General features: G+C 49.6%; 2 protein-coding genes across 3 annotated transcripts; one reads left to right on the top strand and one right to left on the bottom strand.

The window, feature by feature from the left end:
- Nucleotides 1-26,235: 26,235 nt before the first annotated feature.
- Nucleotides 26,236-83,820, top strand: SLC22A3 (solute carrier family 22 member 3; the record flags this gene model as incomplete). 2 transcript variants are annotated; one of them, XM_084228824.1, is made up of 11 exons in its annotated part: nucleotides 26,236-26,661; nucleotides 47,023-47,126; nucleotides 49,299-49,453; nucleotides 50,832-51,000; nucleotides 52,086-52,203; nucleotides 71,052-71,149; nucleotides 71,231-71,445; nucleotides 78,652-78,760; nucleotides 79,515-79,627; nucleotides 82,699-82,798; nucleotides 83,784-83,820. In XM_084228824.1, 11 exons carry the CDS (start codon nucleotides 26,236-26,238, stop codon nucleotides 83,818-83,820), a joined length of 1,644 nt encoding a protein of 547 aa, XP_084084950.1. The 2 variants fall into 2 exon arrangements, with proteins under 2 accessions (XP_084084950.1, XP_084084949.1); XM_084228823.1 differs by having other exon boundaries at nucleotides 83,760-83,820.
- A 2,237-nt stretch (nucleotides 83,821-86,057) lies between these two features.
- Nucleotides 86,058-123,174, bottom strand: PLG (plasminogen; the record flags this gene model as incomplete). Its single annotated transcript, XM_084227878.1, has 19 exons — nucleotides 86,058-86,219; nucleotides 86,815-86,960; nucleotides 93,993-94,099; nucleotides 95,469-95,609; nucleotides 95,810-95,884; nucleotides 97,105-97,225; nucleotides 97,926-98,019; nucleotides 98,836-98,984; nucleotides 100,073-100,251; nucleotides 104,729-104,888; nucleotides 108,622-108,767; nucleotides 109,508-109,670; nucleotides 110,736-110,854; nucleotides 111,777-111,897; nucleotides 112,997-113,136; nucleotides 114,521-114,635; nucleotides 118,655-118,761; nucleotides 119,982-120,117; nucleotides 123,126-123,174. The coding sequence occupies 19 exons, from the start codon at nucleotides 123,172-123,174 to the stop codon at nucleotides 86,058-86,060; spliced, it is 2,430 nt and encodes an 809-aa protein (XP_084084004.1).
- Between the last annotated feature and the right edge of the window lie 19,885 nt (nucleotides 123,175-143,059).

Genomic DNA, 143,059 nt, shown 5'->3' with positions numbered 1-143,059 from the left:
AAATTTAGCAGCTTGTTTCATGGATTATCAGAGACCGGGCCTCCAGGATGCAGGCCAGGGCTGGGCTCCTCACGCGGGCCTGTTAGCCTGATTGCCCCGCAGGCGTGGTCTCACCTGTGCTTGGGTGTAGACGTCAGTATTCCGCGTTGGGAGGGAGGGCAGCGGCCTTGCCTTGCACGCCAGTGAGGGGCTTACTGAGCATGGTGCGTGCTGTGAGCTCACGCCGCTCTGGGCCATGGACCCCCAAGGTTGAGATGGTGCCGCGCGGGCCCGTGAGCCCCCAGCCCTGGCAGGGTGCTGGGAGCAGGTCGATTTCAATAAAGGAGAGAAGCAGTAACTAAAGGGCCAAGCCCCTCACACGAGAAGAGCAGGGAACATGTTCGGCCGTCTCTCCTCCACTGGGAGCTGGGAAGAGTGTGCTCCGCTGGCCACAGGAGCTCCCGAAGGTGGTCTGGGCTGCCAGGTGAGTGGGCCAGGGCAACTGCCACCGCGCTCTTGGGAGCCAGAGTCGCACTGGGCAGGGAGACTGCGCTCTGCTGGGGCCAGGCTCCCGAGCTCCCTCTCCCTCGGGAGAGAGTTGTGGACTCCACCTGGTGGTGCTTGCAGAGTCCTGGCCGACCGCAGGAGCAGGGAGGTGGGTGGCGCAGCCTCTCAGGTACAAACTCCAGGAGGAGGAAGATAGCCAAGGAAGGGCAGGGTGGCTGAGACCCCAGAAGGCTCTGCGGCCTCTTAAGCCAGGGTCCAAAGCTCCAGGAGGTGTGGGCTCTGTTCCCCTGACACCACAGGGCACACACAGGCCGCGACTGGACTGACCCTGCGTTCTGGAGCCTTCCTCAAGGGGCAGGACAACGGCTGCATTCTCAGCCTCTCACAGCGGCCAGACCAGCACCTCATCACCACCTGCTGGGGTGAGTGAGGACGCCAGACTGTAAGGTCAGGACTGGACACAGTGCAGGTTTTCTGATCCCATGCAGACCAGGTAAAGGGGGACTCAGAGTCCTCAGCGGTTTTTTGCAGGTCTTTTATTGGGGTTCACCAGGCATATGGCAGGCTGGGGGGCTGGGAGGCTGGCAGGCCTCCCAGCCCCCAGCAAGTCTTCACTCTATCTGGGCTCGCTGGCGTTTGTTCTGCTGCTTCTCGGCTTCTCTTTCGGCTTCAGCTTCGGCTTCTACTGCTGCTGCTGGCGTCCCCGTGACGCCGCCCTTAAAAAGCACAGTCTTAACTCAGCTGAATCCCATCTACCTATGCCCACACCCTGCTCCAGGTGCCGCCATCAGGCATGCATTCGGGACAAGGATCCATCATCTATCCTGATGGCGGGAGGGCAGAAAAGCCTGACATTTTCTTTACCCTACACAGACCCTCTCCTGTCGCCAAGGCAGAATCCCCCTGGGGTTGGAGGTCTTTGCATTGAAGGGGTTGCTTAATTTGTCATTAAAGTCAGTCTCTAGAGGACATTTTCTTTGGTGAGTATTTTATAGTCTAAACAAATTTGTGCTTTATCGCAAATTGAAATAAGTAAAATGAATTACTTCATTTTAATTACTTCATTTTAATGGTGGTGGACATCATGGCATGTTAAGGAATAAGACGTTTGTGCTGAGAAGTGAGCGCACCCGAGACTCTGTGGTCTGAAGTGAGTGTGAGGCTTGCGCGAAAGAAGCAGTGAGTTTCCCAAGCGACTTCGTGTCTCGGCCCCGTCCATCGTGCAGGCCACTTGTTGCTGCAAAGTGTGTGTGTGTGTGTGTGTGTGTGTCTGTGTCTGTGTGTGTGACTTCAAGATCCCAGTCATGGCTCTGTCCTAGAAATGACTAGTTTAGACAGTTTTGATCAATTCTGGGCAGAGGTGGTTCATCTGCTCTATCTGGAGACCAGTTGCTGAGGTTCCTTTATGTAAGTGGTGTCATCTGCTAGATTCTGAAATTGCCCAGTAGGGCTTAGCTTGGGGTGTGCAAATCAGCACTGGTTCTTCCGGGACCCAGGACAGCAGGTGTGTGGCTCGTGGTACCGGCCCTGGCAGGAAGAGACAGGTGGCTGCGTCCAGTGCCTTCTCTCCTCTGAACCTCCTTTGTGACCTTAAGCCTGTCTCAGACTCCAAGGCTTCCCCGGGTTCAAAATGCCCTGATTTATTAACTGTTTGGATGTAGTTACAGCGTGTTAGGTAGAGAAAGTCACTGCTGAGATAAAAAAGACAAACACAAGGTCCATGTAGCCTGCACCTTCCGATGACAGCGGCTGCCTCTCTCCCCGTTAACGCCCTCGGGCTGTCACCACTTAGAAGGGGGTGGAACGGTCAGGAAAGGGTTTGTGAACTAGCAAGTCTTCCCTTGAATTTAGAGGGGAAAAAAGGGCCCCCAGGAGGGGGTTAGCTTATCTGGTGCCTGGGACGAGCTGTGGCTGGAATGAAGAGGGGGGCTAGGGTTTGGGTGCAAGAGGAAGCCTGAGAGACTAAGGTTGTGGTTAAAAAATGTTTGAATCAAATTTGCTGAAGTCAATGACGTATAGGCCTGTTGGAGACCAGAGCCTCGAACTCAAACGAACAATCTCTGGTCTGTCCGTTCCAGCTGGCTGTGCTTCATGGGTCAGAAAATAAAATTTCAAAGAAAGAGACTCAAAAATAAAAAAAAGAAACTAAAGCTACAGAAACAAATAATCTTGTGACCTCAACTGAAATAAAGAACAGTGACTACATTTTAGAAATCAACTCAGCATTTAGGGATAGAATAAATGTAGCTTTATAAAAACTGAATGACTTTGTTCTCACATCCCTTCCCCAATATGGACACAAATCAGGCAGAGTTACCAGCATGATGATCTAACTCACCTGTTTTACAGACAGAGAAACTGAGACCAGAAAGACAATCACCGCCAACCTCACTCTTCATGGCTCTTCAGTTGACAAATACTGTTAGAAGATCTCTAAAAAGAAAAAAAAGTTCCCACTTTTATTTGCAGGGGTCCAGGGAAGTGGGCATGTGCTAATGTTATAGGCATGGGCCCCAAAGAGTAGGTTCTTTACCATTTAAGGAAATACCTCCCCAGAGAGCACTGGGATGGTTGCAGCAGGCAGGGTTTTGAGCGACTCCTGCAAGAGGGAACGAGTGTTAGGAAGGAAAACCAACCTGGTTCTTCAGAGGGAGTTAGAGGAGCTCATTCAAAGGGAGGTCCACACGCAGGGCAGAGAACAGCATCATGGTTGCTCCAGGCTGGGCTATACCTGGTCACCTTCCCACTGTGCGTGCGAGCTCTTAGCCGCCTTCTTCCAGGAAACTGGGAGATACTCTCTAGGCAGGAACTAATGCTTCCCGTCTGCTGTGGTGCCTCGCGGGCAGCGTGGTGGCCGAATCGCTTGGACAGGGCTCACCAGTCCATGATTGAGTCCACCTGTCCAAATGGAATTTGGGGCACCTCATCCTGCCAACTTGCAATTTCTGGTATGTAGACGGTGCCAGCACAGGAGACCCTGATTTGATTATTTACTATTACCTTTACACCCTGAAGTTTACTGTTACCCTATAACCTTTGCAACTCAAACCTTTAGTGTTAGAATCACAGAACACCGAAAAACGAAGTCTCAGCAAATTTGGGTTTCTTTCCTCCTTGAACATTAGAGCCAGTGAAGGCCTCGGAGACCTGCTCATGATTGCTCCTGACATGCAGAACTGGAAACATTGGCCCTGCAGCCCTGGGCTGACCGCACAGGGTGAGGGGAGCACGAAGGTGCTGAGATGAATAACTGGGGGGCCACACTTAGTAGTAAGTGCAGGAGAGGAGGCATATAGGTTGGAACTTGTCTGTATGAGTATTTGTTGTAGGAGTAGGTTAAATAGGTGATACTTTTAAATTGTTGAAACGGGGGAAATCTAAATATCAATGTGCTAAGCTCACTCTCTAACTGGGATTGCCTGAGGATTAATGTGAGTGGGATTAGGCAGCCTGAACATACTGTGTGTTCCCAGGGAGGGGGAGAAGGAGCAGGAGGCAGCCCCAGCAGGTGCTGGACCATGGGCGGGTCCGACAATACAGCAGGTCTCTTTTGTTTTCACTAGGACAGAAGGCAGGAGGATCCTTTTAGGGTCCCCCACAGACAGGCAATAGTGACTCGCCGTTTGCCTGGCCTCTGCAATAGGAATGTTCTAGAGTAGCAATCATGCCTCGTGCCTGGAAAGTCGCTTCTGCCATACCGAACACCATCACATCTGCCTTCTCATTTCACCCCGTCATGAACCAGTAAAGATGAAAGGGCTGTAGAAGTGACTGAGAACAGAGACTTCTGGGTCTCCATGTCAGGTGTCGGGTGGGAGAGCAGCTAATGCTGGAAGGAAGGAAGCAGAGGGGAAAGGAGGGGCGGGAGGAAGAGCGACATCTGCAGCGATGTCTTGATGGTGCGGAGAGGAAAGAGGCTGAGGGAGAAAGGGACAGACTCAGTGTGACCCACTGGGTGGCTGCATGTGGGGATGAGGAAGGGCTGTGCCCTCCCAGGACCTCCCCCGCCCCCCAGTGTTTTTCAGCTCTTTGCTGATGGGAGCACTTAGTTGAGCTTTACAAGCGAATTAGCTGTTCTTGGGATACTGACTACAAAGGATGTAAGAGTGAAGTGTGTCATGTTCACAGGAAACCTGTTAGAGGACAGCAGGGCGGCTGTGTGACATGATCAGAGCGTTTCCGGTGTGTCCCACCCTATCACACAAGCGCATGGACAGGTCTGCCCAATACCCACTCCTCCAGGGGTGCAGTTTTCTCACTGATGTCACCAGGACCTTGGTGGGCTTCATATTCTTTTCTGTCTCTCTCCTCTGCTCTAAAGTCGATCCCTGCTACCTTCCAGAAGTTTCCCATCTTGCTGATGCCTTTATCTCCCTCTTTGGCCAGCATCATCCCGAGGAGAATGTTGGGAGGTGGGGGACGTGCAGGACGGGAAGGCAGTAGGAGCCTCGGGGTGCACATCACCCCCCCTGAACACACTGCCCTGCTGTTCTCCCCTCCCCCAGTGACCTTGTTGGCACAGAAAAAGCAATTCTGCAGCCAACAGCCAGCGTGGGTGGTCCCCCAGCAATGACTGTTCATCAGTGTTTTTTTGTTGGTTTGGATCCAAAAAATGTGACTCATCATTAACTTATTCTTCATTTGTATTTTAGATACTATCTTTTCAGAAATCATTTCACAGCACAGAAGGTTTTTCTCTAGGACCCAAGATTGGTGAGGAAAGAGAAGGAGGGAGGGAAGAAGAGAAGGCGATGTCTACAGCAAGTGGAGAAAATACTTGTTGACTGTAATTGGGTCAGCCCTGACTATCTGCTGGTGTAAACCAAATGTATTCATTCAGTCACCCTCTTCTGGAGGCTGCTGTGCACAGGGCTCTGGAGGGACTGCAGGAAGCTGGGATTAATGTGGCACAGTCTTCACCCTCACTGAGCCATGAAGCCTTTGGCTGAACAATAACCTGTTTATGAACAGAATGGGAGTCTGTGAGGCCTGGCTGAGCAGCTGCTGAGGAGCCTGAGCTGAGTGGCCATCATGGAGGTTGTTCAGGGTTGAGAGTCGTGGGAGTCCAGCCAGGCAGAGGGGAGACAAATCACCAAACATCCCACTTCTGGTTGTGCACCAGAAAGGCCACGCTTAGGAATCAGGCTGCTATAGTTAGAATAAAGGCTACTCTAAACTCATCCTCACAAGGCTTAAAAACAGCCTCAGAAGAACCAAGCTGACCTGCTAGTGAGTTGGTGGCCTGTTGGCTCGAAACGAGATGCTTTCCAGAGGAAGACATAGAAACCTGGAATCCTGATAGTTCAGCATTTACGGTATCCAGAATGAAACCACAATGGTAGACGTGTGCTAAGCAGGAAAATGTGACTCATATAGAGGTGAAAAGTCAATAGAAAATTACCCTCAAATACTCCAAATATGGTAACTAGAAGGTGACGAAAATGTTTAAAATGTCATTCTAATTATATTCAAGGAATGTTTATAAAAAAAGGACAGAGTTTTTCAGCAGAATAATGGAAACCATTAAAAAAGCCAAGTGGAAATTTGAGGACTAAAAAATGAAACATGCAAAATGGAAAACTAGATAAGCTTAACAGCAAATTATATGTAACAAAATAAATCATCAGTGAATTTTCAGATAGATCAATAAAAATCATCAATTCTAAGAAAGAAAAAGAAACAGATTGGAAAGATATTGATGTGGGATGTGATGAAGCTGTCTCAAAGTACGTAACTGGAATCTTAGAAAGAGAAAAAAAATAAGAAAAATGGGGCCAAATATTATTTGAAAAAGTTATGACTTACACTTTCTTAAATTTTATAGAAAAACTGCATAGATATTGATGACCTCATAGATCCTAATAACTCAGTGAAACTAAATAAGGTAAATACTCCTTGGTAAGTCATAGTCAAGCTGCTGAAAATCATAGATAGAAATTTTGGAAACAAAAACAAAAAGTAAACACCACCATAGGGAAGCAACAATATGAAGAATGATGAGTTCACATCAGAAAAAAAGTGGAGAGAATGAGAATGTAATAGAACAGTATCTTTAAAGTACAGAATTTTGCCAACCCAAAATTCTATACCCAGAAAAAAATCCTCCAAAATTAAAAGGTGAAGGACTTTTCAAATGTCTGAAAATTGAAAGAATCTGTTACTGGCAGAATCACATTATAAGAAATAATAAAAGAAATCCTTCTCCATTCCACAGAATGGAGCCTCTGTGGAAATTTAGATCTACAGGGAAGAAAAAGAATACCAAAAATAGTAAATATATAGGCAAGTATAAAAGATTACATCATTCTTTATTCTTCCAGTTTCTTAAAAGGACAATACTGTGTGACACGGTAGTGGGGGGTTATAAAGTGTATAGAGGTAACATGTGACAATTAGAACTAATGATGGTGATGAACTGAGCTATATTGTTAGAAGGTTCCTCTCTTTTATGGGAAGTGGTACAATATTGACCCTGAGTAATTGTGATGATTTAAGGGTTCATGTTATATTTGCTGAAGGAACAACTCAAAGAATAATGAAAAGAGACTAGTGAAAAGCCAGTGAAGTCACCGATGAACACTGAGTGGTATCTCTGGGATCGCCCTTCAAAGAGGATGAGGCAGAGGGCCTCCCTGCTGGCCACAGGGTTAGTCTTAGGCTATCACCGCAATGGCCTGAGTTCGATCTGGGGCCCGGGAGCTACCTACATGGCACAGCAGACCTCTCCTGCCTCCCTGCTGCTCCCCTCTGCAATGTATTTCAATGGATCTGTCTGTTCTGCTCCCCACTCTGTATCTGGTGAGTCCTCTCACTCCCTTCCCCCATACCTCTGGCCTACACACAAAGGAAAAAGAGCGTGAGCAGAGGTGTGGACACAACACGGGCAGTACAGCTACCTGCATGGCGTGCACATCTCGTTCACCAGGAAGAACCCACAGCGGCCCCCCGAGGCCACGTGACTGGTACCAGGAAACCCCCCCTCCCCCGAGACCACATGATTGGTGCCAGCTGCCTGGGGGCTCAGGCTACTGCAGTGTCGGCCCCGCGGGTCTCTGAGTGATGAGAACACGGTGATAGGAGTGGCGGCTTGACCTAGCAGCCTGGGTTCCCAACCGGTGAGGTTGCCGAAGCTCCAGCTGCTGCAGCACAGAGACCAGCACTGTGTCCTCGCCCTTCTTCCCGAAGCACCTTCATCTGGCAGCAAGGTGACTGTGCAAGCCCTTCCCGGCCATTTAAAGATCGACTCTTACTCCAGACTGGAACACACTCCAGGTACACGTGGTGTGTCAGATCTGCCAGGCGGGATCCCACTGGATTCGGTGTCAGACAAGGGCACTTAGCTCCCCATGTGAAGGCACAAGAGAGGGGTCCCCACTGTGAAGTCTTCTGTGTATGGCAGATGTCACGAACCTGTCAGGGCCCAGAACAGCCTGCTGTGGGCACAGCTGGTGCAGCTCCGAGTGGAGGTTTTGTAGGGCCATGTGCTGTTGTCCAGGAAGCGTAGAGACAGAATTGAATGCTATTTGGCATTAGTCGAGATGATTATATGACTTTTCTCCTTTATTCTTTCAATATGTGAGTTATACGGAGGGATGATTGAATGCTGATCCTGTCTGGTGTTCCTAGGGTAGCTCACCTCCTCACACACCATCCTTCTTACGTGGTACTGATTCGACTTGTTAATATTTTGCTGGGATCTTTGCAAGCAGGAGCATCAATGGAGCCGATGCAAGACACTATTCTTAGAAAGGCCTGTTGCAAGTTTGACCCTTGGCTGGTGTCCAGGTTTCCAGAGTGTTCTAGCCACCTCACTGATAAGAGTGGCTCACGTGCCTGAACTATTGGTGCAATCAATGTGATTTCTGCTGAACACCTTTCCTCCTAGGAGGTGGGATCAGCGCCTACCAGGCAGAGTGTGCCTGTGTGCCCAACCCCATCAGAAGCCCGGGGCACTGCGTCTCCAGCCAGCTGCCCTGTAGACCACATCGCTTGCATGTTGGTATGGCTTGTTGGGAGGGGAGCTCAGCTGTGTGGCCCCTGGAGGGGCTCTTGGAGGCTCCAGCCTGGTCTCCTCCAGGCTCTCCAGCTCGTGCCTTTTCCCTTTGCTGGTCTTGCTTTGAATCCTTTCACTGTGATAGGCTGCAGTTGTGAGACAACTGGGGCCCAGTCCTCCCAGAAAATCACTGAACCTGCGGGTTTTCTGGGGGACCCTGTGGACTCTGCCTCTTACTCGCGAGGGACTTTGCTTTCTTGCAACGTTGCTGTTAGGTTTTGGTGTTGGGTTGTGCTGGCTTCATGAGCCTTGCCAGGAAGGCCTCTGTCCTCTTCCTGGTTCGGGGGAAACCAGTCTTGTTTCTTCCTTAAACTTTTCTGGGAAGAAGCATTTGCTGGAAGTGCTGTTTGGATAGGTTGCGGGTTCCTTAAGTAGGTGTTCATCAGAACGCCTTGAAATTTTAAGTTTCTTTGTAAACTTCACCTTAAAAAAAGAGTAGCAGGAAATACTGAAATCTGAGTAGTAGATTTCCTTTATTCAGTGATATAGGCCAGTGATTCTGAAACTGCCTTCTGCGTACGCTGATTAAATTACTAAATGTGCAGGAGATGATGGAAACCCCATTCGTGCTATTGGGAGAGGGGGTTGAAATGTGGCTGGAGAGGATGGTGTGGGGTTAGAACTGGAGTTGTGAGGACAAGCTCCTGAGTCTGGTGCCCAGAAATTGACGGCTAAATACCACTCTGCACTAAAGGGACTCGAGCGGCTGGGAAAAAGGGCTAATTGGAGGACGAGGGCAGAGCAAGTGCAGATAAGACTGGAATATTTTTTGTGCCAGAAAGTATGGAAGCTGCTGTGTGTGACGGGGCCATGTGGGAAGGAATCAGGGCAGCTTGAAGGGTCTCAGTGGCAGGACCTGGGACAATTTGTGTAGCAAAATGAATAATGCTGGTAATGAATTGGAACCCACTGAGTAAACTAAGATTCCATACTGACACGAATGAATGAATGAATGAATGAATGAAACTGGAAACCCTTTCTTACAGTAGAATACAGCTCATAAATACAGAAGGAATAACAGAGCTGGGGGGTGGGGAATGACTGGTTCCTTAAGTGTGCATTCTAGAACTGGGAAATAATCACTGAATGTAAAGATAACCCCTGATGTAAAGTTTGTTCTAGGCAATATAAACGCATTGTGAGCTTCTTTCCATAAACATTTTTACTGACAAAATTGAAAATGGTAATATGGAGTATAAGATTTTTGTAATACAGATCTGCTCGGGAAAATGCAATTCTTTTTGGAGGAGATAACATTTTGTTTGGCTGGGGTTCAGAATTCCCATCCTTCTACCGTCAAAAGGATCCCAAGTTCCATCTGTTAAAACCATTCTTAGCTTGTGGTCTGCACAAAATAGGGTAGGCTTACAGCATCCAGCTCCAGTCCTTCCAGAGTCCAGTTCCAGTCTTTCCAGAGTCCAGCTCCAGCCCTTCCAGGGTCCAGCTCCAGCCCTTCCAGGATTCAGTTCCGGCCTTTGCACGTATAGTTCTAGGCTGACATTTGCTCAGTGTTTCACCTGCCCACGGCTTCATGAGCTTCTTCTTTCTCCTGATAGTCGCCTTTCAGACCCAGCTAATTTAAGTGGGCTTCTGTTTTGTTTTGGTTTTTTAAAGATTTATTTATTTATTTATACAAGCACTGGGTATAGTCAGAAGCGCGGGAGGGTGAGAGAATTCACCAGAGCCAGAGCGGGGAGCAGAGCAGGCAGAAGGACCAAAGTACATTGCTGAGGGGAGCAGCGGGCGGCCCGAGAGGTCTGCACACCATGTGGGACCCTCGCCGGTGGCTGGGGATTGAACTGGCGCTGCAGAGGCTGCAGGCAGCCTGGCAGCTGGCGCTCAACCGCTGAGCCACCAGGGGAGGCCCAGGGCTTCTGTTTTTATAAACAAAATAATCTATTATTGAGCACCAGTAATAATCTCTGAGTTGGTTTCTATTACTAATCATAATAAAAATCTGAGATCTGTACCCAACAATATTATTATATGTACTTAATTTTACTTGTAACCAAACAACACAATGAACACAAGCCAGCTGCTGTGACTAAGGCAGAGCAGTAGGGCCCATGTCCAGGATTCCAGAGGGCATCAGGCTCAGCGTTGCTAGGTTCCATCGTGTTCTAAGGCATCTCCACCCCTGCCTGTGCACTCAGACACCGACCTAGATGTGGCTGTCAAAGGACTTTGAAGGTACAGGTGAGGTCCGAGTCCTGGGCTTTTAGATGAGCTTATGTTGTATCATGCAGGGGCCACTATAATCACATGTCCTTTAAGAGCAGAGGGGAGCAGGCAGAAGGGAAAGAAGAGGTTGCGAGCAGGTGAAGGAGTCCGTGCAGCATTTCTGGTTCTGACAATGCAGGGACCACAAGCCAAGGAGTGTGGGCAGCCTCCAGGAGCTGGGAGCGCCTCGCTGACAGCCAGCAAAGAACACCTTAGTCCTATAGCCCCCTGAATTTGGCCAACAACCTAAATAGGCCTAGAGGTGGATTCTCCAGACGAGTGTCTGGGCCAACCTTGACCACCCACCTCAGGGATTCCCGAGCAGAGCACCAGGAAGAGCTGCCCTATGCCCAGCTTCTGGCCCACAGACACTGAGGCATAGCAAGTGGGTCTTTAAGTGGCTGTGTGTGGCGTGTGCCTCTCTGCACAGTGGGCAAGAACACGACTCCTCTCTGGGTTATGTCAACACCACCTTGGGGACCTGATTCCATCCCCACGCCTGGGGTCACCCCCTACCATGTGACTTGGGGCTCTTGCTTGTACAGCATAAAAATGAAAAACTATAGGAAAAACCAGCCTCAGCAGCATTCCTGTCTGTCCTGGGCCTCCTCATGGGCACATGACTGCACACACGTGTGAGCCAGTAAGATCACAAGAAGTGATAACGTGACTGTCACATCAGCAGCAGTTGAAGGTCAGGATTGTCCTACTTTTGGTAAATTTTCTACATGGGACAGGAATCTTCAACTATGGGATTCAAAATTAACTCTACTCCTGTTACCAGAACCAGCCGCCTTAGTGGTAGGAGGCGCAGGACAGTGAGGTCCTTTCGACCCTGCTGCCCACCGTAGGCCGGTCCTGGCAGCTGCTCCTCAGAGCTCAGCAACCCGTTTGTGATAGACCCGTCAGGTGCGAGCTGGGAGCTGATGGTGCTAAATGGCCCCATCAGACTTGTGGTGTAAGAGGAGATAAGCCAGGGTTGGAGAGAGCTGAGGAAGCCCCGGGGAAAAGGAGATGATGACCCTGAGCTCTGAAAGAAGAGGATGGTAGCCCCCGAAAGGAAAGGAGCCCACGACCAGGGCCCCTGAAAAAGGAGAGGCGACGCCAGCCCCTGGAGGAAAGAAGACAGTTCCAGCCTCTGAAGAAAGAAGACAAGCAGCATCCAGCACCCCCCTCCGAGGAGGGAAGAGCAGCTGAAGGACTCTCACGGACGGGGCCGCCGTCCTGTCTCTGACATCGCCTGAGAGGAGCCCCCAAGGCCCTGGGCCTGGCGCCTCAAAGAGCTGTTTGTTGTTGGGATAACCTGACAACTCGCACAGGGCTGTTGGCACTGGGTGTCTGCGATGTTCGCACTGGGGGTGTCTGCGGGACCAGGAGTGGCCGTCACTACTGGCCCGCGCTGGCCAGCTCTCCTGGTGACCAGTAGTACCATCGCTGATGGTAGCTGGGTGAACAGCCTCCTCGTGTGGCCACAGTGAGCTCTTTGCTCCCCTGTTTGTAAATATGCCGCAGGGGTGCAGTTCCTGGAGTCTGAGGTCTCTTGCAATTGTGCTCGCGGGTGAGACCCACAGACAGTGACCGTCCTCTCATCGGGGCTGTCCTTCTTAGTCTAGGGCTCTCGGTTTTAGCCTTTTGGCCTTCTGGGGCTTTTTGGTGTCTCTGTTTCAGAGACCCTGTGGCCTCTTTGTGGCCCTCTCCGCCCGTTTCACTCCCACGCAGGCTCCCAACACCACACAACCCACCTTTCTTAGGTCATTTGGGGAAGTACACTCGAGTGAGAAGTGAGGCGTGGGCCCCCGAAGGGGGGGGCTGGGGAACAACTGCTGGTCTCCGCGGGCTGGAAAGGGAGGGCAGGGAGGTCATTTCAAACTTATCTTTTCTTTTTTTTTTAATGGAGAAACAGGCACCCGGGAATTGTTTGGGTATTAGACTTGGGCCCGATGGAAACTGCTCAGAGGCCTGGCCTTCCTCCTGCCCTCTCACTCCTGACACCCCTGCCACCTCCACGCCCGGTAGCCGGTGTCCCAGCAGGCCCCAGATTGCGCTGGTGTTTGGAAGTTTATAGGGCTCTCCTTCTTCAGCTGAGGGGGGATATTTGAGAAAGTGAGTGTGCTCGCGGCTCCACAGGGGGCTGGAAGCGGTGGCCAGCACCAGGGTTGGGGGCTGGTTCTCTGCTAAGTACAGACCAAGAGCCTGGTGAGGAAAGAGGGCAGACCACAAGCTGCAGGGACTCTCTTGAAGGGACCCCGAGACTCTGGGCCCAGACTACGTGGGGCAACTTCCCCCTGCTCCTTCCAGACCCAGGACTGGGGCCACTCACAGCAGATGGTGGGTGAAGAGCCTGTGTGTGGGGACAGCGCCGGCCAGTAGTGATGGTCACTCCTGGTCCCGCAGAGACCCCCAGTGTGAACATCACAGACACGCAGTGCCAACAGCCCTGTGCGAGTTGTCATGTTACCCCAACAACAAACAGCTCTTTGAGGCGCCAGGCCCAGGGCCCTGGGGGCTCCTCTCAGGCGATATCAGAGACAGGACGGCGGCCCCGTCCATGAGAGTCCTTCGGCAGGAGGAATGTGGGGCTGCCCTGGGGGCCGGCACAGAGCCACTTGGCTGGCTGATCTCTGAAGCTGGGGGTGCAGCAGGGGGAGCCTCAACAATAGGGGAGGCAGTGCCCAGGGCCTGAGGAAGCAGGTAAGAGCTTCAAGTTCTCTTTGAACATCTCAGTTGACAGTAGACTTGGGGGGGACACCTGAGGGTCAGCAAGCTTTATGTCACCGCTTAGGGACCACCCACTCCGACCCACTCATCGTCCACACCGCAGGTCTTACCACTTCCGACGGAGGGAGGTCAAAAGGCCAGGTCAGGGGCCAAGAGACACTGTCCAAGGCATTTAAAACAAGAAATGGAGATAATCACTTTAGTTAAATAGTGAAGAACTATAAATAATCCTGCAAACTATTTAGAGGTCGGTGAGGGGACGGTTTGCTTCTGTTTTGCAGGAGGGACTCGGTGGACACTCGATGGTGCTGAACAGGAATCAGCAGCACAGGCTTGTTGTTCCCGCCACAGGGATAACTTCCAGTGGAAGGGAGCGTGAAGACCACCAAAAAGTGGTCGGAAGTGGCCAGCAGGCTCGGGGGGGGACTGTCGCTTTTCCATGTTCTTTTCTGCATCACTTTATTTTTTCATGTGTTATTTAAATATTCAGAAATAAGATAATCCAGCAGTACCACGCACTTGGGAGGCAGAGGTCGGGAGCGAGTGGGGAAGGAGGCGGCGCAGGCTGAAGTGCGTCCCTGGCCTCTCCCCCGCGTCTCGGGTGGCCACCCCGTAAAGGGCCGGGCGTCAGGGCTGCAGTCGCTGGATGGGCTCCCGTGTCACTCAGCCCTCAGTTGCGCTCAGGCCCGAGGGCCCAGGTCTCACGGAGCCAAGGACGTTTGGCAGCGCCAGGCCACCTCTATGCCAAGCCTGGATTCGCCTTGCAAATCTGCGAGACAGGCAGTAACGGGGGAGTTAAGAGATTGACGAAAGTAGCGCTTAAATCATCTGCGAGGCCTTTTCCCCAGGAATAGCTGTGCTGCGAAACGAGCTCCTGAGTCATTCGAGAAGGTGCCACTATCGTAGCATCTGCGGCAAGTGCGGGACACGTTGCCAGATTCGCGGTCTTGCAAAGCACAGAAAACATGGGGTGTCTGACGCTGGGAGGCCTCTCCACTCACGGAGGACAGAGGACAGGATAGAGCAGCCCCTGCCACCAGCTTTCTCTCCTGCCTCCATTTAGCATCCATTTCAGAGGTGGGCCCTGGAAGGGAATTGCCATTCTTTGGGGACTAGAGACCTGTCTCCAGCTGTGTCCCCTCCCCACAGGGACGCTTCTGTCCTGAGTCCTGGGGCCCAGGGCTGTCTGCCATGCAGTGCCGTCGGGGGACAGGACCCCTGTTTTCTCTTCCTGTCCGTGTTGAGTCAAGGCTGCGGGCAGTGGGGATTTGCATCTTGAGGATGAGGCGGCTGCCCTCAGGCGACGTGGGAGCCAGGCCTGTGGGTGACCTGGGCGTCCCGCAGGCTCTGCCCGAGTTCCTCTTGGGAAGATGTCAATTATTTTGCAAAAGCAGAGTCGCGAACTTCTTGTCCCTGTGCCGGTAAAGTCCTGGGACAAATAGAAAGGGACTTAGGGCCTGGGTCTGCGCCCACCTGCGCCGAGGATGGGTCCCCCTCTCTGGTCTGGAGTCCCGTCTTCGGGAAGAGGGGGGTCGGTGCCGACGGTGCACCCGCCGTCCTCGCTGTGGATGGTGCTGGTCTGGGGCCTGGATTCTGACCTTGCTACGTCTGGGTGAGCTGCCGCTCCAGGCTTTCTTCACTTGAAACGGGTGTAACATGTGTGAAGAGCAGGGGGCAGGGGCTGCGGTGTGGGCTGAGGCCGAGAGAGGGCAGAGGGCTCTTGCACTGATAGCGAGCAGCAAAGCCCACGATGCACCCGTGAGGCAAAGAGCCTTCAGGCCGTGAGAACAGACAGCGACGTGCCCCTGAACTTAGGTGACATCAGGCCTAGCAGCTGGCATGAGGGAAGAGTGTGACGATGTCTGCACCTTCCGTTTTCCATTCTACCAAGAGAGGAATGAGCCTAGAAGCAAAAAATTAAATTAAAACCCTGGGGCCTCCCCGGTGGCACAGCAGGGTGAGCGCAGTGCTGTGAAGTTGTCCGCAGCCTCTGCAGTGCGGGTTCGATTTCCGGCTGGCCAGGAGCTACCCACATAGCATGGCAGACCTCTCCTGTCTCCCCGCTGCCCCCCCCCCCAGCAGTGTATTTCATCAGTCTGCATGTTCTGCTCCCTGCTCTGTCTCTGGTGAATCCTCTCACCCTCCCGTGCATCTGGTCTGTACCCCAGCTCTTGTATAAATAAAAATAAATCTTAAAAAAATAAATTAAAACCCTGCTTGGCAAAATAAGGCAGGAGGAAAAAGGAGAGAGCGCCTGGAGAGGACAGCCTGGGGCCGGCTGTCGAGGAGGAGGTGGCGCTCCTGGGTGGGGTCAAAGCGGCCATCCGCTGAGGGGGCCATGCATTTTGAGGCCCGTTGGCTTCTCCGGCATAGTTGCCCCACTCCTGACAACTGCAGTTTGGGGGTGACTGAGTTTGTCCAGGGGGAGTTTGTGAGAAGTCAGTCCCTCCTGCCAAGTGGGGTATCATGGGCCCCTCAGTCTTGGGCCTGGTTCTAAGGACTCAGAGCCAGAGAAGCCGAGAGAGTTGAGGAAGGAGGCGTGAGGACGGGGGAACTGGGCGCAGCTGAGAGTGGGGGGAATTCTAAGGGGTCGTTGATATCAACAGACTCTTTTTTTGTCCACTGCTGTGTTCAGTAACCTAAAGTGCTCCGCTGATGGCCCCCAACAATCCTATGGAATAAAAAAAAGCTGCATTTTAAATTGTTACATGGGTTTATGACACTTAGTGTACCCTAAAGCAGCTCTCACCTCTCCACACATAGAATCCTGTGGATTTACACTGTTCTTCACCCCCATTTTACTACCGAGGGAACAGAGACAGCGAGAGGAAGTGATGGGAGCAAGACAGCAAGGGAGTGACTCAGCCAGGCTTGCCGCTGCGGCAGCAGCTGTGACGCTACGGAGAAGGGGTGCATCGGGCGTGAGGGCGGCGTGAATGTCGGATGTGAGGAGGTGAAAAGCAGTGACAGTTGCACATGGCAGGCAGGAGGAGGGAGGCAGCATAGGTGTGAAGTGGGCTCGGCGTGGGTTTGAGGGGTATCAGTGGAGACTCCTGCCGAACTGGAGGGGGGACTTACCTTGCAAGGGGTTAGATGGTAGGGGGGTGGGTTGCAGAAGACCCCAGGCCAGTGTTAGCAGAGAGGGGAGCTTGGGAAATGGGATTTGGGTGTAGACTGGTGGTTGGTTTTGAACAAGATAGTCCCTCAGCTCACGCCAGTCACGTCATCTGCCCCCTGCTCAGAGGAAGCATGATCCGTTCTAATTCCACAGCGCTCAGAGTTGATGTTCCCACTGCAGCCTCTTCTGGTGCTGACTGGGGCATTTAACCTACAAATAAGATTGAATCTGCGGGACAGAGCAAACCTCGGCCACTGCTGTCTGAGAGATTCTGGGAAAGTTACGAGAAGGACAAGTGAAGAAAACTGTCAGAATGATATTTGGGGTGCATATGAAGACTCCCTCCCTTCCAGAAATGTGAGGACCCTGCAAGGGTCAGGAGTTTGTGTGGCGTGGCTGGGACTGACAGCTGTGGAGGAGAGTCACAGGTACCTGGCGGGGGCTGCATGTGTGCGCCGTCTAGGGGTGCCCAGATGCAGGTGGCCAGGTCCATGTGCTGGGGTTCCTTAGGAGTGTTACAGGGCACACGCACACAACCCTCCAGACCATGTAGGATTGTGTTTTTCAAGCATCGTTGCAGTAGGATGGCTAATTAACCCCGATGACTAAATAGTAAAAGAGACACCTAGATACCTAAATAGTAAAAGAGATACCTAGACACCTGTTTATCTTACTTGATCCCAGGCTTTCATAGAACGGACATGGCTTTGGGGGAATGAGGGATCACTGTCCCAGAGAACTTCCTTCTTTGCGCACCTAAAGAGAAATGCTTATTTCAAAGCAGAAGACATCCATGGAGGTGGCTTCAGTGTCCTCGTTCTCCCTCCTGAATCCAAGGTCACACTCAGGACAGCGCCCACACAGGCAAATCCCATTTGCTCCTGGGGGTGGAGCCCCAAGAGTGACTTGTGAATAGGTTTTCTGGATCCAGGTCATTCCCCCATAGACACATGAGGAGTGGGAGACCTGCACTCGGAGGCCAGTCTCTGGGCCGCTTTTAACCTCAGGGGCTGTGCGGCAGGCAGGGCCTGGGTGTGGCGCAGGGATTGTCGTGACCTTAGAAGGAAGTGCTCCCTGACACACTCACTTTTGCACAAATCTTTCAAGACTTGTAGCAATAGATCATTACTTTTTATTTTGTTGATGACTTTTTATTTTGAATAGTTGAAGACTTACAAGAAATTGCAAAAACAGTACAGTTTCTGCATCTGCCTTATCCTGAGTCCCATTAATTACTTCTTACATGATGACACTATTAATTCAGACAGGGCTCTTGCTCAGACCTGACCAGTTATTTATTCATTTTATTTATTCACTTTTCCTAAACAAATAAAATCTTTGGAATGATGAGATTATTTCATTTTTCCAGTGTTACAAATGTTAACAGTCTTTTACAACAAAGTCTTCCATTTTTGCAGTGAAAAGCTGACACTGGTATTTGGGTGAAGACAAAGTATGTTTTATTATCATCTGTCTTACTTCAATTTTGATATTAAAAAGATAACATTTTAACAATTTCTAGAATACACTGTATATTCTAGAATAATATGTTGCATAAAATAATTGGTGAAATAATGACTCTAAAAACTAGTCTAGGTCAGCGTTTTAGACAAGTGTGTTGTCCCAGTTGTGATAAACAGAATGAAGTTATGTTAGTTGAGTTACTTGATCTCTTTGGTCCTTAACTCATGACAAAGTGAGAAAATAATTTCTAAAATTTTCTTCAGTTAAAAAACCAATGCAATGATGTCACCAGTATTATACAGAGATCATCATAGAAAGATAAGATGGGTTTATTAAAAACAAACAAAACTAAACTAAAAAAACCCAAACAACTAAAGGGAAAAGAAAAAAAAATGTCATATACCCACAAAAGTCAAGGGAAAAGCCGCAAAGCCGACTGAGGGCAGCATCCCCATGGGCCGAGGAGACCCCTGCCTCAGCACCCCAAGGAGGAGTCTGAGGACCGAAGGGGTCCCGGGAGCCAAAATAGGCTGGATCCCCCCACCCCAGGTCACTAACCTGCCTTGCGTGGGAAGACGACGGAGACCTGCAGAGGGTCAGTGGCCCCAGGTGTGGAAGGGGGCTCACACCTGTCGGCGTGAGTCTGCAGCTAGACCGGAGACGCCCAGCACAGGGCAGAGCTGCGACGTTCTCCCTCCATCCCAGGAAGCTTGGAGAACCCAAACAGCAGGCGGAGGAAGGATGAAGGGAAGACTGGGCAGGGTTCCGAGTGGGATGACGTGCACGGAATGGGGCGTCAGCCTGCCTGGGACATGCAGGCAGCGTATGTGGTGGGAGTCTCTGGTTTCTGAGGACGCCTCTCCAGAGGAGCTACGGTGCTGTGAGCTGCTGGCCACCCTGGGCACTCACTGGCGTGTCCAGCCGGGGAGAGGCACCCGTGGGCTGGCTGCAACCTGTCTCTAGGAAAAGCAAGCTTGTCCCACAGGCTCTGCGTCTCACCGGAAATTTGGGGTGAGAATTTAGACTCTGGATTCTGGGAAGAACCCTAGACCTCTCTCCATCTTGTGCTCACATTAGTTTCTTATCTCAATACCTTCTTTTATGGTCTCTTGGCCTTTTCTCTTTGTGTATATAGTGGTGTCTCAAAGATACTGAAGACTGATCATAAAATCAGCTAGGACACAGTTCAATAGAAAGATAGAAACAATTAAAACAGAAATATGTGTCTATTCTCCAACCAGTGGTCATATAACTGCTCATTTAGGTAAAAATTTCCTGGTGGGTGCTCTTGTTCTCTTTCTCCTTTGAGCCACATTTTGAGAAGATTTGGTTTGGATTTTTCAGATAACTTTCAGCTCTCCACATCTTAGACTTTTTAAAACCTCAGAATCGTATATTCCACCTGCACCCTACAAGTGCGTTGGGAGATCTGTGCTAATACAAGTGCATTCACACGTAATACTGTGATTTGTAAATTCTGCCTTTATATTTAAAGGAAAAGAGAACGTGAACACATTGACGTCATCAAGAAACAATACAAGGATCTTAATTTTATTTTACTTTTACAAGGAAGCTTATTTATTGGTTCAACCATAACTAGAAATTACTCCTTGACTCCCCTGGACAGTGGGGAAGTAACATTTTTAAAAAATGCCAACAAAAATGATCTCCAAAGGGAATGAAATCTCCAAACAGAAAGTCTTTAACCCGTGAATCAGCAGAGCACCCCCAGGTGAGCCGGCCCCTACCCATCTTCATCGCCCCTTGAGATTCGAGGGTCTGGGCAGGGACCAGCAGGGAGAGGGGCTCTTGTCTCCTTCAGCCAAGTGGGGTGCATTCCTCCAACAGTTGTCAGAGGAAAACACTCGCTGCAGAATCATTCAGGGCCTCCCCGGTGGCGCAGCGGTTGAGCGCTGGGTTATGAAGCTGCTCGCAGCCTCTGCAGCACCGGTTCGATCCCCGGCTGCTCCCCGGCCACCGGAGGAGGGTCCCGCATGGTGCGCAGACCTCTCCTGCCGCCCGCTGCTCCCCTCAGCAGTGTACTTGGGTCCTTCTGCCTGCTCTGCTCCCCGCTCTGGCTCTGGTGAATTCTCTCACCCTCCCGCGCTTCTGACTGTACCCAGTACTTGTATAAATAAATAAATAAATAAATAATAAATAAATCTAAAAAAAAATTTAAAAAATAGAATAATTTCATTCAGTGCCCCCTATTCATTAAGGGACTTTAGATAAGTTCTTGAGCCTCCTTTGCCTGCCTCAGCTAGATAAGGTGATAAGGCACCACCTGTTGTTGTAGAGATGACTTGAGTTAATAAGACAGATCGTGTGAACAAACAGTAAAACACCGCCTGGAATACAGCAAGTGCTGCAGTATAAACGCTTTGAAAAATAACTAGATGCAGAAAAGAATTTAAAGAGTAGAAGAGCAAAGGAAAAATGCTGAGACCCGCCCTGTACCCCCATGGGTGGCCACGCAGGAACCATCTTCATCCATCTATCTGTGACGAGTGCCCACAGTGTCGCAGCTGCTGCTTCCTGGGTACCACAAGCGTTGTCATGGTGACATAGGCACGTTGTTTTATTGGCAAAGTGGATTGCATGTGTGCACTGTCAGAGCTGGTGTGTGACCTCTTGCTCCCTGTCCCTAATCAGGTCTGGGCAGACATGGGGAGTAACATCTAGGGGCTTCGACAGCAGCCTGACATTGCCCTGAAGCCAAGTGTGTGGTCTGCCGGGCCAGGTGTAGAGGCGGTTCTGCTAGAGGAGTTCACCACGGGGAGGGGGCACATGCTGTGCACCCAGAAAGACTTCAGACTAGCCGATAACTCACGGGACAGACTGGCTAGCAGGCCCTCGTCACAGATGGGAGGGAATGTGGTCACCCGTTTCTCAACCTGGCCGCCTTGGGAGTGCCCCTCCATGTCAATAACCAGGCCAGTGCATTGTAATGTTCAGTGACTATGTCATGCTTCAGTTTTTAAGGCTCACCCATGAGAAGGTGGCACAATTTGAAGGCTCCAACCTTCTGAGATGCCTTCCACCTGCAGATGACAATATGGGGTTGTGTATGGACGTTCTTCCCACCCAAGGGGAACCATTACCAGACTATTGAGGGCTCCTCCTGAAAAGACAGTTTCCTCCATAATGAGATCCATGAACAAAAACCTTGGGTAATAATTCAGGGATTAATAGCACAGTGACCTCATCACCAAAACCTTCACAAATCCCCCTAGGAGTAGATGTTACTGCAGCACACACAAGCTGTTTTCTCTGATTGCCCATTTTTACCAAGAATACACCTTTTCTTTTTTGCTTTACCACCTTGATGACTGGAGGGAAAGTCCCAGCCAGGTGTTTTTGAGATCTGATGTTGAGAGGGTGGAGCTCACCCACGAGCTATGTGACTTGTTCCTGCATGTCAGTTTTGAAGAAGATTCATATCAAGCTAGTGTTGATTCCACATGAGAGTGATTACATGGTTGGCTTTTTGTGTGCTTTACAAACAGCACAAATCTCATGTTGACTATTTTGGTAACTTAATATGTGGTGAATGCATCATAATACCTGGTCTGTTCATTCCTAAATGCAATAAAAGATGCCAACCATAAAATTTTAGATGACTAAATCTGAACAATAGCCTTTCAAAAGGAGTTAAAGTCAGTGTGTTTTGCCAAAATTGCATGTGAACTATTTGGCTGTAATTGTTCCTACTCAACAAACACCCATTGATGCCCAATGTCTGGCTTGGCACCCCAGCAGGGCTGCCTCATAAGGAAATGCCCCATACCTGCATCGTCCAGCCTGGTAGCCACTGGCCACACGTGGCTCCTCAGCTCCAGAAATGCGCCTCGTGAGGACTGGAACCTTTCATTTTCCTTGGCTTCAGTTTGAGTAGCCACATGTGACTAGGGTGGCCACATAGCTCAGTGCGGAGGCAGGACAGATGTCACTATTTCAAGATGGAAAAGGTGATTGTGATTTAGGGTTTCTCTCAAAGTGCCTACCAAGTAGTGGGAGAAATGCAGATGCAATTTTTTTGATGATTGTTTTTTAAATGTTAGTTATTTTAAACTTTTTTTTATTGTGCTAATATTGGTGTATGTCATTGTTTGCATGATACAAGTACAGGATTCCCCTCCACTTCAGGTGTGGTTGCCATAGTTCCCCCTCCACCAAAGTACCCACAGCCCCCCACCATCGCCCCTGTGCTCCCTCCCCTCTGCTCTCATCCCTAAAATCCCCATCTAATTTCCACAGAACTTACTAAAGTAGAAAATTTATATGGAAGGAAAAAAGCCTCCAAATAGCCAAAATAATCCTGAAGAGGAACAAGATGGGACAGAGCAGGTGTGGGGCTTGTCCTATCAGACACTAAGACCCGTTATAGAGCTGTCATAATTAAAATGAGATTCTGGAGAACAGAATGAGGAACCCAGAAGCACATTCATGCAGGACTGTTTTTAGCAGCATATAAAAGGCAGGCGCCATGAAGAAAATGGATACATCTAACTACAGTAGAATTTTAACTTTTTATTGTTACCAACACTCTAAAAATGAAGTTAAAAGGCAAGCTGCAGGCTGAGGTGAGAAGACAGCTGACAAAGCAACAGAACACATAACGGCACGAGTAGCATTCCCAAACGACAACTGGAAGTAACCAGTAAAGAAGGCGGTGTCGGGAGAGGGCATGTCTGCATCTTATACCAGATCTCTGCCTGTGGCCTAATAAGCTCACCATCAGTGCAGGCATGCAAAGTCTCACACGTTGCTGGAGGAATGTAAATCGGAGATTCCCCTGGAAAGCAGTTTGACAGAATCTGGCCAGCGCTTTGTAGGCCAGCTGTCCAGGCACAGGGCCTTACCTTGGATCAGTTCTCGTGCAAGGGTACCTGTACAACAGTGATGCTGCAGGATGATTTGTGATGGTAGATAGTTGACAAAGTGGTCACTGAGTGGATGGACACAGGTAGGGTGGACTGTGTGAGGAAACACTATAGTTAGACTGAATGAACTAGACCAGGTTATCAAGGCTGTGGGTCTCAAAAATACAACCTTGTGTGGAAAAGGGAGTTGACAGAAGCACATGTGTCGTAGGTGCCCTACGACATTCCGAAGCACTTCACTCTGTCTGTATTTTAAAAGGATGAAAACTTGGACAAGCTGAAGTGTAACAACTTTGTGATAATTACATCTGGACAACAGTTGTCCTGTGCCTTTGGAGACCGTACTCTGGCCGCCCACCCCCAGGGCCAAGGTCTTGCACCCACCTGAAGCCGATTCCCCTCTTACCTCCCCACCATCTGGGAGCTGGGACCCCAGGACTCCCTGCTCAGGGATCCTGAACCCTCTTCCCAGGCCCATCTTCCCAAGAATGGACCTGCTGATGCCTTGGGGAGGGAGGACAGCAGACAGCAGCTGGTGTGGCAGGAAGGATACCCGACTGTGTCTGAGTGTTGGCTCTTTATAACCATGTCACTAACAGTGAACATGACATTGGCCTGTTCTGAGGGTGGGTGGTATTTTTATATCTCTTTAGTAATAGCTGACTCCTATAGCATTTATGTTTCAAGTACTTTTTCTAAGTGATTTGCATTAAGGAAGAAGAAGGTCCCTTTCAGACTCAATTTTATGGAAGACACATAACAACTAAAAGGAACAGAAGAGGATTTGAACCCAGTAGGACCGGATCCAAAGTCCAAGATCCCAAGATCCTAGCAACTACTCTATGTCTTATGTCTGCTTGCCCAGTTACAGCACTAAAAATAAAAGTAGTTAAAATAAAAATACCCAGACATGTACAATACTGGGAAAAATGTAGTGAAATTCCAAAAGAAGGTTCTGAGATGTGTTAAGAGCACAAGGTTGAGGTTGCTGGGGTAGGAAGGGCTCAGGAGGCTGCGGAAGCCCCTGAAGGTAGGAGCAGACATTCAACCTGACCTTGCTGGGCCCTGGGCTGGGACCCCGGAGGAAAGCAAAACTCCAGGAAGAGGGAACTTGCTGTGCGCACCGGTAGATTTAGAAAGGCTCTAGCAGGATTTGAGGATTAGCAAGCAGTTCTGTTTGGCTGTCACTTAAGGGTACAGTTGGGTGAGAGACATAGTTTAGGACTTTGGAAGGGAGATGATTTAATGTGGAGGCAGGGCAAGCCACTGCAGGCGGCCCCTCCGAGCTGTTCTGAGGGCTGATCTGAGGGGTGCAGGCTGGACACCGAATAGCATGGCGGGTAAGAAACCCCAGGGGCGCTGTTGGTTCAGCAGAGATGGTAGATGCAGAGAGAGGGGATACCTGTGTGTGTGGGCGAGGGGGGGTGTGTGTGGCAGAAGCATCTGTTTATTCCATGAATCTTTATTATACCTACTATGTGCCACTGTTCTAGAGGGTGGCAACACAGAAGTAACAAAACAGAACCTTCTGCCCTCACAGAACTTGCATTTCAGTGGGGGGAGAAAGATTAAATAAGTAAAGTGCACTGCTGAATAAAGAAACGCAGAGGTGGCTGGCCGCCAGCACGCTGGAGACCAGTGAAGCAGGGAGGTGTGTCTGGTGGGGAGGTGGGGAGGCTGGAAAGCCAGGGGTGCGCAGAGGTAGCGTCTGAGCCAAGACCTGAGAAGTGGGGGGAGCGGAAATGGCATTGAGATGGCCCAGTGGCCATGGCTACGTCCACGGGAGAGCAGGAGGAGGAGCTGGTGGAGAGGACAGACTGCCCTGGAAGCAGAGACACTTAAAAATATGGACTAGACTCCGAGGCATGAGACCTGTGGACACAGAAAGCCCCGCTAACTCGGTGACAGATGCGTCTGAGAGGCTGAAATAACAGGAGAGGACAATAAAACTCACTCGGTGAGCTCTGATGGGATGACTTAGCCTTCGTCCTTAGGGCATCCCTCGGAGACCACGGAGTTACCTCAACAGCCGATGAGAAAACCGCAAGATAGCTAACATGTGCCAAATGCCTACTACGCGTCAGACAAAAAAGAGCACATACTATGTGTCTTTCTGGTACTTTATTCTATCTTAATTCATTCAGTCCCGGCAGGGACTCCAGGGAGCATTAGCCCCATGAGAGGTCAGGGTTGGCCAATGAAGTCGCCCGGGGTCACAAGCTGGGGAGGGGGTGAAGCTGGCTTGGCTGTGGAGAGGTGGGGGGCTAGGCCCTCAGCAGTGTCTGTGGTCAGCCCAGAGGGGCCGGGTGACCTGGGCTGAGGAGCAGCCTGGGGTGAGACAGAGGAGGAGCCCCAGCCGTCTCTGCGGACTTGGGGAGTTTGGATAAAGGCGGCAAACACCACCTTGGTGGCCAAGCCACCACACTCCTTGGGTGGGGATTTCAGGCCCAGGGCAAGCGGGCAAGCTCTGGCTAAGGCGATCCACGTCCAGCCTGCGGTCCCGTCTCACCTTGAAACGTCCAGGACTCTGGACAAGTGGCTTTACCTCTGGTTGCCCTGCTGCCCTTTCGGAAAAAGTTGGACAATCCCTGAAAGGCCGTCCAAATCGAACCCGAAAGTCTCCAGCGCTGCTCGGGTCGAGGGCGAGGCCAAGCCCTGCGGGAGGACCTCGCTGCCTGCCGCGAGCTGCGCCTGGAGAGGCGGCCTGGCGAGGGGTGGCTGGGGCGCAGACGCCGGGGCGCAGACGCCGGGGCCCGGGGTGCGCGCGCGGTTGGCCTTTGCAGGCTGTGCTCGGAGCGCGAAGAGACCAGGTTCGCGGAGCCCTGGGAGGAGCTGGGGGAACCTGAACTGTCCGCTTTTGGAGCCCGACCCGGGGCCAACTGCCGCGCCGGCGGCTGGCGGGGGGCCGAGAGGAGCTGCGCGCCAGGACGCCGAGGCTGCGCCCGTCACTCGCAGTCCGGGCCGGTCCCCGGTGCGCCGTGGCGCGCGGCCAGACCGCGCCGCCGGGCCCACCGGGCGCCCCCCTCGTCCGCGCGGCGGCGGCCCCGGGGAGCGCGGCCCGGGCAGCGGTGGGCGCCCGCGGGCGCGCGGCGGGGGCCGCGGGGCGCCGGGCCGCGGAGGGGCAGGAGGACGGGCGGCCGCTGGCGCGGCGCCCGGGGGTGTGAGGCGGGCGCCGGGGGAGGCGCGGGTAAAGGAGGCGGGCGCGGGCCCGCGGGTCACTCGGAGGCCCGGGCTGCGGGCGGCAGGACGCGCTCGCGGAGCCGGGGGCCGGGCGGCCGGCGCGGGGGCGCACCATGCCCTCCTTCGACGAGGCGCTGCAGCGGGCCGGCGAGTTCGGGCGCTTCCAGCGGCGCGTGTTCCTGCTGCTGTGCCTGACGGGCGTCACCTTCGCCTTCCTCTTCGTCAGCGTGGTCTTCCTGGGCAGCCGGCCCGACCGCTACTGGTGCCGCGGGCCGAGCGCCGCCGCCCTGGCCGAGCGCTGCGGCTGGAGCCCCGACGAGGAGTGGAACCGCACGGCGCCCGCCCGCCGGGGCCCCGCGCCCCGCGGCGACGGCCGCTGCCAGCGCTACCTGCTGGAGGCGGCCAACGCCAGCGCCCCCGCCGCGGGCGCGCTCAGCTGCGCCGACCCGCTCGCCGCCTTCCCCAACCGCTCGGCGCCGCTCGTGCCCTGCCGGGGCGGCTGGCGCTACGCCCAGGCCCAGGCCACCATCGTCAGCGAGGTAAGGGCGCGCGCCCCCCCCCCGCCCCCCGCCCCGGGAGCCGGGGCGCCCCGAGGCGCCGGGCGCGTGGGGACGCGGCACGCCCCAGGCGGCGCTCGGGCGCTCGGGCGCTCGGCGGGGCGGGTCCGGCCGGCCGGGGACTGGACGGCGCTGGGCTCTTCTGGGCGAACCCCGAAAACCCGCCCGGGGAGGCCGGACCTGGGGGCTCGCCTGGGGCCCCCGCCAGGTGCCTGGGAAGCGCCGCCCGGGCAGCGCCGCAGGTTGATCCCGGAGCCAGTGAGTCGCAGAGAGATGCTGGGCTTCGGGAGGGAAGGAAACTTTCCAGAAACCAAGTTCAGGTCCCGCGCACCTTGGCAGGCGCGGAGGCTGCGGAGGGAGGCGCGTCGCGCGCGCGGGGCGCAGGGCTGGGGGCCGAGGGGCGCGCGGGCAGGTCTGGGTTGGCTCCTGGTCTCCGGGGGCCGAAGGGAAGGAGCAAGCGAAGTCTGAAGGCAGCGCAACTTCCTCCAGCTGCCCAGATGATTATCTGAAATGCAAGGGGACAAAGGTCGAGGTTCCCCAAGGGAATGATTTTGGTAAAACTGCTTTGGGGCAAAGAGCGATGTTAGAGAGGAATTGGGAAAGCCGGGGCTTTGAATTAGCGCTTTCTACCCGCCCCCCCCATTATAGGACCCCGCCAGGCAGCTACAGGCCTTACAAGGGGGACTTCCCATGTCAGCAGGTGGCTGCAGGTGGGCGCAGGTGGGCGCCCCCCCCCAACGTTTGGAGGCAGGCGGTGCCTGTGGCTTCAGGTGGCCCCACACCCTGGGGGGCAGTTTGCGTGGTCAGGAGTCCCCAGCGCAGGGACTGCCTTGAGCTGGGTGCCAGGGACGGGCAGTTTCATTCAACGTCACCCTCCACCAAGATCAGTTTAATTTCTAACATTGAGTGCATGTTCTTGGGCAAATTGGATTCTGCCTTTAATTTGTTTATTGTCATAAGCATTTTTCAAGCATCTACTTGAATCACGGGGAGAACACTGGACCCAGAGTCAGTCCGGGGTCTTCTGCCTGGTGCTCTTTGGTCTGCTGACCTCATGCGGGGCTGGGTGTGTAGACAGGTCCGTGTTCTAGAATGCCACCTGTGGCTGTCTCTGTGCCGTGTTCCCTGGAGGTCAAGCACAGAGGCGGCCCAGCCAGGCGGTGGGTGTGTGTTTGGGGACTTTACTTTCTACTTAATCCGTGGGAAACCCTGGTGGCTGCTTTGGAAGCTCTGGCGGTCGTGTTAGGGAGTTCAGGGTTGAAGTGGTCGGAGCGTGTGAATGTAAACCGTTGCGGCCATCCTGGAAAGCATTCTGGATGTAACTTAAAAAACGGAATATGGAAATGCCAAATGAGCCAGCAACCCCACATGAGGGCCGGTACCCAAGAACAAGAACACCAGCTCAAAAAAACCATGTTCGACAAAGTTTATTGCAGCTTTAATTACAATAGCTGGGAAGTGGAGGCCACCTAAGTGTCCACTGCTAGAGGACATGGTTCACATGATGTGGTCTGTCCACACCGTGGAATATATTCAGCCACAGGAAAGACGGAATGTTGCCACTGCAGCAAAATGGAAGGAGTTGGAGGGAATTGTGTGAGTGAATTAAGTCAGACTAACAGAGACAGATATTGGACACTTACATGATTTGGCAAAATATTTATAAAAGCTGGTGGATACTAATAAGCACAGGGAAGCTTTGAGGCTGGGGCGGGGGTGGTGGGGGGAGCCTGCTTGCAGAGTCCTGATTTTTGTACACATTTACACCTCCAAAGAAGAGAAAAGTGAGCCTGGAAAGCAAAATGCACACAGACTTGAGTGGACAATAGCCATGGACATAAAAATCCATAAATTAGGGTCCAGAGACTTTAAAGCTGGGGTTCCAGAGTGCTTATGCCAAGAACTTGGGGTTGTTTTAAGCAGGGCCAGGTGATCTCCTGAAGGTCAGTGGCTCCTGAAAGTGTGGAATTGGAGGGAAAGGTTGGGAGAGCCAGGCCGGTCCTGTCTCCAGTCAGCTGTGTGGCCTGGGTGGATTGCTTGACCTCTCTGGGCTTAGCTTTCGCATCTGTAAAATTAGGGACTAGCTTAAGTTTTTAGTTCTACAAGTACTATGAGTGCTACCACTCTGGTCATTCCCTGTGCTAAGAACAACAATGAAAATCTTCAAGCAAAAGTAAAGTGCTGTGCAAATGCGTTCTGGCAGGTCACAGACAAGGTTTTATTTTGAATTATTTTCTTACATTGTTGCTCATTTGTGTGCAGTAATTGCTTTTTCCCCTCAGGTGTTCTCACTGGCAAGTTTTAAAGAATACTGGGAAGATCCTTTTTTTAATTCCAAATTGTTCGCTTCTTCTGGGTTGTTTGTAATGTTTTGACTCTTTCATTTATTTTTTTTTTGAAGATTTATTTATTTATTTATACAAGCACTGGGTACAGTCAGAAGCGTGGGAGGGTGAGAGAATTCAGCAGAGTCAGAGCAGGGAGCAGAACAGACAGACTGACGAAGTACACTGCTGAGGGGAGCAGTGGGTACAGCAGGAGAGGTCTGTGCGCCATGTGGGACCCTCGCCGGCGGCCGGGGATCAAACCGGCGCTGCAGAAGCTGTGGGCAGCTTCGCAGCCCAGCGCTCAACCACTTCGCCACCAGGGGAGGCCCTGTTTTGACTCTTGAGGAGACCTACCATCTTCTCAGGAGTGCTCACCCGGGAACAGCCCCTCTCCCAGGGGTCTGCACAGACAGCGGTTTGCATCTCTGGCTTTGGTCATGGTCCAGTTGGATTCCTTCCTTCATATTCTCTCCGCGGGAAGAAGGGGACTGTGGTTCTCGCTGGCTCACACTGTGTGCCAGGTGGATTTGAGATTGGAGTCTAACCTGTGAATCGTGGAAAGGCATGGGGGGGGGAGCTAATTTGGTAGAAGGACAGGCCAGAGTCCAGAATGCCCCATGGGACCCTTTGGGTTCGTTCTTGCTCCATGGTGGGGTGGGGGTCTCACACTCCTGGCTTGATGTAAGAGGGCGGTGGGGCAGGAGATGTGGAAGGACCTGCCAGATCCCAGACTTTACCATAGTCATGTTGGGGTCAAACCCCAGGGTCTTAGTTGTAAGCTGCTCCCCTTCCCGCCATGCATTGCAGTCGTCTTGAAACAACCCCAGACAGCACGACAGCGGGTCATGCACGCTGTGGCCCCTGCAGGAGATTTGCAGACCCTTTGTGTTGGTTTCCTCACTCTTGTGGTCCTCTGGCAACTGACTTGTTTCATTCCATGGTGTCAGGAGCTGCGATCAGAGGCCAACAGATGGGGAGGTGGCACCTCCTTTGGTGGTGTTCCCCCTCTCGATGGGAACATGGGAAGGTGTCAGACAGTCCCTCAAACCTCATCCACCTTTTTGACATCTTAGAAAGCGAAACAGCTCCCAGGAGTTAAGTCAGAAACCAGTGCCGAGTGTAGGCAGCTTCCCTCGAGCCCCCGACTTGTTTCTCCTGGGGAGGTGATTTCCACCTACACTTAACTTCCTCAGGGCAGACTCCCAGCACCTGAATCTCCGCCTCATCTGGTGTCAGACTCGGACCACACATAACAGACAATGCTGGCGTTTCTCTGTGAGGGCCGTAAGAGAGTATTGTGCGTGCACCAGCAGTATGGTTTACGTGGACACTGGTGCCCCCAAATGCCCTGCAGTCCTTGGGATGGGAGCACCATCCCTTCACCTCAAGGCAGGAGTCCCAGATTTTATCTGATGAAACGCTGCTATTTATTTACAGAAAGCTCGGGGCTCTCTGGGAATGGGAGCTGGCGGTAATGTCCTCTGGTTGACCGGGTTGGCATGCCCACAGCTGCACCACTCCCTTGGGGTCTCGGCAACCTCAGAGGGGAGCTCTGGGCAAAGGCAAGGGCAGCACTGACCGTGGGTTATGCAACAGTATGGCAGGAATGTCTATACTCCCTGATGCATGGGTTAAAGATTCTTGGTATAAAGCAGAGGAAAGAACATGCATGTCCTTTGGGGTCACAGAGATCTGGACCTCAAACCCTGCTATCCCACATTTCATCTTCCAGGGTGAATCACAGCATCTCCCTGAGTCTCAGTTTCTTCTGCTCTGGACTGGGGGTCACTACACCTGCCTTAGTGACCAGCCTGGCACATGCATACCATGTGCCCATCCTTGTGCCTGGCCATAACTCATACTCAGAGGAACTGGTTTCTAGTCCCATGTAAGGAGTCGTGAAATTGGGGCTGAGGCAGGGGTCAGTGGAGGGCCAAGTCTGACCCTGGAGCTATAGCTTGCTGACTCTGCTCCAGGACAATGAGTCACTAACACATTTTCCTTAAATCTAAAGCAGCATCTCTTGGGGGCTAATTTGCCCTTCCTCTCCTTTTCTTTTTCTTTTTTAAAAAGATTTATTTATTTATGCATACAAGAGCTGGGGTGCAGGCCAGAGGTACAGGGTGTGGGGGTGAGATGATTCACCAGAGACAGAGTGGGGAGCAGAACAGGCAGATCGACTAGAATACACTGCTGAGGGGAGCAGGAGGTGAGACAGGAGAGGTCTGCTGCGCCGTGTGGGTAGCTCCCTGGCCGGAGATCGAACTTGTGCTGCAGAGGCTGTGGACAGCTTCATAGGTTGTGTCCTAACCCCTTGCACCACCAGGGAGGCCCCGCTCCTCTCCTTCTCTCTGGGTCATATAGTGAGGTCATACTTCCCGGGTTTCCTTGCCGTTAGTGAGTCAGTGATGTTGGTGACACTATCAGACCTGGAATAATTTCCCTCCTTGAAATCTGAAATCCCCTCACCTGTCGGGGGGTGGGGGGAGCCCTGGAGCCCGACAAGAAGGTGGAGTCCTTTAGATGGAAGGAGGTCCCTTCCTAAAAGCCGGAAGGGCAGAAACCCCTCACCCCACCTCCTCCCTTCCAACTCACTAGCACTAGAATGTGAAGTTAATAAGAATCAGACTTCCCTGTGTAAAACAGCTGAGCTTTGGGGCTGTTTGTTAGCGCATTCACCATGCGCCTAACCTGACTAATAAAGCATTTTAGTATGTTTCCTGCAGGCCGCAGGCGCCTGCTAAGATGGTAGGAATTTGGTGCCTTTAAAACTGTTCTCCTGTGCCACAGGTGAGGCTCCCAGGACCCAGCCTCCTGGGTCCAGACCCCTGGGTGCCAGGCTCCAGCACCCCCAGCACACATGCCTGCTGGTCCTCCCTGACTCCTACACATGCTGTTTCCTTGTCTGAAAATATCTTTCCTTTTATTTACTAGGCTGCTCCACTTTTTACCTAAATAGGCAACTTTAGTTACCTCCCCCAGAAATACCTTCTGTAGCTCCCTGCTCCATCCCTGGGGACTCCAGTTTCCTTTCTTTTTTTTTTTTTTCTTTTCAAATTTCTTTATTTATGCATACAAGAACTGGGGTACAGCCCAGAGGTGGGGGGGTGAGAGGACCCACCAGAGACAGAGTGGAGAGCAGAACAGGCAGATCCACTGAAATCCACTGCTGAGGGGAGCCACAGGGAGACAGGAGAGGTCTGCTGTGCCTTGTGGGTAGATCCCTGGCTGGGGATCGAACTCGTGCTGCAATGGCTGCAGATAGCTTCATAGTGCTGAGGCTTAACCCCTGCACCACCAGGGAGGCCCAGAGCTGCTTCTTAATGGCATAAACACCAAAGGTTTCAGGCCTCCCCTGGTGGCACAGGCGGTTAAGCGCCGCGCTGTGAAGCTGCCCGCAGCCTCTGCAGTGCAAGTTTGATCCCGACCGGCCAGTGAGGGTCCCATGTGGCGAGCAGACCTCTCCTGCCTCGCCAGCTACTCCCCTCAGCAGTGGATTTCATCAGTCCGCCTGTTCTGTTCCTTGCTCTGTCTCTGGTGGATGCTCTCCTCCTGCACATCTGGCCTGTACCCCAGTTCTTGTATAAATAAATCAATAAATCTTTAAAAAAAAAAAAACACCGAAGGTTTCTGTCTGCCTCCTCTTCACATCCCTGACATTGGACAAATCCTAGGCTGTCCCTGACCCCATCCAAGCTGTGCACCTGGAGCAGGGAGACAGCAGGCCACATCCTTACCTCTGTCTGCATGTAGCTTCTGTTGTCCCCAGACTCCAAAGTGGGGGTTGGGACCTAGAACAAGAAAGGAACAGGACGGGACGGAGCTGCGGCCGGGGCCATTGTTTGTGATGTGCTGCCGTGAGCAGTCCATGGTGCTGGGGAGCTCATCGTGGCTGCCCTGCGCTTTTTGGCTCCTCCATCATCAGCTGAGCCTTGCTCAGGAGCACCTGGGCCTTGGCTCAGTGAGGGGCACATGGGGCTCCTGACTGTCCACAGTTCTGGAGGGCACGGAGCAGGCCCCCCACCCCTGCGGGGGGCAAACACTGCCCACCTTTCAAAATAAAGTGAAACTTTTCCAACATTCTTGCTCCTGCTTTTTCTTCCTTAAACCATAGCCAGGGAAGAGAATACTTCTATTCTGTGAGGAGATGCAACATTCCTTAAGGTTCTTGCATGTAACGGTGGCATCACAAACGAGGTGCACCTGGGGGGTGGGCGGCATGGCTTCAAAGAGCAGCTGTGCTTATTCTTCTCTGCGCTTGTCCTAGAGGACTCTGGGACTGCTGCTTGGGGGACCACAGAGAGAAGGGGTAAGGGAAGTAGTTCGAGGGCCTATAAGTAGGTGAATAAATAAATGAGTAAAGTCCTGCATTGGAACCGCACGCGTAATGCAGTTGCAGCTCAGCGCACCCCTCAGTGTACGATCGAGTGTGCAGTTTAACTATAAACTGAGTTCAGGGAGATGAGTGAGGCCCAGGGATGAGCATGGGGGTGCCTGCTGACTGTTCTCTAAGCACTTAGAGTCTCATCTCTGGTGCCTCGGTGCAGTGGACAGGTGGGGGGGGGGGCGCTGTCCCGGGCTTCCTCATGGGGACTGGGCAGCCACGGGCTGACCGCAAAAGCAGGCAATGTCCCCACTGAGCTTCCACGGTCGTCCCCGGCCGGCTTCCCCCAGTCCCTGTTTGATCACTGGCGCTGCGCTCAGGGTCCTCGGCTCCGTCCAGGCGTGCGGCGGGTCTCGGGATGAAAGTACTGAAAACAGAGTATGGGTATCCGGAAGTCAGGAGGGCGTCTTCCCCGGACACTTGTCTTCCTGGCGGGCGTGCTGTGCCCCGCGTGATGTCAGCAAGGGAAGCTGGGCTTGGGGTGGACGGCAGCCGCTGGAGCTCGGGCAGGCGCTCAGGTCATCCTCCTGCCAGAAAGGCAATTTGCCAAAGGTCCTGCTCCCCCTCTCCCAGGGAGGGGGCTGCCCCATAGGTCACCCCCACAGTGGGAACTACCTGGGCAAAGGCAGGATGGGGCACCCCTAAGCTGGAGGAGCAAAGGCCTCTGCTCTGCCATCAAGCCCAGGCTCCGAGGCAGGCCCTCCTGGGGGACTGTGCAGGGTGGAGAGAGGGGATGGAGTGACCGGTGAGCCTCTGTCTTTCGCTGGGACCAGAAAGTTGAACCATCAATGTGGAAAAACAAACCAGAACCTCACCAGCCAGTTCGTCTGAAAGTTTGACATTCACTTAAATGCAAAAACATTTAGGATTTTAAAGTAGTTCTTATAAGCATGCACTTAGGGGTATACAATATTTCTTTGGATGTTAGCTTATATTATACTTTTAAAAAAAAAGATTTGTTTATTTATGCATACAAGAACTGGGGTACAGGCCACAGGTGTCGGGGGTGAGAGCATTTGCCAGAGACAGAGTAGGGAACAGAACAGGCAGACTGACTGAAACACACTGCTGAGGGGAGCAGGGGGAGACAGGAGAGGTCTGCTGTGCCATGTGGGTAGCTCCCTGGCCGGGGATCGAACTCCTGCTGCAGAGGCTGTGGACAGCTTCATAGTTGCGTCTTAACCCCTGCGCCACCAGGGAGGTCCTATATTTATTTTTAATAAAGTCTGAAAACCAGTGCAGGAGCCTCTGCTTTCTTGTTTTTTTGTTTTATTTTTTTGTTTATAAAATAGGTCAGAGACAAGAGTAACGTGTTAGGGACACACTCCCGCACGGGTGTCACCACTCCTGCCGGGACAGCGGCCGCCCAGGGGGTTCTGTTGTCCCCCACGTGATTCCGTCAAATAGCGGGTGCCAGTGACTACTGCAGCGGTTGCGTGTTGAGATGTAATTGATTTCACAAAGCAGAACTGGGGCTCCACAGAGACTCCGCGTGGCAGCTCGGTGTGGAACGCAGCCTGGCTTTCTGTGGGAGCCCAGGCCTCGGGAGGCAGAGTTGGTAAAATGGTAATTTCCTTTGAAATGCCCCCCCCCCACCATGGTGCTGGCCATGCGAGACTCGAGTCAGGCCTCCATGAGAGGTGAAGAAGGGCCTTGGGGGTCCATGTCAGGTAGAAGAGAGGACCTGGGCCTGAACCCCAGCCCTGGCCGCGGGGGCCCGGAGACGGCGGGCTCAGCGCAGTCCTGGCGTTAGATCTGGGGTCAGCAAAGCTCTTCAGGTGTTACTTATCAAGTTGGTTGGGGGAATAGGGCATTGATAGACCAATACATATATTTGATATAATTAAATTATACTTTCTACCTTCCAGTACTTTCCAGTCTCTAGAAACATACATTAAACCTTACTTCCTGTAGCCTCTTGCAGTGTTTACACTCCCTCACAGCGATCCTGCCAGTTGAGATGTGATGAAAATAAAACTTGTTAAGAATCTTGAGACTTAAGTTCATATTTTCTACACATCAGATAAAACAATAGCTACTGGGAACCTCCTAGAACTACCAGGAAACCCCTTGTTACTCATCTCACCGCCCAGGCCTCCAGCGAGCAGCACCCATCCAACCCCCTCCCTGGCCCCTCATTCCTCGCCCTGGCTCCTCAGCCCCTCGCCCAGCGTGCAGCCACCTCTCTCCAGGCCCTGGCCCCGTGCACCTCCTCCCGAGCCTCGCCTGGCCCTTCCTCCGGGCGGAAGCCCGGCTCTCCCCGCGGACGTGTCCTCACTGTCCTTCCGGCCCTTGGTCACATTCTGCTCCGTGGGCTCAGCTCCAGCTTCCAGCAAACCAGAGCCCCATGCCCTGCAGTACCCACACGAGGGGGCATCTGGAGTCCTGATCGAGAGAGGGGAGGGGAGAGGGAGGAGGGAAGGAAGGAGAGAAGGGATGAGGGAGGGAGAGGCTTGTGCCTCTGTGAGGCTTTAAAGGGGGCAACAGAGAAATCCCCCAGGCTCCCCGCAGTCCCACACGCTTTAATGAGAGGACACGGCCCTCCCCACGACTCACCTTCCAGCCGCCAAGACTCTCATCTGTGGCTCCGCTTCCTAGTTGCGAGCAGGTGTGAATTGGGAGGAACCACAGAAAGGAAAGGCCTGGCGTCAGGGCGGCCTTCGGGATCAGCCCGGGCAGGCGGGAGCCTCTGGTTGTGCCTCCAGTCGCTAAAGCAGTGAGGCTGCTGTCTCTGCCCTCCGTGCGGGAGCCCCACAGCCCGGCAGTGGTTTCCGGGGTTGGGTGCGGCCACTGTCCAGCGCAGTCGGAGGCACGTAGTCAGCTGCAGCTTTGGCGGCCACATCCCTCCCCAGAAACTTCTCAGACTAGATGTGCACCATGGGTGCTTTGCTCCTCAGTTTCCTGAAAGAAGAGGCTTGAGTCAGGGGCTCCAAACCACCAGATCCCATCACTTCTCAACTGCGATGTCATTTCACCATAACACAGTCTTAGCCGAGAAAAAGAAACAGCTGAGATGACAATCTAGAAGCTTCTCTTCTCAAAACAACACACATCTATACATCTGTTACAGGGCAGGGTGAGGGGCACCCTGGGCCCCCAAACCTGTCTGTTCTAAATGGGCTCTGCCATCTGCCACATCAACACGAACATACTCTCAGTGTGTAAGACCTTCAATAGAAAAGCACCTTAGTATCACCAGTGTGCAGCAGAGAGAAGAAGGGAAAAATGTAGTTTCCAAGTCCAGCACCCAAGGGACCCACCTCCTCATGGTAAATGCCCAGCCAAGCAGGGTTGGCCCAAAGCAGGACTGTTGAGGCCCGAAATCCTGCCACAAGCCTGAGGCACCTTCTGGTGGGAAACCAAGGGACGGGGCAGAAGGAGCCAGGTGAGTCTAGGACAAAAGGACCAAAGTAAAAGTATAAATCAAGGTAAAGGCTGTCACTGAAGCCTCCCCAGGGGTCTCTCACCCACATCTCTGTCTCTTCCAAGTGATTCCTTTCATGTCCCCCAAGTCCGTGGTACAAGCCCAAGGCCAAGGAGCAAGTGCAGCTTCTTCACCTGTCTCTCCACTTCATGTCCCTACTCCAGTTCTCCTTGATCTCCCTCCTCCCTTCTCCCAACCTTCTCAGAGTCACCCTCCCTCGGGTGGGGCAGGGAACCTGGAGCCTCCCCTTTTTACGGAGATCACGCTGTTATACATTGATTTAAGTGAAATGGTTTGAGAATGAGCTCTGGCAGCTGCTTAAATGAAGAATGTATTTTTCAGCAATTTTAAAAAATGGATTTCTGTGATGGAGTCTGCAGGGGGAAGAGAGTGGGAGGTTGGGGTGTTCTGGGGTTTGAGAGGGAGACCTGGGGAGTCAGAGCGTCAGTTCAGCCTCCTCCCTACCTACCGAGCAGCACATGAGCTCTGACTGTTTTCCGATCGCTCTCATCTCAGTTTCCTCCTCTGGAAATGAGATGCTGGGGTCAGCCTCCTCGGCAGCTGGGGACTAAAGGCGGTGGAGGGCACGGAGCTGCTGATCACGAGCGTGGCAGGTGGAATGTGCTGTGTGGGTCGGCACAGCTCAGACAGTAGATTGGGATGCGAAGTGCTTACCAGACGGCATCATCTCTGTGCCTGTCCACACGGGCACCTGGGCGTGTGGAGTCACGTGGCCAGACTGCTGAAGCTGCTGACTTGCTGCTTCCTGCTTTTGGGGTGAATATGTGTTCAGGAGACAGCCCTCGTCACCTCTCCTTAAAGGGGCCTGAAAACAGAGTCTTCATGAAATCCATTTATGTTTTTTGTTTCCATAACTACATAATCAGAAGGAAAACTATTTGTTTCTGAAAAGCTTTAAGAAACAAATGTTTCCAGTAGGATCTTATACAAGGGAGGCAACGTGACCTCAGGCCCCGGGGGCAAACTAGAATGGCAATCCGGGAAGGTGCCTGGCTGCCAGGGCCAAGTGCACCCAGCCTGGAGAAGGCAGCTGGCACCCTTGGGTCTTCTAACAAGCACAGCACCTGGGCAAAGACAGTTTAGGGGCATCCTAGGAACTTGGGGAAAGTCCTGTTTGCTGGGGAGGTGTGTGTGTGCTAGAAACATTATTCAGTTACATCCACAACAAAGTTTAGTCAAATGATTATAAACTCTGCAGTCCCAACAGGGAAACATTGGCAGAGCTGCCCTCTCCAGGAAGAGCTCTGTCAACTGTCCTGTTGACCTTGGACTTCCATTGACCTGAAGTCCTGGCCAAGCCCTCTGAAGATGAAGCATTTCTCATCTCTTTTCCTGATTCCCATCAATTGGAAATGTTACGAAAACAATCCTGTTGGCAAATCCCACTTTTTCTTGCTCTGTAATACGAACCACCAAGAGAACAGAAAACAAAAGGACATGGGCACGAGACACAGGAGGAGGTGCAGAGATTTCTGTTGACTTGTCGATCCGTTTACCATATTCAACCTGGTGGTGATTTTTGCTGGCTTCTGCTGGCAATAGCTTCTGCTTTCTTATCAACTTAATGTCATGTTTCTCCTCTAAAGGTTTTCATTGTCTGTTTTCCCCCTCATCTAAAAGTGATTCTACTTAGTGATATCAGTAACCTGGTGTTGCTGACAATCATAGAATCAGAAAATATCAGAACAGGAAAGCACAGGCCACCAAGGCTCTTCAGTGTCCCCTAGTTTGACATGTGAAAAGCATGGCTCAGAAGATTCTAGAACAAGGTGACGGAAAGGAGGTAATAGGATTATAAAATAACATTTTAATCTTCATATTAAAGTCAACGCTTTGCAGAAGTTAAAAAAAGAAAGCTGTTGAACAGAGAAAATGCCGTGACTTAGTGTGGACATGCAACATCGGCAGACTGCTGGCCTCCTCCAGCTTGTGGCCCTGATCTAAGAATTACTTTTATCCCACTGCTGCCGTTGCCTCTTCAGCTCGGCTGCCTATGTCATAAGAATGTGTTTTTATTAGAAAATAGGGACTTTGGCAGAACTTTAAAGGCGTGCATGTTCTGACGAGATTATGAAAGTCTGGTTACTGTGGTTTCCAAGAGGAGGAACAGAATTATAGATGGTTTTGAAGAACAGAAATTGAGGTTTCAGAAGAATGTTCTGAGTTCCCTTCTGTACCCTAGAATTCCTCCTCAGGGGACATCTCATGGTTTGTGATAGACACCAGGAAAGCATTGACATCTCAAGATTGAAAATTTCTAAAGGGGATTAGAGGTTCGATGTCCTGGGCGTGGCCCCTGTCGTTAACAGGACCCCACAACTTGGGAAGGGGAGTCTCTTTCTCTCCAAAAGTCAGTTAGAGAAGGTCATCTGTTTATGTCCCTCAGAGGGAGGCTCAGCTCCTTAAGACATGATTTATTGTAACTATTGTTGTTGTTCAAGTTTTAATAGACTTCCTCCACCTGTCTCTCCATCCGAAACCCTGATGACTTATGATGTGGTCCCATGGGGTCTTCCAACCCAGGAAGCTGCCAAGTCTCACTTTGTGTTACAGGAAAATCCCTAATAGGGATGGTGTAGTAGAGAGAGTCACAAAAACTCAAATCATACAGAGACTATAAAATAATAGAAGAATATCACTTTATCTTTGTCATACCGCATAGATAGAAGTCTAGAAGAATATTCATGCCAGAGTGAAATTGCAGGTGGTTATAATAAATAGCTGTTTTTCTTTTAATTTATGTATAATCACCATGTTTAAATAATATATATATATTTTAAGTGTGGGAAATGCTCTTTTAAAAATAATTTATTATTTTCTTCACCCGGTTGTAGAGAATGACAATGATGTAGGAAATAAGAGCTTTCAAACAAACAAACAAAAAAATAGGAATATGTGGTCTGAAAAGCAATAAATTTTCTTTAACTGCAAAATACCTTATGGAGTTGGACTTCTCTGGAAACTTCAGGATATGTGGTCACAATGAAAGCGTCTAACTTCACTGAATGAGATCTCCAGGAAGGCTGTGATAGGCGGGGCATCTCCCATCCAGTAGAGACATTTTTATCTAGATTTTGAAGATCAAAAAAATAAGATGTTATTAGGCAGAGACGAGATGGGGAAAATGGTGTTCCAGATAGAAGAGCTGGAAACTCACAAAGATAAAAATAATTTCAACACAGTGTAACTGGCAATGACCTGGTTCTTCCATGCAGTTGATTTCAGTTGTGAATCAATTTAAGTCTCGTACTATTACTGATCATCTGGTGCCATTTTCTTGGAATAACCAACCGGCTAAACCAATCAATGAATAAACTTATGTAGCATGTCTACAGAATGTGGACACTGATTTTGTCATTTAATCCTCAGGACCACCCAACTGAGGTCACATGGTAGCTTTGGTTACCACATGAGAGAAGGGAGAGTCACACACAGTTCCTGCTCACTTGGGGTGAGATGAGGGAGGAAAGAAACTCTCCAGAATCAGACTGTGTGACTAGGAGGTGACAGTAGATTCTGGGTGACAGAACCACACATGTCCCCTGCATGTGGAGCCTATGCCACTCCTACATCACTCTACTCAGTGTCCCTCCTCTGTCCCACGGGTGCGGCAGGTCCAGCAAGTTCTTCTTGGACCATGCATGGCCCAGTGTTGCACATGATCATATTCATATGGTCAGGGCCAGGCTGGAGACTCGTGCCCCGGTGTAGCATGGGGCTCCCTTCCTGGAAGAGAATGAACTTTGGTGACACCAGGACTGCCTGGTAGACCTGAGGTCTGAGGTCATCCTGGTCAGAGCTGGCACCGGTGTAGAGGGGCTCAGAGGTCAGAGTGTGAAATGCAGATGAGACCTTGGAAGGAACTTTCCTTTTACATGGAGTGGTATGAAATCAAGTTAGGCTGGCAACTCAGGATGAGATGTTCATGGAAAAAGTGTGTGATTGACAGTATTTGTGCCTGTAATTAATTGAAAACTGATAAACCACCATGTAAAAGGCATAATTTTGAATGGACTCCTCCAAGACCTGGAGCCATAAGTTTTAGAGAGTGCGATTTGTTAATGCTGGTGAGCCACCGTTCCGATGGCTCGGCTTGGGTCCCCAGAAAACAGAACCTTCTACATGATTTCCCTATCAGGAGCTGCAACCCCACTGTAGGAAGAATTGGCGGGGGAAGAAGAGGTAAGAAAGGACAGCAAGTCCAGGGGTGCAACCCCCCGCTGGCTCCACAGCAGACACTGCTGGATGCTTCAGGGTATCCACTCAAAACAGCCCTGGAGGGGTAGCGCTCCTTGCTTCCCCATCCCCATCCCACTGGCCAGTCTGTCGGAAGGCACGGCGGTTCCTTTTCACAGCTGGGTTATGAGGTCCCATCTGACCGGGAGCCAGCAAGTCTGAGGGCCCAGGCAGCTCCAGGGCAGTAACGTTATTTCTCATCATCATCGTTTTATCCCTAATCGCGATGCAGTTGGAAACATTTCTTGACCATTCAGTTCTTGGTCTCCTCTCAGGCACTGGGGTACTAACACTTATTATCTCACTGAGCTCATCAATCCAGTTCTTAGCGCCTTTTCACAGAGAGGGATGTGGGGTCAAAGACGCTAAGGCCTTCGCCGGGGACAGCTGGGGCAGCTCAGCTCTCGGCGGGCTCAGCCTTCGGACCCTCCAACCGCACAGACTTGGAGCCTTTCATCTTCCTCTGTGCTTAGACAGTTTGTTGCTTAGAGAAACCGTAAACATTTAAGACGAGTAACTGCGCATCTTTACTTCGAAGGCAGAAAACAGCTTGATCTTCTCAAGCTCGAGGGTGAGTCAGGAAGGACATAAGTTAGTAACCGACCAGGCATTAATATTAAAATAGATTTCATTTTTTTCCCATTTCTCCCAAGTTCCCAAGTCAGATAAACAGCCTTGCCTTGGAAGGACATTGCTCCATCATACTCTGCAGTTTACCTGCTTGGCCTTGCATTGAGGCGTGGCCACTGTCAACTTTGGAGAACACACAAACGAGGATCTCATGTAAGCTTTGATCACGTGACGGAGCCTCCTGGTGCAGGGTGAAGCCTCCCTGCTCTGGGCTGTCATCTCAGGTGCTCTGGGTTTGCTTTCCATCTCTTGGATTTGCTCTCCATCATCTCCCTGGAATCTTGCTCTATCTGGGGGCCAGGACATCTGCTCTGGACCTTTCCTTCCATTTAGACCTTCCAGATACTTCCTCTCTCTTTCTGAGCTTCACCCCCATGCTCTGTCCTGAGCTCCCCTGATGCCTCTGATTTCCTGAGTTAGAACCTCCCTGCACACTCCTTCCCCATGAGGGAGACAGAGGATGGCTGGGGAATTCCCAGCTGGGGAATCCCCATGTGCTCCCCCTGGCCTGAACCTGTTGACGCTCGTGCCCCGGCTGTTCATCCCCTGCTGAAATACTCTCCTTATGTTCCCCTCCATGCTTTCCCATTCTGTGCCCAGTTCATCGTTGAGGATCTGCTGACGTCCCACCTTCTCTGTGTCTCTGGCTGCTCTGGGCCCCACCAGCCTCTTCTTTCTCTGACACGTTTGCATTTATAGTCAACTCTATCCAGTCGAGGTCTCAAGGGCACCATAAGTACGTCTCATAAATTGACCTTGACTCTCTAACCCATGTAATCAGCACCTAAGGGGGTCAGAAAGCGAGCAGGCTCACCTCTCCTATTCCCTCCACCCCCCACCCCAGCCTCCCCTGCACGCAGCCAAGCTCAGCAGAGGCGGCCACTTGCCAATACCTGTGTTGGTGTTAGAGCCTGCGGCTCCTCATCGTGGGTCCATCCATCCTAGAAAAGTGTAACTCATTGATATTAAGGTGCGCAGATCATGCCCCCAGACCATGTTAACATGCTTCTCATCGTGCCAAATTGATGATGACATCCTTTCCCCTCATGGAGACGCGCCCTGGAGAATCTTCCTTGTGATTATAATAAACTTTAACCACTCTTGGGCTCTGTGATGCTATTGGGCTTGTTGCTGTTTCAAGAGGGCGCCCTCCCCAAGGACCGTCAGGCTGCTGCAGGGTGAGCCCGAGGGCGCGTCAGGACGATCACTGCTGCGGGGCTTCACGGGTACGGTTCTGAGCTGAGGCTGGTCAGAAATGGTCCAACTTGTAATAACTCCTCCTTAGAAAAGCAGCCCAGCCATGTAAGCCCAGACATTACTTCAGACACGTCCCTTTCTACCACAACGCAGACGACCACTGAGCACGGTTCCTTTCGGCCTGACAGGAGTCAGTGTGTGGCGGAGGCTGTGTGACGTCTCCTGGGGGGTTTACGCAGGAGATGGAGCAGACATCTGCGGAAAACCAGCTCCCTGGGCTGCAGGGCAGGGCAGGCCTCTCCTGAGTTTCTAAATCTTTTGCACCCTTGATTGTGTTTACTTTACCTCTTACCTTGACCTTTGTATATTGCACATAGCCTCTCACGCTAGTTTGTTTGTTTGTTTGTTTGTTTGTTAAAGATTTATTTATGGATACAAGAGCTGGGGTGCAGGCCAGAGGTGCGAGGGGTGAGATGATTCACCAGAGACAGAGTAGGGAGCAGAATAGGCAGACTGACTGAAATACACTGCTGCGGGGAGCAGCGGGGAGACAGGAGACGTCTGCTGCGCCATGTGTAGCTCCCTGGCTGGGGATTGACCTTGTGCTGCAGAGGCTGAGGATTGCCTCATAGTGCAGGGCTAAACCTCTTGCACCACCAGGGAGGCCCTCTAACCCTAGTTTTAAGGGTAATTTAGAAATCAAAACTTTGATATGTACCTAATAATAACTTGCCTGGCATTGTCTCATGACAACTCAAGTGAACATCCTGTCTCTGGATTTTAACAACTAGGAAAAGCTAAGAAAAGCCCTTGGTTGGAAGCCCTTCAAAGCTGTCTAATTAGACTAGAGAGGTTGTGTTTTTTGCAAAATGAAGTGCTGTGATCCTGTTGGCATTACTTGAACAGTTGTTTGAGTCTTTTATCAGAATGGCTGTCTGCTCGTGCCAAAGGGGATAATTCCCTTCGTGTAGAAGTGACTTTGAAGATTAATGGGGAACAGAATGGGTACACATGGATTTATGAGCATTTTGAAAAACTTCAAATGTCTTTGCATGAGTTCACTTAAAAATAGAGATGCCTCACTTGTTCTAGTTTGATTGTTTAGGAGAAAGACACAAAAGTTTGTGTCTTTCATTTACTTAGGCGAATTTGACGAGAGGTGGGTTTTAGATCTCCCTGGGAATCACAGTAAACTTCCAGTACTTTACGTCAGGAAAAAGTTCCTCTCCTACGACACACATGACTCACGTTGGCTTGGCCGACCTCTCTTTAAACATGAAAGACATTTCACAGACCCCAGCTCCTGGCCTCTGGCAACTAGTTCAGGGCTGGCGAGGAAGAACCAACCCCAGGGGCAGCAGCAGCCCCCAGACTGCTGAGCAGGATCAACCCAACCTTGCATCCCTGACAGCAGGAGTGTTCCCCGACCTGGAAACATCTGTGCACCCTCTCGTGTTTCTAGACAGGTGCATAAGTCGAGTTAATTTATTTTGTCTTTTGAAAGATGATAGTGCCCAGAAGTAGGAACAGAAACTAGGCTAGGTATTTCCAGCGGGAAGGGATTAATAAAAGGACTTGGATTCAGTGGTTTGGGAAGGCTTGTAAAGCCAGGAGGGGAAAGAGACCAGTATCTTGCTGGCCACCCCCTGTCCTGCTCACGGCATTGCCTCCCTGTGGCCGGGGACTGGTGACAAGCACTGGCTGGCGTCTGCCACCAGCACCGTGGTCACTGCCACCGTTAGACCTGGAGCAGGTGCAGTAGGCAGAGCTGAACCCCTGCTGCTTCCCTCCCGCCTCTGATCTTGCACTAGCCCCTGGGCACCCCCATCCCATACTCACTGAAGATAAATTTCAGTGGGAAATTATTTCAGATAAATGATCATCTGCAAGTTTACTTAAAATGAAATTGTGTGTATGAGAAGTCAGTACCCAAGTTGATGATGAAATATTTCTGAATTACCATGATGACTACTACTACGCATAAATGTAACGTTTTTTCTTCTTTAATCTCCATTAATGCCAGCGACTCTGTGAGATGGGCCAGCTACCACCCCACCCCCAGGCCCCCCACTCCCTGCCCCATAGTCTTTCCCCACCATGTTAGATGAGCAGCAGTCAGTTGCTGTAGAGTCAAGACGAGAAGTTGAGTTCTATAAACAAACAGAATGGGCTGCTTATGACTAGATGTTTATGAGACCACTCAGAATTCCTGTTCCAACAACATTATTTTCTTTATGCCACAGTCTAAATCACCAGGCTAGCTCCTCAAGCTGGGCAAGCACCCCCTGGGGGCTGCAGACAGACTCCGGGAAAGAGGAGGCTGCAGACAGACTCAGGACAGGGGGCCTGAAACGTCTAAGGGAATCAGTTTTCAGAGCCTCCCTTTATGTCTGTGCAAACTTATCTGTGCAAGAGGATGCTGGTCCCTGTCCCAGGGGCCCTTTTCCCCTTTTTTCCCACCCACCCCATCCCCACCCCCCTTGCCCCACTTTGCAAAAGAGATGACACCGGATGGGCAGCGTGTGGGCAACCTAACAGCAGGCCGACTTGGAATGTTGGTTCTGGTATTAAGGGAGAAAGCAAATAACTCTAACGACATGGTGAAATGACTCTTTGTGATTCTGGTGGCTTCTATTTCTTCCATTACAGCAAGAGTGTAGGTAGACCAAGCTGGAGTGTTGGTTAATGGAAAAGTAACAGTATTTTTGATGATCGATTGCTCTGTGAATCTTGACATGGACCGAGAAGGAAGCAAGAGAATTGAGTCACGTTGCTGTAGCAAAATGCTCCCTCCCCATTAATTTATTTATGCCAATAAGGCTTCTTGGCACATAGATGTATAAAAATGAACAACAGATTAATATTGAGCCCTAGTTATTCTAGTAATAAACAGTCTTCCACAGATGAGCGGAACAGCTGGAAAACCCCAGACTTTCCAAACAGCCCTCTAGAAATGGAGAGGCGCATTTCCAACAAAATTCTACTCCATGTAGTGATTCTTTCTCAAAATGTATCATATCTTATGCTTTTATCAACGATGGACTAAAAGTAACTCATTATATTCTGATCAGGAAAAAATCTACATTTAGAGATGTCTTATCACAGGAAAAATTTCTAATTATTTTTAAAGATTTCTCTATTTATGCATATAAGAACTGGAGTGTAGACCAGCGGTGGGGGAGGGGTGAGACGCTTCACCAAAGACAGAGACAGGAGCAGAACAGGCAGATCTACTGAAATCCACTGCTGAGGGGAGGAGAGGGGACACAGGAGAGGTCTGCTGTGCCCTGTGGGTCACCTCCCTAGCCAGGAATCGAGCTCATGCCACAAGGCGATAGCTTGATAGTACTGAGACTTTAATTCCTGCACCACCAGGGAGGCATCTCACAGGAAAAGTGTTTAAAGTGAAAAGTTAAGTCATAAACTTATTACAGACAGATATATAATGAGGCCAATAAATCATGATGCTTTATGTATATTACATTACACATGTGTATAATAATATGAACACATGACAATGTATAATTAATTATGTTGGTAAATTGACATTTAATTTTTCAAAAATTTCTTGTAACAATGCATCGCTAAACAGTACAACTTTTTCTGATTGGATGATTATACACATTCTATAATATGTGAATATTCCACAGTGTACGTAAGTGCACACACGTAATTCTGTATCTATGCATAAAACCAACATTTACCTGACTGTGAACATAGTATACAAAAGACACTTAAACGTTCTCTACATAAAATATTAGGATGTAAGTGTGTGGGAAGGAAAGAATTCAAAGGGGAAAAAGGTCGATATCAGATTTTAAACTATTGAAAGCTTGTTACTGGATGATGCTGGGGGTCAGGTGGTATTTAGACTTTTATTAGTTGAAAGAATGATAAAATAAGTTGGTTGTCAGTATTCGTAACAGACTGGAAATTCCATCCTCGGGAGTTATTGAAACCAACCAAGGAAATGTTTATTGAGCAAGGTTTAACTATGCGTGTGCTCCCTTTTAAAAATCCGCGGAGGAGCCCATGAGCTGGATGCTGCAGGCCTGATGCAGGTGTGAGTGCGGTGCGGACGGGCCTTGCCACGTGTCTCCCATGCATTTCCTCTCATTCCCCAGTTTGACCTCGTGTGTGGCAATGCTTGGCTGCTGGACCTCTCCCAAGCCATCCTAAACCTGGGCTTCCTGGCCGGAGCGTTCACCTTAGGCTATGCGGCGGACAGGTAGGCACCCACGGGACCGCCTTGCTCCACCACGCGCGGGTACGTGGAGAGGTGACAATGTGTGATGTTCACTATGAGAAAAATCTTGCTACCTGTGGAAACCGCCTTTAATTCCTCTCCTAGTGCCATTCACACTTGCTTGGCTGGCCTAATCCTTTCCTTCTTAGACTGTGTCTCCTTCCTCCTTGATCTGAGCGACAGGATGCGTCTGCTGAGGGTGTGGCCTCGCACTTCAGCTGGGCCGCAGCTTTGCAGGGCAGCTGGGGATCGCTGTGCCGGACGCTGCAGAGATGATGCCCATGTGCCTATAAATCACGGGGTGTGACCTGACGAGTTTAGTCCGAAGTCTGCCTATTTAATTTTTAAAAGACAAATCCTTGTAATTTCCTTTATAAATTTAAGACTGTGGAAAGGCCATTCTAAAAACCATTCAAAATCAACCATCTGTTATTTAGCACTCCTAAGTGTGCCAGCTGGTGGCAGACCCCACGAGCACGTGTGTCGAAGCCCGTGGCCATCCCTAGTCGCGGGCACCTCTTCCCGGCATTATCGAGGCTGATTATTGTACCCACGCACGACTATTCCTCTAGCCCGGATCTGACCATGAAAGCTGTGGCCCTGGGCCACCCTCGCCAGCCTGGGTGGTCCCTTGTCCCCCGCCTGCAGTGGCCAGCACTGTGGGTGCCTAGCGCACCCAGACAGCACCTAGCGGCCGAGTCAAGGCCATCAGATGTCTCAGTCTTGTAGCCTGTTGATGTGGCCTGGGCCAGCACGGGACGTCCCAGCACACAGGGCCTTGGGGGACATTTCGCCCCTTCCTCCATCTTGTTCTATCCCTGCTGCCCCCGCAGCTCTCCTCTGCGTGACGCCCTCGTCCTTTATGTCTGACGCTCTGTCCCGTCCGCTCCTTCGCCGGTGTCTCTCCCTCCTGTTTCTACTTGCTGTGCTTTGCCACGTGGCCTTCCCTTTCTGGGTCTCCCCAACATTGGACTTGCTCTCCTCGTCAGCTGCCATCTGGAAGGAAAAAGCATTTTCCATACATGTTTCTTCACTGTGGTTGTTGCTCTTCCTCATTTAAATGTCAGGTTTTGCTCCTTCTACCTGTTTCTCTTCCACAGTCAATAGACGTGTCTCCCCACTGAAGTCACTCCACTTGGGGAGAGGCTTCCTTCCCAGGCTCTACGAGGGGCTTCAGCATCTGTCCTCGGGGAGGTGACCTGAGCCTCCGAGGAAGTAGAGTCATGAATGAGTCTTCCTCAGCTCGGGGCCAGCCGCCTTTGGGCCCTCCCACGTGGCCTTGGAGGCAAGAACAGGAAACAGTCTAGAGCTCCTGCCTCTGGCAGCTGGAGAATTTGGAAATCTTGGTAAACCAGCTGCTTCTGTCCTCAACCCCAAGACTGAAGCAGGATGCCACCAGGGTGGATTTTGTAAAATGTCCTCTGAAAAGTGTCACCAAATCGAATCTCCTAGAGGTCACGGATGACAAACTTCACCAACCATGATTTGGCAGGACCGCACTGAACCACTTAGCGTCCGATCAGAGTCTCGAATATAGTGGCCTGTCCCTTGCCTGAGCTGTTAATAACCACATGTACAATAAAAGGGGAGAATGAGAGTCAGAATTTCAGAACAAGTCACGCTGGTCTTGAACTTAGACTTTGCTGGGAATGTGCACTTCAGCCTCTCCTTGGGTTCTCTGCAGTCTTACTGTAGAAAAGTTGAAAAAGACCCACAAGCAAATAAACAAAGCCGAGTCTCAGAGGCCAGAGGAGTGCCTGTCTGTGGCTGCCAAGCCCAGGCCTTGGCTGTTGGGAACTCCTCTGTGGCTCTTGTCCCTGTGTCCTTAGGATTCCACCCACAGAAATGCTAGAAAGTGTCACAGCTCCATCCCCAGGGAGATCAGGAGATCAGATGTGAAATGCGAGTGTCACAGAGGGCGATCTTGCTGGAAACGCAATCCCAGCAGGGGACTTCCATGCTTTAAATGTTGTAATATCATGTTTTTATTTGCCCTGGCTTGGCTATAAAACAAACCTTGAATTTTCTGCAGTCTCTACATACGGGGCGACGGGCAGTTAAAGAGCACGGACTTCCTGAGCCGAGCTCTTGCGGCGACACTCAGCAGTCGGGCCATGGATGGTTCAAGGTGCCCTCTCTCCTCTCTCTCTGCAGGTTTGGCAGAATAGTCGTTTACTTGATTTCCTGCCTGGGCGTTGGCAGCACCGGCGTGGTGGTCGCGTTTGCCCCCAACTTCCCCGTGTTCATGGTCTTCCGCTTCCTGCAAGGCCTGTTCGCCAAGGGCACGTGGATCACCTGCTACGTGATCGGTAAGGCCGCGCCGGCTCATGCTGGACCCAGGACGTGGCAGGCAAAGCCGTCAGCCTCACGCAGGTGTGTGTGAGGAGGCTTCGCTCCTGCAGGCCTGAGGAGTCTGCAAAAGGGGCTGGTGGGGCAAAAGTCTGAATCTTCAGCAGTTAAAATGCCATCTTGCTTTGGGAACCAAATATGGGTGATCCCAATTCCAGAGAGACCTGGAGCTTAGACCTGTGGACGTGCCTCACTTGGCCTCTTTCCTGACTAGGAATATGTTTTTGTGACAAAGGAATGCATTCGTAGTAGCACCCTGAAACCATCTGGAAGCATCTTCATTTCTGCAATATAATTTGAGACCACTTTTCCGTGTTCTCAGCTATTATTGCTTTAATTGTATTCCTTCTACACACGTGGAGAACTTTTTGCCATGTGTGAGCGATGACCTAAAAACAAAAAAATAACCTTCATTATTTTTCCTAATAAGAAGGTTTGACCTTCCAGGCATGAAAGAAAGAAAACACATCCCTTTGCTGTTTGCTCATGGAGCTTGGGGAAGTCCTGCCTCTCGTTCCCATGGTGGCCACGCCAGGTCACCCAGGTGAAGGCAGGTGGACCCTTGACCAGGGAGGCAGAGCTCTCTGGTCGTAGCTCCAGGATTTGGGCTCCTGCTGCCCCCTCGGTCCGCCAGCCGCGCTCAAGGCTGGGCCACGCGGAGACCCTGCAGGAATGTGCTGGGAGCGGGCGGGAGGCGCGCGGGGGCTCAGGGTTGTGGCATCTAAAGCATCTTCCGGACTCCAGGTCTAGGCGGGTCTCCTGAGTTCTGAATTGTGACACTGAGGTAACAACTCCAGGGCCCCCAGAACAGACCTAGTGGCCAGTAGAACCAATGCATGGGAAGGGACAGACAGGCAGCCAGGGAGAAACACCCCATGTGGTTTTTTAAAAAAAATAGCACATAAACGAAAAGCCAACACAGTGGAAAGGATTGTTATTTGATAGAAACTCTTTGAGATGATGAAAAAATTTCTTCAGTCAATTCCCCTAATCAGTCTCCTCAAGAGACTCCGCCATGCAAATCTATAGCTACAACAGCAAAGCCCAGCCCGCTCGCACACTTAGATTTTGATCATTATCATTGCCTTTCAAAATTGTCGCCATGTAAGCTCTCCTGAAACATCATATGAATTCTCTGCACACCCTGCTGTGCCAGAGGGAGGGGAGAAGCATGCACACCACCTGGGGACACATCTCCGCCCTGCAGTGGGTCGGGCAGCCTCGGTCTCCGGGACTCCAGCGTCCTCTGGGGAAACTGGTGGATGTCACAGGTAAGATGTCTGTTTATTTCGGGGTTGACCTCGAGTGTCCCTAACCTCTATGTTTGTTTTCCTTCAGTGACAGAAATTGTAGGTTCGAAACAAAGGAGGATTGTGGGAATAGTGATTCAGATGTTCTTCACCCTTGGAATCATAATTCTCCCTGGAATTGCCTACTTTATTCCCAACTGGCAAGGGATCCAGCTGGCCATAACGCTGCCCAATTTCCTCTTCCTCCTTTATTTCTGGTAATGTGGCTTTGTCATTATCGTGTTTGCATTCTTGCCCCACAGACATGTAGAATCTCATGCTTCCAAAACAGCAGGAAAATAGAAGCTTTTTAAATGGAGATTTTTTTTTTTTAGAGGCATGTTTTATTTATTTGTTTGTTTGTTTGTTTTGTTTATACAAGCACTGGGTACAGTCAGAAGCGCGGGGAGGGTGAGAGAATTCACCAGAGCCAGAGCGGGGAGCAGAGCAGGCAGAAGGACGGAAGTACACTGCTGAGGGGAGCAGCGGGTGGCAGGAGAGGTCTGCGCGCCATGTGGGACCCTCCTCCAGTGGCCGGGGAGCAGCCGGGGATCGAACCGGCGCCCCAGAGGCCGCGGGCAGCTTCGCAACCCAGCGCTCAACCGCTGCGCCACCAGGGAGGCCCGGAGATTTTTTTTAACATCTCCAGAATGGTTTGGGGTTTGAGAATTGATGGAAACGATTGATTACTTGTTAATAGTCATTATGTAAGTAAATTAATAATATACCAAAATGCAAAACCCTAGCGTATTGCATCCTTTCATTATTTTGTCATATTTTCCTGAAAACAATAAGGCAACAAGTATCTCCACATGCAAATGGAGTGTGATGAAACTGATTTGCTCCTTTGTATGTTCAATCAATTGAATTATCAATGTTCAGGAACTCTCTGAGGGGTAAGCAAATGTAAAGAGCATCAGAAAATTATCAGAAAGCTGCAGTTACATGCATTTCTTATCAGCATGAATATGTTTTAATTATGCCTCTAGTTTAATTTTCAACATATGGGCAGATAAATTTGCTTACATCTAGTTTACTTAACTACTCCTTAAACCTCCTTCTTTTCACATGTGATCAAGAACACTGTATTCTTGGATAGCCTGGTCTTACAAAAACAATGTCATATCTAATATTTGTATTGTGAACGATGATCCACTGACGAAGGATGCAGTTTTCCTTCCATTCTAAAATCTCAGACTCCCCTGAGCTCGTTGCAAGACGTTCTTGGATCGAGAAACACAAGACACTAACTTTTAGGTTTTGAAGGTCCGAGGCATAACTCACAAAAGCCTTTCATCACCAGGGCGGTTCCTGAATCTCCTCGCTGGCTGATTACTCAGAAGAAAGGGGATAAAGCCCTGCAGATTCTGAGGCGCATTGCCAAATGCAACGGGAAATACCTCTCGCCAACTTACTCAGAGGTACGCCTACCTGTTCACCTCATAAATATCGTTCAGGTGGATGAACTCAGTTGTCATTTAAGCACATATGATTAAACATGTGGCTGCATCATTTTTAGTTTGATTTTTTTAAAAGAAGGGGGCAGGGAAGCTGGGGAAGATTCTTTTGGCATATTAAAGCAGAAGAAACTGTGGCATCACGGCATAACAGCTGAGGTTAGGGCCCATGGTATTTAGTAATTTATCCAGATTTCACAAACTATGCATTTTTCTTGACATTCAACCTAGTCTTAAGATTTATCTTTATATTGGGAGTAATGGTTTACTTTGATCAGAGTTTAAGCAGCAATGTAATAGTTCAGCCTTGAGATTTAGATATGCTGACGCTCCTCTCTCCCTCCCTGGCAAACCTCTCTTGTTGCCTCTGATCACTGCATTAGAAAAAAGGGGGGGATGGGATAAAATCTCATTCTTTGTCCTTTGGAAGATTTGCTATGTGGTTGAAGGCATACATGTACATTTGATGCAAACTTTGAATGATTCGAGAAGAGCATACAAAGAAATAGATGGCAAAGCTTTAGCTGAAAAGATGAAGTGAACGCAGAATAACAGGAGGATTATTAGAAAAGCAATGCTAGGGAACAGCTTTTGGAAGATCCGAATCTTTGCTATAAACCCTGGAATATCTAAGGTTGCTAACACTGTTTTCTTTCAGTGTATTTCAATAGACGCCCTCAGATTAAATTTTTTATATAAGGATCTAAAACCAATGTTTCCTTGGTTCTATTGTGACCTCTCCCACCCCCCAGAACCGGGTCATATATATGTGGGTGTCTATCTTCTTCCTTCACTCCTATATTCAGGAGCGAGCAGTAGCTTCCACGTTTACAAAGGTTTCCCCTGGTCTGCTGTCACCGTGGGAGGCTGATGATGTACTCGAGGTTTCTATGTCATAAATACATGGTAAAGAAAAAGCTGGTCTGTTTTAACCACTAAGACTCATGGGTCCTCATCCAGCTCTGAGCATATCTGAGCCCTGCGTTTCGCTTTCCTGACTGTCTTCTTGGCTTTTACTCCTTTGTTAGCATTTGGGTCCTAATGCCACTTGCGTGCTGGGAGGGCTGAGAGGCCTCTTCTACGTACTTTAATCCATGGGGTTTGGCTCTTTTCCTTCTTCTTGCAATGTTAAGGGTAAAGAATGCTGCGTTTGTTTTTCCTGTAGTTTACACTATGTTGATTATGCTCAGCGCTTCAGCCGGCCGGTCTGGCTCTGGTCTTTCCCATACACGGAGAGAGCTAGACCTTCATCGGGTTCAGGTCTGGTACTGCTGGCAAGACCCCTTGCGTGGCTCAGTATATCTCCTTAGTGCATCTCCTTAGTACATCTCCTTTCAGAGCTGCCTGGTGTCTGCCTGCCTGGCCGTTCCAGGCCTAGATCTCTTCTGTGATGTTCGCTGCCACTGACAGCCATTGCCCAGAGCCACTGATTCATCAGAGGCTGCATGACTTCTTCACTTGCTACTGGAATGCTGATGTGAAGATCAGCTGTTCCCATCAGCTGTCTGGTTACTCCGAGATATAGTTCCTACAGGCCAGACAGGATGCACACATCTTTCTTTCTTTTCAAAGAACAAGTTCCTTCCCCAGGTGACCAACGCCTTGTGTGCTGAGCTTTTATAGCCTCGTGGGCCTGGTATAAACACACTGTCTCTGTCACTGCCCTTATCCTCATGATATTCTCGTTGCCCATCTTTGGGCAGACAAAGTGCATCTTCATTGGATCCTGAGTCCCTCTGCCACATCTACAGAGCTTCTGGACTGTTCCTTGGTTCTCGGCACCATAACACTTTCCAGGCTCATCCTATAGGAGCCAGTTTCACTCCCGGACCACCTACCACCACCTACCACCACCTACCACCTACCACCACCAAAGGTGCTTTGATTTTTTAAGCCATGACTTCAACCTGAACTTCAGCCTTCAACCTGAACTTCCATCTCCTGTCCTTTTACATTGTACAACTTAAAGGAGAAGCCAAGTCAGTCCCGTCTTCAAAAAGAGAAGCAATTAGCATCGCTGTTTAGAACACCAGAATAATTGCAGAATTTGGCCACATTATAGGCCAAACTGTAGTTTTGTTTCGGAGATCCTAATGGCCCCACGCAGCTGAATAACGTGCAAAACCCTCTTTATCGTGCCCAGTGATACAGGTCAGTAGAGGAGGCGTCTCCTCGAGTTCCTGCTGCAGCTGTTGCAGAACCACAGGCCCGGCCTTTATCAGCCACTCCATATTGGTGCCTGTTCCCCATGTCAGCACGAGGGTGGCCTTGAATGCATGGTCACCCCACACCTCACAGGGCTTTTTGCCACCCTGCTTTCTGTGGTGACCTCAAGGGCCCCCAGACCTGTGATTTGATCTCCGAGCTGGAACTGTGTTTGGGTTGAACGATGCACTGAGAGGTCTGGGGACATGGGGACGTGGGGGTGCGGTGTCTGTCTGCCTGGTCATCCTGGGCCTAGTCCCAAAAGCTGCATGTGTGTGAGCGAGATCATTCAACCTAATATGGGCAGGGCTGCGTCTGTCTGTCAGTGGAGAGAGCTGTTTCTTAGTGACCTTCCTGTGTGTGGAGTGGCACCACTTGTCAAAGACTGACTGTCCCCAGCTGTCCCCCTCCTCTCCAATGAAGATCACACACCGGCCAGGGCTGTGGGCTGGGCAGCCACGCCTCCCTGCACATGGGCACTTCCCAGCCAGTCAGGCATGGCCGCCCCCCCGGACAGCCCGGGGAGCAGCAGTGGCAGTGCCAGTTCAGAGCAGAAGCTATGAGCAGCACCTCACGTTGCTGACAACCTCCTGCCCTCTCCATCTGCCCGAGAAGGCGGCCTGCAGACCAGTGGGTCTCAGAAGGAGAAGAGCGGCAGCTGGGAGCAGAGCTGTGGCTGCTGACCCACAGCTTCCGAGGGCCAGGCCAAGAAGTCTCTGCTTTCTCAGGAAGCTTCAGTTTGCAAATGTGTCTCATGGCACTGAAGGCATTTGAGGGTGTTCCTTTTTGCAGCCAGTTAATTAAGGTAGCCGGTGTGAACAGTACTAGGCTCAACACTCAGAGTAGGGCTCGGTGCTCCCGCACGCCTTTGGTTACCTGGATGGCGTCTTCTTGCGGCAGAGCTGACTATTGTCTGGGGACACTGGCATCCTCCCTTGCATTCCCTGGATGCCAACACTTCCCGCTCCTTCGATACTAAACGAGACAAGGTGACCTGCTTTGGTCTCACGCTACGTGGTGTGTGCCCTCTGCCCTTGGGGGCGGACTTGGCCTTGCGTGTTGCTTTGGCCAGCGGTAGAGCACCAGACCAGCACCGCGGTGTCTTGAAATGTGTGGCTGGGCTTGGTCTCTGCACTACAGCCTCATCCTGGGACCATTCCCAGCCTCGCCTTCTGGTCCCAGAGGAGGCCTAAGGACCTGGGAGCAGAGGTGCTCTTGCACAGAGCCCCCCAAACCCAGAGCAGCAGGCTCCCAGCCAACCCACACGCACTGAGCCACAGCAATGCCCATTATTCTCTGCCACGAGGACGGGTGGTTGTTGCAGTCTGTCAACAGCCAACTCAGCAGGGATGTCACTTACTGACCTGGTGCACAGCTACATCCACAGGTAGCACCTGCGGCTGCGTCTCTGGCATCCTTTCCCCCCAATCTTAAAGGCCTGTTGTAAAGACCCCTCCCTTGCCCCTCCCCTCCGCCCTGGTGTGGGGTAAGCTCGTGCAAAGGGGTAGGTTACACCCCTGGTCAGCAGAGACGCTCTGGGACTACAGCACAGGGTGAGGCTGGCTCCGGGGGGCCTGTGCCCTGCGGCCCAGTGAAGCCATCAGGCTTGATCGTAGTGTCCTTATTCCATGACACGCTCGTAGATCGCGCGGCTCACAGCGAATCTACCGCATACCGAGGTAGGCCAGCGAGCAGCACGCACATGCACAAACATCCCTGGCGGTTGCCATGGCAGCACGTTTACGTGGCATCAACAGTGGAGCTTTCTGACCCCAGGGGTCTGCTCCCCATGGCCGGCGGTCCCGCTCGGTGGTTTCCAACCCCGGGAAGACTGAACCGCATTGGGGAGCGTCGGGCCCAGTTTCCGGCCATCTCGGTCCCCAGAGTGAGCTCAGCTCGCCCAGCTGCTGTCCTGTCTGCGCTTGGACGAGTCGTGTGCAACGCCAGTGTGGCTGCAAAGAGGGACTTTCCATCTTGGGAATATGTGTTTGACATCTCCTTGCACAGGGAGAGTTTTTTACAAACATTGTTGTTGTCATTGTTCTAAAAGAGGGACTTTCACGAAACCCAGCAGGACTGTGTGGTGTTTCAGCCAATTATTGAGCTTCTTTGTCAACTGTTGCGTTTGTTATCTCAGAGTTGGGACTGGACAACTCCCTGGGTAGCAGTCATTTTGAAACTTTCAGAGAAAGAAATTTAGGCCCAAGAAATACCCAACAGGGCCGTGTCAGGAGTGGGAAAGGTGTGAGTCTGGCAGAAGTGAAGGATGCGGGACGCACGCCGTGCAAGCTCACCAGGCTTGCTGCGGCCCGGGTAGATCTTCCTGCTTTCAGTTCATAAAGTGGATGCTGCGCTCCCACCAGCAACGCCGCCATCCTTAAAATGACCCCTAAAAATAATTACTGCAATATCCACACCACTGCATTAGCTTTAATTTAGAGTATTCTTGAATGCACAAACCCTAACCCTAACCCTCACCCTTGAGGTTCCAAACCTAACAAGGACTTTTGCAGTTGAGAATGAATAAAATTAAAAATATTGGAAATAGCCTGAGTTCTATTTAAATTCTATATTTACATGGATTGTGCTAATTACTTTCGATGCCTTTCATTTTTGGAAAATCAGAAGATGATGTCACACGGAGAGGGAAAAAAAATTGATGCTGTAATAAAAAAAAAGTCATAGAAACGCTACAGAGGGACTGTTGAATTCAGGGTGCGTTCCTTTCCCAGACTGGGTGATTAGATAGTGAGTTCCTGCCAGTAAAGGAAATTCAGCCTAAATTCTTGCCCAGGGCAGATATTGAGAGAGGGCATCACGAGCGTCACAGGGCTTTCATTGAACTAGAAACCCAGGTGCCCTGTCCTTTGGAGAATGGGGTGCATCTCCCTGGGAGCAGTGCGCAGAGTGGGGAGCCTGGAGATGGCGCTTTCTCTCCCACTCCCTCCCCCTCATCCACTGGGGGTCCTCAGAGCAGGGGTATGTATGCCTCGGTCAAAAATCTCAACTATTTCGTTAAAATACAAGTTAAAGTTTGGAACATATTCATCCCCACCAGGAGAGGACACTGTTATGCTCCTGGGGTCCTCCCAGCCAGTCCTGGTGTCCCATGGCCTGTTACTAACGTATGACTCAGGAGTACTCAGAGCTGCAGAGCCCAGGACCACTAATGGACACAGGTGGCGACAAGCGGGGTCACAGGTGGACTCTGCCCAGGCCGTGGAGGCATTCCTGGGGTGTGAGCATTTCTGGCACTGCCAGGGATGCTTAGAGGAGGGTACTCGAGATTTGCACTTGCATGCTCCTCAAGCTCCTCCCAGTTGCTCAGGACCCCCAAGGCCCAAGAGGGTAAAAAGATGCCTCACCTGCCCAGCAGATGGGCCAGAACTTCCCAAAGTCAAGGTCAAGCTGCCCAGCCCCCCTCCACCCTGCCAGGTTCCTCCCTCCCTCTCACCTTCCCCCTAACTTTTACACCCTTTATTTGAATTTCCAACACAAAGTGATAGTCCTTGAAAAAAACACTTTGTCGATGCATGGTGGACTCATATACAGTAAACATGTAGCTTTTAATCTGCAATGTTAACTGTATACAGCTTGCTTAGCCCCCAGTTTCTGCTCTCGTTTTTAATCGCGTCCTGAGCCCCAGCCTATTTGACTGGGGCCCTGACCAGCTCCCCCCAACCCCCAACAGCCCTCCCCTTGCAATGCCCAGGGCAGAGAAGTGCTGGCCTTTCCCTGGCCCTCGTGGCTTCACAAACACAGTTAATTAAAGCAGAAAACAAAATGAATAGGCCGCTCACGCTTAGTTAACCTGTGAATGTTGGTTGCTCTCTTTTGTGGGAATTGTGAAAATGCCTAATTTGATTGTTTTCATCCTGAGTCTCTCTAAAATAGAAGGGGGGAGTGTGTCTGCCTTTCTCTTTGCTTTTTGAGCCTGTGCCAAGGGAATGGCCTGGGAGGCCTTCTCGGAGCCTCCCGGAGAGGAGGCAGGTCAGCTCCCACCAGCGCTCTGTTCCAGCGCCACTCGGCCCCTTCTTGTGTTTTTGGCAAAACCAGTTCCTGCCATCCCAAGACTGTGAATAAATGAGAAAATCCTGGCACTCTGTGAAAGTGTTCCCTGCTGAGGGGTGACGAGGGGTACGACTTCCAGAACCCTGCCCGGCCAGCCTCCCCTGGCAGAAATTCCCCCAACACATCCCCATCCAGGCTGGTCTTACTGGACAGCCCTGCTTGCGCACCCCCACCAGGCCAGCGGCCTTTCTTCATGGACTAATCCTAAGCAAGGCGCTGGGCCTGGGGCAGGTGAGGTCACTTCACGCCGCAGGCTCAGCTGGGTGTTGGTGCCGCAGACACGCGCCTTTGACGCACATCACAACAGGAGGAAATTGGGCTAAATAGTAAGAAAACACACTGAGATCCATTTATTTCACCCCCACGAGGCCCATTCCAGGAAGATGCTATAACGGGCACCAGGGGCGAGCTTTTCATACTCGCTTTCCTAGAAAAAGTAAAAATCAAGATTCCGCTCACGAAAGGCTGGATGACGAACAGCCAGGGCGTGTTGCCATGGCGACGCTTCTGTGGGACCAGGTCCACGCAAGCCGGAGACGTCTAGATTACTCAGTTTGGAACAAATAGCGCCGACCTGTGCTGATCCCTTTTTTTTTTTTTCCTCTGAATCTGGTGCTGCGGGAGGGAAGGAAGTGTAATTTAATGTGCAGAAAGGACGCCTGGTGGAGAGGAAGTCTCCCCTCCCCAGCGCCAGCCAGAGCGCCTTTCTTTAGGGGGCTGAATAAGCTGCGGAAGGAGCCCAGACATTTGCATCTCCTTCCCAGGGAAGCGCTCAGGGAGTGTTGGGGATCACAGCCAGGCCAAGAACCCTTTTCTGCTCGAGGCACCTTTCGTGTGAAAGCTCAGGGTCACCTTCCTGAGTCCTGGGCGTGGAAGGTGACCAAGAGGACACCTGCTCGCCGACACCGCCCCCTCCTGTGGCTGCGCCCTCCCTGCAGGGGGCTTGGGGACCGTGGCGCTGCCTCAGCGTCCACAGCACGTCAGCCAAGCTGTCTGCAGAATGCATTGCTCTACCTCGCCTAAGTCCGTGCCTATTTTTTTCAGGAGGTAGATGCAGCTATGACTAATAATTACCAACGAATAGAAAGGCTATGCTAAGTGCGCAGCGAATTTGTGCCATGGCATGAATGAAATCCATGAATAGAAATGACAAGCCCAGTACTGTCCTGTGATGTCACTTCCAGTGACGTCACCGGATCGTCTCAGAGTCGAGGGCCCACGTCAGCGTCTGCGAACACGCGTGGGAGTGACCTGCACCTGCCAGCGTCAAGAGGCCCGGGAGGCCGAGCTCCCCGAGTGTCTTGACAGCTTCTCAGACTTGCTTTGGTTTGGTTTAGACTCAACAAAACAAGGCTGAGTTCATTACACTCTGCTTTCCCGACCCCGGCGAGCTCCGCCTGCTGAGGGGGAAGCTGAGGCCGTGTGGGGGGCTCGGCCCCTGTTTGCAGTTCAGGGCCAGCCTGCACTCCTGGTGCAGGCGCAGGGAGGGCGGCAGAAGGAGCATGGGCTGAACGCTCAGGACAGTTGCTCCTGTGACGCAGAGCCCTGTTTTATGGGCCTCGCTTTTCTCGGGCTTGGTGAATCTTACCCTTTTTCCAAATGGAAGGTTTGGGCCACCCTGCGTCAGGCTGGTCCCCGGGCGCCCCAGGTAGCTCAGGTGATGGCTGGCAGTTTTCAGCAACACAGTGATCTTTAATGTTGTGTTAGATGCGTGCTGCTGCACACTGCGGGGCTAGAGCAGAGCCTACACATAACTTCAAGTGCCCGGGGACGCCAGCAGATCAGTGCCTGGCTTGTCCAGACATGGGTTTCCCAGCAGTGGTGGGAACTTAACCTGCAGCCTCTCTGAGATTGCCTCTACCTACCCACTTCCCCTGGTCCTATTGTTATAGGGCAGCCCCGATATTGAACAACCGGGTTGTCTGGCTGTGGGTCCTCACCCGCGCGCTTACAAGGGACTTATTAATTCTCCACTACAGGCAAAAAGGTTAATAAAAGGTTTATTTACAAGGGAAAAGGAAATAAGGAAAATGTACAACTCAGGGAGAAAATAGGGAAATAAAGTCTTCAATGCGTCCTACCCGATCCGCCGACCTGGAAACCCAAAGTCACTCTCAGCGCTGGCCGGACGCTGCGAGCTGGCGGAGAGCCAAAATGGAGAGCCCCCCAAAGCCCACGAGTCTGCCTTTTGTATCCACCTGGCTGCTGAACCCCACCCTCAGGTCCCAGCCACCTTCCCTCTGGTGGTGAAGGGATTTGGAGTTCCCAGTGGCTTTGGCCTTGGCCTGGGGTGGGGGTGGAGTCCACAAAGCCTGTATGGAATTAGCTTTAGGACAGCCTTTTCCCCCTAACACTATGTGTAGTCTCCAGGCTTACCTGCTCTCTGTTAGACCTGGCAATTTCAGTATTCGTAGCCGTTTGTAACTGTACTGTGCGGCTCCCTCTAAAATTAGCCAAGGACAGACTCCTTGGTAGTGACGGAGTGAAACATAAGCTCGGCTTCGTGGAGTACTTCTTACCCTCTCCCTGGGTTCTGTCAACTGTTTAGTTTTCTAAAAATAATCAGCCTCTAAATTTCAACAAGTCGATTATTAATTATTGCCATGAAGATATCATTCACATTATAAATGAATCACACAATGTTTTATTTGGTCTCTACCTACTTAGAAAATTCAATTAAATGTAACTAACATGAGGTTGTCCCAGAAACAAAAGTATATGGACAATCACAACATCGCAGAGGTTTGTCTTCCTTTGTACATCCAGTTATTCAGCAGATCTTTCTGAGTACTGTGTTCAAATACCTACTTTTAAAATGACCTCCACTGGAACATTCACCTTCACAAATGTCTCTGGACATGATTCCAGACGCTGCCTGTTTCCCCCAGTTCTCTGGGGCTGCTTCGTCTTCTTTCTCTTTTTTGAACTGTTTTCACTACGCTCACTCTCATCACATAAATAAGTTCAGTAGAACTAAATCTATTTTTTTTCCTTTCATTTACAGCTGAAGAACAGCTGAAATCTTATGTGTAGAGTTGGGAAACCATTTTAGTGTGTGTGATTTTCCTTGTGTTCATGTATGCATTCTAATTGGCTCTTGGTCATCATATCCATTAATGCTAGGAACTAACCAATATATTTTTTGGGTTTCAATAAAGCCAGTCACAGTGCAAGAAAAAGTGGGAACACAGTGTAAGAAGGCTGGAGGGCCAGTGGGAACACAGCAGAACAATGTACATTCGTGTGGTCCAGAGACCAAGCCCTAAGATTGCATAACTTCTCTCTCAACAACCTCCCAAATTGGAATCCCAGGATGGCGCATACCCCTCTGGAAAGATCATCCGGCCTGGAGCAATAAAGGGCATACCAATGAGCGATAAGTGATGATATGCAGGAACTATTTTGTTGAAAAGAAATAAAAAATGGAGCAGCTTACAAATTCCAGAATGCACCAAGGATTGTTAAATTTATTGAGGTCCAGGTCATTTTTTTTTTTTTTTTTTTTTTTACTATTCAACTGTACCTGACTTTCTTTGGAAGAGTTTCTTAGTACTTCCAGTGCACATAAATAGGCATGGAACTAAGGACTTGCTGAGGTACAAACTTGCATAGGTGGTAAATCTGGAAACACTGCAGCTGGAGGCCATTCCGCCATGCTCTGAGCGCCTCTGCAGGAGACAGTTTTGGTTTTGTCATTGTTCTCTGAGTGCGGAGTTGAGTTAATCTTGCTTCTCCTGGCAAGAGCCTGCGTTTGTTTGCTTTGACTTTTCCTTCCTCCACTGTGCCTGTTCTCTCCCTCAACGGGTTCCCAATTGAATGTGAAGCCCACCCTTGGATTTTTTTTTTTTAAGATTTATTTATTCATGCATACAAGAGCTGGGGTGCAGGACAGAGATGCGGGGAATGAGAGGATTCACCAGAGACAGAGTCGGGAGCAGAACAGGCAGATTTAATGAAATCCACTGCTGAGGGGAGCAGCAGAGAGACAGAAGGGGTCTGCTGTGTCATGTTGGTATCTCCCTGGCCCCCTGGGAATCGAACCCGCGCGGCAGAGGCTGCGGACCGCTTCACAGTGCTGCGCTCAACCACCTGCGCCACCACGGAGGCCCGGCCCTTGGATTTTTTGCGCACCCTTATAAAGGAGAGCTTGCTGTGCATGGTAACGTGAATGACATTGCACTGCGCTGGGGCTAAGGACAGGTGCCGGGCTGCCTCCAAGAATTTTGATAAGATTCTCCATACCTTGGGCCTCCCCTGGTGGCGCAGCAGTTGAGCGCTGGGCTGCGAACCTGCCCGCAGCCTCTGCAGCGCCGGTTCCATCCCCGGCCCCCGGCGAGGGTCCCACATGGCAAGCAGACCTGTCCTGCCGCCCGCTGCTCCCCTCAGCAGTGTACTTCATCAGTCTCCCTGTTCTGTTCCCTGCTCTGGTTCTGGTGAATTCTCTCACCCTCCCGCGCTTCTGACTGTACCCAGTGCTTGTATAAATAAATAAATAAATAAATCTTTTAAAAAAAATTAAAAAAAGGTCTCCATACGTACCCCTTTGGGCCCTTGTGGACGTTATGTCTCCATAACGTCCGGAAGTAGAACCGCTGGGCCCCAGGGTGCGTGGAAGCCACGCCCGCACCTCGCAGGCCAGTGTGCTCTATGCACCCCGCCAGGTCCACAGAGGCGTTTTCCAGCCTCAAACTTGGGGATCCTCCTGAGCGCGCCAGGGGTGCATCTCTGGACACCCGTGAGGTTCAGCCGGTCTCCGCGCACCTCACTTTGCTGTCTGGCGGCTCCTCTGCAATGCCTCGCCCTGTCTTTGCTCCTTTTTATTGGATTCTGGTATCATGGCCCCTTGAATTTATGGGATTTCCTTTTACAGCCTAAACATTATCCCCTTTACTGGTTTTAGACACTGTAAGCATCTCCCCCTCTCCCCCATTATCCCTTAGCTTTGCCTATTTTTTCTTTATTGGACCAAAAAATCCTTAAATCCTGACATTGGTTTGATATGAGCGGATCAGTGTGTACTTTTGTGGAGCGTTTGTCTTGTGGGTTTTGTTTAAGAAACAGTCTTCTGCCCTCGAGGGTCACACAGACACTGTCCTAGTAGCTGCCAGCTGTCACTGTCATGCGCAGTCCCGAATTCATCTGGACTCCACATGAGTGTGACTCTGAGCCGGGTTCTGAGCAAGCCCCATCTCCCACGGCCTCCAGGGACCAGAGCTGGCGTGTGGGCGCGCAGGGACCCCACTGAGGGCACATGGTGCACCCCTTCCCAGCCTGCCCGGGTCAGTCTTCAGGGCCCGAGCACCGCTGTGAGGGCACATCCTCTCCTGTCTTCCCCTCAGTCTCTGCTGCTGTGACACCTCCCCGCCCCAGGGAAAAGCCCTGTCACATTTGTTTGTAAGAAATGAAGAAATGTTCCAACACGTGACCCGCAGTTGCAACCGGGTAACCTTTGCTGGGACTGGGGCTGCTCTTTGGGTCCCAGCGGGGTCTCTGGGGGCGCACAGTTGCTGCTGCAGGCCGCGGCCCAATGAGCGGGTGCGGGGTGCCCTCGGGTCAGCGGAAGCAGAGTTGGGGATCTTCTCCCCCAGGCAGCCTGACAAAGCTGTTGGGCCTAGACTCTTTGGACCTTCTCTGTCAGTGCAGAAGCCACTGGCCACGTGGGGCGAGGAGCCCAGAAATGGGGTTTGTTTCAGATGGGGGTGCTCTTAGAGGAAACGGTGCAGTGGATTTCAAATACTGAGAATGAAATAAAGCACATGAGAGAGCTGGAGGATTTCATAAGTTTGACATATTGAAATGATCATAATTTGGAGAAAAAGAACATCTGTTAAAAATAATTTTGAATGTTTCTTTTTACCTTTTTTAATGGCACTACTAGAAATTTTAAACTGATATGTGTGAGTCGCACTCTATTTTTATTTGACAGCCCTATTTTAGATGACTAAGATTTGGTTTTAATGCTTTTTATTTGTTTATTTTTTGTTATTGAAGCGAGATTAATTTATTATACCTGCATAGGGTCTCATATGAGCTGTTGTGTGGTAAATATTTTATCTACTCTTCTTTTAAAGTATAATGAGGTTTTTCTTTCTTTAATTAATTTATTATTGTTATTATTTTAAGCTAAGTAGTACCATTGTTTTACATTCTCGTTAATTTTTGACATACGGGATTTCTCTCCTCAGGTGCGGCCACATTTTTCAAAATTCCAAAGCACAATTTGGCAAATTCCCATTTCTGCTCACTGTATTATTCTTATCATTTATTATTTTTATTGTCATCACTATTATAGCACTATTGCTACCTAGAAGCCTGGCTAAAGCACTATGATGTAAGACACTTATTCCTGGGCCTGATGAATGGGGGTGTCCCCAAGGTGGTGGGCTGGGGGTGCCAGAGACTTTGAGATGTTTTTCCTCCTGGCTGGCCCACTCTCCAGCTCCCAATGCTCGTAACAAAAGACCTATAGGTGGTTTAACTTTGAGGGTGGCGCCTGGTCCTTTCAATCAGTGGACCCCAGATTCTCAAGTAATATTTTATTTGCACACACTTCTTAGGGGTTGGAAGTTTCTACAGCACAGAGCCTGTAGGGAACTTGTGATGACCCTCTCCGTAAGGGCATCGAGCTGATGATTCAAAATACTAATGAGGCCAGTGTCACTCTCCTGGTCCTGACGAGAGAACTGAGTCTCACCCAGTTTTGATAATGTGCTGGGAAGAAATTGTTCTCCATAAAGCAGCCCATCACTGGCCGCCCTGGCTACTGTCTTTCTTGACCACACACCTGTCCCCCATCAGGAAAGTGCTGAACCCCATATTTACAACAGATTGTTTGTAATGTCTTTCTCCTCTTTGGCAATTTAATTAAAATGTCAACTAGAAGAAATATTTCAGAAAGACACCATGAGAAATTGTAAATAGAGCTAGATTAATTGAATAAAATGCTCTTGTAACATAGGATCCTTCATTGTTGATGTAAAACAAAAATCTTGGCAGAATTAAAAGATGAGTAAGAGATGGCTAGAGCAAATAACCATCAGCTCAGTAAATAAATATGAGGAAACCAACCTGTGCAGTGTAACTGTGAGCAATGCCTTTATCTAGGAGTGACGTTGCTAGGCAACAAGACTCCAAACAGACAAATGCTCCCAAGACTGTTTCACCATTTTCCTCTGCTCCAAATCAAAGCTGGCAGACACCACGTAGATGCCATAAACACATGACCAGATATACAATGCCAAGCTTGACACACAAGAAAACATCCTGTCTGGTTCCCTTTCTAGGAGGTTCTAGAAAAAGCAGAACTGTGATGACAGAAAGCAAATGAAGGGCTTCCAGGGCCTACAGGTAGGGGCAGAGGATTGAATGCAGAGATGAGGATGTTTTGGGGGTAATGGAAATGTTCTGTTGCACAACGGTGGTGGCGGTGTGACCCAGAGAAGTGTACACTTAAAATTGCTGAACTGTTTCTTCATAAGTAAGATGAAAAACATATATGCTAACCTGTTATAACATTTCTAGTCTTTTATATCTGACTGTGACTCGGCAAAATTGGTTACCAAATTAACTATGGCAATAATAATAATTTAAGCACAGCTTCATCTCAAAATTGAGACGCTGTGCCAAAGAACTATGGCTGCAGCAGCCACTGGACACAGGAAGCTGAGAAGTCACTGAGTGAAATCTGGCCACGATACGCTTTTAGTCTCTCAAGGTCTTTGGAGACCCAGAAAGTGGGTCATCTTTTAGAATGTCTGCGTCACTGTGGAAAACATGTTAGTAAATCAAAGAACAGCTGGATTTGTTCTGAAATGAGGCAAAATGCTTACTTGCTTGGAAGTACTATTAATCCTTTCACGGGTCAAGAAGGATTGGTTTCAAGGTCTCCATTTGCTCTGCTTACTATCAGCATTTCATAATCTCGGTAGAGGATGTGTGATAGGCGCTAACTCGTGCTCTGGGAAATGAGGTAACTGCTTGATTCTAAGTTTCAGGACTTTGAAATTAAGACTCAAAGTTTTTTACAGAGTGAGTTGGAATACTGAAGCGATTATTTTAATGACTTAATACAAAAATGATTATGCTTGAAGTATTCAGTTAACAAAGCTGAAGCATTGTTCTGGATTGAATTCTGCAGATAATTCCACTTTTGGCAACAAGTAACAGAAAACTAATTTGAACAGGCTTAGACCATGAGGACATCTCCTGGCTCATGTTGCTGGAGTTCTAGAGTTACAGCAGCGCTCCAGGTTGGCCCAGCCTGGTCCCAAACACCTTCTCAAGCCATGGTTCTCTCCATCTCTCCACCTGCGGACAGGCCCACCTGCACACTAGGTGGAGGAGGGCCGCTAAGATCTACTTGAGCTGGCCAATTCCTTATGAATTCCTCAAGGACAGAGTGATGATTCCCTTAGAGGGCATTTAAAGGACTTTTCCACAAGCCCTTTTCCCACTGGTCCACACTGGGTCACATGCCCATCCCTCATTGATTCAGATTCAGTCACATGTCCATCCCTCGTTGGTTCAGAATGAACCACTGTCCGGCCACTGGCGCAGCAGGTGGAATTACCTGGGGATAATCAGGCATCCACCCTACAACAGCAGTCAGTTCTCCTGAGAACATAAATTGATGGAGTGCGTGTGTTGGGGCTTCTATTAAGAAAAAGAAAGGGAGAATTACTGAATCAACACCCCCCAAAAGTATACTAGTGTGTAAATTAAATCCTTTGATTTAAAAGTGAATTGTTTGTTCTTGTTACAAAAATAGGTTTTAATTTTAAGAGAAGATTTGCAGTCAAAAAGAAACAAGCAAAGACCACCATAATTCCACTATCTAATAAGAACCATTAATGAGATGATACCAGCATGCTTTTAAACAATATATGAATATTATACTCTCATATTGCAGACACAGTGTAGCATGGTGGTTAGAAATGCAGACTTAAGTATACACCTCCTGGTTCATCTATTAACTGTGTTTTCTCCTTGGTAAACTACTTAGCTTTTCTGTTCCTGTTTTCGTAAAAAAAAAAAAAAAAAAAAAATTATCTTGGAAGCCAGCTACTTTCATCCATGCATACTTTAAGGCAGCTCTCACACTGCTAGGTTAGCTAGTTCCAACAGAAAGCCCACAAAGCCAAAAGCCCTTATTATCAGGCCCTTTGCAGAAAGTTTGCTGACCTCTGGCTAGACCCTGAGACCTCTGCTGTCTTGTCAAAATCAAACATGTCATATAGTGACTTGCCCAACTTAGAGATGGATCGGAAAAATGTGGCATCTGCAGAGCAAACGCGAAGGTAAGAGACACGCAGCTACTTTATCTTCGAAACAGGGAAGCACCACGAATAATTGAAAAAATCCACAAAACTGTTTATATATAAAATTGTTTACCCGAATTGACCAAAGAATTTGAATCTTGACACTGGATTGAATGAAATTGCATTTGTTCAGTCTTATTTAGTAGTGAGAAATCATAGCTGTAAGTGGAAAATAAGCTTGAAAAAGAAATGAGAGACAGAATAAATTGTGAATATTGCCCTTGGGGAGAAGAGATGGCCGCCATCCGTGTGCTCCCGCGCGCCCCAGGTCTCCCTGGAGACAGGCGCCCCTGATGACCACCACAAAGCCACGTCTGAGTTGTGGAAAAACCCTAAGTGAAAACGATCCCTGAATAAGGGATACATCCATCAAGGAAAACTGCTGTCAGATTATGGGGGTTTTAATCTTTAATTTAAAGATCTTTAAAAATCTAAATTATTTTAGTCAAATGGTGTTTTAACTAAATATTAGATTTTTAAAAACAAGTGCATGCTGTTTTTCTTAAAGATATACAGAAGTGACCATCTACCACAGAGTAGTTTTTTAGAATGGAAAGTTTTCTATATATTTAGCAGTGCGGGGTGGAGAGTAAGAACAAAGTCTCTCCATCAGCTGGCTGGGTTTACATCCTGACTTGGCTACTTTCCTGGTATTTCATGACCCTAATGTCCTGAGCCTTAAGTGTCTTATTTATAAGGTGGGATTAATAAAAAGCCAGTTTCATGGAGTTTTGATGAGAATTAAAGGAAATCATTCACATAGAGTATTTAGCCCTGAATCTATTTTAAAGCCCATAGATGTCGGCCATTTTAATGTGGGCAATACACAGAAATCAGTCGTGGAAAACATTTTGATAATCAACTGTATGATAATATGTTGTTACAATACACTCCATTCTTATCTTCCACTTTCAGTATCCCTGCCTTAATTTTGGAGCAGCAAAGAGGTAAACAACTGCTTCATTGCAGTCTTAGAATTTAGAAAATTAGCTCTACTAGGCATTGTGTTCGTTCAGGTACAGGTCATCTTGCTGCTAAAATAGACTCCAAAAATATAGCGACAGAAAGAGAAAAGTGTCCTTCTCCCGAACATGCCTCCAGAAGGGAGGGTCCAGCACTCACCTGTGAGGTCCTCCCCACTTCTCTTGCTCCTTTGCCATCATTGGGGCTGGGAGGCAAGTTCCAGCTCCTTCACCAGCCATTTCTTCTCCCATCTCTGCGGAAGGGGGCATGGTAGTTGAAGAGTCGTCACCTTTTCAAAGGAGGGGACCCAGAACTGGCCCTCACAGCTGCCACTTTCACTTCATTGCAGAGATCCTAGTCTCAGCCACCAAGAGTTGAAAGATAGACTAGAAGATGTGCCTTTAGCCAACCATGTGCCTGAATCGGTTCTCTGGAGTCTGTTTTCACAAGGGAAGGGGAAGGGATGGATGGCGGAATCGGTTAGCAGTCTCTCACCCGTGGGGTCGTGGGGACTATTGTTTGATTGACTCTTAAGACACAATTGATTGAAGATACAACATCATTTTATGTACCCCAAGCCATGCTATTTAAATTGTGGCATATTGTTTTCCTATCAGCTCTGTTGTAGGATATATCCCAATTTAAGAGCTGTTAAGGTATGGGAAATCTGCGTCTTGGCACAGAAGGAACGGTGTTGGAAAGACTTAGGAAAGAAAGTAATCTAACGACTTCTATCTTGCTGTGTGTGTGTGTGTGTGTGTGTGTGTGTGTGTGTGTGTGACAGAGAGAGAGAGAGAGAGAGAGAGAGAGAGAGAGAGAGAGACGTTCCTTAGATTATGCATAGGCAGGAGAGAGCAAACTTTTTTTTTTTGTGGGACCCTCGCCAGTGGCGGGGGATCTAACTGGCGCTGCAGAGGCTGCGGGCAGCCTCACAACCCACCGCTCAACCACTGTACCACCAGGGGAGGCCCAGGAAAGAGCAAACTTTTGTTGATCCTTTCACTCTATTGTTTGGCATGGGGGGTTGACAAGCTCCTTTCAGTATGGATTTGTTCTGTTTGCCGGACTAAACTTCATTTGATCCGTGTGGATTAAATTCCTGGGACTTCTTGCTGATAAAGAGACTTTTGGCTCAAGGCCTAGGGGAAAGTTTGTCTCAGAGGCTCCTCAGTCTGGGCCAGCTCTGGGCTTGAGCAGGTAGATGGCAGGGCCTGCCTCTCCTAGCCCAGTTCTCACTTAGTAGAAGGACAAACACAGACAGTAAACATGGCCGGGTACTTGGCTTCTGGCTTCAGCATTCAATCTCCACCTTGGGATCACAGGCAGGAGACAGCGGCTTTGCTCCATCTACAACGTAGCTGGGTGGACACCAGGGGCGCTGTGCAGAGCCGCAGTGTGGTGCTGCCCTTCCAGGCTGGCGCTGCCCTCCCAGACTGGCACAGGCGCTGTGATAGAAGCCTGGGGGCAGAGACATAGATGGGGAGTCGTTTGTTCTATCCCGGCTAGAAGAGCCCCCAGGGGAGGTGAAATGAGGACTGGGTGGTCTGGGGCCCTCCCAGAAGAGGTAACAGCGCATGGGAAGACGGTCTCCACAGGGACCTGTCCCTGCTGGCAGCGCCAACCTGGAAGCAGCTGTGATTGGGGAGCTTTGTTGCCCTTCGTGCCTTACACATTAAGGAAAAAGACAATGTTTGTTTAATTGAACTAAAGACAAGACCAACTTCTTGGATGACCAAATAGAGATGAGCTGAATTTCCTTGGACCAGAAACTGGACAACAGATTCCAGCAAATGGACAGAAGCAAAATGATGCCTTTGGCCTGTGCTTGCTCTTGACCTTGGTGCCATTCTCTTGTTTGTCCACACAAGGATTGAGGCTTCCACTGAAAAAGAGACACTTGTTGGGATCCCACCTGTTGTGGCTGCTTTTATGCTTCTTTTCCCCAAGTGAATAAATGCACAAAGGTATTTCACTTGAGGCCCAACCTCCTCTGCTCATGGACTCAGCAGTTTAGCCCTGGAAACTGCTGAGAGCTCCCCAAGACTAGATCCTCAGCGCAGTGACCACATCTTGGAAAACATGGCCTCGTGGGAAGGCTAGAGGGCCAGGCATGCACTGTCGGGCTTTGTGTGGAAAGCGACAGCCCCCGGCGCCTTGACCGAGCCCGTCTGCTCCGGCAGCCTCGGACCAGGCCGAGTCCGCTCTCTGCGCGCGCTCCTGGCCGCCTGTGGCCTCTGAGCTCCCTTCTCTCCGCAGATCACGGTCACGGACGAGGAGGTGAGTAACCCGTCCTTTCTAGACCTGGTGAGGACGCCCCAGATGCGCAGGTGCACGCTCATCCTCATGTTCGCCTGGTAAGTGGGCCTCGGGGGCGCGCGGCCGAGCGGGATGTCCTCCGCCACGCGCCCTTCTCCGAGCCCCCCGTGTCGTTGCAGGTTCACCAGCGCGGTGGTCTACCAGGGGCTCGTCATGCGCCTGGGCATCGTGGGGGGCAACCTCTACATCGACTTTTTCATCTCGGGCGTGGTGGAGCTGCCGGCGGCGCTCCTGATCCTGCTCACCATCGAGCGCTTCGGGCGCCGCCTGCCCTTCGCGGCCAGCAACGTGGTGGCGGGTGTCGCCTGCCTGGTCACCGCCTTCCTGCCCGAAGGTAGGTGTCCCGGCCTCGTTAGCGGCCAGGCCCTTGGAAATAATTTGTCTGGTCCCCAGAACGGGGCGCCCTGGACCTTGGGAGAGCCACCGTGGCGGCTGGTGCTGGGCGCAGCTGTCAGGGACGCAGTTGTTATTTTTCCCCACATTGTGTTCATTGAGATAAAGTAGGGGTACCTCTTGTATGAGCTCTGGGGGCGTTGGGTGCAAACCTCTACAAATGTGCACTTTCACACCCTGCTCACCACCAGACCCCAGCGCCACGCGCCCCCCCCCATGCGGTCAGTGGGGCGCCCCCGAGGCCCCCTCTGGTTCTCAGTTTATTGCTTTGCTTGATTCTCTGTTACGTTTCTCTGAATTCCGCGTTAGTGAGACCGCTCGGTTTGCTGCTTCATCCGTGGAGACTGAGATGTAAGAGATTGTTTCCATCAGCTTTTCTGTTTTCTGTTTTTAGGTTCGTTTATGAGGCAATAGAGTTGTGCAAAATCTAGCTCGTGGGGATGTAGTTTGCTTTTGATGCCCGTATCTCATGAGCGTTTGCCATCACCCTTCACCCCCTGCTCCCTGAGCAGCCGCCCCTAGCTCCCCCTGGCTCCCCCCACCCCAGCCCCAGGTGAGCAGAGGAAGGTGACAGGAGGTGTTGCCTCGACAGGTCACCCAGGGAGGCACCGGCCACAGTGGCTGCTCAGGACTTGAGCATGAAGGGAATAGGAAGTATTTACACGATTCAAAAGTAACAAAATAATAATAATAATAATAATAATAAAAGAGACAGGTGGGCGGTGTGCTTCCCCTGCAGAGCCAGGAAGAGGCTCGCAGAGGCGGGAGCTGCTGGTGAGATGGAGGGAGAAGCTGGCAGGGCTGGGAAGACACGGGTGACTGTTCTGGAGCACAGGACAGTCCCTGGGAGGGACACACGGCGAGGGCTGGGACCAAATCTCTTTTGTCTTGGCTGGAACTTGTGGAGAGGGGCTGGGGCCTGGTCCCAGGGCTTCCAGAGGAGCGGGGTGCACCTCCAGCTGCAGCAGTTTTGACGGTGGCTGTGGAGACAGGTGCTGGGATCAGGAGCCAGGGGGCGGCCTGGCAGGGAGAGGGTGGCTTCAGAGGTGCCGCAGACCTCCATTTGGGGGGACTTGGGGACTGACCGGTGACTCTGGGTGCCCTTTGCGGCGGCCCAGCTCATCCCTGCAGAGTCCACGCAGGCCGGATGGGCGCCGGGAGCACCCAGCACTGTGAATTAGAGCATTTCATTGTTTCCACTGGAGGCCCTGGGGGTGGGGGGTTCCCCGAAGGGACTCTGTGGGCCTCTGTGCGGCACAAGGCTGTCCATCCTTTATTTGTTTGAGACTCCCCCGAGGCTCGGGAAAGAACACCAGGGTCATATCGTGCACGGGAACACTCAGTCTTTCCCGGATGAGTCTGTTGACCACGTGTAAGTTGATGAATTCCCACAACATTAGACAGACCCAATCCAAATAGCATTTCAGAAATGCCTCTCTTCAGAGCAGAATTAAAAAACATAAAAGAGATGAGCAGGCCCTCCTCATTCGGAATGGGGGCGGGGCAGCGCCGGGTCCTCTGCCTCCTCTCCCTGGAGGGTTCTGGTTTCTGGGGCTGCTGGACAATGGACCACGAACAATAGAACATTCTTCCCACTTTCCTGGAGACCGATAGCCTGGAGCCAGGCACCAGCAGGGCTGAGCTCTACCAAAGGCTCCAGGGCAGGCTCCTTCCCTGCCTCTTGGCAGCTTCTGGGGTGTGCTGACAGGTGGCTTCTTCCAGAGGCTCTGTGGTCTGGTGGGTGCCTCTCTCCTAGCTCCTGGTGGTTGGCAGCTGGCCTCAGCGTTCCTCACCATCCCGTCAGTCTCTGCTTCCATCCTCACTTGTCCCTCCCTGTGTGTCTCTGTGTCTTCACCTTTCATGTCTGCAAGACTGTTCCCAAATAACGTCACAGTCCGAGAGGCTGTAGGCAAGCATTTGGGGGTACTGCTCCACTCACTACATGGGCGTCACACATGCTAAAGTTGGGGGGTCTGTATCATCAATCCAAGGCAACACCTGTCCCCCTCATGTTGTAAGTGACCACCACAAAGCTAAGAGTGTGGACAGAGCGGCCACCAGGTGGACAGCAGTCCTGTGCCCGGGAACCATGGGCCGTTTACAGAGAAGGGCGACAAGTCAAGAGCATGGGGGGGCTTCGTTGTTTTTGCTTTACTTTGCCACCATGTGGTCTTTGGCTTATTTGTAAGAGGCAGTTCCCCGGGACAATGTAGACTAGGAGTGGAATGCGGATGTGGACTTGCTGGTGGAACAGGAGTTGGGGGTTCGTTGCATGTGAAATAAGGAAAGTGGGGAGATTGATGACTTCAGTGTGACCCATCACCTCATGGTGTAACTTCGCCCTGGAAGTCTTCTCTGGTCTCTGGGCTGCTCGGGGTCACTTTAACAGGTGGCCATTCAGCCTGACCCCAGAAAGCAAGCAAGGCCGCGTATCCAAGCCAGTGTTGAAGTGACCGGAGGGCTGGAGCCAAGCTTTTGGTAGAGAACACTTTCAGATACTGAAACTGTTTGAGCTGCTACGTTATTTTGTAGATAAAATTTCCCAATTTAAGTTTAGAAACATTCTTAGCACGGTTGGAATTAACTGCTCTTGCTTTGGACTCATTTTATGGGCAGATCATGCGCCTTGGGCTGCCATTAGAGTCACAGGCTGGTCTGTTGGACTGGCGAGAAGACCTTTCAAATCCCTCGAGCCTCCTGTGAAGACCAGATATTACCAGGCTCCTCCCTTGATTGACAGGACCTTACTTTCATTTATTCATTTTTAAAGATTGATTGATTTTCTGCTTAGAAGACCTGGGCTGTAGGCCAGTTACTTTTGACTTAAAGGAGCTTCTGAACTCGGTTGCTGGGGCTGGTGAATTATCACTGGAGAGACTTTCCCCGCAGCCGTTGCTGACGTCATCAGCAGGGTGGCAGCCCCCGTGGAATAGGCCCATCAGCCTTTGCAGGAATCGGCTCCAGAATGACCCCCAGCAGGTTAGCTGGCCTTCCCTCCACTGACCACAGCTTCTTATGGTCTGAGGAATGAAATGTGGAAAGAGATTTGGCCATGTCCTCATTGAAGACTCACTCTTTTAACCCAAATTTTTGAACTCTAATCAAAGTCTGAGAAAGAAAACGCGTTCTGTATTCACCCCCATCCGGCATCTTTAAGTTTTTTCAGGGCGACTACAAACCTAGCAGTTTCCTTATGTCTTCCTTTTGACATGGAAGATTTGCCTTAAGATAAAAAGAAAGAAAATGTTTTCATCAATATTTTTTTCTCCTTAGGTGAAAAGTAATTCCATGGATTTTAATGGACATATCTCTATTAGGAACTTTCACTAGATTTACTTTATTTATTTTTATTATTTATTATTTATTTTTTAAAGATTTATTTATGCATACAAGAATTGGGGTACAGGCCAGAGGTGCAGGGGGTGAGAGGATTCACCAGAGACAGAGTGGGGAGCAGAACAGGCAGACTGACTGAAATACACTGCTGAGGGGAGCAGCGGGGAGACAGGAGAGGTCTGCTGCGCCATGTGGGTAGCTTCCTGGCGGGGGATCGAACTCATGCCACAATGGCTGCAGACAGCTTCATAGGTTGTGTCTTAACCTCTTGCGCCACTAGGGAGGCCCCTATTATTTATTTTTTAATGTAGAAGAGCTGGGGTGTAGGCCAGAGGTGTGGGGGTGGAGGGTGAGAGGATTTACCAGAGACAGAGCGGGGAACAGAGCAGGCGGATATACTGAAATCCACTGCTGTGGGGAGCAGCGGGAGAGACAGGAGGGGTCAGCCCCCTGGCCAGGGCTCAGCCTCAGGCCGTAGCGGTGATAGCGCTGAGACTTAACCTGGGCCACCGAGGAGTCCCCTAAATTTTACTTTAGAGCTCTGAGCAGAGGTCCCACTGAGAAGAGAGGCAAACTGTACTTACTTAGAATCCTGCATCCTTTCTTCCGTCCTTGAGGGATTATTCCCCATAGGCTTTACTAGCTTGACCAAATCCCCCTTCAGAGTGACCCTGCTTCTCTGCAATCGCCTGACTCCACAGAAGAGCTTCAGCTTCGAGGTTCAAAGGACGGTGCACTGCTGTTGGCGGAGAGAAAGTCTCCATGACAGTTAGACAAAGAATTTATTGGAAAATCAAAGTGAGCCTTCCATCCCAGCTGTAGTCAGACGGCTTTTACGCAGCGAGAACTGTTCCAACAATCTCAAGTTTTAATTTAGTTTATGTAAGTAGGAAAAGTGAGTCACCAGCATTAAAAATGTAATTATTCTTGACAGGAGGAGCTTCTGGTTCTAAGTTGTTTTGACGTAAAGATGTGTTGATGTTCCCCACACGCGGAGCTGGCGAGCGCTGGGTTAATCACCCCCCAGGTTGCCAGCACAGGGCTGTGCCCCTTGTTACATCTTTATCAGGTTCCTCGGGCACTCCTGTGGGTTGAAAGGCTGCAGATCCCTCATGGGCTCCAAGGTGGAGCCTGCGAATCTGTGCCAGTGGTTTTGCTGTCAGGCCTACCAGGCCAGGAGGGGAGACTCTCCCGAAGTCTCACAGCTTATTACAGTGCTTATTTTTAAATTGTCTTGTGTTTTTTGTCTTTGCTCCCCAAAGATGTCATCTGCCACTCCAGGATGAACCGAACATTTTACTGGGATGATCATTGTTTTGGTGTGTACATATTATACTCACACACAATGTGCACTTCCTAGTCCATTGTCAAATATGTTGACCCACAGTGCAGTGCCTGTGGGACTTCTCTCTCCTGACACGCGTCAGCCCCAGAGCCTCTGTGGCGAGAGACTGGCCTCCACTGCTTGGAATGAGCTGAGAGTCTTTCAGAGTAAGGTCAGCATGTGGAACAGACCGTGTGCGTGAGAGGCAGCTGGGGGAGAGCAAAAGTCTGCCTCCCCCAAATATGTCTTTGGCAGAAGGTTGATTTCATAGTGGGGACTCTGAAGGCTGTGTGGAGGTTGCTTTTGCAAAGGACATTTACTTGTGAACTTCTGTGAGGGCATGCACTGGATGACGTACCTTTTTCAATGGAGGTGTCAGAAATTAAATCTGCATACCTTTGTCTGCTGTGCCTTCCCTGGTGACCTCCCTAACTGGCCTCTCCTCCTGGGCCCTCAGCCCCCCGGGGGCCCTATTTCAAATGGTGTCCGAAGTCATGTGGGCAAGTTTTTCATGCTGGACCCTCCCTGTGTATTTAGGAGGTACACGTGTTATTATTGAACGTCTCTTTGGCTTTTTATTCTTACCAGTCTGTCTGGTGTTTGTGTGACTATTTTCCAGCCTAGAAGAAGCCAGAGAGGTACAGGATGATTTGCTTTGTGCCCCGACAGTGTCAACTTGATAGGGCTTTCTGACAATCTTACTGAATTGTCCGGTTGTCTATCTATAGTCACCGAGCTCACTGTGTACGTTTTGCCTGGTGTGCGTGTTTTAATTTGGTTTCTTGCTTGGTTGCTTCTTTCCAAGAACACATTCCTGCTCTCTGTTGTCAACTTAAATTGTCACTGAGGTTGCCGGTGGGACTCGTTTACACAGCAGTTTTCGTTCAGTAGGGAAAAGCCCCGGAACTTAGGGACCTAACCTGGATCATCAAATTCTTTCCACAGTTGCAGGCGACAGACACTCCCTGCGGCCAGAGAGCGGTGGGTGGCTGCCCCATCGGGCTGGGACCCAGGGAATCTGGGCATGAGCTCCCACCTGGCGCCGCACCACTTGCTCATTGAAGGGGGGTGGAAGGCATTTCCTCCCCGCTCCCTAGTCTTAATGAAAAAACAAAGCCTAAATACAGCGCGTGTTTACACCTGTTCCCTGCCAGAGCAGATGGCCGCCCGGCACACGGGCGCGGCCTGGGACTCCCTCCCCTGATGTGACTGCTGATGTGAGACCTGCAGGTGTTCTCCGCTGGGGAAAACATCGAGGACACCAGGACCTCCGCCGCCTGTTTGCAGTCAGATTGCACTGAGCTGGATCTTCCCGGCCATGATCTGGATTCTTGAGCCATCTTTCCTCCCGCTTGCCTTCCTGAGGCTAAGTGGTTGACTTCATGAGCTTCAGCCTTTTTTTTTTTTTGTTTGTTGCATATTCTGAATCCACTGAGTTTGATTCTCTTTTTTCACCCTCATCATTCATGTCTACATGTCAACTAAAAAATTATATAGTCAAGAAAGTGTAATAATTCTGGAAGCACAAGGATGATTTAGGGCTGAGTGAGCGTTAGTGTGAGTGTAGAAGGAAAGGCTTCGTTTCCAAGATGAATGTCAGACACATCCTGATGCCCTCCCCTTGCCTTGGAGAGTAAGGGTGCGCTTGTTCTTGGCATCGGGTGTCCTCACTCCAAAACCGCTATGAAAGCATGGTGCAGGTTGCACAACTCCTAAGAAATTTAGAGCACTGACTTTTTAGAACAAAAATGGTTTACTCCTTCCTTTCAAGCACACAAAAAAGAAAATATTTAATGGAGAAGAGTTGGCATTTCCTACCCGTTACTATGGAGAAAAAAAAGAGTTTCTTTATGCAGCTACAGCAGCCCTTGAAGAGCTCATTTGAAAAATGGATGAACCAACTTGTATTTAAGAATCTGACTTCTTCTGGGTGATTATGTGGAAGCAGCAGCAAGATTGGGAATGAGCAAGGCAATAGGAACATGCTAGTGATGGTCCCTCCCAATGATCCCAGCCCTTGAAGACTCGTTACTCTACAGGACCAAAGTCAGCTTCCTCATCTGGACTTTTCCTGCCCTGTTGGGAATAGCCAGTGGGAAGAGTCCACACAGAGAGGACAGGTGGACGACAGACTGTGGTGATGGCTTTCAAGATCGCAAGTGGAGATTATCTTCCCGTGTACTCCAAACCATCAGGAAGGCAGTGCCTGCAACATCGCTTTCATTGGCTGCTTGAACAGTGGCCTTGAATGCTTTTTCTAGAATTTACCCCTGCTCAGAAAAGCGACCCAAATACTGTAAAATGAGCTATCATCCCAGGGGTTGCTGATGCTGAAATTTGGCTGCAACATTAGAAAGTATCTACTGGCTGTTTTTGAAATTAGCAAAGACTTGGAGATGGGAGGACATGGAGCAAGTGTGCTTTGTACATAAAGACTTGCTGAAAGCAAACCCCTGATTCTCCTCCTCTACACTTTCTGTGTTGCAGGAATACCGTGGCTGAGGACCACTGTTGCTACCCTGGGAAGACTCGGGATAACCATGGCCTTTGAAATCGTTTATTTGGTGAATTCAGAATTGTACCCGACGACATTACGGCAAGTCCAACAAGTTTGTCATGGTTTCTGAAAGTTGTTCTGCAGCCAAAAGTCTTACCTTGACTTCAAAACTAGGAAAGTCCCTCTGGTTTGGTGCTGATGTCGTCGGGCTGTGCTGAGTTAGTGCAGAGGACCAGTTGAGTCACAGCTGCTCTCTGGTTACTATTTCCTGCATTTGGGGAGAGACGCAATTCTGGTGTCAGTACCTTTAGACATAACCCTGGTTCTGTGGCGAGAATGAGAGCTGGGAGCAGAATCCCTAGTTAGTGCGCTTGCTTCGTGGGTCAAATCTGTGTTCATTCAGCATCATCTTGGGAAAGGATGCAGCTCTGTCAAGGTCTGGAGCCCATGAGAGCCAACTGCCAGAGGCCAGAATGAAGCCGTGTGCAGGGGCTATTGCAAATGGGCTGCTCTCCTGGGGGAAACCATGGGCACAGATCTCTGTCCACGCACCTGGAAATGTCACGGTGTGGGCTGGGTAGAGAGCTGCTGCTGGAGAGTTACCATCCTCTCTCCATCCTCACCATCCTGTCCCTCCTGTCCCTCCTGACCATCCTGTCCATCCTCTCCTTCCTCACCATGACTCAGCACCCAGATGTGAAATGGGAAGTTTTGCTAGAGTATGCGATCGTGTCCCTTTTCAAGGTTAAAATTTCTAGAGATGGTTACAATTTCTCTCCTCTTTATGTCTGGATGTTTTGTTTGTTTTGAGTTTATTTAAATATTCTTCATTGAGAACAGTTTTCTCCCACAGGAACTTCGGAGTTTCGCTGTGTTCCGGGCTATGTGATTTTGGGGGAATCGTGGCCCCGTTTCTGCTCTTCCGGCTGGCAGCTGTTTGGCTAGAGCTACCGCTCATCATCTTCGGTAAGAACTCGCCGGGCAGATTGTTCTGAAATGCTTTCATCATCACTCTGTACACTGACAGAGCTCTGCAGTGACTGCTCTGTCTGACTCCGAGGACAGCCATCTAGTCTAGGACGTCTCTTTCCCTGTTGAGGAGAATCTGATTGCAATGAAACGGGAAACCCTGAATAATTTCAATTTATATTACAGGGTTGGATGAACAGAGTTCAATTTAGCTTTCTTTGTTTAGGTTCCAAGTTTAGGATCAAATGCTATGAAACTTTTATGGCACTGGGCATCAGAATCAGTGGTTTTCAGGGGACAGAATCGCACATTCAGTTTGTTTCCCAATAAGCCGGAAAACTAATGTAGCCTCAGTGCTCTCTGTCCACAGCATATCTCAGTTCGCTTTGCTGCCCAGCACACGCCACTGAAAGCAGAGACACGCAATCCCCGTGCACTGCTGGTCGCCTCTTGGTCATTCCCAAGTTTGTTCCCCGCTCCCTGCTTCCAACGAAGGCAGGAACCTTCACAAAGGAGGAACCCTAAGGACATCCAGGCCAGGGCTGTCTCAACTGGCAACCTAAAAATTCAGGCGGTCACTACAAAGACAAAGTGTGTTTAATCTGGGGTGAAAGAATTGCAATTCAGGGTACCGGTTCAAGTAGGAAACTTAAAACATTCCCTGCTTCTGGTAGGGAATGTTTTCCATGCATCATGCAATTCAATGAAAATGCTCCAAGGAGAGATAAAATTAGGACATCCTAAGGCAGCGAAAGAGGAAGATGAAGTTAAGTGGTTAAAGAAAAAACTTGATTAATGTTAGCAGTCTGTTCTCGGTTATTTATAATCAGTTACCGATTGTCGAGAGGATGAAAAGGACCTGACTGAGCCTGTCCTCTCACTCCAAGTCCAGAGTCATCAACAATTGTTTGCTTGATGGCTGCATAAAACAATAACTTCTGGCCCGCTCCAAAGGCCTTTGAACTATTTCAAAAGAGACAAGTAATGCAATTTCTCTCTCATGGATCCCAGCCCCCTTTTACAAACAACTTCACAGATGTCAGCTTTTGGTACATTCTTTCTACCTGGACCTCACAACCCCCTCCCCTCCTCAGCAACAAAGGAAGCAGATCAGCTTCTTCCTCGCCTCCCTTCCCCACCTGCACTTCTTACTCCTGCCAGAGAATGTTTTTCATGCATTGTTCAATTCAATGAAAATACTGAGTCGATCTTATATCCTGAGTGATACAAAATCCCTTTAATAGTCCTCGGGACAGTAAAGTCAGCTTCCGCTGATTTAACACCCGGGGATTCAATAAGAGCTCAGTTCGAATTATTTTGTGGAATCTGAACATGAAGCTCAGCGTTGGTTCTCTAGCTAGCGCGGCAAAGCAAGCAGAGTTCCCTCGTTCAGCCAAGCGCGTGGTCCAGCAGCCCAGGCGTTCCGATGGCAGCCTGCAAGGAGGGCGGGTAAGCTGGGTTCTGGTGCCACAGTCTGGCTGGGGAGAAAGCCAGGCTTCCAGCAGGTACAACAGGAGTGTGATAAAGCCTGGAGGAAAAGGGCCAGGGAGCACCGCTTGGGAGGATCACGCCACTGAGTGAGGGGAACGTCAGGAAGGAGGGACCAGCATCTAGGCTGAGATCTGAAGATGAGGGGAAATTCTCCAGGTGAGGGTGTGGGCGGGGAGAAGGCCTGGAGCCAGAGGAAGGAGGTGGCCTCTGGCAGGGGGAAGTTGAAGGGTGGGGCGTGTGCGCCAGGCAGCGGCAGCTGGGGGCAGAGGCCGGCACACCAGGAAGGGTCCCGGCGGACTGTGAAGGGTCGCCCTTCTCCTGACAGCAGTGGGCGCTGCTGGAGAGTGTTACGGTGGGGCTGATGGTATGAGATTTGCATTTAGAAGTATGAGCGATGCCAGAGGTGCAGCTGAATTGGAGGGGGCGATGTTCGTGGCAAGACAGTGAAACGAACGTCGTAATCAGGTGAGAGGTCGTTAATGGTAGACTCACAGCGCAGACGGGGCTGGCGAGTTGGAGAGCGATTCAAGAAATATATTAGAAGTAAAACTGGCAAGACAGGCTGAGTGAGGCGGGACGCCCAGGCCCTTCACTGGGAAACTGTCAGCGAGGCCAGGCTCTGGTTTGGTGTCAACAATCAAAGTCCATAAACTAGTCGAGGCAGACTCGCCACGTAGCAGCTGTCAGCTCCTGGCGTCACTGCCCTCTGGGATCTTGAAGTGGTTCGTGCCTTTGTGGTGGACACGCTCTCCCCAGGTGCGGCTGCTTTTCTCTCCTGCTCAGCGACGCCTTCTGGAGGCTGAGGTGCCGGTGGTGGGAGCAGCAGGTGCTGGCAGGTGCTCCAGTTCAGGATGCACTTTCAGGGGGCAGCGTCAAACACATACCAGTGTGGCGGCAGCCTAGGAAGGCGTGTAGGAAGATGGGGTTTCAAGAGTCAGCTCTCAAGAACAGAGAGAGGGGCTGGTAACTCAGGACAATGTGGGCCTGATGGAAGGTTCTACAAAGAAGAGAGATTTGCATATGGCGCAGCACCTCCGCTGGCGGGGGGAGGTACTGCAGAGGGGGCTCCTCTCCAGGGAGGTGCCCCGAAGAGAAGACTCCAAGGCATCGTCCTTGGACTGGGCAGGGAAGAGCTCACAGAGCCTCCACCAGGAAGGGCAGGGGAGCGTGGGGGAAATTCTAGTGTGGCCAAGGGAAGCTGCCGCGACCCCTCTCTGCCGGCTTGTCTTCTGGTGAAGCAGGAGGTGAGACCTTCTCCGAGAGCTTTGCACTTAGCAGGCTCGCAGGCAGTAATTAGTAAGTGGATGAGCGAGGGGACATATATCAAGAGTGCAGGCCGACGGGCACAGGTTTAGGAAGACAGAGAACATCGGAAACGTGGCGAGATCAATGAGGGCCGGCTGGGGTGACCTGAGCTGCTGCGGCGGGGCCGTGCGACCCCAGGTCTGTGTGAACCCCGGCTGCTGGTGCGGGGCCCGTGAAGCTTCATGAGCACATCTGCTTCCGGAGTAAGCGGGAGGGCTGAGGGGCCCAGCTGTGCGCTCCTGTTGGGGTGACGCCTCCCCCCTGTTTCACAGGTATCCTGGCCTCTGTCTGCGGTGGCCTCGTGATGCTCCTGCCTGAAACCAAGGGTATCGTCTTGCCAGAGACAGTGGACGATGTGGAAAAACTCGGCAGGTATTGTATGCAGCTCAGCACATCTGAAACGAAAGCCGCATTTCCGCTCGCGGGGGACGGGATGTGCTGAGAAAACATCACCCTTGGGTGGCCATGGCTGGGACCGCGCCCGTCCGCGCGCTTTCGCCCCAGTCGCGGGTGGCGGCGCCAGGCAGGTTGCTCTCCTGCACGCGGGCTGCCCGCGCGTGGGAGCTCACGCATCCCAGCATCCGGCCCGAGGGGCTCCCCCAGCCAGCCTCATGCTGCCCTTCCACCGAGCAACACACTCTTTCTTGATCCCCAAAGCTGTTGGGGTCAGATTGTCAAGCCCATCAGAAAACAATAGAGAGGAGGACGAGGGGTCGGAGGTCAGCGCTCTGCTCCCCGTCACCGTGACCTCAGAGGGAGACACGGGGAGAGAGAGATGCGGGTGGGGAGGGGCAGGGAGAGTCATCCCCCAGCTACACACACACGAAGAATAGACCCAAATTCCAGTGACACAAATTCTAATTTTTGTATGCTTGTGACTTTCATAATAAAAAGTTGGGTGAAGGAGTTGATTATGCCCAATCTCTCCCCTTGGAGAAACATCTAGTGAGAGAGCGATTTACGGCTGTCGGCGCTAAGCGCCCGGAGGTGTCCGTGGTTATGCGCTCTGGGAAAAACCCACTCAGCTCCAGACCATGAATCCTGGTAGCTTTTCCCTTGTACACCTGCACGGCAGTGCTGTGTCCTTTCTGCGGTTTCATTCACGCCGGCGGCTCCTTCCAAACCATGTGGCTCGGAAGTTCGTAAAGAGTGTATGTGTCGTGGCGCTAACTAGCCAGTCAGTGCTGACAGCCGGGAGACACTTACGTCTCCTGTGAGTTGGGTTTTTGCGAGTGTGTTTGATCAAAACCAACTAGGGTGTTGAGTGAAACACGGCTCTAACCAGCCTCTCATCCTTCCTACGCACTCTCTCCTTTCTCCTTGGCCCAGTTAGTCCGCAGGCCTGTATGTGTGGCAGGAAAAAGGAAACCCAAGTTTCTAGCTCCCGCCTCTGAGGTCCCCTGAGAAAAACGAAGGAGGAAACTTGTCCGACTGATCCCCCAAGGACCCGACATGCCTTGCGGAGACTTGTGTGTCCACTTACGCTGCGGGGAGCTGTGCAGCTCTACGTGTTCTTAATACTGTACAAAGACACTCAACCTATCTGGATATTTTTATACAATGTTGGCCGGGTCAAGACGCATCTCCATTCCGAGCCCACGTCAGGTGCGGACGGCGAGAGACAAGCTGCTGTGCTCGCAGCTCCACCTGAGGCTGGAGCCTGGAGCCTGGCCCATTTGGTCCCGGGTACAAGTGAAGCCCCGTCCAGTTCCCATCACAGCTGCATCAAGACTGCAGGACCTGGATCTGGGGAGACTGCACAACAGCGGGGCCGTCAGCGATCCCCAAGACATAACTCTGAGCTGAGCGCCTGAGATACCTGCAGGAGGGCGACCTGGGGGGCCTGTTTGTGGAGAGACAGGATCTAAGGCCCTCAGGGCACGAGGCACTGAGCCACCACTTTCTCTCCTGGCCCTGAGCTCTGTGGCCCTGCGGCACCTGGGGTCGCTGCCTTCCGGCTATTTCCATAGCTAAGAACAAATCTGCAGTGCAATTCGGGGGGTTGGCTCTGTTCTTTAAAGTCACTTTCAGTCCTGAGATTCAGGATGGTTTGGGCCCCCTTTAGGGGACAGTGAGCACCGTCCTTAGCTCTTTACTGAACAAAATTGTGGATTATGATGGCATGAGCCTCGTGATTTTAATCACAAAGGGATATGTGTCTTGTATTTGTGAGGTCAGGTCTGTGAGGGTGACGGCATCTGTGGTCAAGCGGGGAAACCACAGACAGTTCTCATTCTAGCTGGACGCTTTTGTCTTAGGAAGAAGCTGCCGTGGTAATGGAAAGAAAAGGCCCATTGGATCCATGCTTCAAGAATGAGCAGAAGCTTTCTAAGTGACTTTTTAAGCACCCCCAAGGGATTGGATCTTTTTAGTGCCCGAGGCTTCCGAGGTGTGCCTTTACAATATGCTGCCTTGCCCGAGGTCTGCTTCCTATCACATTTGTTATATTTTCAGATTCAGCACGTGGCTTCTGCAGAGCTTTTTAATGGGTTCTTTTGTGCTCATGGGCAAAATGGGCGCGGAAGGGAAAGCTGGCCGAGGAGGAGAGTTCCTGTGTGAACAGGTGACAACACGTGTGTCGTGTGTGTTGATTGTAAAATAAGCTTCTTAATCCTTAAAAACCCCACCAGAGTTGATGAGGAGCATCTTGTTTGGTGCTGAAAGGAGCACAGCTCGTGCGGGGTGCGCTGGGCATCCACCCTCATCCACACACACTTGGCCTCTGCTTCCTTCTCTTTTGCTCTTTGATACTATCACCTTTGAATTGTATTTTGGTTCTGGTAAGAATAAAAATTTTAAATTGCCAAGGAAAATCAATGTCCATCCTTGCTCTTCCTCCCAAACACATGTCCCTGTAAATACACTATGCCTGGGTGACCTTAGCGCTGTCCACCCCGGTGGTCAGTCAGCAGTGGGAATTAAGGAGTCACTTATGTTCCTTGTTCCTTCGTAAGCACTTGGCACCATCTCTAGACTCAGATGTGACCCAGAATAACATTCAGACTCTAGCTGGTCTTGGATTACACACCCACTGCCCAATTCACGGTGCGCGACTGCCGGTGTCGGCTGTGCTGGCCACGGTCGAGCTGTCAGGAACAGATTTCATTCCCAAGAATAGAATTTGTTCTCATGACCCCCGCCCGCCACATACCTGTTGTGCTCTGAAAACATTTATCTCATTGCCAAAAATAAACACATGGAAGATGTGTGTCCAGCCACCTTTCACCCACAAGAGAGACACACAACAAACTTAGGAGTTCTGGGCTCACATCGCCATGGTCCCACAGGCTCCGCAGTCTTTATGTGACTATACGTGAGGGAAAAGAGCAAAATCTGTTAGCTACTCTGTTGAAAATTAGTAGGATGAACAAAGAAATGGAAACAAGGAAGATCAAAAACTTAAAGTACATGGTTTATTTTCAACATATGTCCAAACTGTGTTGCCTGTAACAGCCTGTGCACCCACGGGACTGGAAAAATTTATCCACAACAATATTAAAAAATGTTGCGATTTGGCAGATGGTAACAAGAAGTTTCTTCATTTGATTAATGTCAATTACTCTGAGCATACTAAATTCCCTCCCCATATTTCAGTTTCCAGATTGGTGGATGCTCCGCTGTCTCCCAACTGTTAGTTACGACTCATTGTGTCTTCAATCCAGTTAACAAACCTTGATACACGCACATAGACACCAGGTTTATTGGGGCGCGCACAGCCAAGACCCCAAGAAGTGACTCCTTGCAAAATGTATTTGTCCTTCTCGAAGCAAACCAGAGGTCCTCCACTGTCGCCCTGTTCAGAGGGAGGGAGTCAGCCATCGTGGTTTTATTATGGGGTGTGAGTTTTCCCAGCACTTAAACATTCCTTTACAATCAGAAAGGACCTTCTCAACATATCATCTGAACATCTGTTGTGCTTCAGTACCAAGCAAAATATTTTCAACAAAACCACACCACTTAGTATTTCCTGACGAAGAAAATCCCTCGTGACTAGTCTACTCATCCCTTCCCACTGTGGGGATTCTCCTAGACAGAGTAGTCCCAAGAACTATTGTGGGGCAGGTGCAGCTGGTCTTGTCTTACAGCCCCTCCCTACTCAGCGCCCCCCCCACCAACCCAGCACACTCCCAGGCAGCACGTGTTTCTTGACAGTGATGGATCCGAGCTACCTACTTACACCCAACCTGTGACCCCAGGCCCAGAAATCACCTGAGATGACCTGCATCAGGATTGGGGGTCAGGCCTATGGGGTTTGGGGATCCATCAGGCCTAGTTTGTGACCTCGGTTGACAAATCCTTCATGAATTTGCCACTTTGGGGCCGAAATAGCCAGAAGCCCTAGGCAGGTCAGCACAAGATCAACTTTGCTCTCTAGAGTCTTTGCTCACCTGGCAGCTGTCAGTGCCTCCGACCAAGTCCCCAGCACAAAGCTCAGAGGACCTGACTCTTCCGTTCAGAAACTCGTAGCGGTTGCACACTTTATTCTCAATCACGGGGATCTGGGCTTCCTTGAGCAAGCCAGCACCGAAGGTGCCTGTGTTTAAAAAGATGAAAGAAAAGAGTAAAGTTTACTGGATCCAAAACTTGCTCACAAGGAAAGTTCTAGAACAGCGGAGAAGCAGTGGTCGACCTCCCCTGTCCTCGAGGTTGGATGAGACAAGACAAGGGGACAGTGTCCACACTGCTGGAACACTCTTCTCTCTTTTTGACCCTTAAATATATAAACATTTCATCAGATGTTGTGTTCCCAGGACCTGGATTTTATCATCTGGGCTTTTTTTTTTTTTTACAATGTTGGTAGGATTTCTGTTGCTGTTATTTTGTTGTCTTTACATTTTAGGATATAGAGTTTGAGAAACACAGTGACTACTGCTTTTATATATTTTCTCTTAGTCTTTTTCTATTTTTCTTTTAATACACTGCAAGATCATATCTCTTGATTTTCTCACACACATTATATAATAAGAACTTTTTTTTTTATTATCCCGCCATCTTTGTAACTAACATTTTAATGTGGCGTGCCTGCCTTATGGGGCTGGGGTTTCCTTTCCGGGTGAGGGCATCCTGGACATAGTGGTGATGGTTCACCGAGATGACGAGCTTACTGAACGCCACTGAACTGTACTCTTCAAAGAGTGCATTTTATGTTAGATGCATTTTACCACAACAAATAATGTAAGAAAAAGGAGAGGAATATCTGTTACTAACCTTTCCAGGCACACACTCGTCATGTGCCATATCTCAGTCCTTAACTTGAGCCCTGGAAATAGACACTTTCTCACTCCTGTTTCAGTTAAGGAAATTGAGACCTAGAGAGGGTGTGCAGTTTGTCCAAGGTCACCCAGAAAGTTGGTGGTAGAGCTGGGATTTGAACCTAGGACCATGGCATCATTGCCCAAATTCTTTACCATCATCTTCACAGGCTCCTGCAGTTGTTTCCCATGTTCCACAGCTGTGCTCACACAGTTTATTCATATTCCTTAATATTTTCTTAAGCCCCCAGAAATTTCTTAAGTCCCCAGAAATTATATAAACACATGTATGGTTCCCACCAGCACCACCAAATTATTTTCCCAAAGGTATGGCAGTGTAAAATGTCACCAGAGAAAACAATCACTTCATCACACCCTTATGGGTACTTAATATTTTTCAAATATCTGCTGATACTATAGGTGGAAATTGTTCTATTCATTTTTGAAGTTCATTCTTTTATAATTCTGGAGAATAACATTCTGCTGTAAGCTTGTTTTACTTGCATTTCTTCTTTTGTGAATAATTGTTTTTGGTTTGTTTTTTCACTTTGCCAAATTGAGTAGGATATTTGCAACATTCCAGAAGAAATGTTGGTTTTCCAGATGGACACACCAGCATTTTCACAAACAATCTAGTTTTCCAATTTTGCAAGCTCAATTTTCACCAGAATTTAGCAAACGCCTTTACTTTGCTAGTTGGAAGAGCCAAGACAGGGAGTATTATCTTTTCTTCAAAGACACTGACTAAACTAGCATAATTTCTTGAGTTTGGGAAATGCACACTCCACCTCGAGTTAACACAAACTGTATCTGAGAGGACCACCCGCTTGGCAGGAGAGGCTAGTCCCAGCCCCGGCGGGGCAGAGGCCAAGGAGGAAGCAGGCGGGGGGCACTATTTGACTCGAGTGGGCATGTGGGGGAGCAGCCTTCTCAAAATATTTTGCTGAAAATCGATTTATTCGAGTGTCCTGATCTTTTATCTGCTGTTTGGTCGAGACAGACTCCCTAACGCAGTGTGCAGTCCACCCTGACGGACATTGACGTGGTCAGTGGGGATGTGCTGCCATCCTGTGGTCACAGTAGAGATGGCATTTTTGAGAGCAGGGAGACAGCAGATGACCAGGACATAGGAGCCCTGATGGGGAGTCCATGGGGTCAGGAAGAGGAAGCAGGAGTCCCACGGGGTTGGTGATTGTTGATGAGGGGATCATCCAAATGAGTTCAAGGCCTCACACTTACTTTGCATTTGGAATATCAAAGTTGGGAAAGACTTTGTGGAGAAGCGGAGACTACAGATGTCACAGTGAGACCGGGACACTGACTGACCAAGTAATTCACAACAAAAGGAAAGACAAAAATCATATAGTCATATCAATAGATGCAGAGAAGGCATTTGACAAGATTCAGCACTTGTTTATGACAAAAATTCTTAGTAAAAGAGATAGAAGGAACATACCTCAACATCATAAAGGCCATGTAGGCCATGCACAGCTAATGTCATATTCAATGATGAGAAACTGAAAGGATGTCCACTTTCCCCACTACTAGTCCACATGGCATTGAAAGTCCTAGCTCCAGCAACTGGGCAAAAGAATGGTAGAAACTGGGAAAGAAGTGAAGCGGTTCACTATTTGCAGATGACAGGACAATATGCATAGAAAACCCTAAAGACGCCCCTAAAATAAAAAAAATTAGAAACAATAAATCAGTTCAGTAAGATGGCAGGTTACAACAAACAACATTCTGTTGTGGTCCTATATGCTAATAACAAACTCGAAGAGAAAGAAATGAAGAAAACAGTAGTATGAAAAAGTGTTAAATACCTAGGAATAAAAAAAAAGGAGATGAAACACATATTCAGTGAAAATTGTAGGGCATTGTTAAAGAAATGGAAGAAGAAATGGAAGCTATTCGTTGCTCATGGTTTAGAAGAACTAACAGCGTCAAAACGGCCATCTTACCCAAAGCGATATCTAGCCTCAATGAATACCTATCAAAGTTTCAATGGCATTCTTCAAAGAAATAGAGCAAGTATTACTGAAATTTCCCTGAACAGCCAAAGCAATCTTCACCAAAAAGATGAGGAAAGGCTTATACTCCCAGACTTCAGACTATACTACAAAGTTATGGTAATAAAAACAGTAAAGTATTAGAATAAAAATATACACTGAGACCAGTGGAATTGAATTCAGAGCCCAGAAATAAATCCACACTTCTATGGACAGGTAATCTATGAAAGGAGGCCAGAGTATACATACATAGCAGAGGGGAGAGTCTCTTCAACAAATTGGTTTGGGAAAACTGAACAGCCACAGGCAGAAAGTTGAACCCAAACCACAACACACAAAAATTAACCCAAAATAGATTAAAGATGGGGGGTAAGACTAGAAACCATAAAACATAGAAGAAAACATCGGCGAAACTCTCCATGACGCTGGCTTCAGTGATGTCTCTGGGGACTCGACTCTAATGCTAAGAAATGCAAATATACAGGGCCTCCCCGGTGGCGCAGCGGTTGAGCGCTGGGTTGCGAAGCTGCCCGCGACCTCTGCGGCGCCGGTTCGATCCCCGGCTGCTCCCCGGCCACCGGAGGAGGGTCCCACATGGCGCGCAGACCTCTCCTGCCGCCCGCTGCTCCCCTCAGCAGTGTCCTTCGGTCCTTCTGCCTGCTCTGCTCCCCGCTCTGGCTCCGGTGAATTCTCTCACCCGCCCGCGCTTCTGACTGTACCCAGTGCATGTATAAACCAAACAAACAAACAAACAAACAATAAATAAATAAATAAATAAATAAGACATGCCTCTAGAAAATTGAAAAATAAATAAATAAAAATAAATAAAGAAATGCAAATATACAAACGGGATTACATCAAACTAAAAAGCTGCACAGCAAAGGAAACTGTCACCACTAAAACAAAAAGACACCCTATTGAATGGGAGAATATATTTTTAAATTATGTATCTGACAAGGAGGCTGATAGCCAAGATCTAAAAGAAATCACATAACTGAACAGTAAGAAAACCAGGAACCCAATAAAGAAGTGGGAAGAAGAGTTAAATAGACACTTCCCCAAAGAGAAGAGCTAATAGACACTTCTCCAAAGAAAACACATTGATGCTCAATAGGAATGTGAAAAAATGTTTAACATCACTTTTCATCAGGGAAAATCAAAACCACAATGAGATACCAGGCCTGTGAGAAAGGCCATATCAAAAAACAAACAAACAAACAAAAAACACAGAAACAACAAGTGTTGGCGAGGATGTGGAGAAAAAGGAGCCTCATACACTGGAGGTGGGAATGCAAACTGGTCCAGCTGCAATGGAAAACAATATGGAGGTTCCTCAAAATATTGAAAACACACCTACTAGATGACACAGCAATTCCATCCTTTGGTATTTATCCAAAGATTGCAAAAACACTAGTTCAAAAGCCCACATGCACACCTAGGTTCACTGCAGCACTATTTACAATAGCAAAACTATAGAAACAACCCAAGTGCCCAATTTACAGACAGGCAGATCAAGGCGATGAGGTATATACTCACAATGGAATACTACTCAGCTAGAAAAAGAGATGAACTCTTGCCATGTGTGACAACATGGAAGGAACTGGAGGGGGCTGTGCTAAGAAGGAGAAAGACAAATACTAGATAATTTCACCCGTGTGGAATACAAAAAAAAAAAAACAAAAAAACAAAGAAACAGAAAAAAACTAAGTCAAAACAAAGAGTAGAACTTTGGCTGCAGAACGGAGGCTACTAGAGGGGGATAGTGGGGGTAGGGAGCAAAGCAGGGAGGGGCCAGTGGTCTGTGGTGCAGGATTATGGGTGCTTTGGTGGTGGGTGTGATGCGGCAGCATGCATCTGAAGTGGTATGAGAACCTGTTGCCCTGAATCTTATATAGTGCTGTAAACCAGTGTTACCTCAATTAAAAAAAATACGGATTCACCAGCTATCACTGCTGACGATTAGGAAATTGGTAAAACAGGCCTGACTTGTGTTTTGTGACTCCTGGTCCAATCAATCAGCTGATAGCCATTTCTTCAGTAGACAGGTGATGGGGTCAGGGAGTCAGTGCAGGACGATGGTTAGACTGTATGGGGGTGGGGGGTGCGGTTGGGACAGGGGAAACAGCAAGAGGACTTGGCTGCCAGGCAGACCTGGGTTCCATCAGCGTCGACGACATAAGGTCTATGTTTTGTTAATTGGTGATGATGACGGGGAGGGTGGGGGTGACGCGCTGGTGATTACCGTGACGACGCGGGTGGGGACAGCGGCCCTCACGATGAGAGCTGGGGATGGTGATGGGGATGGGGATGGTGGTGATGATGATGGGGAGCTCTGGGGGTGACTGTAATGGTGGTGCTGCTTGATGGTGATGATGGTTTGGGGGTGATGGTGATGGTGGTGGTGGTGATGGTACAACAGACGTAGAAGGGGTGTTTGCTCTAAAGCACCCTCTCCGAAGCACTGAGGGTCCCACGCGCAGCCCAGTCCTCACAGTGACCTCCCAGGGCACACAAGCAGGGAGAGGAGGCCCAGAGACGCCTGACGCAGGGCCGGTGCGGGGCTACGACGATGCCAGCGTCCACAGCACTGTGCTTAGAACTGATTTGACTCAGCTGTGACCGAGGGCGCCTGTTGGTTTTCTGGCTGCCGGGAAACCTTCCCTCCTGCATCCCCAATCCTGTGGCGGGAGCCGCCCTTCGCCTGTCCTGGGCGTGGCGCGAGGGGCTTCTCAGGTGCAGGTAATGCAGGTAATGTAGATGGGCGCCAGGGCGGCCCCTGACCGGTCCGGGCCTGACAGACCGTGAGTGCTGCGAGGGGAAGCCGGTCTCCCTCCTTCTCCTGGCAGAGCTGCAGCCCCTGGCACCTGCTCACAAACCATGTGCTCTTGGGGTGGCTGACAGCACCCACAGGGTGCAGGCGGGGACCTGGCTCCAGGGACGCCAAGACAGGCAGCCGGTTCCCAGCTCCCTAAGAATACCCCTTTGTGGCGTCATTCGATTTGTGTTGGATTTTTCTCCCACTTGCGAGGAGCCGTGCGGGAGTGGACCGCACTCGCTGGCGCCGCCAGGACTCAGCCTTGCTTGGGGATCCCCCACCACAGCCCCGTACCCACGTCCCGCAGAGGAAACGGCTCGAAGAGGTTGTGCTTTTCCGAGGACCTGCAGCTGGTAAGAGGGAGTCGGGTGTGTCTCACCACACCCGGCTGGGATCTGTGGGGTGAGCCTTCTCAGGCCCCTCATTTGCTCAATGGAAACCAAGATGTTGCGTGTACAGGGGTGTGTGGTGGTTAAACACACAGCTGTTAAATGCAAACAGCGGGGGCAGCCTGGCACCCCCTCAGAGAGGCCTTGTTTGTTGAGTTTCCCCTTCCCTCGCCTCCATGGTCAGACTCCAGAGCATGGAAAGGGGGTGCAGGAAATGCAGAGGCAAGGTTTTAAAAGAGCAAAAGCAGAGAAAGAAGGAAGACAGGTTTGGAATTATCTAGACCACTAGCTTTTAGCTTTTTTTAAGCCACAAAATCTTTCTTCTAATGAAAAAGTGTGCAAAAAAGCTATCACAGAAAACACAGTTTGGAAACACACACAGCCCTGGTACAGAGGGGGTTGGGGGTGACGTGGCCAGTTTGCCCCAGAGTGGCAGAGCCAGAGCCGCTGCCCAGGGCCTGGCTGCTGTGCCCTCCCCAGCCCTCTGAGGGGGCGAGGTGCAGACCCAAGACATCCTCACCCGTTGCTTCCACCCCAGTGGGGCACATGCAGTTATTATCAGGGCACAGCACAGAGTGAAGATGGGATCCCCAAAAGGGGGATACGGGACCCCGTATAAACCGTCCCTCTTTCTCCCTCCTCCAAGGGCCACAGCAAAACTGGACAGCGCAGGGCCTCTCTCTCCTGTCCTTTCCTGTCCTGTCTGTCCCAGCCTGCACGGCCGCCCCCACACACGCCAGAGGAGCAGGTATTTGGGGAGACTAATTTAACTGTAATTTCTGTTGTTGTTTTACACCATGGGAATTCAGTCTGGCTCACTGCCCGTGGAAAGCAACGTAGCACTCTTAATTTGCAGTCTTGTGTCAAAACCCTGCGTGCCAGCGGACACATTAACGTTGGAATTATGGGCTAAGAGACCAGACTGTCCCCTCCCTCACCAGGCTCCCCCTGCAGCCACTGTGGACTCACGGGCAGGCACCCCCGGCAGGTGGGCGGGCCTCATTTACGGATTTTGTCCAACTTTCTCCAAAACTCTCTCTTTTCCCATGAGATGGCAGGTCAACGACCAGTTACTTCTGTGAGTCACAAAATCCCTCTCACCTTGGGTTTCTCCCCAGCCGGTGATGAAGCACAAGGTCCGGTCAGCCACCACGTAGTTCTGGCTCGGCAGGCAGGCGGGGATCACCTTCTCAGTGATGATGGCGGGGCTGGAGCAGAGCAGAGTTAGGGTCAAGGGCCTGGTCCTCCTGGACGAGACGCCGCCCGCAGGAGCCCGGAGCCCTGAAGGCCGGGACTTCCATCCCGCTGACCCTGTGCTGGTGGAAGGCCCTGTTCCACCTCTTGTCGGCCTAGCGCACCCCACGACCCAGTGTGTCATGCAGGCATCCATGTGGACAAGAAACTGGAGGCTGTAGGGATGGCAAAGACTCGCTGCCCACACCTGCCCGGGCGCGTCGGGCATCAGAAAAACAAGTGGTCAGGCCAGTGTGGAGGCTGGGCGTGGACAGGAGGCCTGGAGGAAATGCCCCCGAGTGGTGACAGCAGTAATGGTGGCCAGGCCTGCGCGAGTGGCTGGACTTTGGGTGCCTAAGTTTCCTCATCTGCGCGTGTGACACAAACCCACAGAATGCGTGAGGTGGGAGCCCAGCAGCCTGCACGAGCACGACCTGAGATTTCAGGCCTCTTCAACACTAGAGCTTTGATCCTAAGCCTCATTCTGCTTTAGGAAGTTCTGATGGAAACAGATGGAAGACAAGGTGTGCCCTCTCCGGGTGCGAAAGCACCTGAGCGCAGGAAAGGAATTCACTCTTTAGGCCCAACCAAGGAGCCCCTCTCTTTCCTCCCTCGAGAGTCGTAAACACCCGAGAGTCGCCCCGGTCAGGCTTGGCAGGCCCAGAGGGCAGCGCTTGGAGCCCTGGGCATGGGCTTGGGCCAGCCCTGTCCCCCGGTCAGCTCAGCGTCCACTGCCCTCAGCTCTGCCAGATGCCCTGGGCCTGCCCCAGTCCCCAACGTGCCCTCCTCAAAGTAGCCACGGGTTTATTTAGCTGGCTGGGACCGGTTTCCAAATGCTTCTAACTTGAAGTGGCACAAGCCAGGCGACCTTTGTGCCGGCTTCATAAAACACCATTTCCACAGAAACAGGGAGACTGAAGGAGAGCTGGCGTTGGTGAAGTGTGTGTGTGTGCGTGTGTGTGTGTGCATGCACGCATGCTCTGCAGTGTGTAAGGAGCTTTGAAATACATCCTCCCACTTGAGTCTCCCAACGTGTTGTTATGTGGCGAGAACTGTCACCTGAGATGCTGGAATCATCTCTGACTGCGACTGCATGCTAGCTGACTAGTAAAATTAAGTGAGCGTTTTAGGGGTAACTGCGTGCCTCATGTGTCAGCTCAGTCTTGTCCTCATGGGGAAGCCCACCCAGGGCTTTCCGCGACCACCGCTGGAGGGTGGCAGCGTGGGGCCGAGCCCAGCTCATCCATGTGCCTTCTGTACCCTAGACGGTGCCGCCCCCTTTATCCCCCCTCAAGCCAGGGCACAAACAGTGTTGATCCGGGTGGAGCTCGGGGAAGGTGGTACCTGCTCAGCTTCAGCAAGGCGATGTCTGCTCTCATGGGCCCTGGGAACAGCTTGGCTACTGCTATTTTCTGGACGTCCGGTTCAAGATTCTTCTCCTGGTGCGCACCCAGGATGACCTCGTATGAGGCAGCTCTTGAGGACCTGGAAGACGGTGGTATCAGGAGCAGAGCCGGGGCCAGATCACAGGGGCCTTCTGAGCCACGGACACTGCACCCCACGCCTTCCACTGAGGCCTCTGAGTGGGAGGGAGGGGAGTGGGGGAGAGAGAAGGGAGGAGGGAGGAAAGCGGGAGCAGGGAGGAGCCTTTAGGACAGGCTTCCTGTCGGTCACCCTGGACGTACCTCTCCAAGCAGTGGGCGGCGGTCACCACCCACTCAGGGGCTATCAACGTGCCTCCACAAAAGTGCATCCCCAACCTAGAAAGGAAGGTGCCGGGACATTAGTTCTCTGCAGAGAAGAGTCTGCTCAGTCTCCAGAGCGGTGATGTCCCTGGGAGCAGCAACTGGCTCCGGGTTAGCCCGAGACTTTGTGTTTCACGAATGGGATTTTCTGGAAGGTTCCATCCACACCAGATGGCTGGGGAAGGCCAGGCATGGCCTGCCCACAGGGGCGCAAGGCCCCGTGGCTCCATAAAGAAGCTGGCATTGTGGCTGAGGTACTGGCCTGGACTCCAGTGGGGGGACCAGCTAAGGGCACCCCCCCGAGTCACTTCCTTTTCTCTATGACAAGACACGCAGGACCTGTCTAGGAAGCCGGAGGCGAGCCTGGGCCGCGGTGATTCGTGGGAATCTGCAGAATTACCGGAGAAAATTCCCCGAGTTGTTTACTTTGCAGGACCCTCTGGGCAGGCGGTGGCTCACAGAAATGACTCAAGGCTGATTGTGAGGATGAGGACACAAACAACACACACACACACATACACACACACACAGGCGTGTGATGGGGAGGGGGCTGCAGTGCAGTTAGGGAAAGAGTCTGAGGGGGCCTCCCTGTGGCCTCAGGGTTCAGTCCCAGCACTGGTCACCTCTGTGGCCTGAGTTTGATCCCCAGCCAGGGAGCTACCCACAGGGCGCAGCAGACCTCTCCTGTCTCCCCACTGCTCCCCTCAGCAGAGTGTTTCAGTGGATCTGCCTGTCCTGCTCCCCACTCTGTCGGAGGAGCTGTGTCTGGAGCGCAGGTTCTAGGTGGTCCCTGGAAAGCGGGATCTCTCCAAGGAGCAGCCACGGGCCTGCAGGACTGGCCCAGCTCGGTGAGGTCAGCCCCCGCGGGGCCGTGTCTGGGAGGGGAGCCCCGCCCGCGTCCTTCATACACACAGAACCTGTGGGGGGTGGGGGGGACTGTCATTTCACCCTCGCAAGCGCAAGCGCCTCCTCTCCAAGTGTTCCTATTTTACAAAGAGACAATGGCCTCCTGGGTCAGCCTCTAGGGCGCCCCTGCGGCTCCCCGGGGACACCAGGCCTGCGCGCCTCAAGGCAAAGCTTCTGGCACCGGCTACTTTCAAAATAGAAACCCCAGAAAAATATTTTTTAAATTTTTATAGGCGTCTTTGTCCTCAGGAGGATCAGTGGCAGGTCCCGACTCCTGAGCTGCGCGGGTGCAGCGAGTGCGGGGCGAGGCGCGGCGCCGGGCACCTTACCTGTTTCTGAGGCTGACCTGCCAGGGCCAGGAGTGCGGGTGCGCCACACAGCCGCCCACCACCCGGCCCGGGCACTTCTTCGGCTCCACCTTCGGCTTCCCGCAGGTGAACGCGGAGGACGCTGCGGCACAAGCAGGCGGCTCAGGATCAGGGCGGCCCTGTCCCCAGGGAGGGCGCGTCCGAGCCCAACCTGGAGCTTGACCTCCCCCCCAAACTAAAGTGCGTCTCTGGGATACTCTTTCTAAGTTTCCAGAGTGGCGGTAGACAACGCAGAGCCCTCCCCTTTCAAAAACATAGAACCACTGTTACACTTATTTGGGGGGGAATTGGTAGATTTAGGCATTGGGGGGAGCTTTTCTATGCGACCTGGACTGCACGGGCTGTCACTCTGATGCCAAGTCCTGCATCCAAGGAACACTCTGCCCGCTGCACCCTGGACCTCCTGCGCGGTCTCCCACGGCTCGCGACACCCTCGCAGTGTCCTGCTCAGAGCTGCCAGGGAAGGTCCCCGGGGTGGTGCCTTGGAATCTGTCTTCACGCGTCCAATCAGACGTGCAGAGTCCAGGTAGGACATGACGCCTCCGGGTCACCCCTGAGCTCCCTCTTCTGTATTTACTTCATTTAAGGCGTTGGGGACAGGGAGATTCCCTAACACATGGGGCCGCCAGTAAGACCTGCCTCTCCCAGATGCCCCTCCTGAAGGGGGAGCAGTCCTGCCCTCCCCCCCACCAGGTGCTCAGCTCCCAACCCTCCCTGGCACACCCTCAAGAGGTGAAGCTGCAGTACTTGAGAAGTCCTCTCCTTCCCAAGAGAGCACTCACCACAATGCGGGATGTCACAGTAGTCAAAGAGTTTCTTTGGGTTCATGGTGTAGCACCAGGGCCCATTGGGGTCCCCATCGGGATTCCGGCAGTACTGAAAGAAGAGCGGGCTAGTCAGGTACATGGGGGCAGAAGAGAGCACGGGCATGCCCTGCTGTCCTGACAGGGAAAGGAAGCCCCCTTTTTATTTGGGGTGCAGTTAATTTCAGGATGCTTGTATAGACTCCGATGCACAGTGCACCTGGGTCACGTCTCCTTGCTGCAAAGACGCTCCGACTCTGAGGTCACACTCCAGGGGAGGGTGGGGACTTTGAAGGATGTCCATGAGCACCCAGGCCAGCAGCCTGGGCAGGGGACTTCTTCAGAGCCCCAGCAGCAGAGGAGGAGGGCGGGCCTGACCGGCTCATCTGCCCCTGGCTCGCTGCAGCCTCCTCTACCCCTCGGCACCACGGCTGCTCCCCACGGGCTGTGCACCTTCCAGGGGTCAAGCCCCCAAGGCAATGTCTTCCTTCTTCCCTACTCATCCTCCCTCTGAAGAAAAACCATCCCAGGAAGCGCGTGAGGCCAGGAAATCCTACTCCGTGGAATCCTCAGGACCCCAGGAATTTTTCCTAGAAAATGCCTCCTAAAATGTCACAAAGGTCATCTTTGATTTCCAAAATCTAAGGACAAACACTAAACACGATAAACAGCACCTGATAAAAACAGAGCAGGAAACGTCACAGAAGGGCAGCGAGAGACCCGGGGACAGCGGCAGCTGCTTTTCCCAAGCAGACCCCCGGAGGCGTAGGCCCGGAAGGCCCCCGCGCCCCTCCCGCCCCACACCCCGGCCTGGCGGGCGGGCTGGCCGCCCTTCCTCCCGGGAGCGCCGGTGCTGGCGAAGGCTGGAATCGAAAGCAAAGGGGCTTACGTTTTCATCCAGACCGGCCTGAGGCTTTGACCCTGGGGTAAAAGAGTGGTGGGTGTGGGGCTCCTGCGAAGCCCAAGGCTGGCACGGGATGCCCGTCACCGTGGTGGCCTTCTTGCCCCGGTATCCTTTCCCGATCCCAAACATGCAGTCTGTGGGGAAACAAAATGGGGGTCATCACCGGGACCAGGCCAGATGAGAGGAGAGCGTGCAGGGTGTTAGGTCTCTGGTGACCGACTCTGGGCCCATCCTCCCCAGCACTGGGGTGCCCGGGAAGAGGCGCCCTGCTTCGTTTGACAGGTTCCAGAAAAGCTTATTGGCCTGGAAGCAATCACAGCTTTAGCAGGATGTTAGACTGGGAATTGTGGGCGGGACACTAAGACAGTCAGGTTGATAGAAACAGAGAGAGGAGCTCTCCCTGCTCTGGGGGCCAGTACGAGCCCCTCCCCAACACTAGCACTGCGGGGAGGCGAGGCCCTGGGGGAAAGGAAAAGGGTCTGAACGTCAAATCAAGTTCTCTTTTCTAATCATGACTGTCTGGAGCACTTTGAATTATGCAAAACTCATCAGAGAAGTCATGAGACCCTGAGTTTGCGTGCTATTTTAGGGGGAGCAGTAGCAGCCATTCCCCCTCTCCCCCCCACCATGTCTCCTCCTCCTGCACGGCAGAGCACTGGACTGCTAAATCTGACCCCAGGTGCCAGGTGCCTGGCCCTTGCAGCTACACAGCAGGGCCAGGGCAGCAGAAATGAGTGGGGAATCTGTGTCCTCCCACCATACATGGTGACCACGGCCTCATTTTCAGACCCCCCAGCCCTTCTGAGCTACACCCCACTGTCCACGTGTTTGTGGGAGAGTGCCACCTGGCCATCTGACTAGCAGCCCTAGTTCAGTACATTCCAAACGAAAGGAGTTATTTCTATTCCTCCAGGGAGGAGGCATGGACTTGCTTTTCCAGAATATTCCAACGCTGGCAATGCCACCATATCAGTCTTGCAATACACTCAGGCTCAATTTTATCCATCCCTCACAACCTAGGACTTCTCAAATCCTAAAGAAACCACCCTCCCAGATTTCATCCCCAGCAGCAGCTCTGACACCCCAGGTGCCTCCTTCCTCACGGCAGCCCCTCAGCCAACACATCAGAGCCCTGCAGAACACAGCCTCTGCATCCCTGAGCCCTTCCTGCTCCTTTCAACCTGACGCCCAAGGATGCAGGTGTGTGGTCAGAGACACTTACCTACTTCTGAAGGATCCTGTGGACTTGGAACTTGGACAGTTGGAGAGCTTGAGCCGCTCTGTTCTGTCTCTGAGCATTTCTTCAGGTTACAGAACTCCCATCTGACGCTGGGGTCGGTCGTGTAGCACCAGGGGCTTTTATCGCCGTCTGGGTTCCTGCAGTAGTTCATCCTCAGGTCACTGCAAGTTCCATAATAATTGCGGTCAGGAGAGGGAGAATTACAGCAGCCCCCGGCACCCTCTGAATCTTGTTATACAAAGGGCTGTCACATATTTGAAATATTTCCGTCTAAGTTCCGGTGTCACTGTATTGCCACAACTCAGAGGGTCACAACTTCTCAGCTACTGGATACATGTTAAAATAGATTATAAACTTAAAATCCAGAGTACGATATACTGCAGATGCAAACAGAGATGATACATACATTGTAATGTCTTTGTCCACATTGTTAAATGCATTCCCCAGGGATGGCCAGCGAGGACTTTGAAGCACAGATTTTGGAATTTTCTCTAAGCATAGGTACTGTCTCCCTGCCGTGACTCACAGGGCACGGACGTGCTGTGGTTATGGGGATCCAGACCCTGTCTGGAGATACCAGGGACGCAGGACGCGGGCTCAGGCCCTGACCCCCAGGGAGGCCAGTCAGCAGCTCCGTGTCCGGCTGGACCAGTTCACAGGCCTCGCATTTGAACGGGCGGCTGCTCTGTTTTATAACCTGAGTTCTACCGACACAGGGAGACGCACACGCGTAGGGTGGTTTGATGCGTCCTCATGAGCATCGTCCTGACAGCCCCATCGCCTGGTGTGACTGACAATCTCCTGCACCCTGAAAGGTCCCCGGGTCACTGCCCCATCCACCTCTGCTGCCCCCCAGAGGCGACTGCTATTGATTCCTTGACCACGAGTGGATTTTGCCCTTTGTGCAGGCGCCGGCGGTGTAGACTCTGCCTGGCTCCTTTCCTGAGTGCTGCGGGCTGGAGCTTGGTTTATGCTTTTGTAAGCAGCTGTGCCTCATGTGCCTCGTTTTATTCCTGAATAGAACCATGTTGGTTTATGGATATGCCACCAATTATTCCTTCATTTTCTTAGAAAGGCATCAAAGTTGTTTCCTTCCAGGGTGGTTAGGAGCAAGTCTGCCTGCATCCTCTGTGGGCCGTGTCGTCACTTGAGTTTTCGTTTCACTTCCTGTGAACACAGTTGCGTGCCCACGGGTGATGCATGCTGGCCTTTACGAGCAGTCGTCGTCTGATCTGCAAAGTGCTTGTCCCCCGACGCCCCCACCAGCACATGAGAGCTGAGGCTGCCCCGTGCGTGCCCCAGGTGCTGCTGTCTGTCTGTCCATCCAGCCACTGCCCTGGGTCTGAGTTGGTATTTCCATGTCTATTGACTGATACTGACGGCTCATGTGTCCAGCACGTTCAGGGGCTCGCTGGCCACTGGCCTCTGTGCATGCCCTGTGGAGCCACTTGCCTGTTTTTTTTTTTTTTTCAGGTTGTTTGACTTTTTCTACTGAGAGCTCAGAGTGATTATACTCCTGGACACAAGCCATTGGTCAGATACAAGGTCTGAGAGCATTTTTTTCCAGGCTCTGATTTGTCTCTTTTCTTAGCAGTGACTTTTGGTGAGAACCAGTTATCTGTTTGTGAAAGTACTAGTTGTGCATTTTTATAGTGTTTGTGGATCCTTTCTAAAAAGGTCTCCTTCGCAATGTGAAATTATTCTCTTACGGTTTTTCCTAGAAGCTGTGTATGTCAGCTTTCATTTTAGCTTTATTGGGTCTAAGAGATTTCTCAAATTAATTTGAGGTTGGAATCAAGATTTTTATCTCCTATAAGGTTATTCAGGTGTTCCAGAACCTTTTGGGGAAAAATTTTCTTTCTTTGTTGGACTGTTTTGCCAGGTATATTGAAAATCAATTGACTCACACATGTGTGTCGGTGTCTGGCTGTTGCTTTTCCCATTTGCCTACCTTTTTGCCTGGCTCTCGATTACATGATGAGAAGTCTTTAACTCAAGATGCACAAGTCTTGCCAATTTGTTCTTCTTTTAAAGATGATTTTGGTGATTTTAAGTCCTTGCATATATTTTTTGTCATCCTTTATCCTCCCAAATATTGCAAGTTTACTTGGTGTGGGTTGAATTCAAAGATCAGATACTGATTCTCTTAACCCATAAACATAGTATATCTTTACCGAGATCTTTTAATTTTTTCCTCAACAACATTTTGTAATATGCAGTATATAGTTTCTTGAACATACTTTGTTAAAATGATCACTAATTCATTTGCTTTTGATACTACTGTCAGTAATGTTAATTTTCAATTTTTGATCCTAACTAGTCACTGATAGGGCATAGAAAAACAGTCAGCTTTTACATATTGACCTCGTATAGACATCCTTAAAATTCTCTGTGGCCATTAACTTAATTTTTTGTGAATAAAGACTAATTTCCTTATATGTTCCAATCTGAGGTCCTTTCTATCTTTTTCTGTCTTTTTTAGTTCTGTCTCATCCTGCTTCTTTTTGTATGCCTTTCCTTTCTCTTTAGGTTACCCATTTGTTTTTTTTTTAAGATTTATTTTTTATTTATACAATAAATAAAAAATGGGGTACAGGCTAGAGGCGCAGGAGGGTGAGAGGATTCACCAGAGACAGAGTGGGGAGCAGAACAGGCAGACAGACTGAAATGCACTGCTGAGGGGAGCAGCAGGTGCAACAGGAGAGGTCTGTTGTGCCATGTGGGAATCTTCCTGGCCGGCCGGGAATTGAACCAGTGCTGCAGAGGCTGCAGTCAGCTTCACAGCACTGTGCTCAACCCACTGCGCCACCACGGAGGCCCCACATTTGTTTTTTAATGTTCATATTTTCCTTTAAATCTTTGAGCACAGTTATAAAATCTTTTAAATATTTTGTCTGCTAATGCCATCATTTCTATAATTTCTATTTGTATTGACTGCTTATACCCTAGGTCAGGATCACATTTAATGATTTTTGTGTATCTAGTGGTTTTGAAATTTATGCCAGACATTTTGGATGTCATGTTCCTGAGTGACTTAATTTTGTTGTTTTCCTCTCAAGAGTATTGAGTTTTCTTCTGGAAGTCAGTTACTTTACTTTGATGCTTTTGTAGTTGCTTTGAATCATTACTAGGGTATTTCTAGAGCAATTTTTACTCTAGTTATACCCTAATGCTAAAATGTTACATTTCTAGTGTCTCTATTGAATGCACAAATATTCCACAAGGTCTCTCCTCTCTAGCTCATCAGAATCACAAGTCTCCACACACAGACTCTCCCAGAGATGTATGAATTTTGTAATCTCCATTTATCTCACCACTTCCTGGTAGCTGTTATTTTCCTATTTGCTGGAGTCACTCCCTTCACAAATGCAGCTTTTTACTCAGCCAAATACTTTTTGAAGACATCTATGCATATTTCCGGAACTCCTTCTCTGCACAGATCCTGTATAAATTATTAACCAGCTTACAGTGTATACTCAATGGAGTACTACACAGCTGTGAAAAGGGATGAAACAGTGGCATTTAAGACAAAATATGTTGTCCTCAAGATGAATATGTTAAATGAAATAAATAAAAAGTGAAATATAAATATCAATGATTTCCCTCATCTGTGGAATATATATAAATAACCAAAAAAATACACAGGTAAAATATAGTAGGACTAGATCTTGAGCTCTGTGAAAGAACATAATGGTTACCAGAAGGAAGGGGAGAGGGGAGAGAGGAAGGATGGAGGAGGGAGACAGATGAGGTATGGCTTGGGTTATTCCATGGAGTGTGAATGGAACATATGTACATATGAAAGAAGGAAAATGGAACTTCGAAACTTACAAACTTAAAAAGAAAAAAAAATACCAGCTGCCTCAGTAAACCCATTCCAGTCTCTGTCTCCTCAGTTGAATAGGTCACTGGGTTCTGTTTTGGATCCAGCTCCTGGCACTATAGTCTTTTAAACCCATGGTAATTGTATGGTTCATCCTATTTCTTTCCCATTCTAAAAAGCCTCAATCCTGTGCTGCCTGTTGTCCATAATGTGAAAATAGTTTTTCATTGACTTGACAGCCAATTATTATAGAAATGCTGATCTGTTCAGACCTGGTCTTTTGCCTATTTATCTGTCAATATCACCCATCAGCGTCTGTATACTTCCCAGCTCTCATCTGCCGTCCTGCTCTTGCTTTTCATGTCCTAGCAACTCATATCCTTTCAGACCACAGGAGCTCAGGGCCAATATGTCTTCCCAAGTCAAAAGACACATTTTTACTTATGTCCAACGAGAAAAATATACTTTGTCTTAGGGATTGGATGTTGGAGTGATAAAATTCATAGATGAAAGACTACATCTGCAGCAGGTGCTATGGAGTGATGCTTTCTCTAAGCTTTGGTCCTTTGTTCTGAACATTCCACTAGTGTGACCTCAACAGCTCCGTAGATGCCCAACCAACCCTGCTTCCATAAAACTATGCAGAAAAGAGAATTATCCTCTAACTTCTCTTCTTTCAGTCATTTGCTCAAAAAGTAAGATGCTTGAGGCATTTGTCTCACATCCAGAGGGAAAGAGAAGTTTGGTCCTAACTTCAAGCATGACCCTTCCAAAAGCTAATTCAGTGCCCTGTTGCTGGTCTTATGAATACGTACGCTCCTGGATATTTGCTGGGGGTCCTTGTATGGCGGTGTGGTCTCATTGATGACCATGATTGACATTTCTTTCCTGTGTTGGTCGTGGAAGATGTTCCCCGGTAGCTCGCCCCATTACCCTCGTAGCAATCCTGGACCACGGGAGTCTGCTCAGGCGGTACTGAAATTAAAACCGAAGAAATCAGCTGAATAATGACATGAACAGAGAAATATCTGGAGCAATTTTAGACACAAACAGAACAGTAGCTTGGAATTAACAGTGCCTTCTTTCCAGACTGGCCACTGGACATGCAAAGACAATTGGTCCACCCCATTTAATGGCCTAGTTTTAGGGGTAAGTATTTAATTTTCAATGCAGGAAATGATTAAAAAGTCAGAATGCTTATATTGGAAATTGCCCTTGTATCAATGTTTATTTTATGCCTCCTTGCTGGGTGTTCATGTAAACAAGTGATCAGGAGAGGGAGACACATTCTGTGGTGAGGATGAAGGTGATGATAGGCCTAGACCAGAACCTCTTACGTATTTTCCTGGACTCTTTGCTTATAGAAAGTCAAAGCTTTAACTTACTGGCAGATGGAGCAGGAATTGATTCTGCATCCAGGATTATATTTTGCTTCTCAGGAAGAGGCAGAGGCAAAAATATTATTTCCCTGGAGGAGTGAAAGTGAATCCTCTTGTACTCAGGATCCTTTACCATATGAACAACTAGACTGCTTCTCTTCCATTCAACACCCACCACAGACAAAAGTGAGCATTCAGCTCCACGTGAAGAAGAGGTAAGAACAATGACAAACATGCCCTCGAAGCCCAGCTCTACATGGTTTTTGAAGACAAAGGTAAAGATATCTACTTCCACAAAAAGCTTAGTGCTGAGTAAAAAGAAATAGCAGTTTCACCACTAGCTTGGGTTTCCTGCATAGAGAGAGAGAACTCCTCTTGCTGCAGGCATGCGGTGACTGCTGAAAACTAGGAAATGATTAGGAATATTGAGAAAATGCCCCAGCTCGTGGGTCCCCTCTTCAGATACAAGATAACAGCAGACTATCGCTGCAAAAATTTGAATCCTGGTTCACTTAATTTAAAGGCAGGAACAACAAAATGCAAATTCAACTCATCTACTGCAGAGATTGATTCTCTTTATGTGTGGTCAGCACACAACATGCTGACCAAGGCAGAGGAGGCACATTTCAGTGTATAAATTATATCAACTGTGATCTCAGCTGTTCTACACATAATATCAAATATTTCATTTAAAAAGTTGCCAAATAAATCCCCAAACCAGAAAGACAAAAGCTGCTCTTAATAAAGGAATCAACAGAGCCAGACTCAGTCCAACTAGCTATGGACACTATCACATTGAGAGTGTGATATAATAATATTTTTAAGAATTTTGAGGTGCAGATGAGCAGTGGGAACAGAAAGAGAATTTCAGCAGCAATGGAAACTGCAAAACAGAATAAAATGCAACTCTTAGAGTAAAAATTAAGATATTAGTGATGAAGATTTCTTTCAGTGGGCTGATCAACAGATTTTACACAACTGAGGAAAGAATCAATGAATTTGAAAGTAGGTAATAGATATCATCCTAAATGACACAAGAAGGAGTCAGAAATAAAGTGAAATAAACATATAAGAGAATATGAGACAATATAAACTGGTCTAACATTTGGGTAATTGAAGCCCAAAAGAGGAACCAGAGAGGAAGAGAGTAGGAAAAAGAATTAAGTAATAATGGTGGCATATTTTACAATTTTTCAGGAAGTGAATGAAAATAAATGTCCATCCATAATTCTATAACCAATAATATTATTTTTTAAATGAACAGCAAAATGCTTTCATACATATAAAAGCTGTGCTACAGAAGACCTGTGCAATAAGATAAATGAAAGTGAAAATTTTTACAGAAAGAATGTGACACCAGATGGAAATGTTCATCTACAAAAAGAAATGAAAAGCAAAAGTGATGTTTAAAAGTATGTCAATTAATAAAAGTGTATTTTAATAAACAAGAAAGATTTTTTTAGTTTTTTTAAAGATTTATTTATGCATACAAGAACTGGTGTACAAGCCAGAGGTGTGTGTGCAGGGGGGTGGTTAAGAGGATTCACCAGAGACAGAGTGGGGAACAGAACAGGCAGACTGACTGAAATACACTGCTGAGGGGAGCAGTGGGCGAGTCAGGAGAGGTCTGCTGCGCCATGTGGGTTGCTTCCTGGCTGGCTGGGGATCGAACTCAAGCTGCAGTGGCTGTGAATAGCTTCATAGGTTATGTCTTAACCCCTTGTGCCACCAGGGAGGCCCAAGAAAGATTTTTTTATATACAGTTTTAAACATGACTAACTGTTCAGAGCAAAAACAGAATCAATATATTGTGAGGTTTACAATATAATAGAAGTAAGCTGTGTGTGAATAACAGCACAACATTAGGGGAAGGAGGAAAAAGAAGTACAATGTTATAAGTTTTATGATACATCAAGTGAGATAAGATTATCTGAAGGCAGATTGTGACTTAAAACTGTGTATTGGAACTATTAGAAAAATTCTAAAAATATGAAAAATTGTTTCAACAAATGAGCAACTATTGGTGACAAAATACAATAGAAAACATTCAGTGAAACAAAAATCAAAAAAGATGAAGGCAGGGACAAAATTCAAATAGGACAGGGCCTCCCCTGGTGGCGCAGCGGTTGAGCGCTGGGTTGCGAAGCTGCCCGCAGCCTCTGCAGCGCCGGTTCGACCCCCAGCTGCGGGGCGAGGGTCCCACATGGAGCGCAGACCTCTCCTGCCGCCCTCTGGTCCCCTCAGCAGTGTACTTCATCAGTCTGTTCCCTGCTCTGGCTCTGGTGAATTCTCTCACCCTCCCATGTTTCTGACTGTACCCAGTGCTTGTATAAATAAATAAATAAATCTTTAAAAAAAAAATTCAAATAGGACAAGCAAAACTAAATGGCTGGTCAATTTCAATCCAATCCTATAAATGCCATTATATGTAAATGACTCAGATATCTCAATTAAAAAGGCTCAGAAAACAGATAAAGTTGACTAACACTAGTGAAAATGATGGAGCAATGACTGTATCCATATCATCAAAAGCAGACCAGAATGAGGAAGGTTCCAGGGGTAAGGAGAAACATTGCATAAGGAGAAAAGGGCCATTTCTGGGTCTCCCTGGTGGCACAAGGGGTTAAGATGCAACCTATGAAGCTATCCTCAGTCACTGCAGTGCAAGTTCAATCCCCGGCCAGCCAGGGAGCAACCCACTTGGCGCAGCAGACCTCTCCTGACTCGCCCGCTGCTCCTCCTCAGCACTGTATTGTTCTGTTCCCCACTGTCTCTGGTGAATCCTTTCACCCCTCACACCTCTGGCCTGTACCCCAGTTCTTGTATGCATAGTTTGTTTTTTTTTAAGAAAGGGTCATTTCTTCCAGAAGGCATGATAATCCTCAGTGTGTCTGTGCTGAACACAGAGCTCCAGAAGACAGAAAACAAACACAAAACCAAAAAGAAATAGACAAAAGCATAGCAAGAGATGGGGAACATCACCACTCATCTCAGCAAGCAATAGAGCAGGTCACAGAAAGTCAGCAAGGACAGAGAACAGCTGAAGAGCCCTAAGTGACTTGACCTAATTGAGCTTCATGAAACATTCTACCTGATAATTAGTTGCTGGTGCATTCATTTCAAGAGCACAGGAAACCTTACCCAAAATGCCATTATCAGAACCATAATATGCACTTCAACAAATATGGAATACTTGAACAAACAGAGCATATGCCTGAGCAGAGCAGAGCACAGTGGTCAATGGAGCTGCTGCTCATGGTGACCCCACTGAGGCAGAGAAGCCAAGACAGCACTTAGGGACGTGGCTGAGTGTTCATGGCCCTGCTCACCTGTGGCATCTATATGTTCAGTGGATGAGGGCGGGGAGTCACAGGATGGGATGTTGCAATACTCCCACCTCACAGAACTGTTGGTTGTAAAGCACCACGGAGCTAATTCTCCATCAGGGTTACGACAATAGTTTGCATCCAAATCTCTGGAAAAGAAGTGATTGTGAGTCCAGTTTTCTAAAAAGGTGAAATATAGAAACAAGTTGACTTTCATTCAATATTAACATGAATACTGTATTGACCCTATCACTCTTATATGAACACACTGTATGAATGGCAATTTAGATGCATATGTAGTCACTACGATGACACAAATTGAATGACAAGATCTCATCAAACTGACATACATGCTTCTCTTCCCTGGGATCAGTGTTGGAATAGATTCCTTGACTGTGTAGAGTTAAACCAAAGAAGTCTCTTTGGCCACATGTCGGGCACTGTGCCATGGGCTGGGAGCACACTGGCCATCTCCACACTGTTGCTGTCTCCAAAAGTGAACACCCGAGCCATGCAACTGAAGGCATCCAGTCCTGGGGTTGGCCTGCTCTTGAACCACAGTGTACATGGGGTGGAGTCCTCATTTGGACCCATTGCCAGGATCTGCTCCCAGAATTTCCAGATTAGTAAGTAGCCTTGGAATATGGCCCTAGAATTAGATTTGGACCAAATTCTTGATGCTGCTGCTGCTGGTCTAGGGAACCACAATTTGACAATCAGTATTTTAGGACAATAAATGCTAATTTTCACTTTAATTACTGGGCTAGTTTTTATTCCAAAATACTTGAATCCTAGCTCAAGGATTTTGACAGTAACTAAACCTAAGGGAAAATAAATGGATTTCGCAGTCCATAGCAGTGAACAGGTAAAACACCAGAGGGAGACTTACTTGCAAGGAAAGTTCTCCGGGGTTCTATTGTGTCTCTGTGGGGTCTGGTCACTCCAGCGCTGACAGGTGTGACCAGATGCCGTGACAGCCACCTTCCCGCGATAGCTCTCACCTCTTCCTTTCAGACACTGGTATGTTGGTCCAGATGGTGGTGGAGGTGTTGCTTGAGTGGGAAAAATAAATTCCACTGAATAAATTTTTACATAAAGAATGCACAGGTTATGCTGAAGGGAGCAGCAGCCTGTCTGCTTGTTCTCCTCCTCAGAGCCAGGCCCTTGACAGCCCATCTCATGAGGAGCACATTGGGCATATAAGCCCTGGGTGGATGCTTCTTTCTCTATTTGCTTTGCTCAGTCAGTCACGTGTGGATCAAACTGTGTAAAACCCATGCCCCAAATCTTGACATACATCAATCATTCAGCTCCCTAGTGAGTAGCAGATTATCCACTGAATGTCCATGACTGAATTACACACAGCAGTCACAAGACCACACAAGAGACAGGAGTGTCCTCGGAAAGAACACAAAATGTCTCCAAGAAAAAGCACATGCATGTAGGTATCAAGATATTCTTGAGGAAATCAAAAGACGGTGAGAAAGGAACTGAGGTTCATAATGGAGACTCTCTTCAGAGCTCTATAGCTCTCTGACGTCCCACAGAATGATTGTTAGAGCTGAGGACAGCAGGCCAGCTGAGTCCACCTCACCACTGACAACTGTCCTTGTCTAGAAGTTCAGTCCCTTCAAATTCTCACCGAAGGGTGATACTATAAAGTTCTTTCCTCCAAGTCTTTCTTGCCGAGGTGTTCATTTTCCACAAACTCTGCCACTGTTCCCCACACCTTGGAAATACTGAACAAATGACACCCAGTGAAGCTTTTTGTTTACAAAGCAACAATTAGGAAGGACTGTAGTTGACGATGAAACCCACGTTCTAGAAGGTATGTATCTGAGTTCCCGTTAGCACTGGAATGAAGTAGGAAATCAGAGATGCCTTCCTAGAGCCCACATTCAACTGTATTCTGAAGAGGCAGGAATTTCTAAAGGAAAACAACAAGCAGATGCTCTGGCCAATTGCTTTCATAACCATAAATCGCCTTAGAAGAGTAATAAAATAAAGACCAGTCACATCTCGTGGAACTTGGCCTGCAGACACTAATACATCTTTTTTCTCTGTGCCAAGGGAAGGACAGGCCAGAATCCCTGAAGACTGGGTGGAGCCATACTTACTACAGCGTGGGATGTCACAGAATTCCCAGCGTTTTTGGGGATTTGTGGTGAAACACCAGGGGCGGGGCTCTCCATCCGGGTTACGGCAGTAATTCATCTTCAAGTTCTTGCTTGGAAATCTGAATAGGTGAGAAGGATTTTAACAGCACCAAACATTTACACTCATGGTGAGAGCAGTGTCACGTGAGCCCGTCTGAAGCACCTGCCACATGCTGGTCAGGGCAAGCACCCGAGTCGGTGGTGGGGTAAAGGCCATCCTCAAAGAGGTGCCAGTCTCGTAAGAAGCATGCTAGTTAGTTTACATGTACGACATTACTGAGCAAATCAATAACTATCTCCATCTGGAAAAGTGATTTAAGCAAACTCCAGTTATTCATGTGCAAATAATCACAATTTTTTTAAATAATAACAATTTTTAAAACATAAAGTACTCATTGACTAGAAATAGTCAACAAGTACAGCCAGAAGTTGGCACCTTCAAAGCTTAAAGGAACAGTCCTTCTGGTAGAGCAGATTCTAGTCTTGCTAGCTTCTAGATTTATAGAAACTCACAGACAAGCCGTGCCTCTGTGAGCTCACACCACAGTGCACCCCTTAGCGCAGTCAGTGGCTGGGACTGTGAGACTGAAAGTGAGCTTTGGTGCCATTGTTTTCCAGACCCCAAGAGTGCAAAAGAAAGAAAAAAGTTAGCCAAACTTTTTGAAGCTTGTATTTACAGAAAGCAGATTCTGAATCTCACTGACCCAGCTTGAGCAAGTAGAAGCCAATGACCTTGAACTGAGCTCCAGGGTCAGCTAGAGATGAGAATGCAGAGGAGAAGCATCCTACCCAGAGGCAGGGACCCACTCTAGAAATTCAAAACCTCAGATATGTGAGAAAAGCTTCCTCATACTTACGGATGAACTGCCCAAAGACTGGGCAATGAAGCTTAGCCAAGTCCACCATTTCTTTGCCCTCAGTCTGCTTTTCAAACAATAAAATTGAATTCATTTTTTCATAATCCTGCCTCCTAAAACCTATGTAACCTCAGCTGGTTCTTACTTGGAAGGGAGGTACCCATGGGCATGTGGGGTCTGAGAGTCCCAGGCCTGGCATTCAATTCCGGACATGGTCTTGGAAATTTTGCCCACATAATGTTCTCCACTGCAGTGCATACATTCATCTGGGTAGACAGGGGTAGAAGGAAAGAGAGGATGAAAAAAGCCAAATGGATGAAGCAGACAAGGGTAAAAACTAGACTCCCACAGAAAGGCCTCTAATACCTCTTCCCACATGCTAGTATGTACTTTCCAACAATTGCTTGGTGATGAAATTGGCAATGAAGACTCCATTCTCTAATACAATTTAAAATGTCCTTCTTCAAAGAGTAAAATCAGCATATTTTGGTCAAACGCCTCCCTCCCCATCAACTAGTAGATTCACGAACAAACCCACACATTCCACAAAGCCTAGTTTGCAAACAGGGGCACACTGACCCCTGGTGGGCAGGATGAAAACTGGGGGACTAGGGTCCTGTGTTCTCAGAAGTCTATCGATCTTCTATAGGATTTTTAACTTTTGACATTTTCATTTTCAGTCATGATCTTTATAATTTTCTATAAAATTATTCTTATCAGATGGGTGGCTACAAAATAAGATGGGACCCTCCTAGGACTTAGAGCAGGAGATTCTGCTTGTGCTCTTGGCTTTGCTGGAGAATGCTGTTGTCTCAAAGGACAGTCATTCCTTTTTATATTTTTGAGAAGCACAACTGACTGATTTGGGCTTTCTTAAATTATTTAAAAACTCAGTCCGTTTAGCAAGGACTTTTCAGGTGAACTGCTTGACTGGTCAGGCTATTCAAACAATGAAGTGTTGATGTAAAATCCAATTCATTGCTTATCTTCAACCAAACAATAACGTGTACTGCCTTCAGTGACTGTTGTTTGAGTTTTCTGAGTTTGGTGCTTGTATTTGAGCTATTTAATTGCAAATCAGTTCAGCAATTGTTTGGTGGTGTAGGAGCTTTAAGCACCAGAAGTTTATTTCTGGAGTTTATATCTCATTTAATATCTGGAGGTGTTGAAGTAACACTGATAAAAATCATCGTGACCGTAACAAAGGTCTGTGCAAACTTCTGGTGCTTTCCAGGAGGTGTGCCCATCTTTCCATCTTGCCCGACAGGTGCTAATTGGTAGCTAATAACACCCCATGGGAGACTGCCGGACAGCAAGTGACCATGCAGGCAGGCGTGGACGGACTTTCTAGAGCACCCCGCTGACCTTCGCACTGGGGAATGTTGCAGAAGTCATATCTGAGGTCGGGATCTGTGGTGTAACACCAGGGCCCATCTGGGTCGTTGTCCGGGTTCCGGCAGTAATTCTCTTCCAGGCCCTCTTGCGGGTATTGGTCAGGCGAGTACCTGCGGAGGAAGGAAAGCAATCACTGACAGTGTTTGCACATCCGTGTGTTATCTGCAAAACGAGAAGCTTCTATCTGAGGCTGCAGGTTCTATCGTCCAACAATCTTTGGGCTGAGCACTGAGCTCTGTGCTGTGTGATCTTCTGTCTCCCCATGGACTGGCGTCTCCAGCACAGTCACTGGTGTGACCGTAGCTGCAATGTTGACGCCACGTCTGAGACAGAGGGCCACCTTTCCACGCAGTGGGCAGAAAGAAAGTCTCAAACCCTATCATTTTCCTAAGCTTCCAAACCCTGCCTCTGGCAGCGCATTTCTCTCTGTAAAAACAACTGTAGTCATTACCTCATGTCTGTGAGGACTTCGTACCGAGTGTTAAAGCTGAAACCTCTGTGTGCCGTCTCTCAATTAGTCTTAATAAAATCCCCATCGGGATGGGGTTACCCCAGTTTGACAGAGGAGGATATGGAAAAGCAGCAACACAAAACAGAATGAATCTTGCCTGAGCTTGAATGAGAAGTGAGTGGCAAGTGAGGTATTTAGAGTTGGAGCTGCTGGTCCCTAAGTGCTCCCCTGAAACACGGCAGAGTTAATAGGGGGAGGGCTTCATGCTCATTGTCAGTTCTGGGGGTGAGCCGCTACAGAGAGAGAAAAAATTAGATCAATAGCCCAAGACTTGAATCTGGAAAGGCAGCGTTTGTTCTGGTTCTTCTGGTAAAATGCACCCTTTCAAGACCTGGTCTCCTCCGCTGCTGGGTGGAGCAGACCCACGTGAGCCCGGGACCCTGGCTCAGTGATTTGACCATTTGGTTGAATTATTTTACCTCGATGTCCTGGAAATATTAGCTCTGCCCTTCTCATGGGGATGTGAGAAGGTGATGTGGGGGTTGAGGGCAGCTAACGGACACTAAATTCCTATTGGATGAGCAGATACTGAGACCATAAGGCCTCCTAACACCGTATTAGGGAAAGTCTGAAAAAAAAAAAGAGACTAAAGCAGAGCAGAGTTGTGAGAGAATCTGTTTTTCACTGAGGTTTTATTTCCTGTTTGGCTCCGAAATGTTCCGGTGAACACAGGCGAGGGTCTGAGTTGATGAGCTTGACTGTGGCTGATCTGCCCTACACAGTGATCTCTGGTCTTTTCTCAGACTCGGCCTAGAATCCATGGTGTTCTTGGTCCTTGTTCTAAGTCTTCTGGGGGGGCACATACACAAGACTGCGGGAGAGCAACCATCTTCCACTTTCATTCTACAAATCAGTGGCCCTTCCCATGTCATCTCTGGAAGGTTCTCTGAACCTAGTTGCTCACATATTCTGTTTTGACCTAGAAGTCATGGGCTCTGCCTCTGTCCGGCAGGTGGACATGAAGGTGAGAGAGAGCGGCTTACCTGGGTCTGTGTGGGAATGAGCTGCTCCACTTTTGACAGGTCACGCCATTTTTCGTCTTGGATATCGTGCCCCTGTAGTTCTTCCCATTTCCGGTCTTGCACTCTGAAAGATACACTGAAAGGAAGAAGTGGTCAGCTGCCTTCCCAAGAACACCAGGGAGAGACCCTGCATGGGTTGACAGAAAGGGCTTGCACGTGGGAGACACCGTTTCCTCCGATCTAAAGAGCGAGTGCTGCCAACTGGGAGGTTTTGCGCGGCTTATAAATATTTGCTTCGGTGCCTCCAGTTCATACAATTGTTTACCAGCAATTTAAGTATTTCATGAACACCAGCTTTGTCCACTGGTGCATTTATCTTACTGCCGTCCCCTGAATGTGTGCTGGTGTGGCCCTAGTGGTGGTGTTAAATAATGACAAGCCATAAGTGTCCACTATAAAAAATATATACTTTTAAAAAAGAAACTTGTCATTGATTAATTTATGAGCCTATTAAAGTAAAAAAAAATTAATGTTTTAATATGAATGGGTCGAGTGCAGCAAATCCTAAACATTATAGTAACACAACGTTGTAAGGGCTAGAAGGTTCCTCTAGCGATTCCTGATCTTCCCATTTACAGATGAAGAAATTTAGACCTCAAGTCATAACAGACTCAAATGATAAACTCTAAAGATAGTAGGTGGCAGATCAAGGCTCTCAGCAGCAAGGAAGTACCCTGTTTAGTTCTGAAAGAGCTGTGTTCACCGAGCCTTTTGGCCTGTGGCTCATGCACTGGACGTGGTACCCCCTGGGGCCAAGCTTGCTAGCTGCTGGGGACGCAGGGAACATGCAGCAAGACCCTCCTTGGCGGCGCTCACATTCTAGTGGAGTCAGAGGCTGGTCCAAGAGCCATCAAGGACACAAATTATGAAATGAGGGGATATATGGTAGCAGAAACAACACCCTGAGGAGAGAGTGAATGGGGCTGAGATGTTTTAGGCAGAGATCAAACTCACTCCTATTTTTTGAGATTTCAGTATTTTGAATGTGAAAAGGTACCGAATGGGCTATCAAACTGTTATCCACTTTACATATTTACAACATGTTTTCGGCTGCCCACCCAGCCACCCACCAGCCAGTGGGCGCCAACCTCTCTTTGAAACACACTGTCAGTTGCCCGCTGGTGACCTGCCTGTGACCGACAGTCACTTTCCAGGGTGCCCACCCACTTCTGCTCCCACCACTTGGGTTGTATGCTTCCGAGATTCAGTTGCTTTTATTGTCAACTGTTTATACAACTAGATTTGATTAAAGAGGATCTAAACTGAGAAAAGAATATTTAAAAGTATAGCTTAAGATCAGTGTTTTAAGTACTTGAAAGGGATGAACTGTTTCAAGATTTGCTGTCACATCCACCGAGGGCAACCCCCTCACCTGAGTGACTCAGAGTGTGAGAGAAACTCATATAACAAAAAGTTATTCTATTCTACAGTCAGAGCGATCAATAGCTGTCTCTAGACCTTGCTCCACTTCAAAGAGGAAATGTATTAGAAAGGGAGTGCACAAGAGTGTGGTTTATGCAAGAAAACACCAGATACCTTCTGCTGGTGACCCCAGAGGTGAAAAAACAAAAAGCAAAAAGCATCTGTTGTTCATGAGAAACACCCAGGTAAACTGGGTTTGTCAATGAGCATGTAAAGAATTTAAGGTGGATGTGTCATCCTTTATGATCCCCGACGTTAGCCATGTTTTAATTAATTGATCAATTATCTGGGGTCAGTACTTGTAGGGCACCTACGGCAAACTGATGCGTTCAACCAAGCATGACATGTGATGTTGTCACTAGCTCTTCATGGAGAGGTATTGTCACCATAGACATGCTACATTTATCAAAAGTGCAAACTCAAGGTACTTTGGAAGCCTCAGACCCGGGAGATAGGGAGGATCTGGCCATGGGAAGAATAGAGGTGTCCCCTGCAGAAGAAGGTGGCCTGGCAAGTGGGCGGGACCAGATCCCTGCCAGTGTAGAAGTGAGGGCCCTTGGCATTGGGTCGGTATCTGAGTGTCATGCCAAGGGCATCAGGGAGGAGACCAACCAGCCTCTTCGGGGGCCCAGCCAGTGACAACGCGGCTAGGACCCAAGGGCGGCAGGTGGCAGATGTAAATGGGAACTGACCTGACTATTCCCGGAACAGCCTGGCAGCGCGGCCGCGGTGGGTGGATAGCCCACAGTAAAGAAACAAGCATCAAAAATGACTTTTGACTTTTCACCTCTCTTCTGTTTATATGTACCTGCTGGCGTTTATATAACCTTCGCTCCTCTCCACCACCTTGACAACCAGCAACGATTCAACTCCTGATGCTCCTTCTGGTTAACAATTTACAAATGTCATATTTATTTTTTTTAATTTTTTTATTTTAACATTTATCATTTTTTACGTCTTTTTAGACAATATTTGCTTCCCCACCCCCACCCCCTCAGATTGAGTCCCCACAGAACTTCCTTCCCCGGGGCACCCGTGCACCATCACCTCAGTCCCCTGTGCTCCTCCCTCTCTCCCTCTCACCCCTCTGCCTCCTCCCCTGCAGGATGTCTCTGGTTTATAATTGTCTGTTTTTGCTTTGTTGTGGTTTGTACTGTTATTATTATTATTTTTTATACCTATATCTTATTTGGTTCCCCTATATTCCTGCTATAAGTGACACTATCCAATATTTTTCTTTTTTCCTTCTGGCTTATTTCACTGAGCATAATTCCTTCTAGCTCCATCTACATTGCTGTGAATGGCATGTGTTTATCTTTTTGAAGGCTGAGTAATATTCCGTGGTGTATATGTACCACATCTTCTTGATCCAGTCATCTATTTTTGGGCATTTGGGTTATTTCCAGGTTTTCCCTATTGTAAATAGTGCTGCAATAAACATAGGGGTGCAGGTGCTCTTTTGAATCAATGTTTTTGTGTCCTTTGGGTAGATCCCTAGGAGTGGAATTGCAGAGACGTATGGTACAAATGTCGTATTTAAATATTAGCATTTTGAAGGGAGAATCCACTGGACCTTCTTTGTTTTCATTCGATGGCTAGTAGGTAATGCTGTATGGAAGAACTCGCTATAGGTAAGAACATATAACGTCACTGCAGAAATGTCAGATTTACTCTGTTCTGTAATCTCAAGCGGTGGAGGTGGCAGTAGCAGCAATACCGTCGCAGAGCTCAGGATGAGCCAGTGTGTAGAATAACCCTAAACTAACTAAATACTTTTAATTTTTTTTCTTTTTTGATGACACTAGAATGTAGCAAGTCACTGTCAAAAATCCACGAGGCAGGATAGTTCTCCTTATCTTTAACACTTGTGGTATAGAACTTGGGGGCTAATTGGATCCTACAGATGGGAACGGGAAGCACCACACGTCCTCCTTACTGGAACATGCACGTGTATAAAAAGACAGACAGGAACTCTACATGCTGGGACTGTTTATCTAGAAATTCAGGGAAACTAGGGAAAAGGACTACTAACTCCTACACACTTCCCAATAGCATTTCAGAGTCTGGGAGAAGTATAGATCATGACCCCCAAAAAATAGAATTTTGTGAATAAAAATAAGGACCCCTCTCTACCCAAAGGATACTGAGGATTAAAAGCAGCTCAGTGTTCCGACTCAGCTCAGCCTCGCTCCTCCCACCCCCGCAGGGCACGACGTGGCTGCAGCTGGGGGTGGCGAGGCCTAGTGAAATGGTCGGGAAACCAGATGACTTCACACTCGTCAGATAGCAATAAACCCGATCAAGTGTATCAAAGACGAGGGCACACGCAAAGCTCTTCAACACTGGAAAGCACGGTGGCTAGCAGAGGGGCGGGGGCAGGCGGGGTGGGGAGATGTCCTGGTGCCCGGACACCAGAGCTTTGTTGGCATGAGTGACACTGGCGTGCAGGTGGGGCCTGGCACTGGGCTCCTCAAATTAGATAGCTTTGTGGGTGAACAGTAAATCAGTAACATCGATTTAAAAAAAAAGAATGCATGGACCAACAAAAATTCTGTTCATATATTCAAGATAATCTCTGCTCCGATAAATCACAGATAATAAAAAATGGGGGGGGCAAGGCTAGGAGGGAGGAAAAGAAAAAGAGGCAGAGGAGGAGAAAGACACTGGACTCACTTTTCTTTTCAAATAAGATGACGTCCCGTCTCCGGATCACGGGGGCGGACTTGCTGTTGTCAGCCATGAGCACGCACTGCTGCTCTTTGCTGTGGAACTGGAAAGCCCTGCGGGCAGAGGCGCAAGCACAGCAGAGGTTTGCCTTTATTTAAGGGAAGCAAGTTTGTAATAATAAATGAGAGAACTCTAGAGGCGATTGTATCTCTTGGTGGATGAAGGAGCTCAGAAGAGTTTATGCCACAAGAGCAGGCAGCTCCTCACCTCATGCCCTCACCACCCCTCTCCAAATTTTCTCTTTCGACTCATCACTCACTTGTTCATCCCAATGAAGTGCAGAGCATTGGCTTTGGTGCTGGGAGGAGGTGACTGACGCTCTGAGCCGTTCCCCAGAGGCTCTAAATGACGCCCGACTCCTACCATCTCCCGTTGACCCCCAGCTCTACATGCGACCCCTCCCCTTCACCTCATCCTCCCTCGCCCATCCTCATGGGCCTTGGGGCTATGCCACCTGGCATCCAGGGCCATCCCGTACCTCTGCAGCCCCTCTCCTGCACAGCCTGGTTTGTCCCTGGTATCTCCCCCAGGCTCATGGCCACACTGCCCCTCTGCCTGGGAGGCCCCTCCATGTCATCTTCACTAGAACCTCGCTGGGTTCCCGCCTGCCTGCAGGCCTTCTCTAGCTGCCTCATCCTTGGGGATTCTTTCCTCTGAACCTTCACAGCATATTTGTGATATGATGATTACTGGTACTTTGCATTCTTTGGCTGTCTTTTAAAAAATGCTTTTTGGGGCCTCCCTGGTGGTGCAAGGGGTTAAGCACGGCACTATGAAGCAATCCGCAGCCTCTACAGCATGAGTTCGATCCCCAGCCAGCCAGGGAGAAACCACATGGTGCGGCAGACCTCTCCTGTCTCGCCTGCTGTTCCCCTCAGCAGTGTGTTCCAGTGAATCTGCCTGTTCTGTTCCCCACTCTGTCTCTGGTGAATCCTCTCACCCCCCCACACCTCTGGCCTGTACCCCAGCTCTTGTATGCATAAATAAATAAACCTACAAGATATACTAAAAACTAGAGCTCAGAACAATAGTGGCTGATATAATGTATAAAAGGAAATAACTTCTTTCAGGATCCTTGTTCTAAAGCAGACGCTAGCAACTGTTGTTTTGGTACCAGACAGGAACAAATACAGCTTCCAAACTGGTCCTGTGAAGTTCTTCCTTCCTGTTAAGTCCTATGTTTGTTAATAAATTCACAAACAAATTTCATATTGCCACAACGATAGCCTCAAAATGCGAGATCCCGGCCTAAGTTCAACGCGAGTGAAAGTACCTGCAGATGAAGCCAGTCTCCTCCTCGCACTTGGCCGCACAGTCTGCGATGCTTCCCAGGTGCAGCTGCTTCCTCGTGGTGCTGATCAGCGAGGCCCCCTGGGTGTTCACATAGTCGTCCAGGGGGTCTCCCTGACCTGTACATGGGGGTGAAAGTGGGACAATTGATCCTGTAGTCAATAGCACTCTGTAATTATCATCATTTGCCATTATTTGTATTGTAGCAATCATAAAACTGGGTGCTTTATTAGGAGAGAATGGGGGGCTAGGAATGAGATTATCTGGTCAGGAATCCACTCCATTAATTCACTGTGATACTGAAAGAAAGACTGGGTCTCCAGAGTAATAGATCAGAACTATCCAACAACTTCTTTGTGACAACTTTAATGGGGTTGAGCTCTTGGATAAGAAAACATGATCTGCTTGCTATGCACATCCGGGTCCTGGTGGACAGGGAGTTGCCATGGGTGGCAGCCCTGGAGTTACCCACGCCAGGAAGGGTAGAACTTGGAGCCCATCTGTGATTTCCAATGTGCAAGCTACGGTTGTGACACTCACTGTAACGGATGTAATTAACTATCTCTCAATGGTTCCACCTCAAGATAACAAAGATTTGGGTGAGTTGATCATGTTGAGAACAAATAAAACCTGCACTGAATCTCAGCTGCAATACAAGGTCATCTTTGCTGGGCTGAGTCCTGTGACATGTCACCATTAATAACAGGAGAGAATGGTTTTCACCTTGATGCCAGGTGTTTAGAAGAAATTGTAAAAGACCACAGCTTGGGACAAAAGCTGGGCCTCATTTTTCAGTGAGATCAAATCTGAGGCCGAGCGCCCCCCTGGGACCTTGCGTGGTGCCATGCAGGCCCACACAGCGTGTTCCCACCCTAGGCCCCAGGCCGCACCTGACCCAGTTCACCAGCTCTGTCCCAAGCCTGGAGCTGTCGACCTCTGACCTTCTGGGTAGGAACACTCTCCATTTTCACAGGATGAGAGGCCAAAGCAAGTTGAGAAAATGAAGCTAACAAGTTTCCCAAAAGTTTGCCAAAATGGGATTAGGCAACATGGCAACCTTGACCACTTTGGGAGCCGGGGGCTGGGCCCAGAGTCAGCCTGAGTGGGTTGGAGGGGGACAGGGACAGGCGCTGGGACAGCTGGAGGAGACAGGTCATGCAGAGGCTGCTGTGAAGGAAGCACTTCCTCAAAGCATCTGCGGGAATAGTTTGTACTTGAGACGAGGCATTCTAGAGCCTGTTGGCATCGTGATGGGAATCACCCAGCAGAAAGGAGAGTCGAGGGTCAGGTCCTCATCCTCAGGGAGGCCATCCCCACCCACCCGGGTGGGCACACACTGCCCAAGAGCCATGCCCAGGACACTCAGACGAAGGCACCCCAGTCCTTGACCTCTGCCCTCGCCCTCCTTGCTCATACCCAAACCAGAGGGGGTAGTTGCCCGGGAAGTTGGCTGGGGCAATTTTGCTTAAGCCACCAAAAAGCACCTGATCAAGTGGATCAAAGATGATGGAGAACTAAACATGAAGACACACAGTCAGGACTTTTTCTGCATTTTCTCCCAGTTTGTGCTCTCATTTCCAGAAGACTGTGCTTTGGTAAATCTGTCCATGTGATATAAAGTACAAATGCAGAAACTCTATAAATTGTATCCCCAGGAGAGTGAAATTAAGCCTTTTGAGGAGTTCTTAGGCTTCGGAGCAGGCCAGTGGCTGCGGTGTCCAAACATGAGAACTCCCATTTGCGTCCCTTTAGGACGTTCCTTGCCTAGAGCCGCCGAGACGCCCCTGCAGCTGGTATCCCAGGAAATAGCCTCGCAGGCACTATTTTTTTCTCGTTTGGTTTGAAAAATTTTCTCTTAATGTTTTCTTAAATCCAACTCCAGGGCTCATATGGCAATGGGGTGTACTGTGGTTTATTTGTTGACCAAGAAATATTAACAGATCTTGGGGCCTCCCTGGTGGTGCAAGGGGTTAAGCATCAGCACTATGAAGCTGTCCGCAGCCACTGAGGCACCAGTTCAATCCCCAGCCAGGAATGTGACCCACATGGCTCAGCAGACAGATCCTGGCTCCCCACTGCTCCCTTCAGCAGTGTGTTTCAGTCAGTCTGCCTGTTCTGCTCCCTGCTCTGTCTCTAGTGAATCCTCTCAGCCCCCACACCTCTGTATGCATAAATAAATCTTTTTTTGAAAAAAGGAATATTAACAGATCTTTTTTAAAACAAAGTGTTTTTATGCACAAGAGCAAATATAGAGACATTTGCTACCAAAACCAAACCTTGGCACTAAAGGACTATTTGCTGAGTTACGTCACAGGGCACACAGATGCCTGTGGTTTCTGCGGGTGTAAGAAGCAAGCATGTATGTTTGGAGCTTTGCTTAAGCCACGGCAAACAGGGAACTAGTGAAGACGATGAGAGGCTGGTCAGGAATGGCAGATAGTCAGGAGATGGGTCATTGTTTAAGATCGAAAGTGAGGAGCATGTGACACCCCAACAAAAATTATATAGTCAAGCTCAGACGAGGAAAGAAGACTGACAGCTTTGGGATGGTGAACTACACAGGCTTTTTTTTTTTTCCCCGCTAAAATAACCATCATTTAGGTTCAATCTTTTAGAAGTGAAAAGTCATTCTTCATTTTCTCTGCCATTTTTTCCCACTGTTCACAGTGAAATTAAATTTATTTCTTGAAGAATTCATCATCGACCTCCCCAATGGCGCAAGGGGTTAAGTCTCAGCTCTAAGAACTCAGCCTCTGTAGCATGAGTTCGATCCCCGGCCAGGGAGCTACCCACATGGTGCAGCAGACTTCTCCTGTCTCCCCGCTGCTCCCCTCAGCAGTGGGTTTCGGTAGATCCTCCTGCTCTGCTCCACACTCTGCTCCTGGTGGGTCCTCTCACCCGACTCCCACACCTCGGCCTGTACCCCAGCTCTTGTATACATAAATCAATAAATTGTTAAAAAAAATTCATCAATCAAAAAAATTCATCAATTCCTGATTATGAATCAGGAATCTCATGATTCAATATTAAATTGAACACATGGCACCCAAAGACATGGGGTGTCTCTGTCTAATACAGTGCTAGGAAAACATTATTGATTAGAGTGAAAGAAAACTTTAAATCTTACCTGATTTCAGAAACAAAAGAAGCAGAAGGACCACTTCCTTATGTTCCATTTTGGGACTGGCTAGAGTTTCCAGCAAGCCGTCTGTCCCAATCCCAAAATGTGTGTCTTGCAGGAGAGGAAATGCGTCCACAATCAATCAAGATCCATCAGTAGTTAATTATTTGCAAGGGCCCTCCCACTGCAGGCGGGAGGGGTCAAACATCACCTGATGAGAGGATGTTGAAACATTTGAGAGTAGAATCTGCAATAGCTGCTGGGAAGTGGAGGCAGCAGATCCCCTCCCCCCACCCCCACCCCCACCTGCCGCCCCCTGCTTGCCAGCTACTCATGGGCCCTATTTTCTGATTCCTCACCTCACCCACAGTCCTCACCTTTCCCATTTAGTCTAGTTTTCTTCTCTCTTCTTTCCTTCCCTTTCTTTTGGGTAGACATCAAATCGGATTGCCTACAACCTTCTGTGCACCAGCCCTCTACCCAGTGGCACTCACTCAGCGCAACTAAACCGGGAAACAAGCAGCTCTTACCACCCACTTGAGATGAGGTGGTTCTGGTTAAGGAGGCTTCACCTCCCAAGCCCACATGGCTGATAATGGGTGAAGCTAATAGACACAGACTAATATAGGTCTTATGTTGCAGTGTCTCCATGGTCCCCTAAACAGGGTAGAAATGACTATGCAAGTAAAGACATTTTGTTATTCTCCAAGTTTCTCTATTCCCACTAGATTGCATGTTTTCTAACTCCAAATTATGTGTATATCGTTCCCCGAAATGAATTCACAATGCACTATATTCTCATCCTTATGAGATAAAGCAAGAATGGGAAAAATTACGCTTAAAGTGTGTGTATTGATTCTAATTCCAATAAAAATTCTAAATACCAAATTCCATATAAATGGAGCAAATATTGCTGCAATTCATATGGAATCACAAAAAAACTCAAATAGCCATAGCTCTCCTGATTAAAAGGGTGAAGAATGGACATATTACATTTTGAGATGTCAAACTGTACTACAAAGCCATACTAATAAAACAGTATGGTACTGGAACAAAAAAACAGACACACAGACCAATGGAATCAAATTGAAAGCCCAGAAATAAAACCACACATATATGGTCAACTTATCTATGACATAGGAGCAAAGAATATACACAATGGCACAAGGAAAGCCCCTTTAATAAATGGTGCTGGGAAAACTGGTCCACCACATGCAAGAGAAGAAAACTAGACTACCACCTCATACCATATACAAAATTCATTCAAAATGAATAAAAGACTTGAAAGTAAGACCTGAAAACATAAAATATATAGAAGAGAACACAGGGAAAACACTTCATGACATCAGTCTCAGAAGCAGCTCTGAGGAATCATCTCCAGAAGCACGGAAAACAAGGGAGAAGATCAACAGCTGGGATTCCAGCAAACTGAAAAGCTGCTGTACAGCAAGAGACAGCAACCAAAACCAAGAGACATCCTACTGAGTGGGAGAAAATATTTGCACATCACACAACTGATAGGGACTAATATCAAAGATCTACAAAGAGCTTACACAACTAACATAAACAAAGCAAACAGCGCAGTCAAAAAATGGGCAGAAAAGCTAAAAAGACACTTCTCCAAAGACGAAATGTAAATGTAAATGCAGCAAGCATAGGGAAACGTGTTCAGCATCATCTATCATCAGGGAAATGCAAATCAAAACCACAATGAAATAACATCTCACACCGCTGAGAAAGGCCCATATTAAAAAATGCTGGCGAGGATGTGGGGGCAAAGGAGGCCTCACACTGCTGGTGGGAGTGCAGACTGGTCCAGCCGTATGGAGAGCTGTGGACGAGCCTCAGAACACAAAAACAGATCCACCATATGGATCTGTTCCACTCCCAGGAATCTACCCAAAGGACACAAAGACGCTAATTCCAAAGAAAGCCTGCACCTGTGTGTTTATAGCAGCGCTGTTTACCATAGCCAAGATGGTGGAAACAACCTAAGCGCCCCCAAATACAGGAGTGGAACAGAAAGCTGTGGTCTACAGACACCATGGAACGCTGCTCAGCGATCAAAGAAGACAAACTCGTGCCATTTGTGTCTCATGGATGGAGCTGGAAGGGACGATGCTCAGTGAATTAAGTGAGAAGGAAAAAGATAAATACCGGATGTTTTCACTCCTGTGTGGAATATGGAGGAACCAAACAAAAGGATGAGAAACAGACACAACTTGCAAGCTGACCAAAGATCTTGGGCATCAGTGAGGGAGGGAAAGGGAAACTGACCCAAACAGGGGAGGGAAGAACACAAGGGACTGTGATGATGAATCACGGGTGTTATGGTGGTGGGAGAGCTCTGGGGATGACACCTGAGAAGAGAAATCCAAGAAAATAAATTTATTTAAAAAATAAAGCATTTGTATTGATTCTAATGTTGATTTTATTCTTTTTCTTGGGTTATGATAAGAATTATCACATAGTACAGACTTGAAATCTCCTATTTCAGTGTTCACAAGTATTTAGCAATAATTAATTTGACTCAATTTTCAATGGGAAATAAGGACAAGAAACACTCTCTGTCCTCCAGGCCATGAAATTCCTTTCTACTTATTAGCTAGCAAACAGTAGCCGTGGGCTCCAAATGGTCTGGGTTGGGACTGTCTGCGGAACTGAAGTCTTGTGCAGAATTCCCAAGAACAAACATCCAGGAAAGCAAGAAGATGACACATGGCGACCAGGCCGCACCTGATGATATTTCCTTCCTCCTTTACCCCAGCTTCCTTTCCTCAAGCATTTCCCTCCCCTCTTCTGTCCTCCTGTTCTCACCTAATTGGACCAACTTTAAAAAATATATATCTGAAATGTCCTTTAGAAGGTTTGTGTGAGTATGTCTGGGAATGGAGAAACAGACTTTATTAATATATAATGTTTCCAGTATGTATTTCTTTCCTTTTTTAAAAAATGTCAGTTAAATCAAGTTGTTTGATTTATTTAAACATGTCTACACGTTCTAACAATCACTGGGAGTGGAGTTTTGAACTCTCCAGCCATGATCGTAGATTTGTCTGTTTCTATTTTCAGTTCTGTCAGTTTTGCTTTGTGCATTTTGAAATTCTGTTATTAGGTGTATACACATTTAGAATTGATATGTCTTTGTGATGAACTGACCCTGTTAGCTCTGGAAACTGACCTCCCTTTATGCTTGATAATATTCCATTTCCTAAAGATATTTTTTGTCTGGTATTAATATGACAAATGAATTAATAATTATAATTCATATAATACTTTGCGTAACAGTCTAACTCTCTTATATTTACTGTTGCATGGATATATCCTTTCATTGATAAAGTCCTATCTGGACTTTAACATCTAAAGTGAGTTTCCTGTAGACAGCATACAGTGGGTGCTTGCTGTTTTGTGTGGCCTGACAATCTCTGCTTTTAACTACAGCACTTAGGTCATTTACATTTAATGCAGTAATCCATAGGACTAGGTTTAAATCTACCATGCTGTTACTTGTTTTCTATTTCTCCCTTCTATTATTGGTTGCTTCTTCCTCCTTTCCTGACCTCTTTTTTTCACCACCACCATACCTTGTATCCTCTTGTCCCTCTTCCTCACCCCCTCCCCTCAACCTCAGAGCCCTCAGGATGTGAGTGGACGTCCACTAGTTTTTGATAGTGTTTTACATTGATTAATTGTTATGTGAATATCCAATATTGTTTGTATCATTCTGACTTAGTTTGATGTGTATAATTCTCTTGAATACTCTCCATTTTGTTGAAAGTGGCTATTTTTGTGGCTATGTAATATTCCATGGCCTATATGGATGACATCTTCTTGACCCACTGAGGGATACTTAGGCTGCCCCCATGCAGTGAACTATGCTGTCAGGAATATTGTGGAACATGTGTGTATATTTGAATGTGTGTGTCTATATGTGGAGACGTGTGGGACATGTGTCCCCTTCCCAGTCTCACTTGTCGCTCAGGGACCTTCAGATGCATCCACTGCACTGTGGGGCTGCTCGGGTAAGGGGGAGGAGAGGAGAGAGACCCCGCTTTCTCAGCATCCACTCTTGACCCTCTGCTTGGCTGGTGCCATCCCTGTATGCAGAGGGGGTGGCTCTCCTCTGAGTGTTGGAGCTGGTCTGGGCTCCTCCAGCTTCTGGATTCCAGACTTACACAAAAGAGCTGCCACTGAGCAACAGCAACCAGGACTTAATCACTGCCTGGATGCCCATCCTGGGCATGGTGGGGGCAGGAGGGGTAAGGGGAGATGGAGGAGGGGGAGAGGCGAGAGGCGGGCAGGGTGTCTCTCCAGTTCCCTACATGTTTCCCCTGAGCTCACAGAAATCTGCCCGAGGTCAGTTCTGCTCCATGATTCAGAAATTCTATAACTTGGACTCTCCCTGGGTAAGTTCCTGTATTTGCAAAGTTCTCATTAATGCTTTGGGATCATCATGCCATCGTTGGCCCCTTAAATGTCTACCTACATGACCAAATACATGAGGCTGCCCACCAAACAGCTTCAAGCACATGTGCGTCCTTGCCAGGGGAGCCAGAGAGGTCCTCTCTGTCCCTCTACTAGTGGTGTCAAACCCCCCAGTGTCACTGTCTCTTTGCCAAGTGAAGGGGCTTCTTTATTGTCTGTGCCCCCCACACCACCCAATAAGCTCCAGTCTGTCATTGTCCCAGAGAGGGGGGCCTTAGCTAAGTTAGAGGAGCCCCTTCTAGTATTATCTTCAGTCAAGGGGGAACAGAACAAAAGTGCCTGGAGACCCAAGATGCTGCGATCTCCCGTTGTCGTGAGCACGCTCCTTATCCCGCGGCTGCCCCACGGATGTACTTTTAGGCCCTGTGGGCAGGGCTGGGTGGCTTCCTGGCACTAGCCCATGGTCCTGCAGCCCTTGCAACCTAATGTTGTGGAGGGGACCCTGGACTTGAGGTCCTCGGTCACTTAATGGTACGTTGTCTATCAGGAGCTATTTCCCACAAATTGGTCACTTAAGTTCAGAGTCAACCTTTTATCCCCCCAACTTCAACAGGTGGTAGAGTATCAGATCAGAACCCCAGTATTTTTTCTGAGGCAGCTCCTCTGTGCCCAGGGCTCCCTGCCTGGGTGTGCACAGCCCGTGTCTGCATGGACATCACCACATAACTGTGCACAGTTCTGCTCACTTTCCACTTTTATTTTTTATAATTTATTTTTTCATAATTGTTAATTTCTGCACGATATTTGATTTCTCCCCTCAGGTGTCATCCCCGTAGCTCTTCTACCACCATAACCCCCGTGGTCCATCACCACAGCCCCTTGTGCTCCACCCTCGACAATTTTGACCCTTCCCCCTCCCTTGCTGGATGCCCAAAATCTGTGGTCAGCTTGCAAGTTGTGTCTGTTTCTCATCCTTTTGTCTGGCTCCTCCATATTCCCCTCCATATTCCACACAGGTGTGAAAACATCCGGTATTTACCTTTTTCCTTCTCACTTAATTCACTGAGCATCGTCCCTTCCAGCTCCATCCGTGAGGCCACAAATGGCACGAGTTTGTCTTCTTTGATCGCTGAGCAGCGTTCCATGGTGTCTGTAGACCACAGCTTTCTGTTCCACTCCTGTATTTGGGGGCGCTTAGGTTGTTTCCACCATCTTGGCTGTGGTAAACAGCGCTGCTATAAACACACAGGTGCAGGCTTTCTTTGGAATTAGCGTCTTTGTGTCCTTTGGGTAGATTCCTGGGAGTGGAACAGATCCATATGGTGGATCTGTTTTTGTTCTGAGGCTCGTCCACAGCTCTCCATACGGCTGGACCAGTCTGCACTCCCACCAGCAGTGTGAGGCCTCCTTTGCCCCCACATCCTCGCCAGCATTTTTTAATATGGGCCTTTCTCAGCGGTGTGAGATGTTATTTCATTGTGGTTTTGATTTGCATTTCCCTGATGATAGATGATGCTGAACACGTTTCCCTATGCCTGTTGCATTTACATTTACATTTCGTCTTTGGAGAAGTGTCTTTTTAGCTTTTCTGCCCATTTTTTGATGTGTTTTTGCTTTGTTTTTGTTGAGTTGTGTAAGCTCTTTGTAGATCTTTGCTATCAGCCCCTTATCAGTTGTGTGCTGTGCAAATACTTCCTCCCACTCAGAAGGGTGCCTCTTGGTTTTGGTTGCTGTCTCTTGCTGTGCAGCAGCTTTTCAGTTTGCTGCAGTCCCAGCTGTTCATCTTCTCCCTCCTTCCCTGGCTTCTGGAGATGAGTCCTCAGAGCTGCTTCTGAGGCTGATGTCATGCAGTGTTTTGCCTGCGTTCTCTTGTGCATACACTGTCCTAGGGTCTCAGGTGCTTCCTACTTTTCAAAGGAAATCACCAAGCAGAGGAGAGGCTCCGGAGAACACACCCTGCAGGCTGGATTTCTGTTTGCCCTCCCCAACCCCCCAGCCTGCAGAGATCCTGTTCACGCACCGGGTACCTGTCCTTCTTGGGTCTCTCTCCTGACAGTTGGAATCCAAAAGGACCTTTAAGGGCCATCGGGCTTCAGGCGCAGCCAACACTCTTCTCCTCCAGGGGGGAAAAAGCTTTAAAAGCCTCATTTTGCAGAGGCTGCTCCTGTGGAGAGAGGGGTGCCAGGAGGAGGTGCTGCCTTGTAGGTTGCAAGCTCGGGGTGCTGAGCGGCCGCAAGCAAGATCTTGAGGTTTCGGGACAGGCTGCGCCGAAACCACCTACCCGAGGGCGTCTCCGGCGCCTGCAGGCGCCCGCGCGGACGCGCCTCCCCTGAACCCCTGGCCGCCGGGCCTCCCTGGAAGCGGGGCGCCTTCCCCAGCCGTCCGAGCCGCGGATGCGCCGCGAGGGGGCAGCAGAGCCCGCACCCCTAGTCCCCGCCGCGGCGCCATCGGGGGACCGAGCGCGAAGCCGGCGCCTGCCCCGGGGGCGCGCCCGGGCCGCGGGGCCGCCGGGGCGCGAGGGACTCCAGGGCGAGGTGGGAGCTGGGTGGGGCGCGCGGCCAGTTCGGGGGACAGGGGGTGTTTCTGCTGGGGAGCGGGGAGCGCGTCTGCAGAGCCGGCTGCTGCCGCCACCTCGCGGCCGGCGCGGGCTGGGGCGCTGGGGGCCCCCCGGGAGGGGCGCTCGGGCCTGGACCCCACCACAGGTGGGAGAATCGGGCGCCCGGCGGTGAGGCTGCGGTTTCTCTTGCCCGGCCAGGGGGTCCTCCACGGGGCCTCGTCTGGCCGCTGCGTGTCCCCGACGCTCCGCAGGCTGGGGGGGTGGCTGTGGGGCGCCCACAGCCGGCCCCTGCACCCCGGGTGCTTGCGAGCGGGTCCTGGCCAGGTGTCTCTGTGGCTGCCCCGGGCGCAGTCGGACCGTGGAGGGGGGGGTGGCTTCCTGCGCCCCGGACTGTGAGGGGGACCTTCGGGCAGGCGGGCGCCTTGCTGTCCGAAAGCTGCCACGGGGTGGGGGGGGGGGGTGGCAATAATTCTGTTGAAAAACCACAAAATGAGGCTGTCGGTGTCGGAGCAATCAGACAGCAGGTCAGCGGGGTGCAGACAACCAGCGCCGGAAGTCAGAAGAGGAAATTCACCCAAAATCGGTCCGTGTCGTCGGTGGGGCGGCAGCTCTCCCCAACCGTCGCTTCACTGGCTTTATTTTGCTTTGATTTGGGGTCCGCTGCGGTTCTCACCACCTGCCGCGCTCGCCCTGCAGCGCAGGAGCCCCGGGCTGGGCCCCGAGGCCGGCTCACCCCACTGCGGCCTCTTCTCTCCAGGGGTGACTTCTCCCCGGCTCCAGGTCTCCTTCTGAAAGGCCTTTTCTGTGCGCAAAACTTAAGATGATTTTCATTAGAATTAGAAAATAAGGGTGTCTTTGGTGGTGCAAGGGGTTAAGACGCAAGCAATGAAGCTCTCAGCAGCCGCTGCAGCACGAGTTCGATACCCCGCCAGGGAGCTACCCACATGGCGCGGCAGACCTCTCCTGTCTGCCCGCTGCTCCCCTCAGCAGTGGATTTCAGTGGATCCGCCTGTTCTGCTCCCCACTCTGTCTCTGGTGAATCTGTTAGGGGGAAAAGAATGTCCTAAAGCTAATTCCATGCAGGCTTTGTGGACTCCACCCCCACCCCAGGCCAAAGCCAGACACTGGGAACTCCAAATCCCATCCCCACCAAAGGGAAGGTGGCTGGGACCTGAGGGTGGGGTTCAGCAGCCAGATTGATATAAAGCCAGACATGTGGACTTGGGGGGGCTTTGGGGAAATCCCCATTTTGGCTCTCCGCCAGCTCGCAGCCTCCGGCAAGCTCTGAGAGTGGCTTTGGGTTTCCAGGTCGGCGGATCGGGTAGGACGCTTTAAAGACTTTATTTCCCTATTTTCTCCCTGAGTTGTACATTTCCTCAATTCCCTTTCCCTTGTAAATAAACCTTTTATTAACCCTTTGTGTGTGTGTGCGGTGGAGTATTCATAAGTCCCTTTTAAGCGCGCGGGTGAGGCCCCACAGCCAGGAACCCGTTCAATATCGGGGCTGTCCTATAACAGATCCTCTCCCCACACCTCTGGCCTGTACCCCAGTTCTTGTATGCATAAATAAATAAATAAACCTTTTTAAAAAAAGAATTAGAAAATAAAACAAACTTAAGGAGTTTATTTTTCCTTTCCCTATTTCTTCTTTAGAAAATCTCCCCATTTACTGCCTTTAGAATTATTTATGAGCAACCACGTCCCTCCTCCCAGACACCCTTGCCTGCTTGCTGTATCCTTTCACTGTCATTGGCTTCTTCCTCACTCGGCTCCTTACTTAGACACAACGTCTCCGGCTTCTCTCTTCCCTGGACGGCTTTTCCCGGCGGCTTCCAGACGGTCATTCTGCCAGAACTTTCTCTCAATGTGTGCTCAATATAGGGTCCTGTTTCTATGTGGATTTTTTTTACCACCTTAATTTTGTTAGGGCAAGTGCCACGTTCCCCACCCACCTGATGATGGGCAGAGCTGAGCAGCCAGGTGCAGCTGAGTAACCCCGCAGGCAGGTGGGAGAAGAAGCACGTGCTTGCTGCTCAGCTCTGGATTTACAACAGAACTTGGGGAGCTCAGAGGAGACATGTGGATGGGAGACCATTGGGGTGGCTGACAGTGGTGACGACTATCTTGGTTTGTACTTTGATTTTGCTCCTTTCACCCCAGACTCTCTTGGCCCCTGTCACCCCTGTCCTCTGATTGCCTGCCGGAAGGTGCCTTAGACTTGTGGCAAGTCTTCGGACCTCAGTGGCCCCATTTCGGGCCAACCCTGTTTGGCGGGGCATGGACCCACAAGGGATGAGTAATTTTGAGTGTTTTATTCTCTTTGCTCTCTGTACACACTCTCCTACTGAAGTTCTTTTGCAAAGAGAACGCTTTGTCCTTGTGTGCATGCATGACCAGACTCCTTTAGAACGTACAAGTTTGGGGATCCCAGGGTACCCCTTAGTTGCATGCTAACAGTTTCAAGACAATCTCTTTTGCTGTGTTATTAAACATAAGATCTTGGTAAGAAATAAAGACATGTTAAAACATAAGAGACAATGAATTGGCTTTTTCCATGTCAGGAAAGAAGGGAGGCCTCTCACTTCTCCAGAGGCCCCTCTCCAGATGGGCGCTATTTGGCTTTTGTTTGTTTGTTTTATTTTATTTTATTTCTATTTTATTGCTGGTTTGGGGCTAGGCCTTGGTAGTTATGCCTTAAATATCTTTATATACAAATAGCACCCTAAAAATATTTAAGGCATTACTGCCAAAGCCTACCCCTAAACCCTAAATATCCCTAAAACTTAAATACCCTTAAACCTTAAATATCTTTAGGGCACTATTAGTATGTAAAGATATTTAAGGTATTGCTACCAAAGCCTACTTCTATTGACTGCTTTGCCTGCTTGGGGCAATATGACTCAGTATGCTTTACATGTCAGAATATGCAGACCTTACCATGCATGTGGGCAGCTATTAAAACTATATGTAAAAAAAAAAAACTATATGTAATCTGGGCCTCCCCGGTGGCGCAGCAGTTGAACGCTGGGTTGCGAAGCTTCTGCAGCACCTGTTCAATGCAGCACCTGTTCCGCAGCTTCTGCAGCACCAGTCGATCCCCGGCTGCTCCCCGGCCACCAGAGGAGGGTCCCACATGGCGCGCAGACCTCTCCTGCCGCCCGCTGCTCCCCTCAGCAGTGTCCTTCGGTCCTTCTGCCTGCTCTGCTCCCCGCTCTGGCTCTGGTGAATTCTCTCACCCTCCTGCGCTTCTGACTGTGCCCAGTGCTGGTATAAATAAATAAATAAATAAATAAATAAATAAATAAATAAATAAATAAATAAAATTAAAAAAAAAAAAGAAGTGATGATGAACATTTAAAAAAAAAAACTATATGTAATCTACCAGATTTCTCACAAATTCCCACAAGAAATTCCCCTACCTTTGTCCAAACCGTGTCTTCCTTTGTACAGAATTAGATTAAAGGTCGCATATAGGTGGTTAGTGTACCAACATGCTCAATTATATTTTATACATTTTTTGTAGTTTTGCATTTATAAAACAAAATCATTAGTTACACCGTGTATGATTTCATGAAAGTATTTAAACAAACATAGACATTGCAATTTTTTCTGAAGAACTTCACCCAAGGCCTCTTTTTAAGAACTTTTCTTTGAGCCAAAATGACTATTTTCCAAATGTGGACTAATACAGGCGTGTGTGGACAAGTGCTGGACACACACACACACACACACACACACACACAGGCTTAGTGTTAGAGGCAGCAAACTTTTTCACCAAAGATCTATTTTTATTTGAGATCTGCACCAAACTATATGGTTTCATTTTTTTTTTTTTTTTAGGTTAAGGCAATATTTCATTTTAAAAAAGTGTATTTTTAAAATAGGTCAAGGCTTCTTGGGAATAATCCAACTGTTTTTGCTGAGCCTCTTCAGTGGCCCCACCTCACCTCCAAATTTACAGAAGTACAAAGAGTAGATTCAATTTGTTACATAAAGGATGTCCTTTGAGAAGACTGAAGTTGCTTCTAGTTAGCAAGCTCGATGCCACTCAGGTAACAATTTATCACAATTTGACAAGATACACTTTTCACACTTGGCTTAAGAAGGCCCTTAGAAATAGCTCTGGGCAGGAAGGAAAGGCTGGCATGGAAGCACATGTAATGTGTTGTGATGTGATACTTCATTCCACACCCGTGTTACGAATAAACGCAGCTGGAGTGCTTGTGTGAAATCCTGCAAACACGAAAGCGTGTTTAAACCGAAAGCGTGTGTGCTTTCTGAAGAGCAGCGAGCCGTGTGCGTGTCTGCATGTGTGGGGACTGGCCCGTCGTTTTCACGATAAAATCTTTGTTTTCCTTTCTCCTCTCAAAAGAAGAAAGGGCATCACAAGCTGCTTCCTAGAGGTAGTCAAGTTCACGATTGAACTTCAGATCACGTGGTTATCGAAGTGCCTACAGCATTAATGGATGACCACGGTCCTCTACCTGTCAATCGTTTACTTGTCGGTCCTCTACCTGTCGGTCCTCTACCTGTCGGTTGTCTTGCCCACTCTGATGGTCAGCCATAGCCCCGGCCGGCCTCGCCTTCCTATCCGAGCACCTCCTGAGGCTGCTCTCCTTCCAAAGACCCCTTGACTTTCCCACAGTATTTCCAAAACAGTAACTACTCTTGAAGACAGGCAGCCTTCGAGGAGGGCTTTGAAGGTCCACGCAAGTCACTTCGGGCTGTGCTTTCCCGGGGCTGACATCGGCAGGCGGTGTGTCTCTGCCCCAGCTCCACACCCGCAAGTGTGCACCTCAAACTGGTCTAGAAGCAAGTTGGACTGTGCCTCAGGATGGGAGCTATTCTGCCTGATGGCATTTAAATAAAGCCCCAGCGGATGCGACGCGCTGACTTTCCGTTGCCCGTGTGGCGAAACCGCAGAAGTCACTGCATTTTGAAAATACAGACAAGCGCAGGTAGCAGCATGATCCTCTGTCTAGCCAAAATTGGTAACTTTCAGGAAATTGCACTTGACTACTCCTTTTAGAAAGTCCACTTTGGGGAAACCCATACCCCGTTATTTTACTCCCACGTAGAATAGTATCACTTTCGATTGTTGGGCTGAGAATGACTTGCGGGAACTGTCTGCACGGCCTCTCGCTGAACAAATGCACGCTGGCGTTCTGTCACACATCAGGGCGGTGGGGGGTGCTAGGCAAGCAGAGATGAGAGAGGCCATCCTTGTCCTCCCAGAAATCAAAAGCTGAGGAGGGAAACAGGCACAGATGAGGGGCTGTAATGCAGTGTGCAGTGTGCGCCCTGGGTGCCAGGTGCACCCAAAGGAGATGTCCTAGCTCACTGGCCCTGGAGGCGCAGCCGGGAAGGGGTCCTTCCTGAGAGCAGATACGTGAATCCAGTCAGAAAGGAGGAACTCTTTGGAGCTCAGGCTGTGCTGAAGGAGTGGGAGGGGGTGTGGTGACAGTAGAGACAGGTCCACACGACCCCCAAGATGCAAGCGGGCTGGCCTGGTCGGCACAGAAAGGCAGCAGAGGGAGAGGCAATGGAGGAAGCTGAGAAGTAGGTGGAGTTGACTCGGGGAGACCTGGGGGCCGTGGCACCTGACTTGGACTTTATCCTCAGCCAGTGGAGAGCCAGGGAACGTTGTCAGCAGGGGGTCATCGCACCATAGTCGCGTTTTCCGAGCACAGAACTGAAGAGCCAGCCTGGGAGGGGAGGGTTGAGGATTTGCAGAAAGACAGAGGAGAGAGGGACTGGGCGCTGGTAAGAAAGGAGAAGGGAGGCGGCCTCTAAAATTATAAGTGCTGGGTCAACAGAATGTGATGATGGATTAGAATGAGGGGTGCAGGAGCAAGAGGAGTAGTGGGGGGCCCCGAGCCCAGCTTGGAATGGATGACCGGGAGAGAGAAGAATGCAGGGCAGGTGAGGGCGAGGCTTTCCCTATACCTGCAACCCCAACACACGTGCTCACACTTGCACACACCCGTGTGTACACATGTGCATGTTATTAAAATCTCCCTCTTGCTCCCATCACGCACCATGCTCCCCTCCAGGGCCATGACTGGGCTTCATTTTAATTACTTCTTTAATTGTCTTCCTCACTAGATGGTCCTTGGGGACAAAGATTGTGTTTGCTTCTCCTGCCTCCCTCCAGAGTTGACAGGCAGCCTGGCGCTGCACAGGTGCCAAGCAATATGTACAGAAAGAATGTGTTCTGTGTCCAGGTCATCAAGCATCAGCCATTCAATGCAGTTCGTTTTCCGAGGTGGTTTTTTCTTTAAAACGACAGCCCCACGGACATTATTTAATAAAGGGTCAGGAGCTGAACCCCCTATCCGAGTGAGCTGGGTTCCATCCCCGTCCTGCCCCTTGTACACCTGTGATACTGGGCAAGCGGCCTGGCCGCTCCCAGGCGTCCTGTCTGCAGGACTGTGGTTTGGACTATGGACAGGTATGATGCCCAGGGCCTGCCAACTGTCCTGTGACAAGGAAGGGGAGGCGTTTCATAGGACCGGCCCAGTAGGAGTAAAATGCTAAATACTTTTTTAAGCAGGAAAATCTCTGGAAAACAAAAATCCCAAACTCTGAGCATACTCGCCATGGGACTCTCCCAAGAATTGTCATGTTTTTGATGCACGTGCGCTGACGGCGGGAAGCGTCTGAGCGCGCTGTTCGCCCCGGCCATCGGTGTTGTCTGGGGAGTGATGGGTCGGGATCAAGATGGGTGAAAGGAGGCTCCAAGGTGAGCTCAGCATGAGTCTGGCTTCCCCTAACACTGCTTGAGCGGGCTTTTGTTGCCTGTGTCCCACGGAAGCTTCACAACGCTGCTTCCAGTTGGTTTCCCTTTTTGCAAAGCGTCATTGTGCCCCACAGAAAGAATGTGAGCTCAGAAGCGTCTTTGTCTGAGGGCACTTTGAAGGCAAATTCCTAACTTTTGACACCCTCAGCAGACAGCGCTCCCTGCCCCTAGAAGCCTGTTTCACTCCATAGGAAACCTCTGACTTTTCTGTGGTCCTGTCTAGCGTGACTTCCTAGGTCACTTCACTGTTGAAAACTGAACTGGACAAGAAAGGAGGCGTTATTCTCCCCAGCTTTAAGCAAGCTTCAGAAGCCCGTTTATTTACCCTGTTTAGCAATAACCTTCTAGCGACAGCTGTGGCATTCCCTGCCCACTGGCGTGGCGTGCACACCCTGAGACTTTGTGAACGGAAACATGCCAGGCAAGATGGGTCGAGAGCAGGATTGGTCGTGCTCCTTTTTTAAGGCATAAAGTCTACTTTGTAGGGCAGTCTCCTACCTCGCCTGCATGCTGATCCCACACTCAGGACTCTCGGGGCCTGCCACTAGACCACCGGGTAGAGAGAGCATCGCCATAAAGTGAGTCACGTGGATTTCATTACCAGCAGATGTAAGGTTCTGTGCACACAATACTGGAGTCTCTGAGGCATGTGAGAGCATCATGTTAATAGATGTGACCCCTTTATGGAGCCTGACAAGGGGGTGCCGGCTGTTGAGGAAACAGCCCTGATGGACTTGCTGGTGCCGGACTGCCACAGGCCTCAATAAACACACACTCGGAGCCGCAGGCCTCCCCAGCTCCAGGAAAGGAGGCCGCCCTGCATGTCATAAGGTCAGAAGAGCTGCCCCTCCTGCCCCCAGCCCCAACAGCAGGCATTGATGTTTCTCCAAGTCAACTGTTGTTCTGCTCCCCTAGCCAGACCCTTGTTCCAACACAGCAGCCCGCGGGAGCCTTTGAAAGGCAACCTACTTGAAAACGTAACTTGCTGTTCCAAACAAACACCCCAGCAGCTCCCCATTTCTCCCAGAGCAGTGGCAACAGCCCCGGCAGTGGTGCCCACCACACGCACATGGGCTTGCCTGGCTCCGAGAGGCCTACAGGACCTCTCCATTTAAAACAGAACGCTTTGTTGCCAGCCTCACACCTCCTGCTCCTTCCCTGTTCTGTTTTGGGCAGACAGTGTATTTATTTGTTATGTTTATTGCCCTCATCCATGGACATCAACTAAATGGAGACAGAATTTTCTCTGTTTTGTTATATGCTGTATCTATGCTGTATAGTATATGCATTTGGATATATGCTGTATCTCCAGTCCCCAGCGAGGTGCCAGCATACTTAGGGGCTTGAAATGTTTGTTGAATGAATGAATAAAATATTTGTTGAGTGAGTACTCAGCAATCAGCAATCAAATGTTTTTCATGTGAAATCTAAATGCAATCTGATTTTTAGTTTCTATCTAGTTTAAGGGTGTAGTTTATCGATGCGTGTTTTTTTTTAATGTTTGTAAACAGCAACCAAAGACATTTGTTACAACAGGCAGAGCAGCGAGGCTCACGACCAGGCCCAGGGAGCCTGGAAGAAAGAGCAAGGGGTGGCGGAAAGGATTTAGCCAGTGCTGGGCCAATGTCGGGCTTTGCCCCAGGAAACTGCATAATGACAGCTGCCTCTGGTGGAAGGATTAGCAATTGTGCCCACAAAGCCCTGGGCCATTGATGGTGACTACAGAGCTAGAATAATTATAAGCTTTATGTTGTTCTTGGAGAGGTCCTGGAGATTGTCTCAGCTGAGCCCAGGGCTGAAGAAGGAAACAAAAGAGGTGATTTGCCTTGTGGGCTATAGCCCCCAGGCCCCTCTGCTACGTCCTTGGGGGTGGGGCAGTGGCCAGCACCCTAGGGTTATGCAGCCATGCTGTGCTTTTTTGTTTTTTAAACATTTATTTATTTATGTATACAAGAACTGGGGTGTAGGCCAGAGGTGGGGGTTGAGAGAAATCACTGGAGACAGAGTGGGGAGCAGAACAGACAGAGCGGGGAGACAGGAGAGGTCTGCTGCGCCATGTGGGTCAGCCGGGATCGAACTCATGCTCTAGTGACTGGCAGTTGCTTGATAGTGCTGTATCTTTAACCCCTGCACTACCAGGGAGGCTCCTGCACCGCTCTTGAGGACAGAAAACAGACAACATGGACAGATTTGCGCCCCAGGACAGGGTGAACACCTCTCTCCCTCAACTTTGCACTATTGGCATTTTGCACTGCACAGCGCCTTCAGGGTTCTAGTCACGCACACATATTGTAAAAGGGTGGTCCCCAGGAAAGGGGGAGGTTCCCTGCCCCACCCAAGGGAGGGTGGAGCTGAGCAGGAAGAGGAGAAGCTGCAGAAGAGACTGAGGAAGGAAGCAGGATGGAGCCAGCAGACCTGGAGGAGGCGCATGGAGCCTAGAGACACGTGAAGAAACCGCGCTTGTCTTTTGGTCGTGGACGGGGTGACACAGATGTGGGGGAGACCCGTGGGGAGGTGACCATGGCAGCTTTTATCTTGATGTTGATTTTGCTCTTTTCCTTCCGGGCTTGTCTGGTTGTTTCTGGCCCTTTTCTGTGGGTCCCCACTGGAAGATGCTTTAGACTTGTGGCAGGCTTTGGGGCCTTGCTCTGGGCCGATCCCATATGGATGGAGTTTTACCCACGAGGGGACGGGTAACTTTGGGTGCTTGATTTAGAAACTAGATTCTTTGCCTTATCTGTATTGTTTCCTAGTTTAATTAAAGTTCCTTCCCATTAAAGTCTCATATGTTTTGTGTTGATGCGGCAGATGGCAGAACCCATTTAGAACAGGCAGGTTTGCGGGGCTTGGGCTGCCCCTCTCCCTGTCCTATAACAATATCATTGGCTCCCAGCAGCCCCATGAGTTAGACGGGGCCCCTACAGCTCCCACTGACTCACCTGTGATTACAGGGTGTCCTAAACTAAGATAAGATTCTTTTTGTCATGTGCAGCCTTTCTATGTCATGCAATGAATATTGGATCATTTATTGCAAGCGTATTAGACTCCAGGCCCTGCTCGGGCACAGAATAGAGCAAAGTCTCTGTCCTATGGGCATACACTGCAGGGGAAGGAAAAGAGACAATAATCAAATGGCAAATAAATATGTAACAGGCCAGACAGGGAATCCCGCTGTGCAGAAAGATGAAGCAGACTGAAGGGCATGGGGGGCTGGAGGGGCTGCTCTTTGGCCTCAGGAAACCAGGTGAGGCCTCGTTGAGGAGGTGACATTTGGGCAGAGACAGATCAACTCTTACAGACCCCTAGAGAGTGTTGCAAGGAGGGAGTAGTGAGTGCGAAGGCCCTGGGGCAGGACCGTGTTTGGATACTGGAAGCATGACAAGGAGGCCAGGGTGGCTAGAGCTCAGTGAGCAGGTGAAGAGTGTGGGAGAGGTGGTTGGAGAGAGGGCAGAGGCTCAGGCCCTGGTGGTCTTTCTAGGCCATTGGGAGATATCTTTTATACCCCGACTGATACAGGAAATATTGAGGGTTTTGAGGAGACACTGGCCATTCTGCATGGAGAAGGCTGAAGGGGACAGGGCAGTGGGGAGAGTAGAGCCATCTGGGAGGTGTTGGCCGCTGAGACCGAGCTGTCACCATGGAGGTGTGGAGAAGGGGCTGGCTGCTGGACACATCCTGCAGGTAGAACTGGGAGATTTTGCTGAATGCTTGGACATGGGGTTTGATAAAATAGATATGTTCACAACCAACTCCAAGCCCTTGGCTGGAGTCACTAGAAAACAGGGGCTGCTGTGTCTCCAAAAGGGAGAAATTGCAGGTCGAGCTGGTTTGGGTTGGTTTTATTGGAGGATGGTTTCTCTGGAGCATGCGGCAGCTCAGTTCTGGGCACATGTCATGCACTGGCCGGGCCAAGGGAGGCGATGAGTGGACACATTGGCAGACGTGCATCTATAAGCACCCAGGGCCCTATCTTGGGGAAAAACACACATCTGTATGCTTTAGTGCACAGACACTGTTTAAACCCATGAAACAGACAGAATCACCTGGAAAGTGGTGTCAACAGACAGCAGCCAAGTTCAGAGCCCTCTAGCAGTCCAGCCAGTTAAGGGACAGCAAGGAGCCAGCAAAGGGGGCTGAGAAAGTGCGATCTGTGGAGGAGGGTGGAGCCTGCAGGTGTTGAGAAGCCCCCCACAGAGAGTGGAGGCCGAGCCACCTCTGTCAGACAGTGCTCATGGACCACGTGTCCTGCCATCTGGGGTCAGTTTGTGCGCCATGGAGGTACCTGGGTGGGCTGACCGTCTCTTCCTGCTCTTGCCAGGATAACAAGTAATGTTAAAAACAGTCATAACAGTGGGAGCTTGGAATTTTTATTTTTGCATTATCACTTTTTAAGAAAATAGTTTCCTTTACATAGAAATATATGTTCAATGTGGAAACTTTGGAGTTTGATAAACAAAGACAAAACAGAAAAAGAAAAGTCTATGAGGCCACCATGCATGGATAGTCTGTTTCTATGCATTTTCCCTTAAATGCTGGAGATGGCGTTGCATGTATATATTTGTCGGTGCATGTAACCTTCTTGGATTAGTTTACTGTTATGTCATGCGTTCCCAGGTCATTGAAAGTGCCAGCTGGACATCAGTTTTAGTGACTGACTGTACAATGTCTTGTTCTGTAATCGATCACACTTTACTTAAACATCGCTTTATTATTGGCATTTCAGTTTCCAAATGTTTGTTAATGTAATTTGCATTGACGAGAACTTCTTAGCTCCCATGGGAGGTTCATTCTTAGTACAGTTACCCAGCAGTGGGAGAAGTCAGCGACACAAACTGTTCAGAACACCTGTAGCCAAGTTGCTTTTGAGTAAGTTTGGAGGAATATACACATCCTCCCAGAAGGAAGGAAAGGTGCTTTCCTGCCAGGCCTATTCCTTGTATGACAGTGTTGTTTCTGATTATTAAAGAAATATTTTATTGAAGAAAATATGAAAAACCCAAAGCAAATAATTTTAAAACAATCACCACCAACACTTTCAACACTTTTTTTTTAAGGATTTATTTATCTATTTATACAAGCACTGGGTACAGTCAAAAGTGTGTGAGGGTGAGAGAATTCACCAGAACAGGGAACAGAGCAGGCAGACTGACAAAATACACTGCTGAGGGGAGCAGCAGGCACAGCAGGAGAGGTCTGAGCGCCACGTGGGACCCTCGCCAGTGGCCGGGGATCGAACTGGTGCTGCAGAGGCCATGGGCAGCTTCACAGCCCAGCGCTCAACCGCTGCACTACCAGGGGAGGCCCCCACTTTCAATACTTTTGCTGATTTATTTTTCATAAATTGTAACTTTGCCAAAGGGATATATAAACATCCACATATATGAATGTTGTATGTATGTGTGCATACATGAACAGGTGTGTATGCATCTGCCTTCATACCTTGACAGATGAGGTAATATCCATGTCATTAAATGTAATTCTCAAATGTGGCTTTTTAAGTGGATGAGCCATAATTTACTTGCTACTCTCCAATGATTGGATGTTCATGTCAGCGTTTTAATATCATAAATACTGCCTATACATAAATCATCATGTGCATCTTTTGATTCTTCAGTATAAACTCCTAGAAATAGAATTACAAGGTCAGAAGAGAATATGGGGCACAAACGTCCCCCCAGAAGGCCCCTTACCCAGTATAGCTCCCACCGACACTGTAAAGGAGGGATGCTGATTGACTGTGACGTCACCCACACTGTGTATCAGCCATTTTTCAATTTTTTTGACAACAGAGTAAAAATTATTTATAAGTGATGTTTGCACTTTCTTCCACTCATTTTCGTGGCTTTGTGCACCTTCTGCTCGCGTTTTGTCGTTTCAACTCGCCTGCTTGGCATTTTCCTCGGTTACTCGATCAAGCCACACACGCAGCAAGGACACTGATGTTTTGTTTGGGATAGGTAGTTCCCCCAGATGTGAGGATTTGGTTTTTTTGTTGTTGTTGTTTTTTATTGTTTTTTTAAAGATTTATTTATTTATGCATACAAGAGCTGGAGGGCAGGCCGGAGGTGCGGGGTGCTGAGAGGATTCACCAGAGATGGAGTGGGGAGCAGAACAGGAAGATCTGCTGAAATCCACTGCTGAGGGAAGCAGTGGGGAGAC

The sequence above is a fragment of the Talpa europaea genome (assembly GCF_964194135.1).
Source record: "Talpa europaea genome assembly, chromosome: 2".
Classification (NCBI taxonomy): domain Eukaryota; kingdom Metazoa; phylum Chordata; class Mammalia; order Eulipotyphla; family Talpidae; genus Talpa; species Talpa europaea.
This window is presented reverse-complemented; position numbering and strand designations above follow the sequence as displayed.